Source organism: Lotus japonicus, chromosome 5 (genome assembly GCF_012489685.1).
Source record: "Lotus japonicus ecotype B-129 chromosome 5, LjGifu_v1.2".
Taxonomy (NCBI): Eukaryota; Viridiplantae; Streptophyta; class Magnoliopsida; order Fabales; family Fabaceae; genus Lotus; species Lotus japonicus.
The window spans coordinates 11,328,476-11,471,702 of NC_080045.1; the positions used below are offsets into that span (position 1 = coordinate 11,328,476).

General features: G+C 36.4%; 11 protein-coding genes, 1 long non-coding RNA gene and 1 other non-coding gene across 21 annotated transcripts; 5 read left to right on the forward strand and 8 right to left on the reverse strand.

Moving 5' to 3' along the window:
* Positions 1 to 735: 735 nt before the first annotated feature.
* Positions 736 to 1,486, reverse strand: LOC130718538 (uncharacterized). Its single transcript, XM_057569139.1, has one exon. It carries the CDS (start codon positions 1,394 to 1,396, stop codon positions 1,031 to 1,033), a length of 366 nt encoding a protein of 121 aa, XP_057425122.1. The 5' UTR covers positions 1,397 to 1,486; the 3' UTR covers positions 736 to 1,030.
* A 6,840-nt stretch (positions 1,487 to 8,326) lies between these two features.
* On the forward strand, positions 8,327 to 12,546 carry LOC130717410 (UPF0051 protein ABCI8, chloroplastic). Its single transcript, XM_057567629.1, has 2 exons — positions 8,327 to 9,836; positions 12,103 to 12,546. Exons 1-2 carry the CDS (start codon positions 8,436 to 8,438, stop codon positions 12,319 to 12,321), a joined length of 1,620 nt encoding a protein of 539 aa, XP_057423612.1. The 5' UTR covers positions 8,327 to 8,435; the 3' UTR covers positions 12,322 to 12,546.
* A 3,682-nt stretch (positions 12,547 to 16,228) lies between these two features.
* On the forward strand, positions 16,229 to 19,467 carry LOC130718142 (pentatricopeptide repeat-containing protein At3g53700, chloroplastic). The gene has a single exon (XM_057568631.1). The coding sequence runs from the start codon at positions 16,544 to 16,546 to the stop codon at positions 18,830 to 18,832; it is 2,289 nt and encodes a 762-aa protein (XP_057424614.1). The 5' UTR covers positions 16,229 to 16,543; the 3' UTR covers positions 18,833 to 19,467.
* Positions 19,468 to 20,632: 1,165 nt separating this feature from the next.
* Positions 20,633 to 22,478, reverse strand: LOC130720475 (actin-depolymerizing factor 2). The gene is made up of 3 exons (XM_057571122.1): positions 22,235 to 22,478; positions 21,199 to 21,464; positions 20,633 to 21,102 (listed from the first exon to the last, which is right to left on the reverse strand). The coding sequence occupies exons 1-3, from the start codon at positions 22,235 to 22,237 to the stop codon at positions 20,952 to 20,954; spliced, it is 420 nt and encodes a 139-aa protein (XP_057427105.1). The 5' UTR covers positions 22,238 to 22,478; the 3' UTR covers positions 20,633 to 20,951.
* A 4,663-nt stretch (positions 22,479 to 27,141) lies between these two features.
* LOC130718694 (tyrosine--tRNA ligase 1, cytoplasmic-like) lies at positions 27,142 to 33,155 on the reverse strand. 2 transcript variants are annotated; one of them, XM_057569321.1, is made up of 13 exons: positions 32,999 to 33,126; positions 31,639 to 31,805; positions 31,408 to 31,493; positions 30,922 to 31,009; positions 30,692 to 30,839; positions 30,278 to 30,567; positions 30,086 to 30,182; positions 28,660 to 28,765; positions 28,498 to 28,580; positions 28,188 to 28,333; positions 27,931 to 28,036; positions 27,555 to 27,614; positions 27,142 to 27,458 (listed from the first exon to the last, which is right to left on the reverse strand). In XM_057569321.1, exons 4-13 carry the CDS (start codon positions 31,005 to 31,007, stop codon positions 27,438 to 27,440), a joined length of 1,143 nt encoding a protein of 380 aa, XP_057425304.1. In that variant the 5' UTR covers positions 31,008 to 31,009; positions 31,408 to 31,493; positions 31,639 to 31,805; positions 32,999 to 33,126; the 3' UTR covers positions 27,142 to 27,437. The 2 variants fall into 2 exon arrangements, with proteins under 2 accessions (XP_057425304.1, XP_057425302.1); XM_057569319.1 differs by lacking the exons at positions 31,408 to 31,493; positions 31,639 to 31,805 and having other exon boundaries at positions 32,999 to 33,155.
* A 4,675-nt stretch (positions 33,156 to 37,830) lies between these two features.
* LOC130717146 (uncharacterized) lies at positions 37,831 to 48,316 on the forward strand. 3 transcript variants are annotated; one of them, XM_057567271.1, is made up of 20 exons: positions 37,831 to 38,147; positions 38,276 to 39,219; positions 39,293 to 39,361; positions 39,447 to 39,645; positions 41,318 to 41,408; positions 42,594 to 42,704; positions 42,856 to 42,915; positions 43,026 to 43,107; positions 43,200 to 43,259; positions 43,357 to 43,409; positions 43,482 to 43,648; positions 44,024 to 44,180; positions 44,762 to 44,819; positions 44,900 to 44,956; positions 45,037 to 45,285; positions 46,084 to 46,145; positions 47,124 to 47,180; positions 47,265 to 47,358; positions 47,454 to 47,594; positions 47,794 to 48,316. In XM_057567271.1, the coding sequence occupies exons 2-20, from the start codon at positions 38,476 to 38,478 to the stop codon at positions 47,878 to 47,880; spliced, it is 2,598 nt and encodes an 865-aa protein (XP_057423254.1). In that variant the 5' UTR covers positions 37,831 to 38,147; positions 38,276 to 38,475; the 3' UTR covers positions 47,881 to 48,316. The 3 variants fall into 3 exon arrangements, with proteins under 3 accessions (XP_057423254.1, XP_057423253.1, XP_057423255.1); XM_057567270.1 differs by having other exon boundaries at positions 38,352 to 39,219; XM_057567272.1 differs by having other exon boundaries at positions 38,355 to 39,219.
* Positions 48,317 to 60,321: 12,005 nt separating this feature from the next.
* LOC130721041 (uncharacterized) lies at positions 60,322 to 68,039 on the forward strand. Its single transcript, XR_009013330.1, has 5 exons — positions 60,322 to 60,679; positions 60,859 to 60,928; positions 61,875 to 66,517; positions 66,697 to 66,766; positions 67,713 to 68,039. It is a non-coding gene; the product is annotated as an uncharacterized LOC130721041 (long non-coding RNA).
* A 351-nt stretch (positions 68,040 to 68,390) lies between these two features.
* Positions 68,391 to 73,046, reverse strand: LOC130721040 (putative disease resistance protein At3g14460). Its single transcript, XM_057571767.1, has 2 exons — positions 69,179 to 73,046; positions 68,391 to 68,614 (listed from the first exon to the last, which is right to left on the reverse strand). The coding sequence occupies exon 1, from the start codon at positions 72,920 to 72,922 to the stop codon at positions 69,200 to 69,202; it is 3,723 nt and encodes a 1,240-aa protein (XP_057427750.1). The 5' UTR covers positions 72,923 to 73,046; the 3' UTR covers positions 68,391 to 68,614; positions 69,179 to 69,199.
* Positions 73,047 to 75,037: 1,991 nt separating this feature from the next.
* On the reverse strand, positions 75,038 to 75,118 carry LOC130721672 (small nucleolar RNA R16). Its single transcript, XR_009013592.1, has one exon. It is a non-coding gene; the product is annotated as a small nucleolar RNA R16 (small nucleolar RNA).
* A 32,829-nt stretch (positions 75,119 to 107,947) lies between these two features.
* Positions 107,948 to 120,076, forward strand: LOC130717205 (arginine biosynthesis bifunctional protein ArgJ, chloroplastic). Of its 3 annotated transcripts, none has more exons than XM_057567343.1 (17): positions 107,956 to 108,289; positions 108,374 to 108,469; positions 108,664 to 108,787; positions 108,868 to 108,953; positions 109,173 to 109,217; positions 114,725 to 114,775; positions 114,873 to 114,941; positions 115,132 to 115,190; positions 115,421 to 115,490; positions 116,039 to 116,119; positions 116,197 to 116,283; positions 116,598 to 116,720; positions 117,330 to 117,392; positions 118,452 to 118,529; positions 118,607 to 118,752; positions 119,668 to 119,738; positions 119,834 to 120,076. In XM_057567343.1, exons 1-17 carry the CDS (start codon positions 108,227 to 108,229, stop codon positions 119,914 to 119,916), a joined length of 1,395 nt encoding a protein of 464 aa, XP_057423326.1. In that variant the 5' UTR covers positions 107,956 to 108,226; the 3' UTR covers positions 119,917 to 120,076. The 3 variants fall into 3 exon arrangements, with proteins under 3 accessions (XP_057423328.1, XP_057423326.1, XP_057423327.1); XM_057567344.1 differs by having other exon boundaries at positions 107,958 to 108,289; positions 108,868 to 108,941; XM_057567345.1 differs by lacking the exons at positions 119,668 to 119,738; positions 119,834 to 120,076 and adding an exon at positions 119,321 to 119,387 and having other exon boundaries at positions 107,948 to 108,289.
* Positions 120,077 to 120,952: 876 nt separating this feature from the next.
* On the reverse strand, positions 120,953 to 124,645 carry LOC130717906 (uncharacterized). The gene is made up of 3 exons (XM_057568307.1): positions 124,024 to 124,645; positions 122,882 to 123,175; positions 120,953 to 121,608 (listed from the first exon to the last, which is right to left on the reverse strand). Exons 2-3 carry the CDS (start codon positions 123,158 to 123,160, stop codon positions 121,165 to 121,167), a joined length of 723 nt encoding a protein of 240 aa, XP_057424290.1. The 5' UTR covers positions 123,161 to 123,175; positions 124,024 to 124,645; the 3' UTR covers positions 120,953 to 121,164.
* A 2,811-nt stretch (positions 124,646 to 127,456) lies between these two features.
* LOC130721048 (histone H2B.4) lies at positions 127,457 to 128,087 on the reverse strand. Its single transcript, XM_057571778.1, has one exon. The coding sequence runs from the start codon at positions 128,036 to 128,038 to the stop codon at positions 127,616 to 127,618; it is 423 nt and encodes a 140-aa protein (XP_057427761.1). The 5' UTR covers positions 128,039 to 128,087; the 3' UTR covers positions 127,457 to 127,615.
* An 8,352-nt stretch (positions 128,088 to 136,439) lies between these two features.
* LOC130721575 (uncharacterized) lies at positions 136,440 to 139,990 on the reverse strand. Of its 4 annotated transcripts, XR_009013516.1 has the most exons (4): positions 139,721 to 139,990; positions 137,870 to 138,127; positions 137,330 to 137,752; positions 136,440 to 137,245 (listed from the first exon to the last, which is right to left on the reverse strand). XR_009013516.1 is itself a non-coding variant. In XM_057572374.1 (3 exons), exons 1-3 carry the CDS (start codon positions 138,023 to 138,025, stop codon positions 137,229 to 137,231), a joined length of 378 nt encoding a protein of 125 aa, XP_057428357.1. In that variant the 5' UTR covers positions 138,026 to 139,990; the 3' UTR covers positions 136,440 to 137,228. The 4 variants fall into 4 exon arrangements, 2 of the variants coding, with proteins under 2 accessions (XP_057428357.1, XP_057428356.1); XR_009013515.1 differs by having other exon boundaries at positions 137,870 to 139,990; XM_057572374.1 differs by having other exon boundaries at positions 137,548 to 137,752; positions 137,870 to 139,990.
* Between the last annotated feature and the right edge of the window lie 3,237 nt (positions 139,991 to 143,227).

Consider the following 143,227-nt stretch of genomic DNA (forward strand, 5'->3'; position numbering starts at 1 on the left):
TTGCATTGAATTGCAGGTAGTGTCCTACTGTCCTGCCTTGAATTGCAGGTCTGTGCACTTTTGGTCTTACATTACAAGTGTCTTTCATGTGAAAATTGTCTCCCAACTACGAAATTAGCATAAACCGTCATTTTGGGGGACGATTTTTGCAAAAACCGTCATTTTTTAGGACGATTTTTGCAGGAAGACAACGGTGGGGTGTAAACTTTCAGGACGGTTTTTGCTAATTTCATAGTTGGGGGACAATTTTCACAAGAAGGGCAAAGTTGGGTAACAAAAGTTCAATTAAGCCTAAATTTTATTCAAATATGAATACCAAGTCATGTTGAAATTATGGCTATGTTTGGCATGTTTAGCTGATAAGCTAGCTGAAAGCTGAAAAGCTAGCTGAAAGCTTATAAGCTAGCTGATTGCTGAAAGCTGATAAGTTAGCTGAAAGCTGAAAAGCTACGTGATTGAAACAAAAGTGTTTGGTAGAACTAGCTGTTAAACAAGCTGAAATTGTAAAATGACATAAAAGGACATACTTGTACAATTATTTTTATATTTAACATTACTTTATTTTCACATTAATACCAATATGATATTAATATTAAAATTATTATCACTTTAAATATTTTTATTAGCTACAGTTATATATCATCTTAAAAATATAATATTTATTTTTATTAATATAATATTTATAATACTTGTGGTGCGCAGCGGTGTGGCGGGAATGGTGGCGGAAACTGCATATGTAAGTGTGAGGGGAAAATAAGTTTAGTGTTTTTATAAATATATAAGGGTAATGGTAGAATTTTAATAAAATAATAAGGATAAAAATGAGAATAAATTTAATAAGCTATAAGCTTTAAGCTATAAGCTACCTGAGATAGCTTATAGCTTAAAGCTTTAAGCTACTAAAATAAGCTCATTCACCAAACACTTTTGAAGAGCTTTTAAGCTAGTCAAATAAGCTTTAAGCTAGTCAAATAAACTATAAGCTAGCTGAAATGGCATGCCAAACATAGCTTATATCTCATAAAGTGGTCTAATCATGTTCCAACAAGCCCACAGCTCGAACCACACAAGCAGAAGCAGCTACCATCAGCGCCGAAAACACGGGTGGAACGATGATATCAATGCTGGACATGGCGAAAAGTTGAGCAGGGAGACACAGCGTCTCACTTGGATTGTCCAAAGGAACTCTAATAAATGACCCATCACTCTCACTTTTGCTGCACTTCTGAGAGAATGAAGAGGAGGGTGATATGGCGGAGACAAAAGCCACCTCCGGGGAGAATGAAGCCACCGCCACCGTTAAGGTGAGTAAGGTAACCCATGTGGCGGCATAGATTACTAGAGGCCATGTGATCGTGAGGTGTGAATGGTAGAACTTAGAGAGCCAGAGAAACATTGTGGTGGGGAAAAGCACACTGTTTCCTGCTATGATCAGATGGTGAGGGTTGGATGAGAAATTATTGGTGTTTGGGGTTGGGAGTTGGGACCCTTGTCTATATATAGACCCACCAGGAATGCAGTCAAAATGATGATGTATTTTGAGAGATATCGACCATTTTTTTAATCCTAGAAGTTGCTGAATTTTCTAACAGGTTGAACAAACTAAGAGTTATGTTCATAGAATGCAAATTAACACTCTAAACACCTCTTAAAAATCAAAATTTTCTCTTTATCTCACACGTAGAAAAGAGTCATAAAAATGATTAAGTCATGAAGAAGCTTCAAGGAAAAGTCTAAGTCGATCCAAATCAAGTGTGAAAGGTTTGGAATGTCAAGACAAGCTTGATACAGGAAGTCTCAATACGTGGACGAATTATCCTAAGTCCAAGGAGGGGGTTAGGAAAATCGGTTAGTGAATGGATTGGGGTCGAAGCAACATGAACTTGAGGACAAGTTCAAGAAGTTCCACGATCCATACCACACACAATCCCATGATGCGTAACTTTCATGCACGAATACCACACATCCATGTGGTGGCAATTAGGGCTGAGCAACGAGCCAAATTCGACCCGGCCCGGAAAAAACCGAGTCAAAAAAATAGAATACGGGCGGACCGGGTCGGGTGACAAGACTCGCAGGTGGGAGAAGATGAGTCCACGCGGGTTTACACGGTCGGGTCCTGGTGGGAAAATAAAATCCCTCGGAACCCGGCCCAACCCGAAGTGTTTTTTTTATTTGATCAGAACTGTACTATGTGTTCATTTTTTGTTTGATTGAGGCCCAACAATCATGACCCAGGCATAAATCACCCGAGCCCAGTAAAGAATAAATATCTGATCTTAGCTAAAATGCAAAAAAAAAAGCTATAAAGAATTATTATTATTTATTAACCCTAATTCTGAAAACCCTAGATTCATCTTTTACCTTCTTCCTCAGCATGTGGTTGCGGCCGCCACCTACTCTCAAGTTTCATCCACCATTTTCCTCAACCCCCAACAAATCGAAGCTCCCTTTCCCTTTCTCTCCTCACAATCTTCCATCACTGTTCCAGATTTACATTTAACAAGCCACCTCCGCCCCAATCCCCACCACGCCACCGCGCCATGCTTTCTCGGCTGTTCATCTCCATCATCATTCAATCGTCCATCACCGTTCCAATTTGCTTCAATTTCAGATTCAAGAGGCCAGCAAATCTCCATCGCCGACTCCCTTGCTTTTTTTTTTTTTCTGGTTAACCACCCGCCCCAACCCACCCGAACCGCCCGATAACCCTTGCCACCCGAACCCGACGAAATCGATGATGACAACGGTCGGAATCGATTCAGAAAAATGGAGATTTCCACCCGTTTAAACTGGCACTGTTCACCCGAACCCGAACCGACCCACCTGATGCTCACCCCTAGTGGCAATTACTGGTCGTGGGAATGAAGGAATTAGCTCGATGTAGGGATCAAAAGACTCAAGGAAACAAGTTTGAGAAGGCATGTTGAAGAAACGGTTTAAATTAGACAATGTCTTTCATATTAAGTCTTGTGCGCAGGATTAGTTTTCAAGTTTGGATGTATGTAAGTACTATAAATAGGCCAACAATTTAGAACAAAAGTTAAATATTTGATACTCACACTCTTAAATGCCCAACCTCGCTCATATACACACACAACTACACATAGAGTATGTAAAGGAGTTCCTTCCAACTTTCTTTTTAGATTTAGAATGCCTTCTTAAGTATATGCTTCTTTTATTACATTGTTACTTGCTTTTCCTAATTTATCGCACTTATCTTTCATTTTTTTTATATCAAAACTCTTTTCCCGAGTTATCACCGGATAACTTGGTTCTTTAAATTATTTGACAAAGAGTCAAAGACACCCTATTTTAAACTACACTTCACACGTTCAAAAAAAAAAAACTACACTTCACACATCTTCCATTTATAACAAAAAAAAACTACACTTCACATACTCAACGTATTTGTCATTGGTTGTAAACCACCAAATAAAAAAAACCTACACCTCAAAACCTGATCCAACTCCTCTATTACTCTTGAGATCTATTTATTGGAAAGTAAAATTGAATGCGCAAATAATAACAAAGCCGTCTTTTCTGGTTTGCGTTTGCAGATCTAAGAACAATTGAGATGTCCCAATTAATGTTTGGGCTTGTTACTTGTTAGTTACTGTATTTAGAAAGATGTCTAAAAGGTGGTGATCCCTAATGTGGATCACTTTTAAGGTGGTCTAATTTTAGATCACTTTTTTTAACCTACTATAATATGTTAAGACATCTTTTTTTAAAGAAATTTAATACATAGCAAATTTTTAATGATATTTTTTCTTTAAAAAAATAATGTGTTGACCTGTTATACCCAGTCAAAGTAGGTGGTGTAAAATTACACCACCTAAAATTGGTGCATATTAGGTTCACCCCTAAAAGGTATTTTGAAAAGAAATTATTTCAAAGTAGGTATATAAAAATATTTTCAGCATATAGGTATATATAAAATTGAGTTAAAAAAAATATAGGTATATATAAAATTAATAAATAGTCTAATTAAGTTCCTAAGTTTATCAAATAAATCATACTATTCTTTAAGGTGAAGTCTTGCTTGATTTGATGCAGAATTAACTAATCATCAAATTAAAACTACTTTTAAAGTGAGTTTGTTGGGTGTTAGCTGTGATTGGTATGCGAATTGGATGGGTAGATTATGTAGGGCAACAATATTTGTTGTGACAAGTTGTTAGGTAATTAGTAGAAAAGTAGGGGCGGTTTAAGGCAGGATGACAACCACGTTGTTTTTGCACAAAGTTGATCGACATAGAATGCTTTCAGTTTTTCATGTCAAACTTGTGCTCAAACAAAATAAATAGTCGCGTGTATTTATGTATAAGAAAGTCAATACTCATCTAGGATGATGCCTTTCACATGAAACTTAGTTCTATCTTAAACACACCTCTAGGTGCATGTGTGACTGTGTAAATGGCCGCAAATGTCAATATTTTGGATAATCAAGTAATATCTTTAAAAAATCTCATTAATCATCGTATTTATAAAACTGACCGACCCCAATAATTATAAAGTTCAATAACATTTCCATCAGCCTAAATCTTTTACAACCAAATGAGCATTAAGTAAGTTAATTAGCTGAGATGACTAAACTAAAACACATCTCACCCTAGCATAGGTTAAACGGATCGTAACCAAGTGGGTTGGTGTAGTGGTTCAACACTTCATTTTTTAAGCAAGTGGCTGGTGGTTCGAATCCCAACTCTTGCGAATAGAAAAAACTCCTTGGTCAGCTCCCTACCGCTTAGTGCGCTGACCGTGGGGCGAGGGATTAGTCCCACGGCTATCGGCTGTGGGGATACCTTGGTCAAGACAAAAAAAAGGTTAAACGGATCGTTCCGACACATTTAATAAAACACTCCAAGGTCTCAAAAGACCTTCACCAAGGCTTTCTATAGATCTCAAGTCATAGAAACTATGACCATTGTGTCTATTAATATCGGTTTGGTTGTTCTTTTACTCAAGTACTACTCGTTATTTAAATTCTTGGTTCTTTTTAGACTGTCGAATTCTCTATATTACCAATAAGCTGACTTGAATGTCAGAGTACCTTTTGCAAGCACCCACCACCATTCCTCTATGTACTACGTTGTAGACATCTCCATTGCATCCAGGACATTCAACACAACCACCACACGGAGATCAGAGGAGGGCATAGTAAAATTTATGAAAGAGCGTCATTTGTGAGGAAGATTATGAAACTTGTAGCACAATAGTTCAACACATGTAGATGATAATGGTCTGATGAGGAATCACCACAAATGAAGCAAACACACAAATGATACTAGGTCATTTTGCTCTTTAATGAGTGAATGAGCTAGCACGCTCTTTCACCCTAGAAGCCACAAAAAACAAAATCATACCATAAATTCAAATTTAGTCTCTAGTTTTTTTTGAAAGGTAATTTAGTCTTCTTTCATCTTCTTTTCCTTTCTGATTGTTTGATAGGGAAAAATTGGGGATTTTTGAGGATGGCTTCATAGCATGGTGGTATGGGTCATGATGTTTCAGAAATCATGGCAGGGGCTTTGAGTATGAGTTTTGAAGGTAGCTCTATTGTTTGAGGGTTTAAGGTGTTGGCTGGCTTGGAGTGGCGTTTGTGGTCTTGGTGGTGTCTTGGATTGGCTTGTTGAGATTGGATTGATTGAGGGTTGTTCTCAAGGGTGATGTTTCTATTCTCCTTTCTTTACTATTTTCTGAACTTATTCATGAATTCTAAACAGTTTCATGCCTCATTTGATTCATGGTGATTTTAAATTTTTGTTACTGGGACATGATGAAGTTTAACCAAGCTTTGTAAGAGAAAAGAGCAGCAGCAGGAAACATCACAAAGGGATAAAAGGGAAAAACTTCTTCAACCCTAAGTGGGAAGAAGATATGAGTATAGGTTTAGAGGAGGGTAAATGATATAAATAAAATTGTGTTGCTAAATATAACAATTCTCTATGTAGCTCAATTGGTTAAGTGTTGGTTTTGCCACTTACAGAGCCTGGGTTCGAATCCCCCTCGGCACATTCTTTGCTCAGTTCTATATTTTTGATGGCGATCACATTATCTTACATGTATGGGGCCGAGGAATTTGGATTAGGGGGCTCATTTTTGGTGTTGAACTCGGTTGGAATCGTGAAGTGCGTGGTGTTCATCACTTTTGTAGTAATCTATGGAATACACTATAATCGACCCATGGGTGCGATGTCCACGAGTGTGGCTCTCATTGAATGCTGGCTCATCTACGCCCGGAACCTTACCCAAAACCTTTCACAGCTCAGGCGGTTCTCAATGAGCGTCGTTGCTATAGCTTGTGCCGCAATGATTATGATTGCTATCCAGATCGCCAACAATTATTTTCTTGGCCTAAATGTAGAAGGGGGCGTGCCAGAGGCATATGCAGAGGCACAGGCGGTGCAGAGAATCAACATTGTTAAAGTACTTTGGTATGCATGTTTTTCTTGCACTGAGACGATTTGGTGTACGCTTTGCAATTGTGCCCTGTTTTACGCTTTGCAATTGTGCCCTGTTTTAGTTTTATTTTTTTTGTTTTCTTGCACTGAGACGATTTTAGTGTACGCTCTGTTTTAGTTTTGAAGCAGGGTATTAGAGTGAATAGCCAAATTTGCCAATGAACGAGTAAATGTTTGGATTTAGTTTCCAAAAGTAGGAAATGTGATATGCGGTTTTTTAGTATGTACATCATCGATTAAGTTAATCACTATGGTTAAATATAATGTTCAATGGTCTCTAGTCTTTGAGGTATATTTCCTTTTTTCTTTGAAGCAATTTGCCCATTGTTTCTGAAACAAATATTATCAGATTTCAAAGGCAAACTAAACACAAAGACAATGGAGGTCGTGGCACTAGATTAAAAACAAATCGAGTGGATTGAGTTGCTCCTTATTTGAGTGGATCTCTCATCCAGTAATTTGTCTGCAAGAACTATACTGGTGCTGGGACTTCATCTGTTAGCAGCAGGTTCGATTTGTGGAATTTAGGGGGGGGGGGAGTCACGTTTTTGTTATGGTAACATGAGTCATGGTTTTTTAATTGTGGCTTCATGCTTGTTCTCATTGTTGGATACTATCATGAGAACTGTCTAGTTTGCTTTCAATGTCAAGTTTGTTGGCATTGTCATGAGTGTGCCGTTTTTTTTTATGGTTTTGGGGTGGGCTACTTGGTTTTGTATTGGGCTTGTTTGGGCTGTTGTGGGTTGTTTTTTAGGTGGTTTTCTGGTATTGACAAAAAAAGTGGTTTTCTAGTTTCTTTTGGCCTTGTTCTGGCTTTTTTGTTTGCTTGTTAGACCGGGCGGGCTATTAGAAGCCCATAACCCCGCTCGACATCAAGGTGGCCCGCCAGGAAAAAGGACAACCGACATGGCGACCATAAAGACGGTAACCGGATACACGATGAAGATGTGGTACCAAGCCTATTTTGTCTTATTTGTACTTGTCTTATATGTATTTGTCCTATTTGTATTGGGATTTGGGTCTTGGTTGTGAGGCCCAAATCCAAGAATATTCTAGATAAGGACCATACCCACTATAAAAGGGGGGTCCTCACCTTATACTAGGTACCTTTTTGACAATTAACAAGATTATTCTCTTATTCTTACATCATTTTATATACTTCATGCTCTGTTAGGGTTTGATAAGGACACTTCATATCTCTTTATAGACCTTAGATCAGAACATTGGCGCCGTCTGTGGCTCTAACTCAGCGGTTTCTTCCACTGACGTGATAGAGGCAGACTTAAGAACTGGTGGAGATGCGTTCTTGTTGTGGACGTGCGCCACGTCAACGTGGTGGTGGACTTAAGATCAGAGGAGTGCATGATAAAATTTATGAAAGAACATTTAGCATCACTTGTGAGGAAGATTATGAAACTTGTAGCACAATAGTTCAAACATGTAGATGATAAAGGTCCAATGAGAAATCACCACAAATGGAGCAAACACACGAATGATAGTATGTCATTTTGCTCTTTAATGAGTGAACGAGCTAACACGCTCTTTCACCCTAGAAGCCACTAAAAATAAAATAGTACCATCAATTTAAATTTAGTCTCTAATTTTAAATTAAAACATTTTAAGCACTGTAGATTGTAAATTTATTCTCAATTGATTAAAACTCATAATATTTTCTATATACATTTTAATTATATAATTTGTTTATAATCTAAATCTAAATTATACACAAATATCACTCCATGAACTGTGGTTACTGGTGACTCTGGCTCAGTAAACTGCGGTCATGGTTTCATGGTCCCCAGCGGGTTCGTGTGGTACACACTCCACGTTGAGTTAGTTGCATCTTTCAGCCGCCACAAAATTCCCGATTTTTTTTTTTGTTTTCCAAAAGAGAACAAATTGGAAATTCCCTCATCTTCATCTTCATCTTCATCTTCATCTTCTTCTGGTTTCTCTCAACCCTCATCCATGGCTTCCCTTCTGAGCCACGGCGTCTCCCCCTTACCTCCTCAACCCACTCGCGACCTCAACCTCCGCAAACCCCACCTCCACCCAAACCTCCCAATCTCCTCCCCCCGCCACCACCACAAACCCCTCCTCCGAGTCCGCGCCGACGCCTCTACCACCGCCTCACCCACCTCCTCCGACGACAAAATCCGCGAGATCCTCCGCAACCGCGACTACGACAAGAAATTCGGCTTCACCATCGACATCGACTCCTTCTCCATCCCCAAGGGTCTCTCCATGGAAACAATCCGATTGATCTCCACTCTCAAACAAGAACCCGATTGGATGCTCGAGTTCCGATTGAAGGCACTGGAGAAATTTCTCGCCATGAAAGAGCCTCAATGGTCTGACAACACCTACCCCACCATCGATTTGCAGAACATCTGCTACTACTCCGCACCCAAGAAGAAACCCTCGTTGAATTCGCTCGATGAGGCTGACCCTGAGCTTCTCCGGTACTTCGATAAGCTCGGGGTTCCGCTCAACGAGCAGAATCGGTTGGCCAACGTCGCCGTGGACGCTGTCCTTGACAGCGTCTCCATCGCCACCACCCATAGAAAAACGCTGGAGAAAGCAGGGGTGATTTTCTGTTCAATCTCTGATGCTATCAAGGAGTACCCTGATTTGGTTAGGAAGTCGTTAGGGAAAGTGGTGCCGGCGGAGGATAACTACTATGCGGCGTTGAACGCGGCGGTTTTCAGTGATGGGTCGTTTTGTTACATTCCGAAGGACACTGTTTGCCCTATGCAGATTTCAACTTACTTCAGGATCAACGCGTTGGAGACAGGGCAGTTTGAGAGGACTTTGATTGTGGCGGATGATCGGAGTTCTGTGGAGTATTTGGAAGGTTGCACTGCGCCTTCTTATGATAGGAACCAGCTTCATGCGGCGGTTGTGGAGCTGTATTGTGGGGAAGGTGCTGAGATTAAGTACTCCACTGTGCAGAATTGGTATGCTGGGGATGAGGAAGGGAAGGGTGGGGTGTACAATTTTGTGACCAAGAGAGGGTTGTGTGCTGGGGCGGGGTCGAGGATATCGTGGACGCAGGTGGAGACGGGTTCCGCGATTACTTGGAAGTACCCGAGTGTTGTTTTGGAAGGGGATGGGAGTGTGGGGGAGTTTTACTCTGTTGCCTTGACGAATAATTATCAGCAGGCGGATACCGGGACCAAGATGATACACAAGGGGAAGAATACCAGGAGCAGGATTATATCCAAGGGTATATCGGTTGGGAATTCCAGGAACTGTTATAGAGGGCTTGTTCAGGTTCAGCCTAAGGCGGAGAATGCTCAGAACAAATCTCAGTGTGATTCAATGCTCATTGGTGATAAAGCAGCTGCCAATACCTATCCTTACATTCAGGTAGCATCTTTTCTTTTTTGCTGTTTTGTTTGTTCTCCCTCTCCCTGTTTAGTTTCAGATTTCTGTTGTTCGTGCCTTTCTTAGTTGCTCGTAAGTCGTAACATACACCCTTAAGGGCTAAGAATACAAAAGTAAAAATAATGAAAAAAATTTGGAGAAGGGAGTGGAGGGAGGCAGGGAGCCAAAATTCCTCCTGACTCAATTTTGCCTCCCCTCCAATAGTGGAGTGACTTGAAGGAGATTTGAAGGAAAATTCATTCGTTAGACTAAAATGCCGTTTCTCATGTTTTTAAGCTCAAAATTATATTTTAAAAGTAAGGGCAATAAAAGTAAAGTTGTTATGCCCTCCCTTCCTGAACCAAATAAGAAAGGGTTAATTTGAAGGAGTCATATACAAACCTAAATCACACATCTGTTTATAAAGCATAATTTTGAATGGTGAGAAAGGCATTTATTTTGACAGTAGCGGATGCCTAATATGTGGCTAAGATTTAAGAACTATTAACTTCATGGATATTCTATTACAGAATATCAGTACTTGTTCAGCTAAAACATGTGGTCTAGTTAAAAGTGATATTGGAAGAACTCTAGAAATTGTTAGTGTAAGTTTGGTTGCACGTCTTCAACCCATGTTCAGATCCCAAAATCATGTTTATTCATAAGTTACAGTATATAACTTCTCAACTAACTGTTTTGGAGTGTGTCCGACGTACATCCAAACATGCTGATAGTGTTTAACTTCTGTTTTTCATCTTCCCATTTTCTTGACACCTATGGCTAAACAGAAACATTTTAATACATAACGTTTAGGAGTTTGCTCTTAATTTTGTTTGAAGGAGGTCAAAACTCTTCTTGTGTTTAGATGAAGAGTTTTTGAGTTTAAGAAAACTTAAATGCTAGGAAATCTAATGACTGTGTCTTGAGCAATAACTCCTACAAGTACAATATTTGAACCAGTACTTAGATGACCTGAGTAAAATAAATGCAGTAAGAAACTATTTTTTGTTAATAAAAAACTACAGAAAAGGGATTCTGGTTTTATATCCGCATCTCTCATTCTCTATGTTTCTCAAATAGATATCAGAGACAAGGGCTTCTAGGGAGGCAACTTAGTTGCAACAGCAGAGAGGTGCAGCCATAATGGGAGGGGGGGGGAGGGGGGTAGACATTGTCATGCAGCACTGTAATTAGAACCTTTAGTTCATTCATGCACAGAAGATTCTTTAGTATTAGCTGTCTATAGTTTAGCTTCCTATCTTTATCAAAACCATAAAATTCAGCCAAAAGTACACCACGAACAACAACCTGCTAAAGCTTTCACCTTACACAAATATTTAATTTGCATCGCCTAGAGATAACTAACAAAAACTGGAGTGCAGTTATTATCTGTAATGTTCAGAAATAAGAACTATGTTACTATGGAACTTTTAAATAACTTTTACTCTACTCAGCATAACATATCAATGAACAGGTTGTACTCATCAACTCATATGTATTAAACAATCACAGTTTCAATTGGAATGCTTACATTTATTCAGAAATTCGAGAAGAGAAAAATCAAATCCACAAACATCACTATAGAACCAACGAGAAATAGAAAAATAGAATCATGAAGCCATGAGAGGGAGAGATTGAAGAATAGTGAGGAAAAGAAAATTTACCTTGATGGGGAAAGGAGAGTAGAAGAGAACTATGGAGAGGGAGCTCCAGAGAGAAGAGCTCACGTAAGATCCAATTGTGAGAAAGAGGAGCCCGAGTGACAGAAGTGCTTAAATGGAGAGACGTCTGTGTGCGATAAATAGATTTTTTCAAATTCTCTCAGCTGTTATTTCAAATTCCTTGGTTTAATTAAAAAATCGACCCCCCTTCCCCCCAAATTGCCGTCATTATTTAAACTCTATGAATCTAATATTCATACAAGATATTTTATCATAATTCATGTTAATTCCCCTCTATAAATACATCCCTTCCTAAAAATGATTTAGACAAACACAATGTCAGGATTTTAAGATAGGATTTGGTCTTTATTTCCTTAGGTGTAGCTTTAATGGTTGTGGTATTATGTTGCTTGAAACATCAGAGTTCATCAACGATATGTAGTTAGCTCTTTGTCTTTTAAAAAGCATTATGTGCAGTTTTTCTGTCTGACTTAACTCCCAGGACTTCCCTTTTTTCCTTTTCTTGATTTTCCTCCTTTCTTCCTTGTCTGTAATGTCCAGACACTTACCATGATACAAAAGCTCATGACATTGTACTTGTTTTGTAGGTGAAAAATCCAACCGCAAGAATTGAACATGAAGCTAGTACGTCCAAAATTGGTGAAGATCAATTATTTTACTTTCAACAAAGGGGAATAGACTATGAAAAAGCAATGGCTGCTATGATTTCTGGATTTTGCCGTGATGTCTTTAATGAACTTCCTGATGAATTTGGTTCTGAGGTGAACCAACTCATGAGCTTGAAGCTTGAGGGATCAGTAGGCTAAACAGCTTGGTTGGCATCTCTTTTTGGAATTTGCTCGGGCTATTAGGAAGGATATGGAAGTCCTACATGATGTATATTAGGAAAGATATGTACACAATGTATATAGATTTTGCCTTGAGCTGTATCGCAAAGTTCCATGAAACATGTTTTATGAGTTTTTAAACCTTAATATATCTGTAACACCATAATTTTGTATGTTGTCGTTTCACTCTGGATTTTCTCTTCATTTATCCTCTTAGTTTTTCTGAGTCAGGTTCCTTCTTTCTTTATTAATCTGCTATATATGGCAATCTATTTTGTGGTGGTCCTGCGCAAAGGCCAACATTTAGCTTGTTCACCTAGATTCTGCCAGCAACTTGTTTACTTCCCTAGGTTATCAGGCATAATCCTTGTTCTAACTCCTCCAGTGCTTCAGTGCAGTCATCACTGCGGAAACAACCAAATAAAGTTGTATTGGCAACATAAATGTCATCTAGCTTTATGTAAATCCCTGAAATTTGATGGTGTGACATACCCCTAGAACTGATGAAGTTGGCCATCAACATTTGATAAGTCTTCCCCTTCATATAAACCTCCAATTGTCAAGGTTTATGAGAGGAAGAGGAATAAGAAAGCTGACTAGCACAACTTCTGCTAGCTGTCAGTTACTAGTTAAACTGGCATAACTAACTTCAGTTAGTTATGACAGTTGTAGTTAGTTACTTAATAGTATAAATACACTTGTAATTGTTAGTTGGTTCAGTTTTTGGGAAGTTAGGAATAACTTTGGGTTCTGGTTAGTGGTAACCAGTTTTGGTCAGTGGTGACCAAGTTCCATTTCTTCTCTAGCTTCTTGCATACGTTTGGGTTTTTCCCCAATTATCTGTAATCCTCTGTTTCTTCAATAAATCTATGAAATAGAATCACAATTTGATTCTAGGGTTTCAGTTGATTGTGCAATTTCCATATTCGAATTTGGTACCAGTTCTACCACTGGTCTCAGAGCCTTCCACCATGTCCCTGAGCTGCAAACGAGCGGCGCGGGTGGTGACGCCGGCATTGCAGTGTTCGCCCGGGACTAGTTGTGGGGCTAGTGCACAGCCAGCCCGCGTGGGCGCCGGGGCTGCGGAGCGTGGTGGGATGTTAGGACCCCATTGCAAGTAGGCATGGCATCGGGTAGGGTCGGGTGCGGGTTTCACCCTGCCCAAACCCGAACCCGAAATGACAAACCCAAACCCGAACCCGAACCCAAACAAGTTTCGGGTACACGCCCACACCCACACCCGCACCCGATGGGTTTCGGGTTTCCACACCCGAACCCGAAACCCGTTGAGAACATGTACAATTTATTTTTTTAACCAATATGTACAGCTCAATAAACTCCATTTTGGAAAAGAAAAAAAGCTAATAAGTAATTGTTCTCATTTCCCACCCTTGATTCATAAAAACCTGTTCTCATTTCCTAACTAATATATATATATAAAGCTATTTATGTAAATTGAGGCATATAATCGGGTTTCGGGTAGGGTTCGGGTGCGGGTTTAACCAAACCCAAACCCGAACCCGAACATAGGTTTTATAATCGGGTAAAACCCGAACCCAGTCAACTCGGGTTTCACCCGTCAAACCGGGTCGGGTCGGGTCGGGTACCCGTGGGTTCGGGCCCCACTGCCATGCCTAATTGCAAGGTATGAGACTTGAGTCCCACATTGGAAGTATGAGATTATAATGTGGGATTTATAAGACCTTGGACTCTCCAATTACAACAGCTAGCTTTTGTGGTGTGGTTCTCCCAAGGTTCGTTATGACAGCTGTAGTTAGTTTCTTAGTAGTATAAATACACTTGTAATTGCTAGTTGGTTCAGTTTTTGGGAAGTTAGGAATAACTTTGGGTTCTGGTTAGTGGTAACCAGTTTTGGTCAGTGGTGACCAAGTTCCATTTCTTCTCTAGCTTCTTGCATACGTTTGGGTTTTTCCCCAATTCTCTGTAATCCTCTGTTTCTTCAATAAATCTATGAACTAGAATCACAATTTGATTCTAGGGTTTCAGTTGATTGTGCAATTTCCAGATTCGAATTTGGTACCGGTTCTACCTATGGAGATCATTCCTTGTACCTTTCTTATACCTTTAAGCAAGGGCGGAGGCAAATTGTCAACAATGAGGGCCAAGACTATAAAGAAGCACGTTTAGTGGTTGTTGTTGACACTCGAAGAGTCATAACAAGTTGTAAAAATTTATCAAGTAAAGTAAAGGATCAACAATTGATTTGTCGGTCTCAACTTACTTTTAACATAATTTACTAATAGTGGACATATTCTAAAAGTTTACATTTTTAGACGCATCAAAGTCATAATGATGCAATTCATATTTTAATTGAATATTTTTTTTGTTAGAAAAATCTGAAAGGTAAAATTTCTCAACAATGATACAATTCATATTCTAATTGAATCTTTTCTCGGTTAGAAAAATTTGAAAAGTTAAATTTCTAACAATACTGCAAATATGCCTAACATTAAATAACTTATATTTTTCTTTAGAATTTAAATATGTGCTCAATGTAAGAAGCTTAGTTGCTTTCTCATTGAACCTAATATTCAATTCTTTCAACTAATAATCTATGATAGTATTAATTACACAATACGATAATGGTGCTCCACTATCACATAATCCTTTTGACGAAATGATCGGATTATATCGGAAAAAGGAAGAGCTCATGTTAGGAATTTCAATGGCTTGAGTTCACAAAAAGATCTACCTTTTTTAGAAGAGCATCCCAACCAAAATCTCTTAACTTTTGAATTAAGTTTTTTTTTATGTGATAGAAACATAACACACAATATTCAAAATGTCTTGAGATTTTTGCTGCAAAGCATGACAAATTTTGTCAGTGATTCCCATAAGTTTTTTCATCAAATGTAAAATGAAAACAACATGTCCAGTGGTTGCATTATTCAAATGATATCAATGCTTTCATAGCATAAGTTATGTCGTTGAGAATAAATAGACCCTTTAATGACTAAATCTGTAAGAACTGAAGTAGTTGCATTATACATGCGTAAAAGACTGCATATTAAATTGAAATGGAAACTCATTCTACTATCTCTATATCTATTTCTGTAGCGTGCCAATTCGATTAGCTCCCTTTCCTATTTCAATCTCATCATTTGCAATTGAATATGAAAATTCAGTTGCATAAACATCTCGCAACTCGTCATGGCATTTACAAGAATAACACATAACGTTGATAATAATACTTAAGTTTTGAAAAAAGCAATGAACTTCAACTATTTCTTTAGCTGAAACAATAAGAGTCAGTCGTAGCTGATGAGCTAAAAAAATGTACATAATATGCATAAGCTAGGACATTCTTAAAGGATCAAAGCTTTTACATTATTCCACTATATTATTAGCTCCATCATCCTTGATACCGAACATTTTCAATGTTGAGATTATGGTGAGATAATATTGAACGAATTACTTAAGAGTCTATGAAGTAGTATCTCTCACATATATCATATCCATGAAACTCTCTTTTAACATATTTATTCCTATCAACAAATCTTATGTCAAGAGTTATATTAGGGATATTAAGAGGCAATTTTACAAACACATGGGGTGCTATTAGGGATATGCCCAACTTGGTGTGTAAGTGAGGAAGTGAATTGAAATGAATGTAAAATCCTATCTTTGCTATATATAGAATGTATCTTATGAAAATGAGATACAAAGTGTGCTTGAGTCGGGCTTCAGACATGTGTATCACTAATATCAAACCCTAAATCAGTTTTAAAATTGAGTTAAACCCCAACCCATACCCAGTCAAAAGAGATTTATCCTCGTCAACTCGTGCCGGGTTTAAGCAGATTCCAATGAGTTTAGATTAAATTTCCATGTCTATACTAAACCCAATTTCTATTTAGTTTTTGTTTTGACTTATGACTCTTTTTGCCATTTCAAATAACAACTACATATCTTATCTCAACCGTCACTCCTTTTTAAGATAATGTTTGCATACATGAAGAGGGCTGCACTGGTACAACTTGAGTGACACCACTTCGTAACCTGCAACTTTTTGTGCTCCTTCTTCATCCACCACCAGCACCTTGGTCACCGATTCCCCTCCTTCCAACTCCACCGCAAACCACCGTCACCAGCCCCTTCTTTTCCATCTCTTCGCACCACTCTTCTGATTTCTGCGTGTGTCTTTGTTTTCTGCACCCCATGTGTTTGTAAAATTGCCTCAATGGCTCTCTCCCATCTTCCCTGCCACCATCGTCCTCTTCCTCGCACCCTAACCACATTCCACTCAACACCACTCTCTTTCTCTTCATTCTCACCCTTCAAAATCTCAGTGGTTTCAGCTTCAGCTTCAGCTTCTACTTCCAGCACCCCCTCCACAAGTCCACACCACCCTCTACCTCCTGATTTCTCACTTTCCCAACTCCTGGACCTCCTCCGCCGCCAAAATGATGAGTTTTCCACCCTCCAAATCTTCCAATGGGCCTCCAACCACCCCAATTTCTCCCCCAACTCCTCCATTTACCACCAAACCCTCCGCCAGCTCGCTGAACTCGGCTCCCTCGACTCCATCCTCACCGTCCTCACACACATGAACTCCTCCGCCTGCCCCCTCAGCACTGACACCTTCCTCATCCTCATCGAGAGCTTTGCCAATTCTCGGTCACACGAGGATATTGACAGGGTGCTTCATCTCATGGAGCATGAGTTTGGGCTCAAACCCGACATCCGCTTCTACAATGTTGCCCTCAACGCCTTCGTTGATGGTAACAAGCTCAAGCTCGTGGAAACCCTGCATTCGAGGATGGTGGGTGGTGGCGTAGCTCCTGATGTTTCCACCTTTAACGTTTTGATCAAGGCTCTCTGTAAAGCGCATCAATTGAGGCCCGCAATTTTGATGCTTGAGGACATGGCGAGTTATGGGTTGAAGCCCGATGAGAAGACATTCACCACGCTGATGCAGGGTTTCATTGAGGAGGGTAATGTTGATGGCGCGTTGAGGGTTAAAGAGCAGATGGTCGGGTCTGGGTGCTTGCTAACCCACGTTTCTGTGAACATTTTGGTGAATGGTTTTTGCAGAGAGGGTCGAGTTGAGGAAGCTCTGAGCTTCATTCAGGAGGTTTCTGAAGAGGGGTTTTGCCCTAATCAGGTTACATTCAATGCTCTGGTGAATGGGTTGTGCAGAACTGGGCATATCAAGCAGGCTTTGGAAATGATGGATGTTATGCTTGAGAAGGGGTTTGATCCTGATATATACACTTACAATTCCTTGATCTCTGGGTTGTGTAGATTGGGTGAGGTTGATGAGGCTGTTGATATTCTGCAGCAGATGATTTTGAGAGATTGTTCCCCGAACACCGTGACTTACAACACTTTGATCAGCACCTTGTGCAAGGAGAATCAAATTGAAGCTGCTACTGAACTTGCCAATGTTCTCTCGAGTAAAGGGATATTCCCTGATGCTTGTACTTTCAATACTTTGATACAAGGTCTCTGCTCGACCAAGAACCGAGAGGCTGCGATGGAGCTGTTCGAGGAGATGAGGAAGAAAGGGTGTCAACCTGATGAGTTTACGTACAGTATATTGATTGGCAGCCTCTGTTCTGAGAGGAGACTTGAGGAAGCATTGAAGCTGTTGAAAGATATGGAGTTGAGTGGCTGTGCTAGGAATGTGGTGGTGTACAATACTTTGATTGATGGTTTGTGCAAAAACAAAAGGATTGTAGAAGCAGAGGAGATCTTTGATCAGATGGAATTTCTGGGGGTGTCAAAAAGTTCAGTAACCTACAACACTCTTATTGATGGCCTTTGTAAGAACAAGAGAGTGGGGGAAGCTGCTCAACTTATGGATCAGATGATAATGGAAGGATTAAAACCTGATAAGTTCACTTATAATTCCATGCTTACATACTACTGCCAAAGTGGAGATATAGAGAAGGCAGCTGACATTGTGCAAACTATGACTTCAAATGGTTGTGAACCCGACATTGTTACCTATGGAACCCTTATTGGGGGACTATGTAAGGCTGGTAGACTAGATGTTGCAAGTAAGCTTCTCAGATCTATTCAGATGAAAGGTATGGTTTTGACTCCTCATGCTTATAACCCTGTGCTTAAAGTACTCTTTAGAAGAAAGAGAATAAAAGAAGCTATGAGGCTGTTCAGAGAAATGATGGAAAAGGCTGAATCTCCTGATGCTGTAACTTACAAGATTGTTTTCCGTGGCCTCTGTAATGGTGGAGGGCCGATACAAGAGGCTGTTGATTTTACAGTTGAGATGCTGGAGAAAGGAATATTGCCAGATTTCCCATCATTTGGTTTCTTGGCCGAGGGTCTTTGTTCTTTAGCCATGGGGGACACCCTTATTGAACTCGTCAACATGGTGATGGAGAAAGCAAAATTCTCAGAAATGGAAACTTCTATGATCAGAGGCTTCCTTAAGATCAATAAATTTAAAGATGCATTGGCCAATCTTAGTGTTATCTTGGATAGGCAAAAATCTAGAAGATATTGAGTAGTGAAAGGTTTTTAGTAACTTCACTCTGGTGATGCTTTAAAGAGTGTAATGAGAAAGCACCTCATTGTGTAAAGGTGCTGAAGACTGTGGGGGAGTTCAAAACCAGGACTCAAAGCTTATTACAGGCTTGGGAGTCAATACATTTCAGCACTGATGGCTTTCTTCTGGCTGACCTCATTGATGAGTAACTTTTCTTCAGCCTTGTCATTTCCAGTTTCAAGGGGGAAAAAGTGAACATATAACTTATTGCTGGCACTCATGAATGTTTCGTATTGCTGGCATTCTAAAACCCTATGTTAACATTGTTAAATCTGGATAAACCACAGATCAAAGGTATTGATGTTAGTTTTGATGAATATTTTGTATGATGTTTTTGTAATTTACATTCTCTTCGATAAGTATGTACTATGTAGGTTGAATATTCTAATAGAAAGGCAATGTTATTATGTATAAAAAAGAAGCTGTGTTCGCATAAGAAACATTATACCAAACACAGCTGCAATAAGTCACATGGTTTGTTGCATTCTTGAGAGTCCAGACACAGCTGTAATCATAGTAAGCTGTGTTTCCAGAAAAAGAAAAGACTGTGTTTGGTCTCTCAAGTATGCAACAGCTTTTAGAATTTATATTCAGGTGACGGTGTGCACAATCAATTAGGTCCCACCGGTGCAATAGCTTTTAGAGGGGCGTTGGATCTAAGTAAGACAGTGGTATGTGTAACTGAAAACAGGTGTATCCAAAAGCTCAATTCGATTTGTTGTGAACCCTCAATCTCTCTGAAAATCAAGTTCATAATATCATGGAACAACTAGATCTCGTGATTTAGATTTGTGTCTGGAGAAGAGCCAGATCTCATAATTTAGAACAAGATTTCGTGAACTTTCATTTCATATTCGACGCCACCTCTTTCAACCCCCAAAAGTTGAGTTCAATTCGCTTTAAACCCTCAATATCTCGTAAAATCATATTCAAAACATATTGGTCAGCTTAGGATGTAGGATTGAGTTTAGGGTTTGTATTCCGACCCAATAGGGTGTTGGGACTTTGAACATGTATTGAGGTCCATTAGAGGGTTTTTTTACGTAGTTAGATCAACTTGGACATAGCCCATTAATACATTGCCGAAATTGTAAGAGGTTCCTTCTATATAAGGAACATCTCCATTGTATTTTAACACCATTGAATCATTTGAAATTTCTCATTTGTGCAAGTATAATTTCTTTTTAGTTTTCTCTTTATGAACGTTATAGAAAATTGTCAAACACTTGTGGTTTCTCAATCCTAGATTTTATCAAGCATCCTTACTTGGGCAATCCCTCATATGGCTTATATCATCTGAATCCATAATATCAACCTGAATCCATAACGATGCAATGTCTTCCATTACTTTCCTCCTCCATATTTTGAGTTTCTTCATCCTTTGTTAATGACTTTTAGTGCAAGCAAGACCCAATGAAGATTCAAGATTCATCCTTATATTATCAGTAGTACTTAACTCGTAAACACGAGAAGGTTACACTTACTCCTGAAGACCACAAAGTGAGAAAGAACCATATATCGTTTAATATAGTCACACTTATATTTTATCTAAATCCTATGAAATGAGCTATATTTGTAAAAGTAACTTTTACTCTCCAATAAACAGGAAAAAAAACACAGATGGAATGTTTTTCTTACACATAAACGCCGGTTCAACTATATGTTTGCATTCAGAAAACAATGGTTAACTTAGTTCGATCTAATGTCTTAACACATCATTCTTCAAAGAAGTATTTCAGGCAACTGAAGTATGTAAAGTATCAGTAAAATAGCAAGTGTCAATATCACATGAATAGCTGACCCCAAATTTTTATCCGGCCACAGAAGAACCAGTTACAAAATTAATTAGTTAGCATAGACACCCAAACACAGATTGCACAAGTCACAAACCACAATATCAACTCCAATAAGAGTTGCTTGTTTTAGGTACTACAATATATTTCATGTCAACACTTGGACAATCGAGTCTGCAATTAGCCAAATTGACAATCCCACGAACTATAGACACCTCCATAGGAGTAAGTAAGGCTGGAGGGAACTCCCCATCACAATACCTACTATTCATAATCACAATCGTTTAATTGACTCGGCTGTTGAACACATCAAGACCCATCTCAGTAGGATCAGTTGCTTGCAACTCAACTTGAATTCCATCAAGCTCCCTCTTGAATCTGTCTTTGGAGCTGGCATAAATCATCTTGCTCCTAACCCTAGAAGTATCAGGGGACCTTCAAATAAAAGCATCAAAATCAATTATCAGAAAATGTGGAATTTTTCCAAACGCAACCGTTGCTTTGTTTGAATAAAAGCTAAAAAGTTATTACCATGCAATGAAGAAAATCCTGCTTTTCTGGCAATTCTCTTCAGTGACAAAATCAAAATCATAAACAGCATATCGACACTCATCAGCAGGAAGACTCGCAGTGAAATCATCATAACCATTTGCTGGCTCACCAAGCTTCTCCACAACAACTTGCTTCTGCTTCTCCTCAATCTTAAAAACGATGAACCGATATGTCCTTTTCGCTTTGAGCTCCAAAAACTTCAACTTGCAGTCGTCATCCACAGCCATACCTGATACTGCATTCGCCTGTAAATTTCACACAAATGCATATGAATCAAAAAGAAGTGGGCAGTTAACACAAGGATTATAAGATTAAGCATAACCTTAAGGTGTTGAGTCAAGACAGATAAATGGTTCTATATTATATGTCTAACAAAAGAATGCCCAACTAACTCTTGGGTGGACATGGACAACACAGGCTTGTGTATATTGTGCTTAAATTAAACTTTTGTTTAGATAATGAGCAACAAGATTAAACTCCATACCATCACTTGGCCTATGATGAATGAAGAACAAGGAATATAATGAATAATTTTGAGAGATAAACACATGGAAAGAGCAAATAAGGCCCTGTTCGGAAGAGCTTATTTGAATCAATCTTATAGCATAAGCGCTTATGAAAGTAACTTATGAATGAGATGAAGCAAACCAACCACACGCTATCACAATCAAGTAATCCAAACCCAAACAGTTCACTTAAACAACAATGCGATACAATATTTAACACTGAAATGAAATCCATATAAAAAAATCATATCTATCTATCAGCTAGAGAGAAACACATAAACAGTTAATGAGAAAAACTCATGAATAATCAATCATTCGATTCTTCACTGTTCAGCCAGATCGACCGCAAACTCAACAGAAACAGAATCAGTAACTGCTGAAAACAAAAATAACCAGACAATGAATTTCGAGGTGATTTTTGTTCAGTTCAGTTTCCTGTGATTTTTTGTGATTCCGAGTTACACAGAACAACAGAGGAAGAACAATCAAACGAAAAAACGAAAACTAACCATTTTTTTTGCGTTCGGAATTTTCGTCGGAAATATAGGAATGGTTCTTGTTCTGTTTATCGTGCGTGCGTGCAAGGAATGAGAATACGAATACGAATTGTTGTTGATAGATAATGGAGGAGTGGAGTCCCTGAAAATTGAAATTGAATTTATATGGTATTGTAAAATTGTGAAGGAGAATCAGCGAATCCACTTGTCGTGTTGAGTTAAAAACGTGTGCTAGTAAGACTGCTTTTTGGAATTTTCACATTGCTTCTCCTTCTCGACTTGGCTACTTCTTCCGATTAGAATTAATGGTCAAATTATTCTCAATTTGATTTTAAATTTTCTAAGGTTGTGTTTGGACGGGGGAATATTTGAGGGGAATGTAATTTTAGAGGGTATTTCAAATCTCTTCAATTAAAATACCTTATTTGGATATCTAATGTGGAGAATTCTCAAATTACTAGTAATTAAATGATGTATTTTACTCAATAGGATTTAGGGTAATTGAAATCACCTCAAAATAGGAGAAATTTCAAATTCTTCATCTCTCCCTTAACCCTATCTAAATTCAGTAAAAAAAATTAATCTCGGCTAAAAACCCTAAAATCGGCCATAAACTCGAAAGTCAACCAAAAACTCAAAAATCGGCCCAAAACCCTAAAAATTGGCCCGACACTCAAAAATCGGCCGCAAACAGAAAGATGGTCCAAAACACTAAAAATCGATCCGACTCTCAAAAATCGGCTGAAAACTCGAAAATCGACCCAAAACCCTAAACTCGGCTGAAAACTCAAAAAATCGGCCGAAAACTCAAAATTCGGCCGAAAACTCTAAAATCGGCCCAAAACCCTAAAAATAAGCAAAAAACTCAAAAATCAGCACAAAACCCTAAAAATCGGCCTGACACACAAAAATTGATCGAAAACCCAAAATCGGCCCATAACCCTAAAAATTGGCCGATAATCCTAAGAATCAGCCGAAAACGTGAAAGTTTGGCCGAAACTCAAAAATCAAGCCAAAACCCTAAAATCGGCCGAAAACTCAAAAATCGGAACAAAACCCTAAATATCGGCCGAAAACCTGAAAGTTGGCCCAAAACCCTAAAAATGGGCTCGATTCTAAAAAATCGGCCGAAAACTCGAAATTCGGCACAAAACCCTAAAAATCGGCCGAAAACCCGAAAGGTCGGGTTTTAGGTTTTTCGGTCAATTTTTTAGTGTCGGGCTGATTTTTAGGGTTTTGTGCCGACTTTTGAGTTTTCGGACGATTTTTTAGAGTCGGGCAATTTTTAGGGTTTTCGGCCGATTTTTGAGTTTCCAGCCGATTTTTGGGTTTTGGGGATTTTTGAGTTTCGGGCCGAATTTCACGTTTTCGGCCGATTCTTAGGGTTATCGGCCAATTTTTAGGATTATGGGCCGATTTTGGGTTTTCGGTCAATTTTTTAGGGTCGGGGCGATTTTTAGGGTTTTGTGCCGACTTTTGAGTTTTCGGCCGATTTTTTCGAGTCGGGCCGATTTTTAGGGTTTTCAGACGGCTTTTGAGTTTTCGGCCGATATTTGAGAGTTAGGTCGATTTTTAGGGTTATGGGCCGATTTTTGAGTTTCGAGTCGACTTTCACGTTTTCGGCATATTTTTAGGGATTTCTTGTCATTTTAGGGTTTTGGACCGCTTTTTAGGGTTTTGTGTCGACTTTTGAGTTTTCGGCTGATTTTTAGGGTTTTCGACTGATTTTTAGGTTTTCGGCCGACTTTCGGTTTTTCAGCCACTTTTTAGGCTTTTATGTCGACTTTTAAGGTTTCGGTTTATTTTTGAGAGTCGGGCTGATTTTTAGGGTTTTCGGCCGATTATATTAAGATAAAAACAATTAAATGAAGGAAATTCATTTATATTACCCAAACAAAGAATTTTACAATTGAGCGAATTTCAACATTTTATCCAAACAATAAAATTTGAAATTCAAGGGAATTCAATTGAATCATTTGAATTCCCTAGCATTTAAAATCCCTTGAATTTCTACAATCCCTCATCCAAACACAACCTTAGAAAAAATGACGTCATTCTCAATTTCCTCTTCTTGATGAAAAGGGCCTTCCAAGAACCTCTTGTTGTTTTGGAATTGAATATCCATGAGAAAGTTGTTTGTGGCATGCTCCAACCATGCTAATGAGAATTGATTAATCGGATTCTCACCGAATGCGCCCCAATTGTTCTTCTAGAAAAATGAGCAAGAAACAACTCTAATCAAATGTGGTGGTGCACGATGGTGAATATGGTTGAGAACACTGTGCAGTAGTGAAAATCCACGGATGTACATGTAGAATGCACTTCGATGCTCAAATCAACTGAAAATCAGATAAAGGAACTCACAATCTAGAAGAGTAATGAGATAGAAAAATGAGTAATTCTTAAACTATAATGTGATCAAACTTGTATGTACAGTGGTTAGATTGATCCATGATAGAGGCAATTAATTGTTTGCCAATATGTAATGCAAGTGGTATTGAGGTGTTAGCCTTGCTTAGGTGAACTTGACCATCACTTCTAACAATTTAGCCCTATGTTAAGCCATTTGATTAGAAAAGTGAGAGTTTAAGTTTGGTCACTTGATATATATTGAAGTTATTGGAGCCAATCAAGACGATGATGGGATGAGTGGTTGTTTGAGCTAACCGAAGCTATATTCAAATACATGTCAACAATGATGCAAACAAGCATTAACCTTCGCTTTAAAATAAAATAAAAAAACAAATATTTCCTTATAAATTCAAATAAAACACTTCAAAAATGGACTCAAGTACTCAACTAGTATTAGTATTGAAACAAAAACTTATTAGCACCTGGAAAGCCATGTACCCGTAAAAATGTGCAATTGGGTTGGATGAATGGCTCATGATTCGGCTTAAGGGGTGAAGCCAACTATAAAAGTAGATATTTGTTGCGGGTTGAATAAAGAAGTTATAGACATTTATCATTTATGTGTGGGAAATTATGGACTTCGTGTAAAGTATGAACAGGAAAATTTGGATTACAAATTTTATATACACTTATATTTATTTCCATTGGTCGTATTTTTAATTATTTTTTTTCTATCACATTACTTATTTCTCTATCTTACTTTGTTTGGTAGAGGGAGGTTTGGATAGAGAGAGATGGAGAAGAGAGAGTTATGCGGAGGAATGGTGAAGTATGTGTGTTTGGTAGGTGAGATGAGGGAGATAGAGGGGAGAAAAAGTGATGGGTCCCACCACTTTTTTTGTCTCTCCAAATTGAAGAGAGATTGAAGAGAGATGAGTGAAGGTTTGATTTATCATACCAAACAACCTATAAATCTACTCTATTTCTCACTTATTTCTCTCTACTTAACTTCTCTCTTATCTACTCTCTCTTCTCTATCTCTCTCTTCTCTACCAAACAGAGTGTACATTATTTCTTACTTATTTCTCTCTACTCAACTTCTCTCTTCTCTAGTCTCTCTTCTCTATCTCTCTCTATCCTACCAAACAAAGTAACTTTGTTTGGTTGTTGAGAGTTAGAGTAGAGAGAGATGAGAGGAAGAGAGATAGAGGGAGGGTGGGAGAACTAACCTTGTTTGGTGGGAGAGATGAGGGAGGAGAGAAGGGGCTTTTGAGGTGGGACCCACCCCAAAATGGGGTCTCTCCAATTTGGAGAGAAAATGAACAGTACGGGAGGGACTCTCTCTTTTTATTTTATTGTTTTTGTTACTGACATTTAGTGGCGGTTTTAAACTGCCATTATTTGCATCTGACACACTTTTTTTAATTTAAAATTGTTATTTTAATCAAAAGTCAACTTTTTCTCTTTCTTCCACATCATTATTTTTCATCTCTCTCTTCTTTATCTCTACCATACTAAACAACCCAACAAATCCACTCTATCTCTCACCTATTTCTCTCTACTCAACTTCTCTTTTCTCTATCTCTCTCTTCACAACCAAACATAGAGTGAAGAGAGAGAATAATTTATTTTATTTGACAACAATGATAGTAATGTATCTACCAAAAAAAACATCATTTACCAAAAAAGAAAAATAGCAATGGCAGTGGCAGTGGGTCACTCTAGATTCTTTGGCTGCATCAATCGAACACGACCCCATATTTATATTCCTTCATTATTAGCCATGTATTGATGTGCTGAGTGCTCACCACCACTGGCTCCAATTGTTGAAGAATATTTACTTGCATGAATTAAATAAGTATATATTTACAATGTAAGATTTTAGATAGATGTTTAAGTAATGTTTGGGCCAAAACTCCTTCCTCCTCTCTTTTTTGGTCAAAGGTGTGTTTGAATTAAATACTGAAAGAGTTACTCAGCGGCACTTCATCATGTGAGAATAAATCTCAAAGGAGGCAATGCAAATACATAAGGAAATAAAGGGTTGACCCAGAGCAATAATACTTTATATAGCATTCTTGTCCAGATTTATAACATATTATCTAGCCTATAAATAGTTCTTTTAGCAATATCACTTTTATTTTTATCTTCCTCTGTTTGCAGGGGTAAAGGTCGAACCATCTAGTTCCTTGAATGTATGTCTACTGATACTGCATTATGTGTTTGTCATTTGTTAGTTTCTTGCTAAAAGAGAACCAAGCATGCAGTTAAGAGCATCTACATTATGGAAAATGTTACTTACACACCTCAAAAAGAGGTGGAAGAGGTAGAATGAGGAGAGAGATAGGAAGAAAAGAAAAAGTAAGAGAGAGAAAATATGAGATGTGATAGATGATAAGAGGAGAGAGATAGAAACAAAAATAAGTGGAAATGAAGTGTTTAAAAAATGAGGTATGTATATATCATTGTTGCTACATTATCCATAAGAATTTCACTCAAGAGCATTATTGCTACCCAGTGAAAACAGAAATTCAGGGAAAACCAAAAGAGAAAGATCCAACTCGAGGTCTACAACAGCAACCATTTATTGTTTTTTTGTTTTTGAATGGAGCAACCATTTATTGTTGTGCCAGAATAATGTTTATACCTTCCAGAAAATAATTTAATCCCAACATCCGGAAAAAGTGAAATGAGTCTATAGAAAGAACTAGGAAACGCCCTAAAAATGCATACCATAATAACTGAAACTCATACTGGAGAGAACCTCCATATATTACAACTCAAAAAGTGTGTTTTGTAACACGAAAATTGCATGGCCTTTTGGCAAATAATAAAATTAGACCAACGTCTTTCAATCAGCAAATTATTTTGTTACTCTGTAAGCCTGCAAAACAAAGAAAGCTTCAGCATACAGCATCTTCACAAACACAATGCAAAAAATATTGTTTGATAAATTTTACTAATTATAAACGAGGATCACCTTGACTCTTTTTAGTAGCTCTTTAGCATTGCTGTCCGTTCTAAAGTGTACCCTTACAGGCTGCAGATTCCAAGAAACAATCATTTAACTTGTGCCATATACCAGAAATTAACAAATGAAATCAAGCTTTACTCCTCCACAAATAAAAAAAAATCAGATAACACCCCATATACCAGATGATGCTATCAGTTCCACTGGGGTATATTATCCAGAGAACATGGAATGAGATATAATTGTAGTATATATGCACCAAAGCCATTCTTAAACGTTGTTTGTTCCAATGTAAAAGACTAACAACCTAGTACACAGCTAAAATTATGCTCTTAAAAATTAGAAGTAGGAAGAATACAAGATGCATAGATAATCAAAAAATCACCTCCAGAATTTTATTCAATGACTTCGACAAAGCTGGTTTAAGATCAGCAGGATGTAACTCTCCACTTTCAAAGTCGGCAGCCAGCTCTTCAAAGCTTTGGAATGTCCTATATTGAATCAAAGCATGAACACATGTCAACCAAACAATTGTATAGCAGAAAAGAACAGTTAGAAAAGACGTAGAGAAACCGGAATGATTTGATAAATCACTAATCTAGATATCATATGAAGTTCAAATGGGGGAACAGAAAAACTTACTTATTTCCACCATTATCTTCATTACGCTCCACCGTGAACTCATTAAACCAGGGAAGGATGAGATATTTAATGTACTCCAAGCATGGGTTTCCGTCCACAATCTTTGGTGGGCAATAAGCCTTTTTTATTTTCACATTCACTTCAGCCTATGATATCCAAACACAAAGTTGGACAGTCATGAAATAAGCTTTTTTTCAAAGGAAAATTACAAAAAAAACGTGCTCAGGAAAAAATATTTATTATGATAGGAACAAATAGCAGCAATATTAATAGATATCTACAATTCAATAGGGCCCTATTAGCAACTTACCTCCTCATCTTCCATGAAAACGGCTGATGATTGGTCACTTTTAGACATCTTCTCTTGTCCTTGCTGTAGACCAGGTAACATGTCTGCAAAGCACAATGGAATCAGTTAGTAAACAATACACAACTTCAATATACATTAGTTGAAAAGAAATTTGGAGGTTACGGTGTGATAAGATAATTGGTTTGTTCTTCCTCTTAATATCATCACAATACTCTCTGGCAAGTACATTTACTTTCCGCTGATCCATTCCCAATTGGCAGATGTCAGCCTATTTTGAGACACAAACATTTATGCATTATTTACAATGTTTCAAGCAAATTGATAAATATATAGTTTCAGAGATAGCACAATATCGGAATAGTCAAACATTAAAAGCAATCCCTATCAACTAGTTTAAATATAGAGAAACATTGGAAACTTTGAGGGAAAAACCAAAGAGGCGAATAGTCAATTATTGCTATGTTTCAAGTAAATTGATAAATATATAGTCAATTACTGCGTTCTAATTTGATGTTAAGAGTAAATTTTGGTTTTTTACTTATTAAGCTATGGCGGCGCTTCGACCGTTGCTATACATTAACACAAAACTTTTAGCAGCGGATGCTAAACTGCCGCTATATACGATATTTAAAAAAAAACTCAAAATCTGGTGTGGCTAAAGCCACACATAGCCTACACATGGGTCCGCCCATGGGTAGCACAATATCTGAATCGTCAAAACAATCAATATGAACTAGTTTAAATATAGAAACCATAGGAAACTGAGGGAAAAACCAAAGAGGCGAAGTGCACAACAATTGAATTAGCAGTGTTATCAATCACGGATCGTGGAAAATTGTGGAAAGCCCAAAATCCGCTATTTCATATAGCAAATCGCTAAAAATTTATATAAAAAAAAGCTTGTCACAAGCTGTTTGTGTTAATGAAAATCAGCTGCATAAAATGACCATTCACATTGAAGAGTGTGAAAACAGTTAAAACAGAAAAACAGTGTGAAAACGTGAAGGAAGAAGAAAGGAAAAACAGAGCAATCACTGATTTGAAGAGTGTCAAAACAGAGTTAAAAAAAAGTGTCAAAACAGCAAAACAGAGTTTGAAAACGTGAAGGAAGAAGAAAGGAAAAAAGAAAAGAAAAAGAAGAAACATGTCATTAATACATCCAGAGCTGCCTACACCTATCACAATTTGCAAATGCCATTACTATTGTTGTCATAATAGCAATCATGCATCCATATTTTCAAACAGTTCACTTTTGGGAGATGGTTTTGGAGGGAAGGGGAAGGCTTATCTTTTACTTTTACATAATATTTATGATCATAAATGAATTATTAATATGTTGTATTTTTGCTAACTTATCATCATAGTTTTTATTTTCAAGAATGATAAATTAGATACTATTTATTTGAAATAAAAAAATGAGCCCTCCCCTACCCTTCCCTCCAAAAACCATCTTCCAAACTACCCCCTAAAGTAACTAACAAAATTCCATGTAAGCTTGCAAGGGTACCATTCTAAAATTTTAGAAAGATTTCATGCAAATGTGAACCTAAAAGTATATGCATCAATTAAAATTGTTAGTGAAATGCACCTTCAGGAAAAATATGTCAGCACACTGCATGCATGGATAGAATATTTGAGCAGCAGTCAATTCGTCTTGTTCGCTCCGTCCCATTATTTGGCTACATCTAATATTTTGAAATAACAAACCATGAAATATCATTTGAAGTCCAAATCCACCATTTAGTAGAGATCATATGACAACATTTAAAGAAAAAGGAACCTGATAATTCTTTTAAGATTATTCTTCTGAGCTATATCCAACACAAGAGGCCAGTATTCATCAGCTCTGGCGTTAATCTCTTTAGATGACCATAAAAACTCGACTTTACCCCCTTCTAGATCCATCCCAACAGCTTTCCAAATTTCAATCAAGTAGCGGCCAACAATCTCAATTTTCTTCAAATCTCCACCCATTTTATTGTTTAGCTTGGCAAACCAATCAGCAATCCATATTTTGACACGACAGCCAGAAGACGTTAGCTTGTTCACATTAATTGCTTTCATGACACCCTATATATGTGAGTAAAAGAATATAACCATGTAAGCCACACCGCCTTCAAAAAATTCCCTTGCTCTTAGAGATCAAGTAATCAACAATTCACCCACTATCTACACAAAAAAAGAGGTGCCTGACCTGAGCAATGTGCATTCGTCCAGAGGGCTCAAAGCCATCATAGCAAACAGGCTCAGGCTTGTTAGCCAGGAGTTTAAGGAGCTCATCTTCTTGAATGCACTCTTCTCCAATGCTTCTCACAATCTGAAACTTCTGCTCCAGGGTCAACCTGGCACCAAAATAAACAACAATGAAATTGAAACTCTAGCTAGGAGTTGGGGATGGAGAATTTCAATACAGAAGAAACTTACTGGTCATTTGGATTTGATGATTGGGCAACATCAGTGTCAGAGATGGACAAGGATTCGAGAGCTTCTGCAGCTGCTGCTGGTTCCATCCCTAAATAAAGGAGGCAATCTCAGTGCACTCAACAATTTTATAATGATATAGATGCAATCAGACACATGATGGCAAAAGTCAACTTTGCAATGAAAGTAACTTAGCTAGCAACATGAAAGACCATTCTCCATTAAACCCTAATGGTGATATGCTGCACTAATTAGCACCACAAATTGAAAATAATAGCTAGATTTGCGTTTGTAATGCTTGCTTGAGTGAAATTCGACAGAATTGAAAACCAAACAACAAGCGATTATGTGGATACTTAACTAGCTAGGTCGAATGGAAAAGCACAAGTAAAATGAAAAGCAGCCACTGAAACCCATAAATAAATCCTGAACTAAAACGCATGACAAGATGAAAAACAAACATCAGAGCAAGAGAACAACTAAGCGAACCAGAAGTTTCTGAAGAAAACGCGGCGGCGGCGCGACAGATAGATCTGAAGAGGAGCGTGGTGGTGGCGATTTGTAAGGAGTAAACCCTATAAGAAAATATGCATGTTGGTCTAATTCCAACATAGTTTCAATATATTTGGTTAACTTTTAAAAAAAAAAATCCAACATTTAAAGAAAAAATTTAAGACTAGATGAGGGTCATCGCAGTGGTAAAAGGTGATTGTTTTAAACCCCTTGGGAGCACTAAGAGTCGCACTCTTAGACAGTGGCGGAGCCAGGATTTTTGTGAAGCCTGGGCAAACTTTAGAACCGCAAATCCACACGTGAACTACGCAAGAAAGTAGCGTTGAAAGTAAGGAGTTAAATGGAAATGATCCGACAAGAGCCACATAAACTACCTGTTCATAAAATAAATGCAAGTTTCAATAGAGAAAGTAACTTTGATGACATTAACCTAGTAACTAAATTTGAACCTACACCAAAAAACTAATCTCAATTGTCCGACTTTTTTTACAATATTAAAAGTGGGAACTCAGCAAACTAGTAACTGGTAGAATATCCACTATCCAGCAGTAAAGCAAGAAGACAAATTAATGGATATACTTCCACAAGACACACACTAACTATACTACTTTAGCTAGCACATGCAAACCAATCTTGAAGGAAATCTATTTGACTACCTAAACTCATACCGAGCAAGCCTGACCTTGAGATCATTTGCTTCCTAAAAATCATGTTTTGGACATCAGGTCTGCTTGATTCATGGGGTTTCCCTTGAAATATAATTTGTTTAGCGGATTCATGGGCAATAACAACTCATGAATCTACTTCACTGAATCTAATCTCTAAACACAGAAGAGATCAAAGCTTAATAATGCCAAATCAAAATATACTAAATCAAATAGCCACTAAGTTCACATCATTCCATTCAAATGCTGATACAACAAAGAGGAACAACTAATTCAAATTGACTATTCAGATCAGAATAGAAAAAGGATGCTGCTAATACTAGAAATAAAAAGGTTGCCTCACATAAATTTCATCAAATTCAGAATAGATCCAATAATCAATAGAAACATATATGGAACAATTAACAACGGAGCAAGCCAAGGGCAAGTGGCAATCTCATCTTTAATGCTACAAGTCCTCAAGCCTCACTCACTTTTTTCACTCACACAACACTGCATCATCACAATTCACACACGGCCTCACTCAAGCCTCTCTCTGCCTCTCACTTTCTGACCTCCCCCCCCCCCTCACTCACCCACGCGGCCACGAGAAAAGAGTGTGAACCCTCCATGGTGCCTTGCCTTCCTTGCACCTTCACTAGTACCAATAATGCCCACAATCACAAACACCAGCAAAATCCCAATTTTCGCCATTGAAGCTCGACTACAAGCTGAGATGTGAAATGGGTATTGCTCAAAAGATCTGAATTTCATTCCCTGTGTTTGATCCCCATCGAGTCACGGCCTGATCCCCAGTTCCAGACCCTCACGGCCTCACCCACCCACGCCAGCACAATCGATTCACAGAGTCCCAGAGATACATTTCCAGGACAATCAGATTCACAGAGATTAAGAAGTTTTACCTGCTTCTGCTTGGTGGTTTGGTGGAGGGAGCAATTCAACAATGGGTGAACAGAGGTGCCCCCGTGCGTCTGTGCGTGAAGGAAGTGGTGAAGCCCCCGTGCGTCTGTGCGTGAAGGAAGTGGTGAAGACTAGGGTTTCAGAATTTTATTTTTATGAAGTAGTCCCTGAATTTTCCCTTACCTTTACATTTGCCCTTTTCTTTTTTTTTGGGGACCAAAATATGATTTGGGCCAAAGAAAAAAAAATTATTTTTTGCCAGAGCCTGGGCACAGGCCCAGGGTGGCTAGGCGGTACATCCGCCTCTGCTCTTAGAGATACTTTTGGTCTTCACCACACCGAGTTGGAGTTACAAGAGTAATTTAGCGCACATACAAAAAAATTGAGCTAACATATACACAAAATGTAGTTTTCAAATTTTATTTTACTGGTGTTTTTTTATCTGCGCGTTATACGGGAAATATGTCTATTCTATTTGATTCGTCAATTAATACCTTAATTATATATTAAAGAATAGATGAAATAGAAGAGTCTGAAATGCTAAGCAAAGTAGATCATCTCTTCTAGGCCTGATTGAGATCAACAGGAACTCGTTTGACATTATTTATGAACATGAAGACAATAGCACAAATAATAGATATAAGGAATTACCAACATATTAAACAACAGATGAAATAGAAGAGTATGAAATGCTAAGCAAAGTGGTCAAATAGTTTTAAATTGAAACCCTTGTTGCATAGTTTGAAATTCTTGCAATTGAATAACTAATAAAAAGATTGGTTAACAAAATCTCAAATACTGCCAAGCATATAAGGGGATGGTTTAATGATGGCGCGCAAGTTTGAATAGTTTTGGATATAAATTTGGATACAGTTTGAGGTAAGGAAGTTCTGCTCATATGTGTTTGTCTATGTCATCTCCTGTTTTGATTTTATGTTGTGGTTTCAGCCACAAAAGGATATGTGCGTGTGGCAAACCCCTCTTCCGGAACCCAATGGTGCACGTTCGAGAAAAAAATATAAAATATCAAACCACAACTTATGTACATAGTTCGAAGGTTATTAATAAAATTGTTAATTGGAAATTTGAGGTCCAAAAATCGTGAATATGCCACGCCTGCATCAGAAACATTGAATATTTTCCCTTTTCCTAAATCAGACATGAGTCCATCAAGCTTCATTTTGAAAATACAAACACAAATGTCTGGACGCTCTTTCGCCCTTAGATTCCTAGGTTTCACAACCCTTTGAGTTTCACACGAAGCTGAATTGCAAGTAAATGTTATGAAGAGGTCTGGGTACCCAAATTTCTTGAAGATGGTCATTGCATTCTGGGAATTATTGAACACATAGAGACGTCCACCAGTAAAAGATGGGGGCAAAATTACTCGCTTCCAACAGAAGAGGGATATATCTCTCCCTTGTCGATGGCTTATGCAATACCATTTAAATAATCAGCTCTAATCAACTCTTAAGTACGCTGAATGTAAGAGAGCCTGCTAGCTTCAATCATGGTAAAAGTATCATCCGCAAACTGTTGAACAACCTTTTAACAGTAACAACATTTCCAAACTTCCTTCCTCTTTCATCAGATATAAACATATTTTTTGTTGCTTTCAACTAATGCATATTAAATCATCATGTCATATTATGGCTAAAAAAATATCAGCTACAAAGGTAACTATCCAACACTTTAAAACTGAGAATTTGTTTCAATTCAAAACAATCTTAAAGAATTCATTCTTTGACATTTTTAGACAATTCAATGTCATTATAGGAAGCTCTCCATCTTTACTAAAATCTAAATCTAAAGGTCATTGTGACTCATGCTCTTATATCTTCATAAACGGGAGGCATGCTCCAGCAAAATAACCTTATGTTTCGAATCAGCAAAGTCATTTTGTATTCATGTTGGCTCATGTTCATTGCCTCTGGAAAAGCATCACACATTTGAACCAAGCTTTGAAGATGGTGGAGTATGAAATGCGAGATTGATGGGGGTGAACTTGAAGTTAGAGTACTCTTTGCAGATTTTTTTACTGTGTTTATTTGCAACTCTTAAAACTTAAAAGTAATGGAAGAATCAAAATATAGATTGAGGTGGTCCTTCTCATGAATTAGTAAATGCTTGACTAACTTGACCAAGTTTAACAAGTTTCAGAATCTGGGTGCTTTTAAATTGCTTATTGATCTAGCTTATACTAATTATGAAGTGGCAATACTATTGATAGAGAAGTTTTGCCAAACCTATCCTTAACATCTGTATTTACATATTGACGTTGAAAACAACTTCCATCAATTCCATATATGATAGAAATTTCAGAGTATTAATTAAACTTTAAGTGAAGAAAAAGTTTATTTTTAGTGTATTAATTAAATTTTATGTTATTTTTATTGAATTTTTAGACTTTTATTAATTAATTTTTATGGTATTTTTATTGATTGTTACTTTTTTGTTTAATCTAGGTAAATCTTAGATAATTAGGGAAAAATATTTTATGAAAAAGTTTCTCAGATTTAAAATCAATCAATCAATATATATTAGAAAAAAATAATTTCTATCAGACTCATTTAGTGACGTGACAGCATCAGATTAATTCTCATAAAAATAATTTCAAGTGTCAATTTGTTAGATAACAAATTCCACATGTCAATTTGTTAGATAGCGCTTTCAATTTGTTAGATAAAAATACTCTTCTTATGTTGTGTTATTTTATTTTAAAACCGAATTTTAAAATATTTTCCATAATTATCTAAGATTTGACAAAAATATAACTACGGGTCTACCATATATGGGTAATTTTTTGGTATTGTCCTAGTTTCAAAACAGTCCCAAATCAACAAATAAAGGCATGACACGTGTTATTTCTATTTATTTATTTTTAATAGTCACAAGATATTCAATCTTTGAACCCCAACATTTTACTAAATTAAATTTTAGTCCCAACTAATTTACACTATTATACTTTTTTCTCAAGATGTAATAAATTATAATTTCGACCGTGAAAAAAACGTATTTTCATCGTGAACATCATCTTCTTCCTCAGTCCGCCGCTGTACGCCCCGTAGAGTGCCGCTCGCCGCAGACGGCTGACGCTCGTCATTCGCTGAAGATCACCACTCACCGCATCCAAGACCTAATAATGACGGCGGCAACAAGTCGAGCGGCGCGTATGGCGAGAGGATTTGTAGGCTAAAGGCTAGCGTCACCGGCGGCATCTGCGGCAAGCGGCGATGGCGAGAGGTGGCGGCAAAAGATTTTAAGGATGAAGTTTTTTTTTTTTTTTTAACGTGGTTGAATTGATTTTTACGGTTATTAAGTTTTTTTTGAACTAACGGTTACAAAGTCAAGATTTGTGATAATTTTTGAAATACAACATAAAATATTGATTGCTGAAGATTTAAAATATAATTTGATAAATGTTATGGGTTAAATCATAATTTATGATATCTTGAGAAGAAAGTATAATAATGTAGATTAGTTGGGACTAAAATTTAGTTTAGTAAAATATTGGTGTTAAAAGATTGAATATCTAGTTACTACTAAAAATAAAAAATAAAAAATATAATTAACACATGTCATGCCTTGATTGGTTGCATTTGAGACTGTTTTGAAAGTGTCTCAAATGAGACAATAGCCAAGAGGTCACCACCATATATAACGACAAAAAAATAAAGGGTTAAAATCTATAATCGTCCCTGTACTTTGACCGAGTTTTGAAAACCGTCCCTCGCCGGAAAATTATCTGAAAACCATCCTCAGACTATTGAAAATAATTTCAACCCATCCCTCCGGCCGCCTCAAGTCCGACCAGCTCCTTACGTGGTTGTCCACGTCAATTGGGTTAAAACATATAATCGTCCCTGCACTTTGAGCGAGTTTTGAAAACCGTCCCTCGCCGAAAAATTATATGAAAACCATCCTCAGGATATTGGAAATAATTTCAACTCATCCTACAAAATGCATAGCAACACAGGTCATGAACAAACAACACATGGTGATGAACAAGCATGCATAATTTCAAGCAAATTTTAAGTTTCAAGCATCACTAAACCCAAATCGCACACTGTCAATTCGAACAAACGAAACCCTAAAATAGAAACAAGGTAGAAACAATCCGATTCAATTCTAAAATAGAAACCAACAACAACAATACACAACTCGCAAAACCAACAACAACACATGCTACTCGCAATTCGTATTCAACACCCTCTCAACAACAAAAACCCTAACTTTCAACGGTTAAACGAGAATGATTGAGAAAAAACCTCACAAGCTTCCTTCCCAGTTCTTCATCGCAACCTCGGTGTTCTTCGTTCGAGGATGGTTTTCAGATAATTTTCCGGCGAGGGACGGTTTTCAAAACTCGCTCAAAGTACAGGGACGATTATATAAAAAAAAATCAACGTCGGGTCCCATTAATTGACGTGGACGACCAAGTCAGCGATTGCCAGACCTGAGGCTGTCAGAGGGACGGGTCAAAATTGTTTTTAAAAGTCTAAGGATGATTTTCAGATAATTTTCCAGCGAGAGACGGTTTTCAAAACTCGCTCAAAGTTCAGGGACGGTTATAGTTTTTAACCCAAAAATAAATAAACCAATATATATATATATATATATTTATATTTTATATATCTTGGTGTGCAAGCTATATAACCCACTTACCCTCACACGTGTTATCTTGCACGACACTCGATCATCAGAAAAAACGGCTCACAACTCCTGCCACGTCCCATCGCGTTATCCATTTGTCTGTCATCTAGTCCCTTCCAAATGAAATCGTGAGTCGTGACGATATCATCACTTTTCCTTTTAAATTTTATTTATTTTTTATTTAATTTTCCAGACAGTTTCTTTTCTCGAAACTCATCGCCTCGCTCTCTCAACTTTCCTTCCATAAAGTCACTAAATCTCAACCGCGAACCAAGCTTTTCGCTTCAGTTCGTTGCCGCACTCTCAGCTCTCTTCACCCTCACCCTCTCCGTCGTTCTTCATCACCAAACCCTAGCTCTCTTTCGAATCTCACTCCTCTTCACCAATCTCAGATCTGTTACTTTATCACTCGATTCAACCAATTTCCTCTTGTTTTTACGGATTCAAGGTTTTTGGATTTGTGCTTGTTTCCACAATTTTCATTGTGTGTCGTTTCAGGTTGGTTTGATACTGTTGTGGTTTATCGTTTTTCTCTTTTTTCGCAAATTGAATTAATTAAACGGTTACGCGGTTAGTTTTTGAATTTTGATTCAAACTTTCATCTCTTTTGGTTGTTTTGTTGACAGTTTCGTTTCTGTTTTCGTGTTTTCCGCGCTCAAATTGATGCAAAACTCTGTTTCTAATTGTGGATTTTGTGCTCAGAAGCGTTGATTTGGTAGCGGAAATTCAAGTTTGGCATCAGAGTTTTTGTTAATGCTGTGCTCTGGTTTTGGTTTTGTGGTGGTGGTTACGACGTTTGGATTCCCAGGGGTTCTGTTGTTTGATTATGATGGGAGAGGAAGCGGTTTGCCTCGTGCAGGCATTGGCAGCGGATGGAGTGAAGGGAAACAATGAGGAATCGAGGGCGGAACTGAAGCGGGATTTCCACCAATGTGTTGCTGATACTGAGCCTGAACAACTGTCTCCGAACAAGAAACAAGCGAAAGAAGTTTCGAATGATGAAGTGCGCTCGGAGGTTTCCAACCCGAACATTTCAGCGACGGAGAACGCGCTGGCTTTTCAAGATATCAGTAGCCAACCGACTGAATCGGAGAATGCTCACCACGCTGAGTGTGGGGAACTAACTTCCACTTGCCTGGAGAATTCGAGTTCTTATGGGTCGTTGAGTGATGAAGCGGGTGTTCAGGACAATAATCATAGTAGTAATGATATTGATAATGATAACAATAACAATAACGATACTTCTCAGAATGGTAAGGACACGAGTACTTCCCGTGTTGTGTTGGAAATCCCCAAGCATGCTAGTTCGACTGGGATCAGAAAGATTACTTTTAAGTTCAGTAAAAAGAAGGAGGACTATTGCTATCAACCACCTGCAAAGGATGATAATGAGAGCTCGTGTGGAATGGGTTATGTTCGAGATGGAGACTTGGATTTGTACACTCGCAATATGGAATTGAAAATGTCAAAGAAAGTAGTCCCTGATTGCTACCCTACAAATGTCAAAAAGCTGTTATCAACTGGTATCCTTGACGGAGCTGTAGTGAAATATATTTACAACCCATTAAAGGTAAAGCATGCAAGAGTTGTCTTTTTCATATACTTATTTAGGGTTTCTTCTTATGTTTTGAAGTTAATGTCAGGTTGAGCTCCAGGGGATTATTAGTGGTGGTGGATATTTGTGTGGCTGTTCAATGTGCAACTACTCCAGAGTAAGAATGCGATATAGTCCTCGTTAGGGTGGGATTTTTGGTTCAAAATGGTTACAATATATAGCTAATTTCATCATTTTGTCAGGTGCTTAGTGCATATGAATTCGAGCAGCATGCCGGTGCGAAAACTAGACATCCAAATAATCATATATTCCTTGAAAATGGAAGACCAGTATATAGTATTATACAGGAAATAAAAACTTCCCCACTCAGTGTCCTAGATGAGGTTATAAAGAACGTGGCTGGTGCATCTGTCAACGAGGAGTGCTTCCAGCTTTGGAAAGGTGATGATTTTATCTGATTTTTAAATGCATTGAAAGCCCAGAGGTTTAACGCTCATGTTAATAGAATTGTCTTGAAAGATATACATATTAGTGTGCTGCGCCAATGTGCTATTTTGTTTGGTTTATATTGTTTGCCTGGCACAAAATGCTATGCTAACATGGGGAAGAAGTCTTCATTTGAAACTTAGGTTTATCTATCTGAAATTCTGAATACTAAATTAGTACCGGTTATTGTTCTCTGCAGGCATTTTGTATCTATCTAGTGTTGTCATTTTCTCCCTACAACTACAAATGTGTATCAAGGGTCAATTTTGAGTCCACATCATTTTTTGATGGTGTATGCTATCTGTGAATGACATAGTTTTAGCAGGAGTGTTGAGAGAGGAAAACAGAAATGAGGTGAACCATAGTTTTAGCAGGAGAGTTGTGAATGACATAGTTTTGCTTATGCTGAAGTTAAACATACTATATTTAATGCAAGTTTAGCAAGAAAACACAAATCCTATCTTAGAGGTGAAAATTAGAGAATAGACAATGCTGCAAGTTTCACGCTTTAAGTCTTAACCTTGATTCCATGTGATAGAGGAGATTTTGACCGAAGGATTCAAGCAAAGTAGATGAAATGGGAGCAATGCTTTTGGTGTGATCCGTGATAAAAAATATCACTGAAGTAAAGATAAATTTTACCGCACAACTATAAGACCCGCAATGTTTTATGGGATTGGATCTTATGTCGTAAAGAGCCAAGCGGACTAAACATTAAATTTAGTGTCGCATAAATGAGAATATGATGATGCATGAGTCGTTACAACAAATGAAATTAGGAATACAATTTAGTCTTGTCGTATGCATACGGTCTATCTTTAAATTTAACACATGACAGAACATTATGACATTGTCTGATCCATGTAGCTGTCTCGACCTAGGGGGTGATGGTTGATGCACAACATAAATAGTTTTAAGGGAGAAAAGGGGATGCAAGAATGCAGGAAGATGGTTGAGGGAAAGAAGGGGACTTGAGGAAGAGAATTATCCAGAAGAGGGAAAAAAGTTGGGTTATTTTCTTACTTTTGGATGATATTGTGAGACAAAAAGTTGTCTCATGATTTACAAAGTGACATATTTTTAGAGTTTTGTCTTGTTTTCTATCTTCTGTTTTGCCCTGTCACATGACCATTTTGAAAAAAATATGGAACAAGTAATTTGTGCTGCCCAGTCTTTTATTTTTTTTAGCGAATCCGACGTGCCCTGAACTACAAATATTTTGAAATAGTGACACAAAAGATATGAACTTAAATAATTCTATTCCTCCTCTCTTTTGATAGATCTAATCATTATGTAGTCTAGTCTTATGGCCTTATCATCTAAGAGAATACTATTATCAATTTCCAACTTCTTCAAAAGCTTAAGCTGCCAGGTCAAAGCTTATGATTGCTTTTATATCTATTATCATTCCAAAGCTTCCAGGATTTGACAGGAATATAATTGTGTATATATGTGCATGATTTCTGCAACTGGCAAGGGAAGACATATTTGGTTATCTTTTGTACTGATGTGAACAGTTTGTTTTCGATGGAGATTTTCTCGTAGTAAATAGTTAGAGCTGTTTCTATCGTCTTGCTTTGGTCATTGCTTTTTCTGTTTACATATATTCTTTCCATGGATTTTGCAGAAAGTCTTCTACAAAGCAACGAGAGGGATCAGTCTTGTAAAAATTTTAGTGCTAAGTCAGTTAGCAATAGCACGCCTCGTACAAGCATCAGGTAAACCACAAATGAACCTTTAACTAAAAAAGAATAAAGCAGTTGTGCATTTTCTATGCCTTGCTGTTTGCTTGTTTGATTCATTTGGATCTTGGTAACCTTTTCAATCAAGGCAGTATATAGTTAACAGAACATATATGTATTTTCCTTCATTAGAAGTAGTTTTTGTTGTCAATGTATATATTCTTATTCTTATATATATATATATTATTTGTAAAAGAAAGAACTGAAAGAGGAAGGCAAAGGGGAGAGAAAAAGGTTTCTCAAGGAAAAGAAAGTGTTCATGGATCCAAGCATGAATCCAGGTTAGTCATCTCTTTCTTGTCTTGTACTGAGAATCATATTAATTTAAAGATCCAAGTTTAGGTTGTCTACATGATGAAACACGTAGTTTATAGAGTTGTAAGCCAATTTCTTTAAACTAGGTTTTTCATCATGCAGAAAACCTAAACTAGGATCTTTAAATCTCACTACAAGAAAAGAAAGAGATGACTAACCTGGATTCACGCTTGGATCCATTAACAATTTCTTTTCCTTGAAAAACCTTTTTTCTCTCCCCTTTGCCTTCCTCTTTCAGTTCTTCTCTGATGGATGAGAAGAGGGCCAGAATACCTTACTCTCTGAAACTGCTTACTAACTTGCTGTTAAATGTCTTGACATTGATGGCTGACCACAACAAGTGACTGTTTTGTTTAATGGACCCCCTTAGTCAAGATTAACATAGGCTTTGTTATGTAATTCCTTTTGGTTACTTCACAGTTCACATCATTAAATTATAAATATGTGAATGTTTGTAGCTTTGTGTTTTGAGAATAAAGCTGACTTCCAACATCAAATATTTTAACTCAAATAGTCCTGATGTTTCAAGTCAGGCAGTGCTTTCAGAATTTGAGACTTGGGGTTTGTTAGTTGAACTTAAGCTGGTATTTCCTAATTGTGCATTTACGGGTTTTGTTAAAGAAAAACAATTCTATCATCACCGTGTTTTTTTGCTGTGGTGTTATCCATGAGTGCCAACAACTTAACTTTTGTTTAGAAAACTCTGGAATCAATGTTATTATGCGACTATCAATAATCAAATGTTAATATTATCAAACTTATTTTCATTATATTAACATAAATTGGTTTACTTTGGAAAGAAAAAACACTGATAAAACTTTTACCGAAATAATTTTGCTGTTCCAGTCAATCTGTAGAAAGTTCGGGCCACTGGTCATCTTTGCATGCGCCAAGTCATTTTGAGCAGCAAATGTATGTGAGTCAGACAACTGATGAGTGGAAACGTCTGGTGAAAAAGTTTGTTCTCTCTCTATCTCTCTCGATTTAATTCCCAACATCTGGTACTTGCTTGTTGTATGTGCTTCAGCAGTCTGCATATGTATAATTTTATCTGGACGATTAAATTGTAGACTTTCCTTGTATATTCACAATAAACTGTTTTCTGTAGGCCAAGCTCCAACTCAGGTTTATTGCTGAAGAAAAGTGCTGATGGTTGCACCAAGAGAAGGTACCTTTTTGTTATACTTGTGCTGTGTTTCTCTGTCCTCTCTAACTTCACATGTGAATTGACATATCATAGCTACTGTAATTTGAATTTGAATTTTTTGCTTTTATCAGGGACAACGATTTGCACCGGTTACTTTTTATGCCTAATGGACTACCGGATGGTGCTGAGTTGGCTTACTACGTCAAAGGACAGGTGTCTTAATATTTTCTTTTTAATATTTATTTTTTGGGTTGATATGTACATGATTTTCTTTAAATATTTGATTTGTCTGATGTACATTTCAGAAATTACTTGGAGGTTACAAACAGGGAAATGGTATAGTCTGTAGTTGTTGTGACATAGAGGTATGATCATATAACTATAGGCTCATAACTATTTTTATTTTTATATAAATGTAAATGGTGAGTTAAGCTTTACTATTGTACTTTCATGCATAAACAGATAAGCCCTTCACAGTTTGAAGCCCATGCTGGAATGGCTGCTCGACGTCAACCGTGAGTAGACTGTTAAAGATCTAAATAAGCTGGTTTATATTTCCTTATCTTGAAAAATTTGTTATTTTGCAGTTACCGACACATATATACTTCCAATGGATTAACACTTCATGATATAGCTCTCTCTTTGGCAAATGGTCAAAACCTTACCACGGGAGATAGTGATGATATGTGTGCAATATGTGGAGATGGAGGAGATTTAATTCTTTGCAACGGGTGCCCTAGGGCCTTTCATGCAGGTGGACAAATTACCTTTGAACATTTAAGATATTCATAATTTGTGAATATTGTCATTATTTTTTTGTTTTTCTTATCCATATTATTAGTTTATTATGTTTTCTTTACACCACTTTCAAAAATATATTCACTGTCGCCCCATGCATCATTTAGATGATATGGATGTTGCTGTAACTTGCAAGCATGTTTTTTGCATTTATATGTTGCATACCAGGTGTAGCTTGCATAACCTATAGTCTGTTCTACTACCTTATTTTGTTTGATTGGGCCTAGGTTACTATAGTAGCAGATACTTATTTTTGAGGTTTAAAAAAACACTAATTATCTCGGAAGGTGAAGGGATATAAATATTGAGGTATGTTTTGCTTCACTTGCAGCCTGCTTGGGTTTACAGTGTGTTCCAGATGGTAGTTGGCATTGTCTAAATTGTAGAGATAATGGAAGAGAGTCTTCTATTGCGAGGCCAATCATGATACGGTTGACGCGGGTTGATAAAGCACCGGAATATGAAATGGGTGGATGTGTTGTTTGCAGGTTGGTTGTATGGCTGTTTATCTTAAGGCATTTATCAAATCAATCACAATTTCACAACTTAATGGGGAAGGCCCTTCCTTTCCTCGAGAAGAAATGCAATTTTACTTTCAAATAAGATTATGGTAAATGGATTATGTGGCTCTTGAGATCAAGTGGTTCAGTAGCATATAGTGCTAGGTGGTTAAAGAAATTCATCCCTGTGAAATTTAGTGTGATATGTGGTGTTGGAGTACTAGTGAAGATTTGTGTTATAAGCCATTGACTTTGCGGAATATTATATATGTATGTGGAATTTAATCAATTTGTATTGGGTTGTCCTTCCAGAGAAAGTTCAATTAGCTTTCTTATTTGGCATTCCTTTTGTATACTTAGTGTATTAATTGTTTCATATTTATCCCATCTATTTTTTTGTTTTTTTTTGGCGGGGGTGGAGGGGGCTGTAGTGTTGTGGAACTGTGAGGAAACTATAGTCTTTCTCTAAATGTAATTTTTTAAAAGCAAAGGAGGTAAAAAAGATACTGCCAGCATTAATCTTTTTTCAGAGTTGTTGTAATGTGTTTATTCTTTTTATTGGTCAACAGGGAACATGATTTCAGTGTTGAAAAATTTGATGACCGAACAGTAATAATTTGTGACCAGGTATGTTTTGTACATGATGAGAATTGTATTGCAATTTCTTTCTGTTTTAAACTGTAAGCATATTGTTGGTTTTTATCCAGTGTGAGAAGGAGTATCACGTTGGTTGCTTGCGGGACATTGGGCTCTGCGAGTTGAAAGTAAGCACCGCTTTATTGTAAATCAATTGATTTTTTATGATGCTTGTATTTGTTTTTTTATTTATCACATCTTACCACAGGAGCTGCCCAAGGATAAGTGGTTTTGTTGTGATGACTGCAATCGAATATATGTGGCTCTACAGAATTCAGTTTCTGCTGGTGCAGAAATTATACCATCTAGCTTGTCGGAACTAATAATCAGGAAGCATCAGGATAAGGGATTATATACTTCTGGAGGCGTTAATGATGTTCAGTGGAGAATTTTAAGTGGAAAAAGTCGTTATCCAGAGCATTTACCGTTACTCTCACGGGCTGCTGCAATTTTTCGAGTGAGTATTTAAGGCTTCTTTGTTAAGTATGCTACTTGTTTTTTGCACTGCGTGTGGTTTTGAAAAGATATTTGTTAATGATTCATTGGTTCTATCCACTGCTCTTTAGTTTGGCTTGATGGTTCAATTCAAATTTGTGAAAGTGATAGGTTGGATATAAAGAATAGGTCTAATTATAAATTCTATAATATTAGTGGCAATTGTAAGTTCGGCTTTCGCCATTAGTGAATTTTCCTTTTAAAGAATAGGTCTTATTATAAACACTATAATATTAATAGGTTGCTGGTATGATGGTTTTGTCCATGGCCAAAAAAAGAATTCTCGTCTGTCAAAATCAGATCTTTTTAGTTGTGTTGTACTGAACATTGATACTCACTTGGGAGAGCTTTGATCCCAAGATGTTGATTTTTCATAAAAAAATAAATGAAATCCTTTGTTTGGAAATCTATAACACATTTTACAAATAGAGAGACTCTAAATAGGAACAGAGACACGTGCATGAATCAGGCCTGTAAAGAGAACAAGTGCACATTCTTCTTTCAGATTCAACTACCGAGTATTCAGTTTTTAGGGGGTGCTGAGAGAAGTGTTTCTCTTGTTCTGTTAGGTTGTGGACTAGTTTCAAGTTGAGGTTTTTGCCTGTCATGGAATACACCTTTCTAATTCTATTTTTATTGCCTTTCTTAACCTGCCATTTGATAATTTTGTTTTAGGTTTTAAGTGGTACTGAAAATCTGTTGTTGTATTTTATACTTTTTTAACCACTTCTATCATGCCTTGGCTATATGTTTTTGGCAGGAGTGTTTTGATCCCATCGTTGCAATATCTGGCCGTGATCTGATTCCTGTTATGGTCTATGGGTAAGCAACTATGATCTATTTTACTGTAAATTGGCTATGGTCCATCTTCAGCCCTACAGCCTTCTATTATTGTCCATCCATCTAAGTGATGGTACTGTGATACAATGAATTATTAAGTCTTATATTTGAACACCACTAGCATAAGTTGAACTTGAATTATGATAAATGTGCATATTTCCTTTAGGGTGTCTTTCTTTGTTTTTAGGGGAGGGGAAGGGGGGGCATGTTCAAAAATTGTTGTTTCCAATTTTATTTGATAATTAAAGTGTCATCCTATTGATATAGTTCTGTATATTATGGACGTTATAAGTTGTATGAGGAGCATAAGGACGTAAGTTCAAATTGAAATCATGTGCTTTTTTGTATTATTAAGTCTTATATTTGAACACCACTACCATAAGTTGAACTTGAATTATGATAAATATGCATATTTCCTTTAGGGAGTCTTTCTTTGTTTCTAGGGGAGGTCAAGGGGGGCATGTTCAATACCCCCAATTTGGGGGAGCTAAAACATATAACTACAAGAGGGTTTTGGAGGGATGTTGGAAATACCCCAAACCCTTCCCCCTTCCTAAAATTTCACAAACAAGGGGAGGGCTTCTCACAAGCCTCCCCCCTCCCTTCCACAATTCAACTTGCAAACACACTCTAAATCACTAACCCCTCCCCTCTCTACCTACTTAATCATCGGTAGAAAAGCTATAATGTAGGCTTTCTCAGCATCTTTGTAGGAATATGATTTACGTTGAACTAAATTTACTTTTTTTTATCTGTCGAGTAGTTATTTTTTTGAAGTTTTCATCTTTTAACATTCGATTTAATGTTGTACTACAAGTGTTGGTATGAACTTTTAGTAGACACATGTCTCAAGATGCATTTGTCAACAAGTGGTTGAAAATTATTTTGTGAATCAGTGCTTGGTTTTAGGTATTCATGGTCTTTCTGGTCATCATTTTTTTCTGGTTTGAATTTATGCAGGAGAAATATTTCTGGCCAAGAATTTGGGGGGATGTACTGCATTGTTTTAATTGTGAAGTAAGTGGCTTTCTATGCTTTCCTCATTTTCGTGCCAGTTTATCAATTGGTCATATTGATAATATACGTTTCATACTTGCACAGTTCTGTTGTTGTATCTGCTGGACTTCTGAGGATTTTTGGCAGTTATGTTGCCGAGCTTCCACTAGTAGCTACAAGCAGAGAACATCAAGGAAAAGTAAGCAATTTATTGTAATTCATGCATGACCCAAAGTTGATTTATACATGCATTCAGTGACACTTCTTTTTATTAACATGTGACTTTCCATTTAGGGTTATTTTCAAGTGTTATTCTCCTGCATAGAGAGGTTGCTATCTTCTCTAAATGTAGAAAAGCTGGTGCTTCCTGCAGCAGGGGATGCCGAGTCAATTTGGACTAAGAAATTAGGCTTCCGAAAGATGAGTGAAGATCAGGTACAGTTCTTTTTCTAGGGTAGTTAGCCACAAGTTTGATTCCATGTTGAAAGATTTCTGTGGTCATTATTGCTTCATTATTTTATTTACTTACACAATAAGAGAATGGTTGGTGGTTACTTGAATTCAGACGTCGTGGAAACTGTTGCCGACATTAACAAGCAAGCATTAACGATTATGATTTTATTGTTTTGACCAGGTAACTAAATGTGTAAGAGAGGTGCAGCTCACCCTCTTCAACAAAACTTCAATGCTGGAGAAGACAGTGCAGTTAGCAACAGAATGATGATGCTTTGTCTGGTGTTGTAACTAATTTTTGGTTATTTATTCATTTTTTAGTATTTTCCACACTGTAACATTGCTGCTACGTTCTTGCTTTTAGCTTTATTGTTTTTCCTTAGGTTGTGGCTGGGTTTCTGGAGATGCCGGGCAGCCAGCCATGCCCCCCCCCCCCCTCTTTGTACAATGTAGGATAAAAGATTAAGCGTGGAAGATGGAAACACGTGGCCTGGAAGGATAGAATTAGAGAGGAGTTCTAAGAGCATGCTGACCATTTTTTTTCATAAGCATGCATTTCCGTCATAAAATTTTACTGTACTGAATTTTGGGTTACACCTAAAAAACTAGTGCATCTTCATGGTGGATTCACGGTTATAATTTGGGATCTCTTTGGAAACTACACACCGTGATGAATAATAGCAAAAAATTGCTGGTTTGATGCACTCAAAGGTGTACTATTTACTCCATTTAATGACCAAAAAGGTAAACTTGCTGTTATGTGCGAACCCGGAAGCCCTCTTTCCTTGATCAAAGTGATTGTGATTTTGACCCAAAAAAAAAAAAAAGTGATTGTGACTGTCACATGCAGTTCTGAACCTCATCATTCTGAAAAAAATATTGTTTTTTTTTTCTTTCTATTTTTGGATAAAGATCCTCTGTGGTTTAAAAATGATCTCAACCATTACCTTTTTATTTTCTATAAAGAAGTTATTTGAAGGCACGAGTTAATGCAATTTTCACCCTAGACAAAACTGCACACGGTGCAGTTATATGTTGAAACTCTTAGACAGCTAGGATTGCCTGCACTTGAAAAATGATTGCTAAGAACTCTCATCAAGATTTGTTGGTATAATGTGTTTGATTCATACTGTCTAATTTAGTGATTTTACATTGCATGTCCATGTACTTTCCTTTTATAATTTTAGTACATCTAGTATAGTGATTTTACAATTTTGTTTCAACTTTTGTGATTTTGATTTTTCAACTATGCAAATTTACGGTTAAATCATCTAATGGTCAACATAATTTTGTTCAAGTGAATTCCTTTTTTATAAGTTTTTCTTTTTTATATGAATCAAAATAACATTAATAAATAGCATCCGGCACAAATATCAATACATCATTATTTTTAGAGTAAAGTACACTCACCCCCCTCAAGTTTTGTTAGAATAACACTCCACCCCATTCTTATCTAAAATCTACACCCACCCCATTTTATATAGAGGCAAATTTAGTGACGAAAAATATTCTTCATTAATAATTAGTTATTATTTAAATTGTTAATCAATAATTTCAAAAAATATTTTCAATATAATCCAATAAATATAAAAATGAAAATATCACAGTCCTCCTCATTCTCTCAATCACGTTCTTCCTCCGTAAATTCACAATACAAATTATGCAATAGTACACATGACCGGTTGACAAACCATATCTCGAACATAGTGAAACATGCTTGTGTTTTCATATTTGGTAATAATTCAATTTTAATCAAAATAATCTATTTATACCTCCAATTTTTAAAATTGGATTAATTTTATCCGGATAACGCTTGCATCCTCTGTCTTACCGCGGCTGCTGGCACAGAGTTAGCCGATGCTTATTCCCCGGATACCGTCATTGCTTCTTCTCCTGGAAAAGAAGTTCACGACCCGTAGGCCCTCTACCTCCACACGACATTGTTCCGTCAGGCTTTCGCCCATTGCGGAAAATTCCCCACTACTGCCTCCCGTTCCAAAAAGCAACACAAATGGGTGGTGAAGAAAATAGAGAAACAAAATTAAGAAATATGAAGTGGATCAGAGGTTATTAGAACCCAACGATGCGGTGGAGCACCGTTTTTAACAAAATCCAACAACATCTTAAACCAACAAAGTGTTCGCTCACAACTTAAAGGGGTGAAGTTCACAACAAGTAGTTGAACAAGTGGCTTTGAGGATGTGCGATTCACGTTCTGGGGTTCAGGTCGCAACAAAACTTTGAGGCATGGTGGTGCCATGGGGTTTCCCATTCTGGGATGGTTGTCGTCGTGTTAAAGGGAGCAAAGGTTTGGTGGTGATCGTTTGTGGTGAGAAATATGATTTGGAGATAGATGAGACGTGGACTTAACAGGCAGAGTGGATGGTTTTTTTAAATTTAATTCAGTAAAATTATTTTCATAAATTGATGTATGATAATGTATATGTATTTAATTTATTTAAATTTTAACTAATTAGTAATTATTTTTTATTAGTGACAAATTTGTTTTCGTCACTAAATTTTGCCTTTATAAAAAATGGGGTGGAGTGTAGATTTTAAAAAACAATGGGGTGGAGTGTCATTCTTGCAAACCTTGAGGGGGTCAGTGTATTTTACTCTTATTTTTAACATAATTGTGTTAAAGTGGTTTTTTTTTGTTAAGATGATGGTTAACCATGTCTGTGTATGGTAATGAACATGGCATTTGCATTAACAAATTTATGGTGAGACCACAATTGTTCAAGACGAGGATCATGTAAGAGGATGTGTAGAAAAATTGTGGTTTCCAATTTTATTGATAATTAAGTTGTATGAGGAGCATAAGGACGTAAGTTCAAATTGAAATAATGTGCTTTTTTTTGTGATTTTTTGTTTTATGAATATTCATATATTAAGTATAATATTATTATTAATATTTTTTCAATGGGACAAAATTGAATGCTTCCAATACTAATTAATAAAGGAATTGTTTGAAAGAGTTTATTTGAGCTTATCTGATAGCATAAGCGCTTGTGTAAGTATTTGGGAGAGCTTATGCAACCATAAGTTGTTTTGAACTTATTTTCATAAGCAATAAGCTACTTAGGATAGCTTATGAAAAAGAACTTATGCTTATATATCACTTATTCAATAAATTTTTTAAAATAATTTATGAATAAGCGCTTATGTCTTATGCCATAAGCGCTTATGGTCGCTTATGACTATAAGCGCTTAATTAAGCTGTTTTCCCAAACGGGGCCAAAGTACATGACTTTGTCACAATGCTCTGCTTTTATGTTATCCATTCTCTCATAATTATGCTCTGCTTTTATGTTATCCATTCTCTCATAATTCAGTGTCCTCCATGATTTAACCTGTAGATGTTAGTCAAATAGAGTAGAACGTAGTTTTATTTTCGACACAAGTTCGAGCATTATTGTCCTATTGAACACTATTCTCTCATTCTAAATTTTTCTTTAAAAATGTCGTTGATGAGTTCCGTCAAAGCATTTAACTAGTAAAAAAAAGTTGTCAATTGTTTTTTTTTATTGGGCCGGCCAAAGGCTCAAAAAGACTACACTATAGCAGATCTAGGAAAAACACTAATACAATCATAGGACAATGAATTCGTACAACTAGGAGGAGAGCCTCCAAATGATGAATGCCAAGCTCAAAGTCATGTGTTAAATTAGTCAAACAGTCAGCCACTTGATTGGCTTCGCTCAGGATGTGGACACATCAGATCGCCTAATCTCTTGTCAACCAATGGCGGATTTGGTTCACCATAGAAGCATAAGGATGTAAAGAATCACAACCTTCATTGATCAACTTGATAACCACTTGAGAATCAATTTATGCAACTCTAATCAAGCCTTTATCCAAAGCTAAGCAAATAACAGATAAATGGCCCAGAGCTTCGCTCACAGGACATTGGACGTGCCCAGGTCCACGCGGAAGCCAAAAGTCCATCTTTCTAAGAGTACCTATAGACACCAACAATTTTTTCTCAATAATCTCAAACTAATCGATTGATTTATTGGAAACTCTTTTTTCCTTTACGCAGGGACATGGAGATTGGATCTAACCATAAGAAGAATAGAATGTTTTGCAGATAAATAACTCGCTTCTTGGTCTCCTGAGTCCCTACAAACACCCTCGATCAGTGTAGTGGAATGTGTCTATTTATGTATAACTTGACTCGAAATGGGAGCATATTTGAAAAAATAAATCTCAGAGTGTCTTGGAAAAACTTATGCAATGCATGAGTGTTATATCTAGTTAAAGTTTTCTCATACTAATTAATTGAACATTTTCAATATTTTATTGTAGTCCCTAATGAAAAAATCCTAACTTAACCCAATATAATATATCAATTATCAATTCCTAAAAAATATCTCAAATGCTTATCAAGTGCAAACGTAATTTAGGAAATAAAAGAGTATGTCGATCATATTTATTTATTGTTCACATTGAAAAAAAAGTATTGACGAATTAAAATTTGAAGTATTCAATAAACATAAATGTAAACAAAAAAATAAAAATTGTCATGGAGAAAATTTACGCACAAAAGACCTCTTACGGAAGCAACAACACCGGTTGTTTTTTCTCAAAACTCATGTGGCCAATAACAAGATTTGAAATGAAGAGAACCTACTATACTTTAATTAATGCTGAAAAAATGGAAGTTTGCCCAAAACTTTGAGGGCAAAGACAAGGATGCATAGTTCGAGCAGAGAGATAATAATCAAAAACGAGTAATTTTGGCTTTTTGCACTATTTGACTATAGATATGGATGTAACCTTTGATAGAATTGGAAATGCTCTTTTGGAGTGAAATTATTTTGCAACAAATGTAAGATTTATGTGGGCCTCTTAAGGAATTTGGCTCAACCCACAAACCTTCTCAAACGTACACGAATGTCAGATTGATTTTGGTTCTGAGTTAGATTGGCATGAAAGAAGATGAAGTATGATATTCTGTTATAAAAAATTTCATTTCACTTGATTTAGATTAACTTTTAAACAGTCAAATTATACTTTATTTTTCTTGTATAATTTTTTCTTATCTTTGCAAGAAGCTTGGCAACTTTGATTTGGGTGATGCCCTTCTTTGGTAATATATAATATCCTGCAAGAACTTCACTAATACATTTGAACTCATTTAAGAAAAACCAGGGGAAGGAGCTCTTTTCTTTGGTGATGTATCATATTTTGGCTGTACTTGGTATATAGATTACTTCGGGATTGTTTACCAATGAACTTTGTTTTGCGCAGATACATAGAGCTATGCAATGGTGGCCATGAAGCCAAAGACTTTTCAGGGTGAATGGTCACTTTCGTCCCTAAAGTTACAGGCGTTAGGCATTCTAGTCTCTATTCTATGAAAATGTCGTATGTGGTCCCTGAAGTTGTAAAACGTCAATCACGTTAGTCCCTGCCTTGACTCCCGTCAGTAAACGTTAACGGGAAGGATAATTTGGCACGTTAAGTGCCCTAATGGACTTGCCACGTAGATTTAAATATTGGGAATATTTTTTGGAAAACTTAAAAACTTTCAATTTAGTCCCCGACCAAAATCTCTAAATCAGAAAAGCTTAATTTCTTCATCATCTTCTTCCTTCTCATCATTTTACCCAGAAAAAAAACAATTCCAAAAACATCTCCACCCAAATATTCTCACTTAAAAAACAACCCAATTAATCTTTTCATCTTTCCTCTGATGCATCTTCTTATGTCAGAGACTAAAATGCAGATCATCATTTCCCCTGAACCTGAAACCCCTCACTCTTTCTCTCTCCACATTCTACATCTAATTACAGAACAAAATAGAAGGATAATTCAGTGGTATATACTATTATGAGGGAGAGACGCATCACCTGAAGGAAGATAATCAAATTTTATGAAACCCTCTCGTTTCTTCCCTCTCCCTTTATGATATTGCCAACACACCTGGTGTTGCAGCCGATGCCAGCCACATCAACATTAGATCTGAGGTACCCATTTGCGATTTTCCTCAAATGTTCCCAAATATTAAAGGGTTCTTTGTAAAGTTGCAAGCTTTGCGTCATTTTGATACTATAGTGGTCTGTTTATGTGGTAGGCTAATAAAACATTTTTGTTGAGTTTTCCTTTTTTAAAAGGAAAATGGAATCTTGAGGAAAGATGAATTTTGGGTTGTTTTTTAGGTGAGAAAATGAAGATTTTTATTTAGTTTTTGAGGTGGAGATTTTTGGGTTGTCAATAGCATGCTGTAACTATAATGTTTCTTGTGTTGTTAAAGAAGAAGAGAGAGGGTATTGAATGTGGTTGTTACTTTTCCTCTCTTCACCACCCACTTTCTCTCCCTTCTAATTATTTCCTTCGTCTCTTTATTTTGTTCTTTTTATTGCAAATCTGGTTGTTCTTTTTATTTCCTGAACATGCCCAAAATATTTATTGGATTGGGGTTGCTTCAAAGTTTGGATATTTCAAGATTTGGTCGAAGAAGATGGAAGAAGGGGGATGGATTTTATGGGTTTGGTTGAAGAAGATGGAAGGAGGTGGTTGAAGATGTATTAGAGGAAAGATAAAAAGATTTGGGTTGTTTTTTAAGTGAGAAGATGAAGATTTTTATTTAATCTTTGAGGTGGAGATGTTTCTAGAATTGATTTTTTCGGGTAAGATGATGAGGAGGAAGAAGATGATTGAGAGATTGAAGCTTTTCTGATTTGGAGATTTTTCCTAGGGACTAAATTGAAAGTTTTTAAGTTTTCCAAAAAAAATTCTCAATATTTAAATCCACGTGGCAAGTCCATTAGGGCACTTAACGTGCCAAATTATCCTTCCCGTTAACGTTTACTGACGGGAGCCAAGCCAGGGACTAACGTGATTGACGTTTTGCAACTTCAAGGACCACTGACGACATTTTCATAGAATAGGAACTAGAATGCCCGACGCCTGTAACTTTAGGAACGAAAGTGCCCATTTACCCGACTTTTCATTTGTGTTTCGTCATTATTACTCAGGAATACACGAGACAACTGACCACTAAATTAAAATGTTGGTGCCATAATGGTTACAATCATTGTAAATTGTAGACATTGTAATAATTTGTCATATAATGATGGTTCTGAGCTTCCATTATATAACATCTTCATTTTGGTAAAATCTCTAGAATCTTGAGGATATTACAGGAGATAAAAGGCTGTCTTTCACAAGATTATGTACTTGTTGATCTTCCTGTAAATGTTTGACAATATTCAGCAAATTTTGTGCTTGTTTGCATCTTAAGCTTTCTGATTTAGAAATCTGGTAGCCTCGTTCTCTGCTGGCTTGAGCTATTTTGAGAACCAAAATTATGATGCCTCAAGTATTAAAGATCATCAAAAGCATTGTTGTAAGACCCAAGTTTTTAGCTTGGAATAAATTGGTGAAAGGACAAGATTCGAACCGACGGAACTTATGACGCAAGCAGTATTCGCTTAAACCTAGGACAAGAACCTTAGGAAATCAAACTATGTTCCACCCTTGGAACACTATAGGAATAAAATTTCCAAAAAGTTCCACCCTTGGAACACTATGGGAAAAGTTCCAAAAAAATTTCAGAGAAATGTTAGAACTTCTCTTTTTCCATATATCACAACCGTTTCGAGGCGAAACTCTAGGATCTACGAACGTCCGATTCCAATCATCGGAAGTTTGCCGAAACCGAAACCCTGGTATTTCAAAACCCTAGAATCAACCGACGATGAAGACTTTTTCTATTCAGAGCTTCAAATGAAGATTCCACACACGTACGCCCACTCTAATCGACGTTCCAAATCTTTCTTCAGAAGGAAGTTTCTGCATCCGAGGTCAAAATCATAAAGTGCATAAAGTGCATTTTAAGCCGGTAAACATTAAAAACAAGCCTCGAAAACCAAAAATCATACTGATATTTCTTCGAAGAATTAGAAGATTCAGCGGGAAGAATATCGTGTCTAAAATACGTTGGAATCAGTAGGAAGAAATCGGGATCGCTCTTATATTTTTATCTTAACTCTATGAGTTAAATCCTCCGATATCTAAACTAATCTGTACCGGTTTACAAAATATCTATTCAACCTTATCCAATCTTTGATAAATATCTATTCATACTTATCCAATCTTTGATAAATATCTATTCATACTTATCCAATCTTGATAAATATCTATTCATACTTATCCGATCTTTGATAAATATCTTCCATTTCATTCCCTATAAATATGTGAAGCTTGAAACAAAAACCTCACAAAACACACACACACAACCCGCGGCCACAAGAGGAGAAGGAGGAGAAGAGTTTTTCGCCGATTCTTGCCTGATCGTTCCATAGTTCGTTGCTACGCGTAGGTCTCAAGGTACTGATGCTAATCCTCACTTCTGATCGTAAATTCTGCCGCTTTTCTCTATGCTTTTCTGTGCTCTAAGTTTTGAGGTTTTTACAAAACTATCTAGATAACTTCATCTTTCTATCTAAACTTATTCCCTGCGCGCCCCTGAGCATGTTTAGCGGATTTCATTTCGCCGATTCTCGCCGAATTGCCGCCGAATTTCAATTCTGCTCATAATACCCATGTTTGGCTAAAGTTCCAACCTTTGGGCTTAAAACCCTCGACTGAGTTTAGCGTTAGTAAGATTAGTCGTCATAATCGTCGTTGGTATCAACCCCATCTAATTTATTTTTCGAAATTCTGATTTTGAGTTTCCGAGCTAAAAATATTGACCAAAATACCCCTGCGACAGTTTTCGATTCGATAATTTTTCTGAGAGTTTCCCTGGCCTAGATATCGCCTAAGAATACCTAGGAATCGATTTAGATCGAAGAAAAAGTTCGGGAACCCTATTTTTTAGAGTGGCCGAAACCTATTGCTTAGGATACCGTGTCCAAAAATAATTTTTGGGTCTCTATGACCTGAACCATTGCGTAGCTCTTTCGATTGTCGAAATTTTGGCGCCGGTTTCGTGTCATTCCGAGTTCTGTAGCTCGAGTTATGCTCGTTTTAGCGAACGAAGTTCTGTTGTCAATTCATGCCTTAAGAGGAACTCTGAAGCTTTAAAAGCTTTCTTTCCGGTTTCGATTAGCGTTATTAGATAGTGTTACTTCTAGTAGGGCTTGTGTTGATGATTGTGTTTCCTTGTTCTAGGTTCACAACTTCCATGCCCAACTTCTACTCACGAAGGTAAGGGTAACTCGGTTTTAGCGTGTCGTTGAGTCTTGCCTGCTTTTATCGTAAGGGTAACTCAGTTTTAGAGTGTCTTTGAGTCTTGCCTGCTTTTATCGCACTGCCTGTGTTTGAGATGAAGATGTTTATATTGATTGGCAGATGATTATGATTATTATGCTTGCTTATGTTGACTGTTTCTGAGGCTTGTGCCAAATGTTTTCTGAAGGCTTCGGCCGAGTAAACTTATTGAGACGTGTGTCTCCGTTTTCTGAGAGGCTTCGGCCGTTTACTGGTTTCTGTCATTACTGCTTTCTAGTGGATATGGCATGGTTATTGTTGATACTTGACTTGGTTATTGGATTTGGGAGTTGTTGATTGACTTGGCATTTAGGGCTTGAACTTGAAGTGGCAATGTGGTGGTGATTGTCCCACGTGATTGTCCCGTCTTTTAAGGCGTTATAAAGTGACGGTGTGGTGGTGATTGTCCCACGTGATCGTCCCATCTTTCGAGATGTCCTAAAGTGGCAGTGTGGTGGTGATTGTCCCACGTGATTGTCCCGTCTTTTAAGGCGTTATAAAGTGGCGGTGTGGTGGTGATTGTCCCACGTGATCGTCCCATCTTTCGAGATGTCCTAAAGTGGCAGTGTGGTGGTGATTGTCCCACGTGATTGTCCCGTCCGTAGTGGCGTTAAGTGGCGGTGTGGTGGTGATTGTCCCACGTGATCGTCCCGTCTTGAGAGACGTTGCTGATCGATCCATTTTGGTAGAAGCATATAGTTGCATTATAGGGAACTAACACCTAACCCTATGTTGTTGGATTTTAGTTATTGTTTTATTGATATCTGAATTGATGTTATACGTTAGGTTGTCGATATTTGAATTGATGTTATATGTTAGGTTGTCGATATCTGAATTGATGTTATATGTTAGGTTGTTGATATATGAGTTTAGTTATGTTGTTGGTTTATTTACCATGATAGGTAGTTAAATTTGAATAGCATGATTTTCTCTTTCATACATGGTAATTGTATGGAGTTAACCCTTTCTATTTGCTACTTGTTGTTTGGGCGCCTAACGCTATTAGGCGATGGAGAGCCTTCCGCTGAAGCTTAGCTGTTCAAGTTGGAGACCGTGATCGTGGGCGGTCGAGTAGAGGTGGATGAAGCAGTTGCTTCTTCCTTTTGCTGGACTATGTCTGAGTTTCTTTCCCCATCTGAAAACTCTGTTGTTTAAACTTTATCTTCGCCACTGTTCCAGTGAGCGTACTTATTTTGGAAACCTGCTTACGATATTGTATGACACTATTATTATATGTCGGGAACGGGTTGTTGAATAAAGTCTATGTTATGTATTCAATTATGTTCAGTGTTTCGAAAAGGAAAAAAAAATATATTGTGTTTTCTTAGGATTACGAAATAGTCCTTAGATTTTGTTAGGTAACTAATGTGACTCCTCAGTTGAGAAATTGGGGCGTTACAATTGTGATGTGTACAAGGCTGTCAAATATGTCATGGTTTAACTCCATTAATTAACTGAATTTACAAATAAAATTCATCTTTAATATACACCTCATAGAAGACTAAAAACCAGCAGAATTTGATTGCTGAATTAACAACGGCAACAAACCTTCCATCGGATTTTCGGATTAGTAGTTGTCTCAATCTTTCAAGCAAATCTGGGGCAGGCAGTGAAATCTGGAACGAAAAGCACAATAACTAGAGCCTTTATAGTACAAGTTTGGACATTTGATGCCAATTCGTACTCCTGAAATCTTTCAACTCTACAAAAACAATGACAGCAAAGTGTACAATATAAGATGCATATAATAAGTTTAGTGAAAGCAATATCCCCTCCATGAAGAAATATGCCAGCTAACTCGCTATTAACATTAGAAGGAAGTTTAAGAACTCACCTGCTTGTCGAAAATAAAGCAATTAGGATTGATATCACCACAGCATAATCAACAAGGGAGCCACTTCAATATCTGTTGGAACAAATTTATTTTTAAGTCCAAAAATCTTCCTTATTATAATTTCTATTGAGCTCAGGCCATTCCTAATGCAATGAGATCTTTGCTTGAATAATCTTCCCTCAAAATGTTTAAAAAAATATATTCTGTGGCTGCTCAGTTTAATGGTAAGACCATACAACGATGTTATTGCAAATTTACAATGATTTACACAGTAAGTTTTGGTTGTAATAACCACTTTAGAAACTGTAAGACCATAAGTCATTTTCTCAGTAAGTTTTGCTTGACTTCAATATGCACAAATGATTACTGTAAAGAAAGTAGTTACAAAAATATATAACACAAATTATCTGCTATTGACATTCTGTTACTTGAGGTACAGCAGAATAATTACCTGTCAAAGAAATCTATCTGTCATTAACCATACAGAATACCTTGGATTTGGGAAACTTTAGGCCAAATGTAAACGTGCTTCACGGGGCACCATTCGTCCAGTTGAATACAACTTTCTTCTCCAAAACCTTTCAACGCCACAAAAAATTGACATCAAAATTTACAGTGTAAAATGCAAATATTCAGTAAAGTGAAAGAACCATTCCCTCCAGGAAATGTTGTGCCAGTAAAACTATCTATAACATTAGAGGGGAAGTTTAAGAACTCACATGATTGTGCAAGCCAAAGTCAACATGATTGATATTCCAAGCATAATCAACAAGGACGTTAGCCGATTCAAGTTCAAGCTCATGAAAGGAGCACCTCATTATATCAGCTCTAAGACCTATAGTAAGCTAAAGAATATATAATCACATCACTAACCACTAAAAATTAGAGAAACTAAAACAGTTTTTTTGTTCAAAAAGAGTTGAAACGAATTACCAAACCTATTCTACAAAAACTTCCTTCAGGCATCCGCAGCATACTTTTCTTTAATTGGTTCTAAAAATTGAAGATTTCAACCATTGGAAAAGGAACTAACAGCACAATAATTGCAGCCTTCTGAGTTAAAAATGTGTACTTTTGATGCCACTTCCTTCTCTATAAATCTTTCAACTCTACAACTAAAAAGTTAAGTTGCAAATAATCGATTCAGCGAAAGCACCATCATGATTAACATCCAAAAATCTTTCAATTGCATTAGAAGGAATCTTTACCATGGAAAAATCATGATTAACATGCAAATAATAGATACAACTAATCGATTAAGATGCAAAAATCTTTCAATTGCATTAGAATGAAAGTTTAAGAACTAACATGATTGTACAATTAAAGCCACCATGATTGACATTCCCATCCTAATCAAGAAGGGAACTATTTGTTTCAATGTTCGTAAAACAGAAACACCAACTTTTCAAAACATGAAGACATCTTTATCATATTTATCACTCTAACATCTGATCAAAAGGATTAGGAGATCCCATACCTCAAAATGTTAAATAAAAGATTTGTTGAAAGTTTTGTGACTGGGAAGTTCAACAGTGCGCGTCCCAGTACAATAAACTGCAAATCATAGGAAAAGACTGTAAGTTATTGAAACGACCCACTTTATTAAATATTAATTCCTATTATTATAATTATTACTTTAAAAGAAAAGAGAATAAGATTAGGGAAAAAAAAAGAAGAGAAAAACTAAACCAATTTTACCCAAAACCCACTAACAGTACCCCACTCCCCAATTACAAATGTTTCAAACCATATTCCATCTCTTCGTCTCTCTCTCTCGTGACATTTCTTTTCTCTCCTATGTGCGGCAACTCCTTCTTCTCTCTTCTTCTTCATCATTTTCTTCTTCCCTCACCGACAACATACAATACTCCAGCAATAAAAATTACATGCTTTGAAGGTAGAATATATCATTCAAGTTGAAGACCCGTGGATTAACTTTTGGGGTTAAGGCTATGCTCTGGGGAAGGGGAAAATTACCCACCCTTCGGATTGCACATTTGATTTCGTTGAGGTATATCTCCAACCTACAAAATTCAATAATAGTACTATAGCATATGGTAGTATTAAGTAGAATTAATTTTAGGGTTTTAGGTACATGATTGGGGGATTTCGTAGTTGCTCACGGGCAGTATAACTAGTATGATATAAGTAATTGTTGCTAAAGGATTGAAATCTATTTTTGGTGTTCAGACTTACCGGCTAGTGATTCGTTCGTGTGTCCTGAAGTTGTTGGGAGCAATCATGTTGATTCTTCGTAACTGTGAGTGGTTTTCAATCATTGTGGCATAATTTTATTACTCTATAATTGCTATTTTTAATTATTTTGATATATTACTTATTCATTTGAAAATTGGGGAAACATGTTTTACGGTTCGTGAATTATCTGAAAGCTGCTTTTATGAAGTTGATCTGAGTCTGATTCTGAACTGACATGAGAAAATAATTTATATTGCTTTGATTTTGGAAATTATGTGAAACCGAGATTATGAACTTGGAAAGTTGATTTTGAGACTTTTGATGAGACTGAAAACGGTTTTGGGGATCCTTGATAGAACCCCGTAGCCGTTAACGGAGGTAACGGCCTAGGTGCACCTAGCTAGTTTGATTCCGGGAGGAGAGGGCTATCCGTTAGATGGAGCCGCCAGTGCACGGAAATGGCTATCAACGAGATGAAGCTTCCCCCGATGTGATTGATGAGATATGACATGATTCCGGGTGGAGAGGGCTATCCGTTAGATGTAGTCGCCTCTTGGGTAAGATAATCCTTAAGAGGAAAGGGCTATCAACGAGATGTAGCTTCCCCCGATGACACGATGTGACTTGAGAAAGGAAAGGGCTATCCGCTAGATGGAGCCACCCCTATCAGAGAGGCCATCCCTTAGGAGGAGAGGGCTATCAGCGAGATGGAGCCGCCTCATGGTTCTACATGTGTGACCCTATTAATTATATTTCTGGTTTTATGTTTTTCATATCTAGACATGATTTTAACTGTATTTATTTGAAGTGGTTATTAATGAACTTTATGATTTTTTTGTCAAGTTCATTGTTGAAATTATTTAAACTGGTATTATTGATGATATAAACTGTTTATACTGAGTTGAGAGAGAAAAACTCGTGCCTATTCTGTTTCCCCTTCCTGTTCATGGTGGTTGTTGACTGCTCACTAAGTCTTTGTGACTTACCCCATTCCTTATTTCCCTCCACAGATTTTCAGGCAACTGAGTAGCAGACCATTGTCAGATTCAGATCATTCGACTTATTTCCTTTGACAGGTTGTCATATTGATGACTTTTATTTAATCCTGGTTATCTGCAGCTATAGGGAGTCCTAGGTGGATTTAGATTTGAGATTTAGATTTATTATTTTATTTTAAGAGTCGACACTGGAGTACTCGAGTTAATTTGATATTTTACTTGAAATACGGGTTATGGAAGAGCTTATTGGCATATGTTGTTATTTTTGTAACTATTGAAAATCAAAAGAGATTTTGCTGAAATTTTATAAATTATGTCTACATGGTTATTTTGAATAAATTGCTTGGAAAATGATTCTATGAGTATGAGGCTTGCCAGGCTAAGGTGGTAGTCTGTGCGCCGGTCACGATTTAGGATTTTGGGTCGTGACAAAGTTGGTATCAGAGCTTTGGCTGTAGGTCCTATTAGCTGCAGACATGAGGTAGAGATAGAATCTTTCTAGTAAATTGTGAACCGCGGCACAACTTACTTCAAAGATGCTATTAACGCCCCATGAGATTCCTAGAGTCGTTTCCAAAGTGTGATTTGAGTTTGTTCCTCATTCACAAAAATCAGAGTCATGTCTTATATTTGATGAATATTCTTTTGTTCAGTGAGCATGCCACCTAAATTTGATTTTCTATTAGCGGATGAGTTAGCTTATTTAGAACCTCTTAAGGTGGTAGTGGTCGACGTTGTAGTGTAGGCCAAGGACCATCGTCGATTGGGGCTTGTTGTTCATTGATGTAGCTAACGTAAGGTGTTTATACTGAGGTAATGAAATTCATGGACGACAGAACTTACGGTTGGTATAAGGAATTATAGCATGAATTGCAATAACGCGTCTGAGTGATTTTTTTGGGCAGCAACAACCCACATTAGACAATTTATGAGCGTAAACTAGGTGTTGGAAAGAAGGGAGCAACACCAAGTAGGCACCACTAGAGAGATTGAGGTCACGTTGAATTGGGTTTGTAAAGCTTAAATTCTCCTACCTTTCTAGTACTTGTGCAATTGAGGAACAAAATCGGGTAGTGCTTTAGGGGGACTATGGAGAATACTTGGATGCGCACACATTAGAGCGGTGGAGTTAACGTCATTTCAGTTAGATGGTGTAGTACTAGTATATGATTGGTTTGTTGACTTTACGCATATGAGAACAATGGGATCGCCTCCGTTAGCATGGGCTGAGTTTTAGCAGAAATTTATATATCATTTCCTTCTATAGCGTGTAGGAATGGCATAACTTGGGAGTTTGAGCGACTGAAGAAGGCTGAAGGCATGACTGTAACCGAGTATAGTGTCTGTTTTAGCTGTATATGTTGATATATATATATATATATATATATATATATATATATATTTCCCTTATTCTCTTATTGAAGAAATGTGTGCTAGGAGATTTGTTAGAGAACTGGGCAAATATCTATTTGGATACATGGTTTGGTGGAATTCCACTTTTACCAAGGTTTTAAGTCTGGTGTGTCAAGTAGAGCAGCGGAAGAATGAAACCCAGCATTAAATCACCATATTTTTTATAAGAAACAATGACTTGATAGATCACATAATAATCATTGAATCATGGCAGTGGGTTAAACCCCGTCACTAGAAACAACAACGTGGTAGAGGAATCTTATGGGAGAGATCAGAGATAGGTGAGTAGAGGTCAAACTTTAGTTTTTGTGTTTACTTTTCGGGACACTTATGCTACCAATGCATGGTTACAAGTATACTTTCTATATATTCTTGAGATGCTCGTTTTCGTTTGATCTAAAAGCTATATACTTCCCATTTTCTTTTATATGCTTCTCATGTTGGTAAACTCTCTTTCTTGAAATGATATGTTGGTTATGGGCTTGTGGCTACACCTCCTGAAGAATTTTCTATAGTTAATTTTGTGGACCATCCTGTGGTGGTACTCGTTGGAGATTGAGAGGTTTTGGTAGACTTAATTGCATTAGGCACGATTGATTTTGATGTGATCTTTAGGTATGGATTGATTGACCCTTTATCATGATACTTTGAATTGTCACAACAGAGTAGTGAAGTTTAAATTACCTAGAGAGTCATCTTTCTCATTTTCAGGAGATTGAAGTTGGACACCATATAATCTAATTTCAGCATTGGGAACTAACATGTTACTAAGGAAGGGTTTTCAAGGATACTTAGTTTTGATATGATATACTGAAAAAGCTTAAATGGACACAAGAAGAGATTCTTATAGTGTGTAAATTTTTGAATGTAATTCTTGGTGTACCGCCTAACATGGAGATAAAGTTTCCCACACACTTGGTTCCTAACACTAGTTTTATTTGTGAAGAATAAAGATTGAACTACGCAATTATTGTTTGCTTACAGAAAGGTTGGATAATGTGACAACAAAGAATAAATATCATTTGCCTCAAGCACATGAGTTGTTTGATCGGCTACAAGGAGCCCAATAGTTTTGAAAAAAAAAAATGACTTGCAATCTGAGTATCATCAATTGAATATTGAGAAGGAAGAAATTTTGAGATAACTTTTGAAACATGCTATGGCCATAATAATTTATTAGTCATGCCTTGGGAAGTAGTGATGTCACTATCATTTTCATGGACTTAATGAGTCGCATCTTTAAATCATTCCTGGATCATTTCGTGATTGTTCTTATTGATTATTCTTGTATATTCCTAAGGACTAGGAATGACACTAGAAGCTTGTTGATAGTAGAGTTTGGATTGGGTTGCATGTTTCAACTCGTCGTTGGCACACGTGAAAATCCGTTCTAATTTTGTTGATGAGTTTAGATTGACTCAAGGTCAAGGTCCTTAATTGGTGAAGATGGTAGAGGATGTTCAAAGTGGTAAAGTTTGACTTTCATAATGTTTTACAACTTGATTCTTTGATGTGTGTGGCTAAGGTGGTTAGTTTGAGAAGATAAATATGTGGAGATACTCATCATTATTTTTAAAGCCATGCCATACATCCATTTTATAGTAAGATGTATCGAGATGTGAAAGAATTTTATTGGTGGGAAGAGATGAAGAAAGACATAGAAAATCTGCTTTTGAATGTTTGTCATGTCAGCAAGTGAAGGTTGAGTATAAAATCAAGTAATGATGTTTCAATTTGTTGAGATATCATAGGGGAAGTGAGAAGGTGTTGTTATGAACTTGGTGATGGTTGCTTAGAAGTATTATGATTTAGTATCGGTGATTATGAATCGATTGATTGAGTATGCACACTTCTTGCCTATGAAGAGTACTTATGTTGTTTCTATGTATATTAAGATTTACCTTGGATGAGATTGTGGTTTGTATGGTGTAAGTGTGTCTATGATTTCAGATCAATGAGCTCCATTGAATGCACAATTTTAGAAGACTTAGCAAACTGTTGTGGGGTCTGGATCAAATTTGGGTATAACTTTTTATGATAAATGGATCGCTAATTTGAGAGGAATATTTAGATCTTGGGGAATATATTTCATGCTTGTGTATTATAATTTATACGGAGTTTGGATTTGTACTAGTTTTAACGAAATTTTCTTATAGTAACAACTATTAGTCATGCATACAGATGACACCATATGAGGTCTTGTTTGGTGAGGCAAATCACTAATATGGTGGTTTGAAGTTGGGGAAGCTATGCTTGTAGGTACAAAGTTTGTCAAAAAGGTAGTAGAGGAAGTAAAGCTAGTTCGAGATTGTTTGGTTACCTCATAGTGAGAAAAAAGTCTTATGTTGATAGAAGATGACACTCCTTAGAGTTCGCAGATGGTGACTTTTTTTTACGAGTTTTATCAATGAAAGGAGTGATCAGTTGGTTAAGAAGGGAAAGCTGACACCAAAAATTTAATAGAATGTTGGAGGTCTTAGAGAGGGTTGGTGTTGTAGCTTATCGATTGGAACTTCCGCAGAAGTCTTTCTACAGTTTTTCAATTTTCTTCGCTTCGAAAATACTAATATGATTCTTCTCACACTTTTCATCATCATGAAAATGTAAATTTAGATGAGTGATTATCTTATATTGAGCATCTAGTACCCATGGTTGATATAAGGTGAACTGCTTGGATACTTGTTCAGTGAAAGTTCTTTCGCAAGAAACTACTTGAAGAAGTGAGATAACTATACGTGAGAAGTATCTCTCATTGTTGGAGACCCAAGGTTAGTTCAAACTTCAAAATTCGAGGACGAATTTTTCTTCAAGGAGGGAAGACTGAAACGACCCACTTTATTAAATATTAATTCCTATTATTATAATTATTACTTTAAAAGAAAAGAGAATAAGATTAGGAAAAAAAAAAGAAGAGAAAAACTAAACCAATTTTACCCAAAACCCACTAACAGTACCCCACTCCCCAATTACAAATGTTTCAAACCATATTCCATCTCTTCGTCTCTCTCTCGTGACATTTCTTTTCTCTCCTATGTGCGGCAACTCCTTCTCTCTTCTTCTTCATCATTTTCTTCTTCCCTCACCGACAACATACAATACTCCAACAATAAAAATTACATGCTTTGAAGGTAGAATATATCATTCAAGTTGAAGACCCGTGGATTAACTTTTGGGGTTAAGGCTATGCTCTGGGGAAGGGGAAAATTACCCACCCTTCGGATTGCACATTTGATTTCGTTGAGGTATATCTCCAACCTACAAAATTCAATAATAGTACTATAGCATATGGTAGTATTAAGTAGAATTAATTTTAGGGTTTTAGGTACATGATTGGGGGATTTCGTAGTTGCTCACGGGCAGTATAGCTAGTATGATATAAGTAATTGTTGCTAAAGGATTGAAATCTATTTTTGGTGTTCAGACTTACCGGCTAGTGATTCGTTCGTGTGTCATGAAGTTGTTGGGAGCAATCATGTTGATTCTTCGTAACTGTGAGTGGTTTTCAATCATTGTGGCATAATTTTATTACTCTATAATTGCTATTTTTAATTATTTTGATATATTACTTATTCATTTGAAAATTGGGGAAACATGTTTTACGGTTCGTGAATTATCTGAAAGCTGCTTTTATGAAGTTGATCTGAGTCTGATTCTGAACTGACATGAGAAAATAATTTATATTGCTTTGATTTTGGAAATTATGTGAAACCGAGATTATGAACTTGGAAAGTTGATTTTGAGACTTTTGATGAGACTGAAAACTGTTTTGGGGATCCTTGATAGAACCCCGTAGCCGTTAACGGAGGTAACGGCCTAGGTGCACCTAGCTAGTTTGATTCCGGGAGGAGAGGGCTATCCGTTAGATGGAGCCGCCAGTGCACGGAAAGGGCTATCAACGAGATGAAGCTTCCCCCGATGTGATTGATGAGATATGACATGATTCCGGGTGGAGAGGGCTATCCGTTAGATGTAGTCGCCTCTTGGGTAAGATAATCCTTAAGAGGAAAGGGCTATCAACGAGATGTAGCTTCCCCCGATGACACGATGTGACTTGAGAAAGGAAAGGGCTATCCGCTAAATGGAGCCACCCCTATCAGAGAGGTCATCCCTTAGGAGGAGAGGGCTATCAGCGAGATGGAGCCGCCTCATGGTTCTACATGTGTGACCCTATTAATTATATTTCTGGTTTTATGTTTTTCATATCTAGACATGATTTTAACTGTATTTATTTGAAGTGGTTATTAATGAACTTTATGATTTTTTTGTCAAGTTCATTGTTGAAATTATTTAAACTGGTATTATTGATGATATAAACTGTTTATACTGAGTTGAGAGAGAAAAACTCGTGCCTATTCTGTTTCCCCTTCCTGTTCATGGTGGTTGTTGACTGCTCACTAAGTCTTTGTGACTTACCCCATTCCTTATTTCCCTCCACAGATTTTCAGGCAACTGAGTAGCAGACCATTGTCAGATTCAGATCATTCGACTTATTTCCTTTGACAGGTTGTCATATTGATGACTTTTATTTAATCCTGGTTATCTGCAGCTATAGGGAGTCCTAGGTGGATTTAGATTTGAGATTTAGATTTATTATTTTATTTTAAGAGTCGACACTGGAGTACTCGAGTTAATTTGATATTTTACTTGAAATACGGGTTATGGAAGAGCTTATTGGCATATGTTGTTATTTTTGTAACTATTGAAAATCAAAAGAGATTTTGCTGAAATTTTATAAATTATGTCTACATGGTTATTTTGAATAAATTGCTTGGAAAATGATTCTATGAGTATGAGACTTGCCAGGCTAAGGTGGTAGTCTGTGCGCCGGTCACGATTTAGGATTTTGGGTCGTGACAGTTATTTTCTTAGGAAGTTTTTTATTTAAAAATACACAAATGTTCACTGCAAAGAATTTTTCAAGAGAATTCTATTTTATTTAGATTTTTAATCATTACCAATGCCCCAAATCTTAGACTGAGATCACTGGCATATCAAAGTTAAATGAACAAAGTAAAAAAGAAAGGAAACATGTACACGACTAAAAAATCATGAATCAGTTTTCGTTTGAAATAGGATGAATAGAAATGATAATATAAAATTTTGGTGCAAAAAAAGTGTGAAATTGGGCAAGTGGCATTTACTCGATGAAGAGCAGACTAATTGCCTACTGATAATCCCAGTTCAAGTTCAAGAAATTCATCTGTCATTAACCATAATGCTTTAGATGTGGGAAAACTTGGGCCAAATTTGCATGTGTTTCATTTTACATCATTCTCCCAGGAGACATTTCAAGTTTTCTTAGAGCAGCAGGCAGCATATTCCGCACCATATCCTCCGGCCTGGAACAGTTATTAGTTTCTAATGTTAGTGGGGTGAGATGGAGAATCCCATTGCACTCAAAATGTTCCCAAACTTTTTAACTCAAAATTTTTCAACTCTAGCACAAAAGTTTGATGACAATGTATGCGAGAGATGCAAATAATCAGTTTAGCAAAACAAACATCCCTTCCATGAAGATATGTGCCAGTAAAACTATTATGTTAGAAAGCAAGTTTACGAACTCATATGATTGTACTGATATCTGTAATACATGGGAAAAACACTAACTTAACTTCCTTATCATCCTTTTAAGTTGTATATATATCTTCTATATTGAGATTTTTTTTTTCTGTACTATTTTTTTACTGGCATAAAAATACAAGAATGCTTAGTAGAAAAAAGAATTGCTAACTATTCACAATTTGAAAAAAACATCAATTCACCTGTAAATCTTGGACTGTGATCTATGTGATTATGAAAGAAGTTAAATAAATGCGTTGGTAGAAGATAATTCTTTTCCAATTGAAACAGTAATGGAAAAAGTTGGTGAAGAAAATGAATGAAATTAGGCAAGTGGCGTTTACTTGAGATTGAGTAATTAGTAATTAGCTCAAGGAATACATCTTCGGTCTTCCATTAACCTTAATGCCTCGGATGTGGGAAACTTTGGGCCAAATTTCCGGGTGCTTCATTTGGCAATGTTCTTTCAACAGAGGACACTCAGTGATTTGAAGTTTTATTAGAGAGGCAGGCAGCCTTTCTCCCATCACATTCTCCAGCTTCGGACAGCGGTCAATTGTTAATTGTTGCAGGGAGGTGAGGTGGACAAGCCCCTTGCACTCCAACGTCTCCATACTTGTTAATTTAACTAACTCCAGGGAAGTAAGGGATGGAGGCAGCAACACCAAACCCTCCTCCGGGAAGGACTTGACACCGTCACATGGACCTTTAATGGTAAGACGGGTGAGCATGTCCACCGAAGCTAGGGAAGGACTCCTCATTAATTTCTCACAATTACCAATCTCAAGTGATCTCAAGCTAGGCGGCATACTAGGAAATGACTCAATTTCTTGGCAATTGTCTATCTTGAGAGATTCTAACTTTGGGAGAAGAGTGCTCATGTGACAAGGTAATGACTTTAACTTGTCGCAATTCGAGACGGAGAATTCAATCATACCGGGAGCAGACAATCCTTCTCTTGGGAATGATACAAATTTGGGGCAGCCATCTATGACGAAATCTGTGAGAGCAACTTCTTGCACTGAAAGACTTTCCAGATTTTCAAGGTTTCTGATCGTGAGAGAATGGAGATTTGGAAAGCTCTCCAATGGAAGGGATGTGAGAGAATCACAGCAACTATTTATAAACAAAGACTCAAGTAACTCGTGCTGCTGCTTTGGAAATTCTAGCTTCCTGAAATTAAAAATAATCAACTTCTTCAATGATGGAGGTAAACAATCTCCCGGGAATGATCTTGCAGATGAACAGCTCCATATCTCTAAACATTGAAGAGAAGTTGGTTGGGGGATGGTAATGGCCTCAAACATAGACTCCACCACCTCGCTTCCTTCGATTCGTAGATCTTCCACCGAAAGAGGTATCTCTCGCAATGATGCTTTATTGCTTTCCTCTATGATTAAACAACGCAAGACAGGAGCCCTTGGAAGAGAAGAAACAAGCTGCTCACAACTGCTAATATCAAGTGATTCCAAAGCTGGAAGGTTATATGGCAAATCTCCCCTTAATCTGGGACAATAGCTTATTGAGAGCTTCTTTAGTTGAGGAAAAGCATTTGATTCGAATGGACGCCACACCTCCCAACTCGGCATGTCTTCAAATGTCAGAGATTGTAGGGAGGGAAAAGATGTCCCTGAAAAGGATTCATCGCTCTTCAAAAATTCAACACCAACAGTCTCCAACCCGTTCAATTGGCAAATATATAGTGTCTTGAGAGAGGGCAGTTGTCCAAGTGAAGGAAGCATGCAGCAGTTCTTACAATCAGATAGACATATTGAAGTCATGTTGTGGTAGGAAGAACGTCCAACCCATTTTGTAAATTTTGTGCCCATGTAACCAGATATTGATATATGCTTCAGGTCTTGGTGTGGTTCTAACTTGTCAAGAATGTCCATTTCAGCTAGGGAGTCTGTAAAATGGCTCTTAAGAGACCAATACAAGCGTAACCTATCAAGGTTTTTCTTATCTGTTAACTTTGCCTCCAACGCTTCATTACCATTGGCAACATTCTGCAAATTGCAAATGTTAAGTGATCCATGTAAATTTGAAAGCTTTCCCAGTTCTTTGATCTTCTGCCCTTCGTGCTTGCCCACAATAAACTTACTTAAATGCTGCAAATTTTTTAATCCACTCATTCCTTTGGGCATCTCTTTTATTTGAGTTCCCCAAATATCAAGATGACGCAAATTTACAAGATTGTACATGCCATCAGGTAACATAGTCAGCAATGAACACCCGCCCAATTTCAAAGTTTGTAGATTGTATAAGTTACACAATGACTCCGGTAATGTCTTTATTAATGTGTAAGAGAGGTCCAAATATCTCAAATGAATCAATTCACCTATTGAATTTGGTAATGGTTCCACAAATCTTCCAAATGACAGGACTCTTAAGTACTTCAAACGGGACATAATGATGCATGCTGCCTTTTCACTGTTGAATGGAGATTCTTTAATATGAATTGGTAAGAGTGTCCTTAAAAATTTAACTCTACCAAAAAAATCAGAATTTTCATAGACTTCATCACTTAACCCACTTAATGACAAATGACGAGTCTTCACACAAATCTTAATTTCTTTCCCAAGTTCTTCGGATCTAAAGTAGAATTCTCCACCGAGTAGGATCGCTAAATCATGGACAAGATCATGCATCACAAAATAACGCTTTGAAGTGCCAAGACGTTGAAAAAATGATCTTGAAACCAAATCATCAAAATACTCACAACCGACTTCTTCTAAAGTCTTTCCACTTTTTGAAGGCTGTAAAAGATCTTCTGCCATCCACAACAAGATTAATTCATCTTTTTCAAACATATAATCCTTAGGATACAACGCACAATAAACAAAGCAACGTTTCAAACACGGAGGTAGATAATGATAACTAATTCTCAGTGCCGGAATAATCTTGCTCTCATTTTCAGAAAGTTCCCAAATGTTACAACTTAATATATTATTCCAGTCTTTGATATCATGCTTGCCTCGCAATAAGCCTCCGAGTGATTGTGCTGCTAAAGGTGATCCATCACACTTTCTAACAATTTTTCTGCCAATTTTTTCAAGAGTTGTGTTCCCATTAGATGCTGATGAAAAACATGCATGGTTCGCAAAGACTAACCAACAATCTTCATCCAACAATTGTTTTAGATGATAACTTTGGAAAGTTTGGATTAGAGAAGCAACTTTTTCAATGCGGGTCGTCACGAGAATTTTGCTTCCCTTAGTTCCGAATTGAAGAGGTTTTATAAGAGAATTCCATTCAACATAATCCTCCATCCAAACATCATCCAAAACTATTAAGAATTTCCTCCCCACCAACTTTTCCTTCAATTCAAGATGGAGTAAATTTAGATCGTTCAAACCACAATTACTTTTGGTAATTGCCTCTATGATAGTCTTAGTAACCTTGAGAATATCACACTTATCAGAAACACAAACCCATGCTCGTAAATCAAATTCCTGCTTTAATTTTTCATCATTATAGACGAGTTGGGCTAAAGTTGTTTTTCCCACCCCACCCATACCAACAATAGGTATTACACCTACTTTACCATCACTCATATTACCATCTAACAATAATTTGAGGATGACCTTTTTGTCTTGATCCCTGCCATAGATATTAAACCCATCATCAAGAGAGGTAGATGGGAGTCTCCATGAATAGTTCTCCCTAGCAACCTCTTTAAGACCAAGAGTATCTTTGAGTTTGAAAATAGATTCCAGTCTTCCAACTATGTCTTCCAACTTATTAACCATGTCCCTGTCTTGAAAATTGAAGTAGCGAGAGAAGAAGTTGCTTACCTCCTCCTTTCGAGTTGCAGCTTTAGTAGAAACATGATCCAGAAAGTCATCAGCAACATAGACAGCATCTTTGAGGTCATCGAGCCACTTCTTCACTGCAGGGTCCTTGATCTGTTTCTGCTCAGCATCGTTCATCACTGCTTCAACAGCATAAAAAGTGTTCTTCAGCCGTTGGAGCAAATTATCGTCAAACTTCTTCCCTCGGATGAAGTTGGCAAACTCAGGAGAAGCCAGCCTGTCCATAACAACTCCAATAAAAGCAGAGAGAAAAGCTTCACCCCCAACTGCCGCCATGATCTCAACACAGGAAGAGTAGGAATAAGATATATGAGAAGAGAGAAACTTAGTAAGAAAGGTAAGGAATTGCAAGTTGTGTGTATACTGTATATATGTATATCTTGAGGCTCGACTCGTTTGTCGATCGTTTCTAAGCACAATTGGAGGATGCTTTCTTTTTGTGCCATTTTTATATGTGAGTGATTCCTCGGAATGCTCACTTTATTTGGAGGATGCTGAAGATTTGCACAATTTTTATTAGAGATAATTGTGCTATAGCATGTGTTCAGACGGCACATGTCTCGTTTTTTTTTGTATGCCGGCACATGTCTCGTAGATAAAGCAGCAGATTTTTTAATCAATTGTTAAAAATAAGCCAAATTAATTGTACGTATTCTCCATGCTTAAGACTTAAACTTAACAGTTGAATCAGTTGAGCTGGCTGGATGTAAATACCAACTAACATCACAAGCACAAAAGATGTAAGTGCCTCTTCTTGCATAACCAATTCATGTCATGACAAGTCTCTTGCTATTTAATCAATTGTTAACCTGTTTTGCTTATTGATCCTAATAACCAAAAAGAAAAAGGGAAATTATGGGATACCCTGGATTTTTTTTGGGTGCGGTACCCGTATTAAGTAATCCAATAGATTATTATCATGTTATTCAAGCTAAATACTATATCCTTAGATTTTACTTTACTTGTCAATTAAGTTTATCTTATGAAATTTATTTTTTAATGAAAAATAGGCTAGTGGTGGAAATGAATAATGGTGATAGAGATGCGCGTAAAATGACCATGGTTGATGGATGAACAAAGCTCAGAAAACACAACTCGCAAAATTCACGTCCCTAAGAATTGAACATTGCATTACTACGATAGAAAAAAAGTAAAATTTTAGCCAGTACATGAGTTTTCATTATTGAACCAACTCATTTTGGGTACCGTACCTTAACCTGACTTAGGGTATCACATCAAGCACCTAATTAAAATTATTATAATATAATAGCATTAATGTGTTTGTGAAGCATTAAGATTGTTTTTAAATCTTTAATGATGTGTCTACCATTTGAGGGCAAAACTAATCAATTTGAGTCTTTGAGAAACTGTGGTTGTTTCTTCCAACATATGATTTTTTCAATATTTGAACTTATGTCATCATTCTAAGGGAGTCTATCTTGTTTACTACTAGACCAGCACATTATTGGTTGTGAACCACTAACATGCAACACTATCTTAAAATAAAAATGATGTCAAAACAATAAAACTAAGTGCAGATGTAAACAACCTACATATAACAAGAGGGAAAAGGCTTCTAGAGTTCTCCTCTTGCAAGTTGCAACTCAACGTAAAAAAACAAATTATATGCCAACTAACAGATCAGCTTATGTCGAATATGAATGCCATGTAAGATCAGTGCTCTTTCATTGTGCAATTTTTTATTAAAATTTTCAGTCAAGTAATTGTTGGCACGAGAGTTTTACATGAGATTCTGCTGTATTTGGTTTGCCAAAACAAGCTCATAAATATTAGGCTTAATTGCATATTTTCTCCCTCATCTTTCATTATTGTGCAATTTGCCTCTCTCATGTTTAAAACGAGTGATTTTAGTCCCTCAAATTTTAATTTATGAAAATTGAATCCCTCTATCAATTTGCCGTCCAATTTCAGACGGAATTCGCTGATGTGTCATTTACTAATGACGTGGTTCTGACAGATTGACAACTTGGATGTCATTTAGATGCCACTTGGATACCCCTTCACTAAATAAATAAAACAAAAAATTAATAACATCAGTAAATAAATAAAACAAAAATAAAATTCTTTAATTCAAAATATAACCCCAAACACTCATGATCTTCATCTTCATCATAATCATCTCCATAAACAAATGATAAGCAAATCAGGCACGATTGAAAACAGAACAAAAAGTTGTGGATCTAAACGAGCGATGTGCATTGTGCAATTCATCATAGCAGAATGCATTCATCTTAGATAAAAAACAACAAAAGAATACAATCATTTGCTTTAAACCGAAGAAATCACAATAAACTAAATGCAATTCCTGTAGAAACGAAATAAAAAATAAAATTGAATAATCCAATCTAAGATTGCAATTAAGAGAACGAAAATGGCATCAGATAATAAGCGGAGTTGTTGTGTACACATGAAATTCGGTGTAGCATAAAAGTTACTTTTTTATTTGCCAAATTAGAGTGAAGATGGAAAAGGTGAAATCCAAAAGGAACAATGCCAGTTTGCCAGGAGAAACCCAAACGAAACCCACACTCCCTCATCCCCTTTCTCTTCCTTTCAATAGATCTTCCATGCAATTCTCACAGCCAAAAGACCACCGCTCAACAACTCCATCACCCTCCCCATGAACTTCTCTGCAACGAGAGTGTTAGCAATTGGGGCACTCGAACCCAGGTACCCTAAAGCCTCAAGAACAACCTCGAGACTGTGAATTAGTGGGCCTGATTCATGGCGGAGGAGCAGAAGTCAATGGGTATCGATTTCGGTTGGTGAAGATCCAGCAGTGGTAAAGTTTGGGGTTTAGTTTGAAGATGGAACCTTCTACTTTTTCTCTCTGACCCATAAATCCCAATTATCTCCCTCTTTTCCTTTCTAATTATAGGTTCTTTACTATGGATGCTAGTGGCGAATATGATGGTCTGGGTGAGGATTGGGCTAGGTGGTGGTTGAAAGTTGGGATTTTGAGATCCGGGTTGAATGAATCTCTTGGTTGTAAGAAGAAGAAAGTGTAACAGAGGAGGAAGAGCTGAAGATGAACGATGGGGAGAGGAGATAAGATGGAGATGAACGACGAATGATGAGGAGAGGAGTTGACATGAACCTAGATTCAATTAGAGATTAGTCATTTAGTTTCTTAAATTATTTGTTTTATTTATTTAATATTTTATTTTATTTATTTAGTGAAGTGACATCTAAATGACATCCATGTAGTCAATTTGTCAACGACACGTAAGCGAATTTCGTATGAAATTGGACCGCAAATTGACGGAGGGAGTCAATTTTCACAAATTAAAACTTGAGGGACTAAAATCGCTCGTTTTAAACATGAGGGAGACAAATTGCACAATGGTGAAAAATGAGGGAGTAAATGTGCAATTAAGCCTTTAAAGTATGTTCATGGAGCACAAAAATTGCAAATTTCTTCGCTTAAGTTGAATAAACTAACCACAACCCCTAATTCACATCGATAAAACTAAGAGTTAAACCCTTAAAACCCATTCATACTGATATGAGAACTGGATTTCAGGTTCTGTTTTGTCTAAAACAATGTCATATGTAATTAGTCAACCAAATAGGTTTAACAAATGAGAAACATGGAGATTCTTAATAAAAATTATCAGAATATAAAATTAGATTTATCTACCAAACAAATTAATAAAAGAAATAACACGTGTCAGCATAGATTCAAGTACTAAGTCTATTGTGTCCTTTTCAAATTAATGTATAGAGTTTCAATGGATCCTTAGTTTCCTTAGTTTCTTTTTAAAATAAACTCCATTATGTAAACTTTCTATACACATTCAGCTTAGACATGACATCCAAAAATAAAGACAATTAAAAATCACAAACAGCTTTGAGATTTGAGGAGACTGCAATTTTTGAACCAAATCATCAAAATAAATGTTTACAGCCCGTTACTAAGCAATAATTCTCTCCATTTAGCATGAATAGTTCTCACTGCTTGACCCACTTCAATATCATTGTCCATTAAAATTGTCACTACATGCTAATGCAGGTAACTAAGAGCATCTCCAATGGAGTCCTTTGAAAATATAGGATTAGAGATTTTATGAATCAATCGTGTCAACTTTACAATCTCCCCCGGTTCTATCCAAAAACATAGAGATGAGGTATGGTACCTATAGTGAAAGGATCGTGATGTGAGAATCTAGAGAGAGTAAGAGCGTAACCGCTTAGAGAGAGAAAGTAACTGAATTTCAATCTTGTTATTTCTCAAATGAGCTAAGAGTCCCTTACAATTGGTAATCGTCCCATATTTATAGATTTGGGGGTTGGGCTTGGCGCCCCTAACTTCTCTTAATGGGCCAGGTTGGCCTCCCGGGAGAAGGCTCAATTTCCTGGCTTGCACGTCGCCCTGGGCTGGCGTGTCTGGGCGAGGGACCCTAGGGTCTCGCCCAGTCCACCCCTTATTGATAATGAAAACTTCTAATATGAATGGGCTAACAAATGTAAGACCAAGATTTGGTCATGTAGTACAACTCTATGTTTTGGTGATTATATGTTAACTATTGTGTATGAACAATTCTGGTCCTCTAACATTGTTTTCTGAGTGTTTTAATGGCAGACACTGACTCTGGTCAATACTCACAATTATCAGAAGCATTTAGCCCAAAGAGTAACCAACGCAACGCTTTTGCACTCACTATGTTCTGATTGAATAGTAGTATATGCTTCAAAAGTTCTGAAGATGATAAGCTCTGATGTGGATTCAGATCACTTAAAGTTCTGAAGACCAGAAGCTCTGAAGTTCCAGAGGCTCTAAAGGTCCAGAAGTTCTGAAGGTCCAGAAGCTAAGAAGTGAAGACTCTGAAGTCCAAGAGTAAGCTGGCTCTGAAGACCAAGTATTTCAAACTCTGATGTCCAGAAGCAGAAGTATCTAGTCAACTTTACAATCTCCCCCAATTGATAAAAAAAACTTCTAATATGAATGGGCTAACAAATTTCTTAAAGAGAGAAAACAAAACTTAATGAGAGTTCCCCCTAAGTTAGACAATCTATAATCTATCTAGCTATAATCTATCTATCTATCTATCTATCTATCTATCTATCTATCTATCTATCTATCTATCTATCTATCTATCTATCTATCTATTTATCTATCTATAATCTATATAAAAGCAAAGTTTCTGCAGTTTTGAGGGCAAATAAGTCGTTCAACAATTAATTCCAAAAACTATGAAAGATGGGCATGGTTATTTTAGTAAAAATGCAATTTATTTGACTTGGATTGAATCTCAGCCGTTAGATTAAAATAAAACAAGCATTTGGGTTTTTAATTATATCAGTTTCACTCTTCCATTCCATTCCCATCTGAAACGCTCCTTTCTGACGTTCTTCTTATCTTCCTTTTCTCCTTCTCTGCGTCGTTTCTCTCTAGGGTTTCGAAATTGACAGAGAGGACGAGACAATGATGGTGTGAGACCAATTTGAGAGAGAGGCACATGCGTTTCTATGTTGGAGCCACTCTAACGTTTGTTCTTCCTTGCCGTCTCCAACGTCGTTTCTCAGTTCTGCTTCTGAGCTATCGAATTTGAGGAACTTTGTGGTAAGCTACAAAACCTTTGCCATCCCTCTTCCCCAATTGATGCTGATCTGATCCTTCTTCACGTGGTTATAGTAAGATTACACCACACTGCTTTGTTTTGGCCAGTGAAGGAAGTGTCTTTTCGGAAAAGAGAGAAAGACATGTATGTGATGAGGGACTGCTCACGGTTAACATGTGTATTGAGGTATGTAGTGTGTAAAATAAGAGCCTAAAAAACCATGATGTTATGATTAATAGGAACCCAGTTGGATATTATTATGTCTAGAGTTTGTGTTGTTCCTTTTTCTCCCTCTTTTCATTGTTGGTCGGGATTTAACGTGACTTCATATTAACATTGATTTAGATGGTTCATCATCAGTTTTCTTTTGTTGCAGTAGCCTATTCAATTTGTGTTGGGAGGGGCAGCTATACATATACGTGGTCCTCATCTTTGAGACAACAACTCCAGGAATCAATTTGAGATGGTAATCTTGCACTTAAATTTGATATTATGGCATAAACTCCATGGGTTCTGTGTTTTAATTTTTTTGTGCTATTGTTCTTAAACTTCCTTCTTTTGTGTTGTTTGTCTCTAATTGTCAATCTCTAATATGGAGAAGAATTTATACACTCTATTGAAATATGGCTTATCTTCTAATAACAATTCCCTTTGCATATGAACACTTTCACCGATCAACTTCTCAAAAGGCATTTCTTCTACAGGTTCGTTTTCAGGCAGAATCTTCACAGTCCCTTTCTTTGACACCGGCAGTTAGAACTAAGAACCAAACGATTTTCGCCATTTTTTGCCTGTTCAGTTCGCCAATATCATTTCATCACCACTTATTTTTCATTTTACAATTCAGGTTATGTTTTTCCCAATCTCCTCTACCATTTCTTCGTTTCTTTCTCAGAATTAATTAAGCATTTTGCCATTTATGAAATCTCTGTCTTTACACTTGGTTAGAGTTTGAATGAATGATGAGCTCCGTTTTTCCACCAGTTTCCAGACCTGGTGAGTAAATCCTGCCTTCTGTTTTGCGGTTTTACAAATTTTTACATTTGTAAGTTTTCTTTCTCTGTTCTATATATTGGTATATTTTTTGGGTTGATTGTCATTTTGATTTTGGATTTTTTAGATGACATTTTATTAAAAGATGACTTTGATACTAATATAGACATGGTTTTTGTACCACAAAAAAAAACTAGACATGGTTTTTTTGGTCTAGAATGCACTCTTTGCGCTTTTGATTGTCCTTTTGTAATAAATGAGAGGTTTAATGCTATAGAAACTGTTTTAGGGAAAATGGTAATATATTGAAACTGACAATTAATATTGACATGCCTATTTAAATTTATTTTGGTATAGTAACTCAAAAATTAATGGGATTGTTTTAAAACTCTTTAGTGGTTAATTATTACGAAATTATGACGTCTACTCTTCACGTGTCAATTTGTGTCAATTTAAGAATAGTAATGTAATATGTAATATGCCGAGGTGATTTAGCTTTTCTTCCTTCTCTATGTGGCACTTTATGCATGGAGCACATTGCTCAAAGTGACTAATTTTAAGGCTACATACTTATTTTTATGTAATAGTTTTGTTGTTAGATTATGACTAGAAGCATAGATGTGTCAAACAAGAATGATATATGCACCTGTTATGTGCAAGCCTTTGAAGGAGCCCTTGAAGGTCTGATATAAACCTGATGCTTTTTATATTATGTAGTTTGCTTTCCATTTGCCTCTTTAATTATGTTGGTTGACAAGCACATGTCTTGCAGGACGCTAGCGGAGCTTTCTAAATTGGCCTATACCTTGATGAGGTGATTTGCCTTTTTTTCCTTCTCTATTTGGCACTTTACTGCTCACATTTACTCGAAGTGACTAATTTTAAGGCTACATATTGATTTTGCTCGCCTTTTCCCTCTTTGATCCCTTGCTTTTTCACTACTCCGTTCTTACACAATGTGTTGTTTTGTCGACTGTGTTCTTCTAGGAATTCATATCTCCTACATGTTAATTAGTTCTATTATTTCAACACACTTAAAAAGCCTTATTTAGTGTATTTAGCTATACTATATAATTAAATGTAGTCTTAAAAAGATTCCTATAGGTTTCCTGGAGCAAATTACGAACAAAAGACCTCTTATGGTAGCAACAACGATGTCACTACCCAATTATTGTCCTGAAAGCTCATGTGGCCAGTGTAAATTCGAGGCTCATAAATACATATATCTTAAAGAATTACGAAAATCAGCTTTGTTTCTCTTCTTCCGTTAAAAATAGTCCTGATATTTAATCATTTTTCGGCTGCTGTTTTGGGTACTATTAAATCACTTAAACGGGAGTTACTGTTAGTAATAAAGTCACTTTTAATTAGAAAATAAAGGTTTGGCAGTTACAGAATCGAATGGTCATGAGTTACTATGCATTAAGGAGCATTAAGTGTGTTTAAGGGTCATCATTATTTGTTAGCTAACCACTGAGCATTAGCTTTATGTCTATTTAGTAATTGAGGTGTTATGTATTAGTTATGAATTACTCTTTAATAAATTGAGTATCATGTCATGTAGCATGTCCAAATCTACCTTCTCATTTGTTAGCTAACCATTGAGCAATGCTTTATAACTATTTAGTAATTGAGGTGTTATGTATTGGTCATGAATTACTCTTTAATAGAGTATCATGTTATGTAGCATGTCCAAATCTACCTTCTCATGTAGCATGTGCAAATTGAGGAAGTGATAAAGTTTCTTTTTGGATTAAATGATGATTCATAAGGGAACATGAAGAACTTCACTTTTGTCTATGTGGTTGTCGGGCTAATGTTCCACTTTATTTAGCACCAGTTAGTTTGGATAGGCTGCTAAAAATGTTGATAGAAGAACGAGACTTGAAACACTTCTCACCCCAGGTTGGAAGTAGAAGAAAGTGTTTATTGTTTTGATAACTAAAATCTGTTATGTGAGCTATTCACCAAAAGAAACAAAAGAACTATGCCATGTAATCTGCATCCTCTTACAATATGGCCATTAGACCCCTTTATATAGACTAAACAAATATGTTACTGAGGATAAGTCTTATTACAACTTTTTAAATAAAAACTTGACCCAATTTTTTTATAATTTGATTGTGAAAGTGCCTCATTTGATGAACAGTTTTGGTTTTCAAGCTGAAGAAGTCCAACAGGTTCTAATATTATAATATGATAAGATGGTAGTTGGCGGTTTTGTGTTGATTATCGGGCTTTAAACAAGATCACCGTGCCAGACAAATTTCCAATTCCAGTCATTGATGAATTGTTGGATGAAATAGGAGGGGCACGGATCTTTTCAAAGCTGGATTTGCGTTCCAGTTATCACCAAATCAGAATGAAGGAAGGTGACATTGAAAAACTGCATTCAGAACTCATGAAGGTCATTACGAATTTCTGGTACTTCCTTTTGGTCTCACTAATGCACCCTCTTCTTTTCAATCTTTAATGAATGAAGTTTTGAGGCCCCTTCTCCGCAAGTTTGTATTAGTTTTCTTCGATGATATTTTGATCTATAGCCTCTCCATGGAAGATCATATCCAACATTTGCACACTGTTTTATCTCTATTACAACAACATGATTTGAAAGTCAATGGGAAGAAATGCACTTTTGGCCAAGAGACTTTGGAGTATTTGGGTCACATCATTTCTGCAGGTGGAGTTTCTGCTGATCCAAAGAAATTAGAGGCTATGTGGTTGTGGCCTACTCCCAAGGACATCAAAAGTTTAAGGGGTTTTCTTGGACTAACAGGTTATTACCGCCGTTTTGTACAGAATTATGGGAAGATTGCGAAACCTTTGACTAATTTATTGAAGAAAGATGCTTTTCAATGGAGTTCTGATGCTCATGCTGCTTTTGAACAATTAAAGAATGCCATGACTACTCTTCCTATGCTGGCTGTTCCTGATTTTACCAAGCCTTTTGTTTTAGAGACTGACGCTTCAGGTACAGGTTTGGGTGCTGTTTTATTGCAGGAAGGTCGCCCTTTGGCTTTTTGGAGTACAACTTTATCTGATCGGAATCAAAGGAAATCAGTCTATGATCGCGAACTGATGGCGGTTGTCAAAGCTGTCCAGAAATGGCGCCATTACTTGTTGGGTCATCATTTTATAATCCGAACTGATCAGAAAAGTTTGAAGTTTTTGGCAGATCAACGCATGTTAGGTGAAGAACAATTCAAGTGGGTTTCTAAGTTGGCTGGGTTTGACTTTGATATTCAGTACAAACCGGGTAAAGACAATTCTGCTGCTGATGCCTTATCCCGGCGGAGTTCTTATTGCGCCATTTCTATCTTACAAATTCATGATTTTGAAGAATGGGTGGAAGAAGTCAATAAAGATGACAAGTTGCAGAAAATTATTCAAGACTTGATTCTGGACCCTACTTCTCATTCCGGTTATGTCTTGCGTGATCAGAAACTATTCTTTAAAGGTAGATTGGTTTTATCCAAGACTTCCTCCCGTATACCAGTCATCTTGAAAGAGTTTCATTCTTCATTGATGGGAGGGCATTCCGGAATCTTCAGAACATACAAAAGGGTAGCTAACTTGGTTTATTGGGACGGCATGAAATCTGACATCAAGAACTATGTGGCTGCTTGCGATGTTTGCCAAAGGAACAAAAGTAATTTAACTCCGGCAGGCTTATTGCAACCTTTACCCGTTCCTACTCAAGTTTGGACAGATATTTCCATGGATTTTGTCACTGGTTTACCTAAATCCATGGGGAAAGACACCATTCTGGTAGTAGTTGATCGTCTTACAAAATATGCACATTTCTTGGCCTTGGGTCATCCCTATACAGCTACTGAGGTTGCTGCTGTATTCCTTCAAGAAATTGTCAGGCTACATGGTTTTCCTTCCTCCATTGTATCTGATCGAGATCCCCTTTTCTTGAGCAATTTTTGGAAGGCACTTTTCCGAGCAGCAGGTACTCAATTGAAATTTAGTTCTGCTTATCATCCCCAAACTGATGGCCAAACCGAAGTTGTCAACCGGTGCTTGGAGGTGTACTTGCGCTGTCTTACCGGTTCCAAACCCAAAAAATGGGTTTCTTGTCTTCCATGGGCTGAATTCTGGTTTAATACTAATTATAATGCTTCCAGCAAAATGTCACCTTTTCAAGCCTTGTATGGGCAGGATCCTCCTCTTCTTTTCAAAGGTTCGACCATTCCTTCCAAGTTAGATGAGGTTAATAAACTTTCTAAGGACCGGGACGAATTGTTGGCAGATTTGCGGGACAACTTGCTTAAGTCTCAGGATATCATGCGTACATATGCCAACAAACATAGAAGACAAGTGGAATTTGAAGCTGGCGATTGGGTCTTCTTGAAGTTGCAGCCTTATAGAAGGCGATCTTTGGCTCAACGAGTTAATCAGAAACTCAGTCCACGATTCTATGGGCCATTCCAAGTGTTAACCAAAGTTGGAGCTGTAGCTTATAAATTAGACCTTCCTTCCCATAGCAGAATTCATCCGGTGTTCCATGTCTCTCTTCTTAAGAAAGCCATTGGTGATTCGTTTCAATCTCAGCCCTTGCCTCCAATGCTATCTGAAGATCACGAGTTGCAAGTTTATCCCGAATCGGTTCTCAATGTTCGTGAAGATTCTCCTGGTAATGTTGAGGTTCTGATTTCCTGGCAGAATCTTCCTTCTTGTGAGAATAGTTGGGAATCGGTGGCCCGCATTCATGAAGCCTTTCCAGACTTTCACCTTGAGGACAAGGTGAATCTTCAAGGGGGGGGGGTATTGATAAGATTAAACCTCCTTTGATCCAAGTTTATCGCCGGAAAAAGAAGAATTTCAGGTCTGGAACCACCATGGGGGGTGGCGCAGCCTCTACTGTGGCCATGGAGACTGCTGAGCAGCCAAAACAGCAAGGAGAGAGGGGAAATACGAATTTGACAGATGGATAGGGGCAGTTACCAGTCTGTAGTTATTAGGAGTTAGCAGTTATTATGTGTGTATGTCAGTTTGAATTCAAAATAGAAACTGCACTATGCAGTTGTATAAATAATAGATGTAGCCTATTAGATGGTTGTCCAGTAAATTATAAGTGTGTGGTAGTATGGAGAGAACATGCTCTCGAACTCTTGCTGTATTGTATTATTTCCAGTAGAGATTCTTCATCTCTGCAGTATCAATAATAATTATCCATTATTCTATTCCCCTATCTTATCATAATATTAGAAGTAAGGTTGTTGATTCTATTAAAATGTAACTCTTTTCAAGCTGTGACTACTGTTTTTCCTTGGTAACCTAAAGTTACTAATTGGCCTTTAGATGGCGTAGCTATGGATGATGTACTTTGTGAAAGCTCGAGACATGCTAATGGCCATGCTAATAGTGATCCTGGAATGACTTATCAGTCTATTGGATTATCTGGAAATATAAATAGCAATTCAAATCTGGCTCCTATTGATGATAACTTGGAATTGCATCAACGGTTATCATTTTGGTGTTATTTTTGCTGCTTATTCAATTTTTGTTGTCATCTTTCTATTAAGAGTTATACTGAATCATGTGCAAATTTGGATTGCCTTTGGAATGAGCATCTACAAGCTTCCCAAATGAATCTATAGGATACTCCTCCATTTTTCAAGGAACTACGAACTCGAGTACTGCTATGTGTTCACCTGTTCTTCCAGCTCCAAGGTCATATTCTGAATTATTTAATATTAACAAATTTATTTTTTTGGTCTCCCTTGAATTTTAATCGTTATTTAGACGCAGTCTGAGGTAGCAGATCAGAGAGACTTGCGGGTCATGCGATTTTAATACAAAACATGCTTTGTACTAAAAGTTGTTTGATACTTGGATATTATATATTAGTAATTTTGACTTTTTTTAAAAAAATTTGGCCATTTTCAAGTCTCATGTTGATAATTACATATTCTTTTAACTCTATTATATGTGGAGGGTGAGTTATTAAATGACTAAGGCATCCAGGAATGAAAAAAATTACTTTGGCAATGACATGATATTCATCATTATATTAATCATGATTCTTGATCCTATTTTTTTCATGATGTTGTGGTTGAGTGTAAGGTGGAAAAAGAGAGGATTAGTGTGAGGGGGATTAAAGCTTGCGTCATTTGTGATTAACTTAAAATTTCCATCAATTGACCCTGAAACCTTTGCCATGAAAAGAAAATGTTTCACATTTTTCTAAGGTAACGGTAGAAAATGAGCATAGCGCCAAGTGATGTTGAGTGATTATGATAATTAGGTATATTTGGTTTCTCTAAAAATAAGTTCTAAATCATTAATAAGAAAAGTTGGAGTTAGTAATTTACGTATGTGTGAATTAATTGAAGTTTATATTTAGTTCTATAATTATTAATTATCTTTAGACCTCATGGTTATCAGTTGTTGGATACAACAAATAATCTCTCTATCTTTGGTGTCATTGAGATAAAAAAGATGTTACCTTCGGGAAATGTTTGTGAGGTTAAAGTAATTATTTAATAAATAAATATGGTAAGTATTTTAATAAAACGGTGATATAGAAAATATCTTAAGAAGAAAAATTAAATTTAAAAGGAATGTATTATATTAAAAATGCTTATTTGTGACAAACAAATGAGGAAAAACATAATTCCCAATTTTAATCTCGACTGGCAATGGGAAAAAATATATATGATAATATACTCAATGACTTTTATAAGCTTATATATGTTACTTTAAGTCTTCAACTTCTAAATAAACTATTAATTTTTTATATTAAAAAAATTAAATAATGCAAACATTTAGACAAACAAATAAACTAAAATAAGAAGAGCTAGGGGACATATGAGTTGGGGTGGAGAGGTCCAAAGATCAATCCCTGGCGGGTGCAAATTATATTTTCGATGTACAAAAAAAACTCAAATAAATATAATTATTGTACTTCTAAAAAATCAAACACATTCATCAGCAAAAAAAAAAATTCAAGTTTATGTTTTTTTATATCTAAAATTAATTTTATTCTTTTTATTTTAAACTTTCTTTTAATAAGTATAAAAAATAACATTTTAAAAAATTAGAGGCTATCAACAAAAAATAATCCTGTTGCAAGGGTCAATAATGATGAAAACCACAAATAAATTAATAATTTTGCTTCTACAAGACAAAAACAAACACATTCATCGCCAAAAGACTTTAGAACAATGTTCCATTTATAACATTTCAAAAAAAAATGTACCATTTATAAAAACAAACACATTTATCACAAAATAAAACTTAAAAATTTATGATATAATAAACATTTATTTTTTTAATACCAATAATATTTTTTAAAAAATAACACACAAATCTTAAAAATACACATAATAAACAAAAATGAATATCCCCCGTGCATCGCACGGGTAAAAAATACTAGTTTATGCATAAAGTAAAAAAAAATTGAGTTCAATACTTTTCTTTCTATAACTTTTGCTTTTTCCTCTTCTCCTTTTTCTAAAATCTATTCATTTTATCCCCCTTTGTCATTGTCAAAAAGAACTGTACAATTGTGGTAATAGAGCCATAGGAAAAGAAGCATTTTAAGCATGAGTTGAAACAATTATTGACAAGATAAACACGTAATAAAGATAGAAAAGTGTCAGGAACATAGAAAAGTTTAAAGGATTGTAGTTCTCTCCGCTCTAACAGGATCATAAGCACGCTTTCAATCGTTGAAAAGCGTTGATCCACGTTGATGCAACATTGTTGATGCCAGAAATGGAGGATCCTTCTTCTAGCAAAGCCTGCTTATCCTTAATTATGTGAGACTTCTTCTAATAGTGCATATAAATTAAATTCTTAAATTAGTTAAAAATATTAATATGAATTTTATTTAATTTAATATAGAAACTTAAATATGTGACACATCATATAAGAAAGAGATTCAACTTTTTGAAGTTTACGTGGCATCATATCTTCGATAGTTTAAGAAGTTACATTTTCAATAACTTTATTTTTATATTTACTAGTTGAATTGCCCGTGCAATGCACGGGTGATTTTTATTATATCTAAAATTTGTTTAACACTATATTTTTTAACTTTTTACAATTTTTAATTGCATAAATGTATAAATATTTGTTAGATTTTTTTGTGTGTTAAAATGCTCTCACAATTTTGACTCAATTGTAGTAGAGATCAAAAGTTTATTTAAAAGTGTGACTCTTAATGATTGAACTATTGACCTATACGTTCAAACAACCACCTTATTAGAAAAATATATTTAAAATTATTTTTTATGTAATATTTCCTATAAAAACTAAGATGCTAATGTTAATTAAAAAAATCTTTTGGATGAAAATTGTACATAAGATATTAACATTTAAAATCATGATAATAAGGGTTAATTTATAACAATAACTAATAGAATAACAAAACTTACAAAGTTAAGGATACAATATGAAACACTATATAAAGTTATAAAGCCTTCTAAATAATGTTATCATATATTCCTCATTTTATAAAGTCTGCTTTGACATATTCTAAGAAATCAATAAAGATCTACTTGCTACTGGATTCATTAAGAATAACATAGTAGCATGCTGCATTTTATAGTAAAGCCTAAATATGAAGGATGAAAATGATAAGATCCTCTGCTTAGCCCAGCCGATTGATTTTGATGATTTCACTGAAACATATAGGAAGTTGGTTAAAGTCTAAACTGTGGAACATCAAATTTCCCCCTATCGTACGTCTAATTCCATGCCTTCACTATCTGAGAAATTTTTGAACCCGGTAATTAGGAAAATTTATTTCTTAGTTCCCTGAAAAATAAAAAGCAATAGATAAAAGTAGACATACAGATGTTAACTTTAACCTTATAATTACTCACATTTCATAAAGTGCAACATAAATAAGAGAAAAATAGGCAAATTATATATATTGGTAGAGAAACAAACAGTAGGTCTTCAATTGTTAGACAATCTTGAATTAGAGGAAGAAATCACTACCATATGATATGACATCAAAGCATCAAAGATAGAAAAACATTTTTTCTCACTGTGAAAAGAATATACATTTCTATGAAAATCTCTTTCAAAGAGCTTCAACAATAACAACATAGCAGAATGTGCACACTTTTAAACAGACAAATCAAAAACCTAAGAAATCACCCCTACATGATGTGATTAACGCAAGTTGAGCTGGGTTCTTCCCCTCTTTATACCTAGATCAATTTCATCTTCATTTAGCCTAACAGGTTCCAACATCAATACTTTTAATCGCTACCAAATCTCAATCCTTAAACATGAAAAAGGGTTCTGTTGCAGTGACTTAATTCGAGACACATATTTGTACCATGCCCTTAACTTAATCCTTGTGATTTGTGAAAAGGTCTCTTTATTTCCCTTCTACAAACAACCTTCAGCCAAAAACATTATTTTAACAACTCTACTCCATAATTTATTCAAGGAATCAGAGCGCCTCTGACTAATTAGGATCAACTTCATATTGAACTACCACGACATATTCCTTAAGCTGAATCTGAGCAAATTCATTATTAACCAAGTAAACTACATTTCAACTATCTAGCTCAATTGCTTCTGTATATAGACAATCTGCTTAGGCATTTTTTGGACCTGAAAAATGGGGGGGAAAGTGCAATAGTGTACTTGATCATTTTGCTTTGTATTGTTTATAGAGCGATATAGATTATACCCATATAAGACTAAATAGACTTTATAAATTGCATCAACAAAAAAAATAAATGAATTTGACCATTCTTTCAAACTTAACCAAAACAAAAAAAGAGTACGAACTTTTGTCATTATCAATTAGCTCCTAAAAAAGCTACATATGGTACATATCTTGAATTATTTTAAATTTAACATGACAAAGATGGCACCTGAATAATGTGCATTGACTTTTTAAATCAAACATAATCAAAATTGCAACATAATGTGTTAAAGAAGTAGCAAAGTAAGCATAAAACGTTTCTGATATTTCCTCAACAATGGTGTGCAAAAGTGCTACTAATCATATTGAGTGAGTCAGCTTTGTTGAAAAATAGCTAGGAAGAGAAAAAAAAAGAATATAAGAGTTTAGGAAATTCACTTACTTAATTCTCCCGAAATTGATGGCCACAGTGGGTGCATGTGTAGAAAGTAGTTTTCCCTTCATCTATTGATCTCATCTGAAATTAGAAAGATTCAACTACATATGTTAAAGTACTCATGGAGCTACAAATAAAATTGGCAAATCTATAACATAAAGTCCTCATTGTACCTCTAGTCACTTTTAATATGAAGCCTCTGAATCGATACATGTTTATTCACCCATAAGGATGCCTAAACAATAAAAACAATTCAGGCCAACCAAACAACAAACAAAGAAACACACATATATATTAATCCAAATTAAAAGAAAACACCAATTTATATGTCACTCGTGAACGAAATAACATAACAATGAAGAAAGAAAATACCAGCATTGTAGTGGCAACCTCCAGAAACACATGGTATTCCTGCCCCACAAAGTAAGTCCCAACCTGAACCAACTCATAAAATACAATTACAAAGAAATCAGATAGATTTGAGTATTTTACAAAAGCAAGAGAGAATGAAAAGGTTCAGAACAGGGGAAACACCAATTTCAATGAAATTAATGTCAAAAGGTGAGGACTTGGATCTCTAATGGCAACAGTTAGATAAGAAGGGAACCTAAAGGCAAGGGCACTTAGTTAAACTTGGCGGTGAAGGGTTCTTTATGATGCGGCTAATGTTGTCCATAGGGAGGTACCTCGGATGTTGGAGCGAGAGTTGTGGTTGGTGCTCTCATGGCTACCGCCGCCTGGAACTAACTGAGAAAGGAAGAAATGAAAAACAATGGTGAAATTGAAGAAACAACAAAACCCTACTCCTTAAAGAACTTACCTTGAATGAGGGAAACTCTGTCGCAGTCATCTCGATGTCTAAGTTATGATTGAAGCTCTCCCATGATGGTGGGGGAAGCCTTGAGGTCGTGGTGGTCGCTTCTATTGATTCACCTGAGTTGGTCGGGATATCACCCATAACGTGAAATTTAGGCCAAAGGGAAGGTTATAAAAGCCAACACGCACAGTGATCAAAAGGAAAAGGAGAAGGTGAAGATGGGAAGTCGAAAAGTGAGAGAACAAAAGTTAAATGTAAGGAAAGCGAGAAGGTCAAGTTGGGGGAAGCCGAAAGGTGAGAGAATTCCAGTAACTAATCAAACGCACGGTCAAGATTCAAATAAACGTACGGTGAAGATTATATCTCTAACTAATTTTACTCATATTTACTGAATTATCCATGAAAAAAAATTGATTCATGTACAATTGGTTTTAAAATGATCGATTTGCCCTCAAAGCTGCAAAAACTCTTCCTTTATATAGATTATAGATTATAGATAGATAAATAGATAGATAGATAGATAGATAGATATAGATTATAGATAGATAGATAGATTATAGATTATAGATATAGATTATAGATTATAGATAGATAGATAGATAGATAGATAGATAGATTATAGATTATAGATTATAGATAGATAGATAGATAACAAAACTGAAAATTAAAATTTTAATTACATTAGATCATATTCCCTCTGTTCCTAATTGCGTTTAATAAGAAGGCACCAAATGTGTCTAATTAGTGCATTGGTTTTTAAAAAATGCATCTTATCAGTGTTTCATGATTATTTTCATGCCTCACATCAGCCTCTCATATCATTACTAATTTCGTCTTGTGGTTCTTGCAAGTTGCATCTATTGGAGCATAGCATATGAAATTTACCAAACCTTTCACAAAAGAATTAAAGAAAGGAATTTTTTTTAAAGGTGTATATTAGAAAATTAAAGTTTTTACTATTCACTAAAATATTTAGCAAATTAAAAAGAGGTTACCTCAAAGGTAAAGTAAACATACAAATTCAAAACATACCAAACAAACAATCAGATAAGAAAAAACATATAAATCAAAGTAAAATCTAAGAAGTATGAAATATGAAAAAGTACCCAAGACATCAAAAAATGAATTACTATAATTCAATTATAGCTATTCTGCCAAAATATTAAAAAATATGTTGCACTTTCCTTGGGCTTATGAACATATGAAACACAAAGCCAACAAAATGTCAAAAAATTTCAAAGAGAAAGCAAAAGTACTCATAATAGTGAAACGGGAAGATGAAAATTTATATGTGAAATGTAAAGCTAAAATATAAAAAGAGCACATAATCAATTTCCTGCAAACAAACGCACCTCTCCATCCATCTCACAAATACATTCTTTTCCAACCCCGCCTCTCAATGTATATAACCTTTTCATTGAGCAACAATGACCAAATATCCTTCAAACTCTCCTGCAATCAATTTGTAAAAGGGATTTAGAAATCATTAGTCTAATAAAAAAAGAGGTAAAGAAGAGATTAGAACAATTGATCAACTTACTCTTACAATATATCTCACCATGAGAAGATAGAGATGAAATTGAGTGAGCCTTTGAAACCGACAACATAGAAGAGGTTCAAGAAACAAAACTTGATAAATAAACATATTTTTAAAGATAAAAAGAGAGTAAATATAAATATACATGATTGAAAAAATATATTTATTTGATATGAAAATATTCATTTTTTCATTATACGCACTTGAAAACCAATATAATATTAATCACACAATAAAGAAAAAGAAATCAAATGTATTTTAGAAAGAAAAAAAATAATGTTGTAAAAAAAATCTAATATTTCATCTTTAATCTGAATAATTATGAATATTTTTATTAAAAATTTCGAAAATTAAAAAATTAAAAAAATAGTGATCATGAAAATTGAAAAAATATATTTATTTGATATACAAATATTCATTTGCTCATTATACGCACTTGAAAACCAATATAATATTAATCACACAATAAAGAAAAAGAAATCAGATTTAATAGTTGATAGTTGACTCAATATATGTTTTTTTATATATGCTTTTCTTTTTTCACGGATTTGTTTTTCTTAAAACAAATATGTATTTCAAAGTCAAGAAAAACAAAATTATGTATTTAAAAACAAAATTTGTATATTTTTTTGGGTTCGTATATAATTTTGTAGATTTAATATTTTTTTCTTTAATATTTGTTTTAATATGTACAAATATTTTCAGATTTAATATTTGTTATGTATTCAAAGTTAAGAAAAAATATTTGTTTTTTCAATGCAGATTTAATATATTGAATGGATTTGTAAAAAAAATCTTTATTTATTTTTTTAATGCAGATTTAATATTGAAAAATCTTTATTTTGTTTATGCAGGTTTAATATTGAAAAACATGCAGATTATTTGTTTTTAACAAAATCTTTATTTTGTTTATGCAGATTTAATATTGAAAAATAAAATTTGTATATTTTTTATTGGGATGATATGAGGGTGACACTTGGCAAAACCTTCTAGAAAAAAACCTTCCTTTAGTATATTATATAGATTATTAGTCTTGTTAAAACATCTATTAACAATTATTTTATGAATATATATAAATAAGAAAAAATTATTGAAATCTATAATTTTATTTATAAAATACTCATAAATTTTCTTATATAATTTGATATTATTCAAATCTCTCCAAATAATTTATTGCATAAGGTAGAATAATTTTGTGTAAGTTGATCTACATGATTGATGATTATATAATGCAATATTATAGGACTTCGTGGTAAAACTTGCATATCCTTGATTTTCTTGATTGGTTGTTACGGTAAATCCTTCAGTGGATGGTCAATAATTTGGTTGTAATTTTAACTAATCTATCTAAAAACTAATTCTTCTCTATCAAGTTAATTAATATATTAATATATAAATCAAACTTTAAACTGTGGTGCTTGTATCAATAGCAAGAAATGACACCCACATTAATCTCAACGTAGTGTCATGGGTCACAAACAAAGCCCACCATATTTTGAAAAAAAAAAGCCCATTCTTCCCATATAAATTTCTCATATGCATTTTCTTATCCCTCACAAACACATGAATAGGGTTTCCTGTTGAGCTCTCCCGGAGCGCCGCCAGTCAACAAATTCCTTCCACTCTCCATCCAATCCCTCATAAAGCCGGGATGCTAGGGATTACTTTGTTTAAGTACGTATCTTATCTTGTATCTTGATCAACTAATTTTACTTGTTCATCATATATATTTGTTCGACTTATCTTGTTATTTTATCATTTGTTTAATTTATCTGTTTTTGGTTAGGATCTTTTGATCTCTTACTCAAGCTTATTGTGCTATCTCATTTCCGTAGATCTATAAGTCTGGGAATGATGGCTTAAGTTTCTTCGGTGACCATGTGTTGGGGTTTGCTTTATTTTAGAAGAAGTATTTCAACCATTGTGATTTCTTTGATTAAGGTAAGTCGTCCATTCTCCCCAATTTTCTTTAAATATCTACATATCGTTTTGTCGAAGTTGGTTGTGTTTGCTGATTTTGTGTTATTTTATGAGTTTTAATTGAATTTTCTACAAACTTACTTTTTATTCACTCAAAATGTATGATTTATTTCGCCATTAATTTCATTGCCAACACATGTGCACACACTCACATGTTTAAATAACTTGTTTGACTACTAACGTTGTGCAGTGATTTGAGAATCCTTATTTGACTACCGTGAATATTTAGTCTTGATCGGAGAAAATCATAACACCCAAATTTATCTCGGTTGATCTTGGTTTGGTTTTTTTCCTAAGTTGAAATTTTTTGCTTTTACTTTACAACTATAGGGGAAAATAGTGGAGAAGAAAATAAAAATTTCTTTAATTTATGGGTTTATTAATGATGTAATAAAGGGTTTTTTTTATGTATTAAACTAAGAATTTAATTTTAATTTTAGTTTATTTATTATACTCGTCAAATAGAGATTGAGTTTGACTAATTTCACTTCAATTCAACATTTCCACCTTTTGCAACTGCAAGTGACGATGCCCACAGATTCTAAAAATTCATGGAAATGGAGAATTTTAATGTTATGTTAAATTTTCAATAAACTATACTTAATTATAGATGCCCTTGTGTAAGAATTGTTCAGTTGAATATGATGTCAATGATGTTAGCGTCACTGTCTTTTATTTATTTTTTGATTAATGATGGTTTGCGCATATGATAACAGCTTGATTATATAAAGGAGAATGATGATGAAAGGTTTCTCTTAAGCCCAAAGTCAGCAGAAGAAATGAGAAAAGAAGTTGAGACTGTGAACGTCCTTACACCTGGAGTCATGTCAGGGCAATCAAGAAGCTTATCTGCATGTTCAAGGTCTTTTAATAATGATATAGTAGTAGAGGCTAATGGAGAATCACAATCTGGAACAGTTCTTCTCCTACAATTTGGCCCATGAGCTTATATACCTTCTAAAGATGAATTAATGACGACATTTTCCGAGTTTGGTTCACTAAAGGCATCTGAATTTTTGGTTTTTGGAGGCACTGGTATTGCTCAAATTATTTTGGCACGGCTCTTGTTGATGACAAGCTTTATCATCTTCCTGCAGCCTGTCCATCAGTGGAGCGACTTGTAACCCCTACACAGCCAGCTAGGCTCGTGTCCAAGCCCTTGCTCCCTATTTCCGTGTCCATGCCCATACCTGTGCTTCTGAGCAACTCATCACATATTCATCATTTGGGCAAAAAACTTTCACTCCTTTAATTGCCCTTGTGTTTTTGTTGCCCACGTAAACTTGTGTTGCATCTGCACGGTCCGGATCATTAAAATTAAATTCTGAGCCACAAAAACACAGGGACATATGATCTGAACCGTGCATATGCAACACAGGTTTACGTGGGCCACAAATACACAAGGGCAATTAAAGGAGTGAACGTTTTTTTCCCAAATGATGAATATGTGATGAGTGGCTCAGAAACAGGCATGGGCATGGACACTGAAACATGGAGCAATGGCTTGGACACGGGCCTAGCTGGCTGTGTAGGGGTTACAAGTCGCTCCACTGATGGATAGGCTGCAGGAAGATGATAAAGCTTGTAATCAACAAGAGTCGTGCCAAAATAATTTGAGCAATACCAGTGCCTCCAAACAACAGAGATTCAGATGCCTTTAGTGGACCGAACTAGGAAAATGTCGTCATTAATTCATCTTTAGATGAAATATAAGCTCCTGGGCCAAATTGTAGGAGAAGAACTGTTCCAGATTGTGATTCTCCATTAGCCTCTACTACTATATCATTATTAAAAGACCTTGAACATGCAGATAAGCTTCTTGATTGCCCTGACCTGACTCCAGGTGCCAGGACGTTCACAGTCTCAACTTCTTTTCTCATTTCTTCTGCTGACTTTGGGCTTAAGAGAAACCTTTCATCATCATTCTCCTTTATATAATCAAGTTGTTATCATATGCACGCACCATCATTAATCAAAAAATAAATAAAAGACAGTGACGCTAACATCATTGACATCATATTCAACTGAACAATTCTTACATAAGGGCATCTATAATTAAGTATAGTTTATTGAAAACTTAACATAACATTAAAATTCTCTATTTCCATGAATTTTCAGAATCTGCGTGCGTCGTCTAGTTGCAAAGGTGAAATGTTGAATTGAAGTGAATTGAGTCAAACTTAAAAGATGCTAACTTTGTTGCTATTGTAGTTTTTCCGTTTTCAAAACGACATGGGTACAATTAACTTGAGCACAATGAAGAAGCAGGATAATTTTGGGCATGTCATGTGACTTGTGAAAGTGGTTGGTTAAGCCATATATCACTGTGTATTTTATTTATGAGTCGAATCCCCTTTTCTCAAATGTTAAATTTAATGTTTCAATTTACCATTTAGAAGTTACAAAAATATTAGTGAGTTCACATTATTACCAACACTACACTTGCATCTGTCACTGCTTACATATGATGTTTTTGTTTACTACTTGTTAAACTTGAGCTATACTCTCGTGTTAAGTTATATATGGCGTGCCAATTCTATTGCAAAATTGCTTGTTGCAAATGGTTGCTTACTACCGTGGCTCTAGGCTTGTTGCAATCCTTCTGTTTGTGCCCTACAATCCCACACTTGTAACAAAGTGCTTTTAGCTTCTCATAACGCAACAAAACCCAAGACTTAGGAAGATTCTTGCGTGGAGCCCATAACCCAGTGAGGAGGGGGCGAGAAATGTCAACAACTTTGGTTTTGAAGAAGGATCTCAACAACCTACCGTCCACCTTCGAATTTTCCCCTTCCAAAACTCCTCTCAGCAAAGCCGCTACTTTAGCAACATTGGAAGTAGTCATGAGCTCCAAGGGTAACCCATGTAATTGGAACCAAAATGTGACTTTGTTGAAATCAATTTCGTAGACCGAGATTTGGGGAGCCCAAACCTGGGTACTCATGAGATGACTCATAACGCTCCAAGGCACCGAATTTTGGATTCGTTCCGCCTCCTTTTCCTCCTGGAAGGTAAACATGTAAGTGTTTGTGCCCGTGTCTGTGATATGCAATGTAACACCCCGATTTCGGTGGCGTCACTTTAGTAACCAAAAGTAAACTTAATGCGGAAAAACGTGAAATATTTTTTTTTTGATAATAACTAAGACAAGACTGAACTAAATAAAACCCAACAATAACAATAATCAGAACTAATATACAATATATAAACAGCCCCCGCTGTAGTATTAACCTCGTCACGAGTAAACCTCCAGTGACGGAAAGAAAAGTGTAACGCCCGAAGGCAAAAGGTACAATCCACAAGAAAGGTCAAGTGTCCGCAACACCATCCCTCAAAACTGAGAATAAGCTGGCCCATCGGCCTGAAGCAAGACCTCCTAAGTCCAACCAACTCTCTGTGATTCCCGTAAAGAAACCACACAAAAAGCTATAGGTGGGAAACTACCCTGTCCCGAATGAAACAAATAATGTTCAGAGCTAAGACTCTACTCCTACACTAATCCCATCTCGAGGAGCTCACACTAACACTCAATCCTACATGCTAGCATGATCGTCGTCCGAATTCGAAATCCAGAACGACCTAGTCTACATACACCATCCGTCCTTTGCTCGCTATCGCGATGCGCTCCTGTTCCAGCATCCCAACTCTAGTTTCCCCCGAAGGGTGAACCATCATGAATCAGCCCGCCAAAGACATCTGACAAAGGGCGTTTGTTCGCCAAAGCACACACAGAAGACGCGAGGGTCAACTCCAAAGAATTATGTAAATAATAGCACCAATAAATATAAATAAGATAATAGCCACTTAGGCTTATAACTAGGGATAACATCCTAGGGTTGCATATTCCATATCGAACGTAAATGACAACAATAACAAATAGCATGTTCCAAATAGGATTGACAAATAACAATCACACTCGACAACTAAATTAGTATGTATGTTGCATGATATGCAATGCAGGTTAACCCAGTCAACCAATATGCATTCCGGAACGGATGGACATCATCAGATCAGCCCTTCACCAGCCACGGTGGTGCCATTTCGGCCCGTGATGCCTCTTACTCCAACATCATCATGTAGTCAGATCAGCATAAAACCCGAAGGCCTGCCATTTCGGTCTGCTACTAAGAGTCACCTAGCAGCGCTCTTACGCGGAAATCCTGGTCTTATAACCAATTTTGGAATCCGCCGTGGTCCGGTATCTCGCATTGTTTAAACCACTTAATGAGTGCATGCAATGCAGTGATTAGCCAAACAACGTCTCCGACCTCACTCGACACGTCGCCACGTGTTCTAGCTAAATTAATGTCTCTAAAAGCTTACCCTAAGGTAAAGTCGATTCTGCGACAAAATACAATAATCATTAAACGAGTGCAACCACTCACGATGACTCTTCGGGTCATCAATACTCTCACGAAGTCTCACGCTTCAGTGAAGTTTCATGCTCTCACAAGGTCTCACGCCTCAGTGGAGTTCCATGCTTTCCACAAGGTCTCACGCCTCAGTGGAGTATCACGCATTCACAAGGTCTCACGCCTCAGTGAAGCTTCTCGGCTCATCCCTTGGATGGCTAACAAACTGCTCAACGAGCGAAGGAGTACCAACATACTCAGAACTTACCAAACTCCTCAATACTTGGATCCGACGACACTCCTCGTTTTCCCAAAACTATGATTTGACTTCCAATGCCTTCCTTCGAGGTTGTTATCATTACTTAAAGATTTTGAGGTTATTTAAGGTCTTATGAATTTTCTTTGTAAAATAGATTCCATTTTGTCTTATCGCAAGTCTTATACATTTGTAGGATCTCCCAATCCCAAGTCGCTTCCAGAGGATGTCTCGATCCACTAAACAAAATTAAGGCCCGAACCTCGTTCGTCCTATCAAACTTTCTCAAAACTCTCAAAATAAAATCGGCATGACCTGCCCGCTATTCTCACCATTCAGAATCTCAGATTCCAGTACAGAGCATATTTAAATCATCACAATCAACAACATGTCATATATCAATAAATCGCATCATAAACACTTAGCACTTAGCATATAAAGCATGCACCACACATCCTAGATTACCCACATAGCACATAGCATGTAAGACAATCTCAAAAACATTCAGTAGATGAATCATCTACATTGTCAGCCGAAGCCTCAGAAAACATTTTCCAATCACACACAATTCCAGTGCATAAACCGTAAACAATGTCGAAACATCGACTCTAAGCATTAACTAGAGATTCAGTGAGAAGCCCTCACCTGAAGGTTCTCCAGTATGATCGTCAAGCGCTTCCTCGCACTCAAAGTGTTGTTCCTCAGAGAAATCCTCAAAAGCACCTTTACAACAAAATCACAGAATACTATAAGAATCTATCGAAAACTAAGCTATCGATACTTACTAAGGTTACTCGAAGTAATCTATACTCTAAGGTACGATAATCTAGCGCGAAAGGACAAGTTTTCGGAAAAGGAAATTTTCCTCCTCCCCCCTATAGGGCTCGGCCACTTTGGTTAATTGTGGGGTTCGATTTTTCTTCGATCAAACTTGGTTCCTATGTTTTCATTAGCCGTAACTAAGGGTATTCTGAACTCGGAAAAATTATCGGATCAAAAACTGTCGCAGGGGTATTTTGGTCATGATTTTTAACTTAGGATTTTCAAAACTGAAATCCCAAAAATAAAATTTTGCAGGGACGTCACCAACGACGTTTATGACAACTAATCCTACTAGCACTAAGCTAAGGCGATAGTTTTCAGCCAAAAGGTTGAAGCTTTACACCAAAAACTCCAAAAATGGGTATTTTAGGTTCAAATTGATTCCGGCGGAATTCCGGCGACATAACGGAAAATCTAACCCGGCAGAAGTGATCTTGGGCACATATAGAAGAGGTTTAGAATCAGAAATGAAAGATTCAGGATAGTTTTGCAAAAATCCATAAACTATCCGCTCAGAAAACTCTACAGAAAAGCTATGGAAAAAGCGATCGGAGGTAAGGATTAGCGACTATACCTCGAAGCCTTGAAGTAGCAACTGATTGATCGACGATCAAGCAAGGATTGAACAAAATCTCTTCTCCTCCTCTCCTTAGCAAACTCGCGGCCTCCTTGGGAAGAAATGGGTAAGATATTTGTTTTTTCTCATTTTTTTGCTATATATAGAAGGTGGAAATTCGCGGGAAAATGAAAGTTTCGCGAATCTGATTTTTCCGGCGTCATTCTCCGTGAATTAATAGATATGTTTTGGCAAAGAATTCCAAAACTATAAAGAGGTCTCTTTGTATTTTTGGCAACTAAAGCATAGTCGGTATAAAACTATTTTACCCGATAAGTTGCTTTTTGCATCGAATGTCAGAATGGAAAACTTCCTTCGGAAGAAAGATTGAAATCATCAAGAGAAATGGGTGTACGCGTGTAGAATATTCATTTGAAGCTCTGAATAGAAAAAGTCTTCATTGTCGAGAAATTCTAGGGTTTTGAAATACCAGGGATTCGGTTTCGGCAAACTTCCGATGATTGGAATCGGACGTTCGTAGATCCTAGAGTTTCGCCTCGAAATGATGGTGATATATGGAAAAAGAGAAGTTCTAACATTTCTCTGAAGATTTTTGGAATTAACTGCCAGCGTGCCTAAAAGTGAAAATTAGCTATATACTAGGGTTTCTGACCTAGGTTTAAGCGTGTAACGATCGTGCTATAACTTTTATCGATCATAATGCAATCCTTGAACTTTTCCTGAACTTTCTCCTTCATAAATATATTTCATTTAATAAACTTTCGTTCAGGTTTCCCTTCACATTACATCAACCCTAATCGTGAATAAGAAGTTTATTCACTTAGCATAAACTTAAAAACTCGGGCCTTACATGCAAGTTCGGAGGATTACCCAGAGATTCATCAAGACACTCTTGATCGCACCCTTGTTTAGCGCCTTGTTTGCCAATACCTTGCCCATAATCGTTCTCCGAGCTAGATCCAGGCTCTTAGAGTCCTCAACTTGTAGATCTAGTAGAGTACCTTCAAGATCCTCAAGATGCACTTCTTGTTCCGCGTTCCCAAACATGTTTTCCTCATCTCCAGCCTTCACCTCCGGTGGAGACCTCTCTCTCGCACTATGGCTATGTCGGTCCATATGGAGCGCACCTAGCCTGTGCTCCGAGCTAACAAAGACGCTAGAAGTAGTGTTACGCTCAATCAATACCCGGTATGGAATGAAAGCACTCCATCTAATTCTGGAGAAAAACACTCTTTCTAGAGATCATGCCTGGAAACCCTAGCAGAGCTCTAAAAGAGAAATTTGTCCAACAAAAATTGTCTCATACATTTCATAGACTTGAAAATGATGTCTTTTGGAGTGAAATTCTTTTGCAACTAATGTAAGATTTATGTGGGCCTCTTAAGGTATTTGGGTCAACCCACAAACCTTCTCAAACATACACAAATGTCTGAATAAAAAATATTAGGCTAAAATACACTAATCTCCCTTGACATTGGCAAGAAAATTTCAATTTTATTCAAAAACATGAAGAAAAAAAAATATAAACTTCATATAATCCAACGTCTCCAAATGAACAAAACATTTCATATTCCATGTAATCCAACATAAACAAGGTAAAACTAAATTTGTAAATGTAAATTATGCAATTTGCACTTTGGACTTAATGGTAATAAAAGAAAATGTTACCTAATAATATTGATTTAGTTTGAATTCATAGAATATTCAATCGCTAAATTTGATATCCAAACCGGTGATGATCGAATTTAGTAAAAAAAATTCAAACATAACCAATTATCCACTACAATCCACCCTAATATATTTGATTTGGTTCAGTTGGATCCAATTCGTGGATCGGTACCCACTGTCACCCATATTGTATAGTCAAATGTTTAACAAGAGCTAGATTTGGAATTTCCTAATTTATTCCATTCGCACTGATAATGTTTCCTTAATTGTAATGGAAATTTTATTTTTAGTAAACGAATACTTAAATATTTTCAATTTCGTTAAGAATGTTTGATTTCATATGATCATAGTTTGACTCTTGTTAGAAGAAAAGGGTTCTCTGCTGAAACAAACACAACAAGCGCCGCGCAGGGGGAAGTCCTCCGATTTGTTTTGCATTTGGCCAAGAAAACCCAATCTCATGTGCGTGACACCAACTCCTTACTAAGTCTTTGAAACTATAATGTGAAGTCTAATATATAAACTATTAGAAGACTTGTCAAATTGGTAATGAAGGAATTTCTCGCAATTTCTCGAAAACACGATGCATCTTTTTTTCCGTATCCCAGCACATAAAAACTCCAAGGTTAAGTATGCTCACATTGCAATAATATTGGGGTGGGCGACCTCTTGAGAAATTTTCCCGGGAAGCACGCCAGTGAGAACAAAGCGTGTTGAAAAGACCCGTGTTGTTATCGTGAGGCCAGTTGTCAAGTCGGGATGTTACATTGAGTTTCATGGACGATAGGATGTATGGGTGATGATTCCTCTTTTTTCTTTTTACCGATTCTTCGAACGAAAAGAAGTATAGACGTTGGTTTTCACTAAAAAGGCAAAACAGAGGATCTCATAGAGAAATTTGTGCACTTTAAGATAAGACAGTTAAGAACGTTTTTGTTATTCAAAACTCCTGAAAATATAGGATTAGAGATTTTATGAATCAATCGTGTCAACTTTACAATCTCCCCCTATTGATAATGAAAACTTCTAATATGAATGAGCTAACAAATTTCTTAAAGAGAGAAAACAAAACTTAGTGAGAGCTCCCCCTAAGTTAGACAATTTATGCATAAAGTAAAAAAAAAATTGAGTTCAATACTTTTCTTTCTATAACTTTTGCTTTTTCCTCTTCTCCTTTTACTAAAATCTATTCCTTTTATCCCCCTTTGTCATTGTCAAAAAGAACTGTACAATGGTGGTGATAGAGCCATAGGAAAAGAAACATTTTAAGCATGAGTTGAAACAATTATTCACAAGATAAACACGTAATAAAGATAGAAAAGTGTCAGGAACATAGAAAAGTTTAAAGGATTATAGTTCTCTCCGCTCTAACAGGATCATAAGCACGCTTTCAATCGTTGAAAAGCGTTGATCCACGTTGATGCAACATTGTTGATGCCAGAAATGGAGGATCCTTCTTCTAGCAAAGCCTACTTATCCTTGATTATGTGAGACTTCTTCTAATAGTGCATATAAATTAAATTCTTAAATTAGTTAAAAATATTAATATGAATTTTATTTAATTTAATGTAGAAACTTAAATATGTGACACATCATATAAGAAAGAGATTCAACTTTTTGAAGTTTACGTTGCATCATATCTTTGATAGTTTAAGAAGTTACATTTTCAATAACTTTATTTTTATATTTATTATTAGTCTTCTTAAAACATCTATTAACAATTATTTTATGAATATATATAAATAAGAAAAAATTATTGAAATCTATAATTTTATTTATAAAATACTCATAAATTTTCTTATATAATTTGATATTATTCAAATCTCTCCAAATAATTTATTGCATAAGGTAGAATAATTTTGTGTAAGTTGATCTTCTTGGTTGATGATTATATAATGCAATATTATAGGACTTCGTGGTAAAACTTGCATATCCTTGATTTTCTTGATTGGTTGTTACGGTAAATCCTTAAGTGGATGGTCAATAATTTGGTTCTAATTTTAACTAATCTATCTAAAAGCTAATTCTTCCCTATCAAGTTAATTAATATATTAATATATAAATCAAACTTTAAACTGTGGTGCTTGTATCAAGAGCAAGAAATGACACCCACATTAATCTCAACGTAGTGGCATGGGTCACAAACAAAGCCCACCATATTTTGAAAAAAAAAAGCCCATTCTTCCCATATAAATTTCTCATATGCATTTTCGTATCTCTCACAAACACATGAATAGGGTTTCCTGTTGAGCTCTTCCGGAGCGCCGCCAGTCAAGAAATTCATTCCACTCTCCATCCAATCCCTCATAAAGTCGGGATGCTAGGGATTACTTTGTTTAAGTACGTATCTTATCTTGTATCTTGATCAACTATTTTTACTTGTTCATCATATATATTTGTTCGACTTATCTTGTTATTTTATCATTTGTTTAATTTATCTGTTTTGGGTTAGGCTCTTTTGATCTCTTACTCAAGCTTGTTGTGCTATCTCATTTCCGTAGATCTATAAGTCTGGGAATGATGGCTTAAGTTTCTTCGGTGACCATGTGTTGGGGTTTGCTATATTTTAGAAGAAGTATTTCAACCATTGTGATTTCTTTGATTAAGGTAAGTCGTCCATTCTCCCCAATTTTCTTTAAATATCTACATATCGTTTTGTCGAAGTTGGTTGTGTTTGCTGATTTTGTGTTATTTTATGAGTTTTAATTGAATTTTCTACAAACTAACTTTTTATTCACTCAAAATGTATGATTTATTTCGCCATTAATTTCATTGCCAACATATGTGCACACACTCACATGTTTAAATAACTTGTTTGACTACTAACGTTGTGCAGTGATTTGAGAATCCTTATTTGACTACCGTGAATATTTAGTCTTGATCGGAGAAAATCAAAACACCCAAATTTATCTCGGTTGATCTTGGTTTGGTTTTTTTTCCTAAGTTGAAATTTTTTGCTTTTACTTTACAACTATAGGGGAAAATAGTGGAGAAGAAAATAAAAATTTCTTTAATTTATGGGTTTATTAATGATGTAATAAGGGATTTTATTTTTTATGTATTAAACTAAGAATTTAATTTTAATTTTAGTTTATTTATTATACTCATCAAATAGAGATTGAGTTTGACTAATTTCACTTCAATTCAACATTTCCACCTTTTGCAATTGCAAGTGACGACGCACACAAACTCTAAAAATTCATGGAAATGGAGAATTTTAATGTTATGTTAAATTTTCAATAAACTATACTTAATTATAGTTGCCCTTGTGTAAGAATTGTTCAGTTGAATATGATGTCAATGATGTTAGCGTCACTGTCTTTTATTTATTTTTTGATTAATGATGGTGTGCGCATATGATAACAGCTTGATTATATAAAGGAGAATGATGATGAAAGGTTTCTCTTAAGCCCAAAGTCAGCAGAAGAAATGAGAAAAGAAGTTGAGACTGTGAACGTCCTTACACCTGGAGTCATGTTAGCGCAATCAAGAAGCTTATCTGCTTGTTCAAGGTCTTTTAATAATGATATAGTAGTAGAGGCTAATGGAGAATCACAATTTGGAACAGTTCTTCTCCTACAATTTGGCCCATGAGCTTGTATCTCTTCTAAAGATGAATTAATGACGACATTTTCCGAGTTCGGTTCACTAAAGGCATCTGAATCTCTGTTTTTTGGAGGCACTGTATTGCTCAAATTATTTTGGCACGGTTCTTGTTGATTACAAGCCTTATCATCTTCCTGCAGCCTGTCCATTAGTGGAGCGACTTGTAACCCCTACACAGCCAGCTAGGCTCGTGTCCAAGCCCTTGCTCCCTATATCCGTGTCCATGCCCATGCCTGTGCTTCTGAGCAACTCATCACATATTCATCATTTGGGCAAAAAACGTTCACTCCTTTAATTGCCCCTGTGTTTTTGTGGCCCACGTAAACCTGTGTTGCATCTGCACGGTCCGGATCATTAAAATTAAATTCTGAGCCACAAAAACCCAAGGACATATGATCCGAACCGTGCATATGCAACACAGGTTTACGTGGGCCACAAAAACACTGGGGCAATTAAAGGAGTGAACGTTTTTTTCCCAAATGATGAATATGTGATGAGTGGCTCAGAAACAGGCATGGGCATGGACACAGAAACATGGAGCAATGGCTTGGACACGGGCCTAGCTGGCTGTGTAGGGGTTACAAGTCGCTCCACTGATGGATAGGCTGCAGGAAGATGATAAAGCTTGTAATCAACAAGAGTCGTGCCAAAATAATTTGAGCAATACCAGTGCCTCCAAACAACGGAGATTCAGATGCCTTTAGTGGACCGAACTAGGAAAATGTCGTCATTAATTCATCTTTAGATGGGATATAAGCTCCTGGGCCAAATTGTAGGAGAAGAACTGTTCCAGATTGTGATTCTCCATTAGCCTCTACTACTATATCATTATTAAAAGACCTTGAACATGCAGATAAGCTTCTTGATTGCCCTAACCTGGCTCCAGGTGTCAGGACGTTCACATTCTCAACTTCTTTTCTCATTTCTTCTGCTGACTTTGGGCTTAAGAGAAACCTTTCATCATCATTCTCCTTTATATAATCAAGTTGTTATCATATGCACACACCATCATTAATCAAAAAATAAATAAAAGACAGTGACGCTAACATCATTGACATCATATTCAACTGAACAATTCTTACACAAGGGCATCTATAATTAAGTATAGTTTATTGAAAATTTAACATAACATTAAAATTCTCTATTTCCATGAATTTTCAGAATCTGCGTCCGTCGTCTAGTTGCAAAGGTGAAATGTTGAATTGAAGTGAATTGAGTCAAACTCAAAAGATGCTAACTTTGTTGCTATTGTAGTTTTTCCGTTTTCAAAACGACATGGGTACAATTAACTTGAGCACAATGGATAAGCAGGATAATTTTGGGCATGTCATGTGACTTGTGAAAGTGGTTGGTTAAGCCAAATATCACTGTGTATTTTATTTATGAGTCGAATCCCCTTTTCTCAAATGTTAAATTTAATGTTTCAATTTACCATTTAGAAGTTACAAAAATATTAGTGAGTTCACATTATTACCAACACTACACTTGCATCTGTCACTGCTTACATATGATGTTTTTGTTTACTACTTGTTAAACTTGAGCTACACTCTCGTGTTAAGTTATATATGGCGTGCAAATTCTATTGCAAAATTGCTTGTTGCAAATGGTTGCTTACTACCGTGGCTCTAGGCTTGTTGCAATCCTTCTGTTTGTGCCCTACAATCCCACACTTGTAACAAAGTCCTTTTAGCTTCTCATAACGCAACAAAACCCAAGACTTAGGAAGATTCTTGCGTGGAGCCCATAACCCAGTGAGGAGGGAGCGAGAAATGTCAACAACTTTGGTTTTGAAGAAGGATCTCAACAACTTACCGTCCACCTTCGGATTTTCCCCTTCCAAAACTCCTCTCAGCAAAGCCGCTACTTTAGCAACATTGGAAGTAGTCATGAGCTCCAAGTTTAACCCATGTAATTGGAACCAAAATGTGACTTTGTTGAAATCAATTCCGTAGACCGAGATTTGGGGAGCCCAAACCTGGGTACTCATGAGATGACTCATAACGCTCCAAGGCACCGAATTTAGGATTCGTTCCGCCTCCTTTTCCTCCTGGAAGGTAAACATGTATGTGTTTGTGCCCGTGTCTGTGATATGCAAGTTCGGAGGATTACCCAGAGTTTCATCAAGACACTCTTGATCGCACCCTTGTTTAGCGCCTTGTTCGCCAATACCTTTCCCATAATCGTTCTCCGAGCTAGATCCAGGCTCTTAGAGTCCTCAACTTGTAGATCTAGTAGAGAACCTTCAAGATCCTCAAGATGCACTTCTTGTTCCGCGTTCCCAAACATGTTTTCCTCATCTCCAGCCTTCACCTCCGGTGGAGACCTCTCTCTCGCACTATGGCTATGTCGGTCCATATGGAGCGCACCTAGCCTGTGCTCCGAGCTAACAAAGACGCTAGAAGTAGTGTTACCCTCAATCAATACCCGGTATGGAATGAAAGCACTCCAGCTAATTCTGGAGAAAAACACTCTTTCTAGAGATCATGCCTGGAAACCCTAGCAGAGCTCTAAAAGAGAAATTTGTCCAACAAAAATTGTCTCATACATTTCATAGACTTGAAAATGATGTCTTTTGGAGTGAAATTCTTTTGCAACTAATGTAAGATTTATGTGGGCCTCTTAAGGTATTTGGGTCAACCCACAAACCTTCTCAAACATACACAAATGTCTGAATAAAAAATATTAGGCTAAAATTCACTAATCTCCCTTGACATTGGTAAGTAAATTTCAATTTTATTCAAAAACATGAAGAAAAAAAAAATATAAACTTCATATAATCCAACGTCTCCAAAAGAACAAAACATTTCATAATCCATGTAATCCAACATAAACAAGGTAAAACTAAATTTGTAAATGTAAATTATGCAATTTGCACTTTGGACTTAATGGTAATAAAAGAAAATGTTACCTAATACTATTGATTTAGTTTGAATTCATAGAATATTCAATCGCTAAATTTGATATCCAAACCGGTGATGATCGAATTTAGTAAAAGAAATTCGAACATAACCAATTATCCACTTCAATCCACCCTAATATATTTGATTTGGTTCAGTTGGATCCAATTCGTGGATCGATACCCACAGTCACCTATATTGTATAGTCGAATGTTTAAGAAGAGCTTGATTTGGAATTTCCTAATTTATACCATTCGCATTGATAATGTTTCCCTATTTGGAATGGAAATTTTAGTAAAAGAATCCTTAAATATTTTAGATTCCGTTAAGAATGTTTGATTTCATATGATCATAGTTTGACTCTTGTTAGAAGAAAAGGGTTCTCTGCTGAAACAAACGCGCCGCGCCACCACTGACAGTGAACAAGGAACAAGAGAAATGTATTCATGTGTTGTTGTTCCTCACCCCATTTTTCTCCACAAAACTTCGCTAAACCCAAAGGTAACTCTTCTCTCTCTCACTGTTTCTTCAACACCATTCTCTTTCTCTATGTATCTTTCATTCAATCTTCTTAATGTTCTGCAGATTTTTACTTCTATGCGGATCCGTGCTATGTCGAATCAACCTTCTACTTACATTCCCGCTGCTCCAATTTTTCTCCCTGAAGGTCCATGGAACCAGGTCAGGTCCCTCACTTTCCTTTCTTCTTCACATATTGTTTGAGTTCCTGTCACATTTTTTATCTATAGCACAATTTACATTATAGTAATTTCAGTTATGTGATTGATTTCTTTCTACTTTAATTATTACTTGAACTGGAATTAACTTATTTGGCTTACTTTTAGTATCTGAATGTTTTGATTTTGAGGTTTCAGATTCCAGGAGGAGTTACGGCTGCAGAAGGATTCAAAGCTGCTGGAATGTATGGAGGGTTGCGTGCCGTAGGAGAAAAACCTGATCTTGCACTTGTTACTTGTGATGTCGATGCTGTATCCGCGGGTTAGCTTAGCTTTCCTCTTGTTTGATTTTTACCGGCGGTGTTTATTTTGCACTTATGTGACCAAATTTCTGTCTTTCAGGGTCGTTTACGACTAATGTGGTTGCTGCTGCGCCAGTGTTATACTGCAAAAAGACATTAGACATTTCAAACACTGTAAGGAAAAATGTTGGTGATACTTTCTTTTTCACTTGAGCTGGTACTGAATGCTTTGCATCACATGTGCTATCATTAACCTTGATGATATCCAGTGGGGATGCCATAGTTTCTGCCAGTGTTCTCATTGTCTATAGTCATTTCTCTGATTCTCTCCTTTAATTGAGCTGGTAGTACTGAGTAATGCATTACATGACTGCCATCTAAAAAATCATTTTTGCAACTTGTCAGGCACGTGCTGTGTTAACTAATGCAGGTCAAGCAAATGCAGCTACGGTAGGCCACTAAAACTCTCTGTTTCATGTAACTGTGGGTAATATTCAATGTATCTAAAGTGTAGTTTCAATGCTGTTGAAAATCTTCAACTGAATTTCATTGATTGAAAAGATGATGAATACAAGAGAGATTACAGTATTTATACTATGAGATTTGTTAGCTTGCAGAAGAAGCTAACTCTAACTAACCTTGACAGCTAAGCTTTGACAGCTAAGCATGTAACTAACTCTCTAACAAACCTGCCAGCTAGGCATAACTAACTGAACAGAACACAGTCAGCATTTACCTAATAACACTAAACAGTAACACTAACATAGCAGTAACTATATTACTCTAATAGGCCCCCTCAAACTCAAGGTGGGGGAGAAAGTGATTTCTCAATCACATTGAGTTTGTCACGAAGAGTTTCAAAACGAAGTGGTGATAGAGCCTTGGTAAACAAATCTGCCAGCTGATCAACAGAAGGAATGTGATGCACAAAAAGAGACTTGTTGAGAACTTTTTCCCTCACAAAGAAGATGTCAAGCTCCATATGTTTAGTGCGAGTGTGAAGAACTGGGTTATGAGTCAAAGCCACTGCACCCATGTTATCACAAAACACCCTAGGAGGAGAAAAAGGAATCTGCAACTCCTGCAAAAGAGACTGAACCCACAACAGTTCAGCAGAGGTATTAGCTAGGCTCCTGTATTCGGCTTCAGTACTCGATCTAGCCACCAGGGTTTGCTTCTTGGAGCTCCAAGAGACAAGGTTTGGACCAAAAAAGACACAAGAGCCTGAGGTGGATCTCCTGTCATCAGGATCTGATCCCCAATCTGCATCACAAAAGGCCACAAGAGGGACTGGAGTGTGCAAACTACAAGGCTTGAGGTGCAGGCCATGAAAGAGAGTACCCTTAAGGTATCTTAGGATTCTTTTAACAGCCTTCCAATGCTCTTCTAGAGGCTGACTTAGAAACTGACAGACCTTGTTAACTGCAAAGCTGATCTCAGGTCTTGTTAAAGTTGCATATTGGAGAGCACCAACTATTGATCTATAGAGAGTTGGGTCAGCAAAGTAATCTGCTCCATATTTGCTGAGTTTTGCTCCACTAACCATGGGAGTAGAGATCCCCTTGGCCTCTCCCATTTCTGCCCTTTCAAGAAGGTCAGTTATATATTTAGTTTGTGTCAAAAGCAAGGACCTGTCCTGAAGATGATGCACCTGAACACCAAGAAAGTAGTCAAGTTGGCCTAATTGCTTCAAGGAAAATTCAGAGTTGAGGTTCTGCACTACTTTCTGAACCAGAGGCAAGGAATTGCCTGTAATGATAATATCATCTACATAGACTAGTATGTAGATGCAGCAAGTTGGAGTGTAGAAAGTGAAGAGAGATGGATCACATCTACTTGGTTTAAAACCATACTTCACAAGGGCTGACTTCAATCTGTCAAACCAAGCTCTTGGGGCCTGTTTAAGGCCATAAAGAGCTTTGTTAAGTCTGCAAACAAGAGATTTGTCTTCATGCTGAAATCCACTTGGTTGCTGCATGTATACCTCCTCTTGAAGAGCTCCATTTAAAAAGGCATTATTCACATCAAGTTGATGAATATGCCACCTCTTAGTAATGGCCAGGGAAAGAATGAGCCTAATAGTTATAGGCTTCACCACAGGGGAAAAGGTTTCTGAATAATCAAACCCCTTGACTTGATGGTAACCTTTGGCCACAAGTCTGGCCTTATACCTATTGATGGTGCCATCTGCATTTTCCTTCACCCTAAAAACCCATTTACAACCAATTGGCTTCCTATCCCTGGGAAGTGGAACCAATGTCCATGTATTGTTAGCAAGCAATGCATCATATTCAGCCTTCATTGCAGCTAACCACTTAGGATCTTTGAGTGCTTGCTTGGTGGTAGCTGGTTCAGCTTGAGTAAGCAGTAAAGTTGGAAATAATCTGGGCATGACTATGCCAGATTTTGCTCTTGTCTGCATAGGGTGAGTATTTCCCACTGGCTGAGGAAGAGGAGCAGAAGAGGAAGAACCAGTTGAAGCTACTTCAGTGGCAGTAGCTGCTGGTGTAGGTGGAGATTGTTGCTGAACAGAAGCTTCAGCCTGAGAAGAATTCCCAGAAGAAGAGGCTGCAACCGAGTCTTGACCTTGAAAGGGCTGCTGGTGCTGAACAGGAACTTGAGAAGCTAAAACAGGAATTTCTGAAGTGATTCCATGTGCAGATGAATCAGACCCAGCAGAGGAAAACAGGGTAGGATAGGGGAATTTAACTTCATCAAAAATAACATCCCTTGACACAAAAATCCTACCATCACCATCCATGCATTTGTACCCTTGATGAGATGATGAGTAACCAACAAACACACATTCCTTGGACCTGAGTGACAGCTTAGAGTGTGTATAAGGCCTTAAGTGAGGGTAACAAGCACAACCAAACACCCTAAGTATCTTGTAATCAGGAAGAGTCTTGAACAACTTGAAATAAGGACTCTCATTGGCCAAAACAGTAGTAGGAAGACGATTAATAAGAAAAACTGCAGCCAGGAATGCATGATCCCAATATTGAGAAGGCATTTTAGCAAAGGCAAGTAATGAAAGGCCAGTTTCTATGATATGGCGATGCTTCCTTTCAACACTACCATTTTGATGGTGTGTGTAGGGGCAAGTCAATCTATGTACTATGCCAAGCTTAGCAAAATGAGATTGTAAAGGTTTAAATTCAGTGCCATTATCTGTTTGGACAGCCTTAATTTTCAGATTAAATCTTAACTCTACCATAGCTTGGAACTGAAGAAAAACAGAGGAAGTTTCAGATTTGTGCCTAAGTGGATAAATCCATGTGAAACGAGAGTAAGCATCAACACAAGTTAAAAAGTAAGAGTAACCACAAGAAGACTCAATGGAGGAAGGGCCCCATAAGTCAGCAAAAACAAGCTCTAAAGGTGTAGCATAAACAGTAGTAGAAGAGGAAGAGGGTAACTTGTGAGACTTTGCTACACAACAAGCTGAACATTTAGAAAATTTTGCTTTATTAGACAAGGATATATTACATTTGGACAAAGCAGAATGTAAAGCCTCATGATGAGGATGACCTAGCCTACAATGCCACAAATCATAGGCAGTAGGATCTACATTATTAACAGAAGACACAAGAGAAAATGAACTAGCACTAGGTACACTTGAAGATGAACTAGCACTAGATACATTTGACAAAGGAACTGAAACAGAGAAGACAGATGGAGCAGCTACTGGTGAAACAGATGTAGATGAAACAGATGAAGCTGGAGGAAGGGTTGGAACATGCATCCCTTCAAAATTGTATAAACCATCAGGACCAACAGTTCCTTTGAGCAAAACCCTAGAAGTTTCCTGACATTTGACAACACAATAGGATGAGTGAAACTCAAAAAAGACATGATTATCTCGAGCAAACTTGCTTACACTAACTAAGTTCTTTGTGATGTTAGGAACTAGAAGCAAATTATTCATAGTGAGTGTGGTGTGTTTATGATAAGGAGATGGAAAAGAGGCATGTCCAACAGAAATAATAGGCAAACCTTGTCCATTTCCCATGTAGATATGATCATTACCATTTAGGGAAACACTGTCAGAAACAACTGAGGCATCATTGGTAACATGATGTGTAGCTCCAGAATCTGGAAACCATGAGCTAAGATTCGCTGCAGCAGGAGTGTGAGAACCAGTAGTAGATGAAGTAGGTCCAGTAAGCATAGCCTGTGGAGCTCTAACTGGAGGATTTCCAGGTCTTGATCCACCAGAAAACTGAGAAGAGTTCCACTGTGAACCTCCAGATGGTTGGAAACCAAACTGCTGAGCAAAATTTCCCATGCCTAAACCTTGAGGAAATTGACCAAACATGTTTGGAAAGCCTCCATACTGTGATGTACCAAACTGAGAAGGTACACCAAACTGTGGAACACCACAAAAGGGAGAGAATCCAAACTGAGGCATCATCTGAGAATGCATAGGTAGTGGCATACCAAAACCAGTTGGCTGCATGCCAAACATGCCAGTAGAACCAGTAGAACCAGATGATGAACCGCGATGATAGCAAACACTAGCATCATGCCCATACTTCTTGCAAATCTGGCATTGAACACTTCGATTTCCTCCTCTTCCACCGCGAGAGTTGTTACTGCCATTGCGACCACCATAACCACCACGAGAACCACCATAACTGCCGCGATTATCATAGGAACGATCATCGTAGGTGTTTTCAGAGGAACCTGAAGCATAGTTAGCCTCAGAGGTCGCCGGCGACGACGTTGATGAAGAAGACGACGACGCCGGTGCAGGTTGCGTCGCCGGTGGCGCAGCTTGAGAAAGGAGCGCTGACGGAGGATTCGCACTCAACTGACGCGTGCGAGAACGCTCAAGACGCGCTTCATGCGCGATAACCATAGCTTCAGCTTGCGAGATCGTGCAAGGGAACTCGCGACTGTAGATGATAGTCATGAGATGACTATATTCATCGGGAAGACCATCAAAAATCGCTTCAAGGTGCTCGCGAAACGATACAGGATCTCCGATCGAGATCAGAGCATTGACGATGGCCTTGATTCGCTTGAGGAACTCAAACGCAGTCTTTGATCCCTTGGTTATGGATCTCAATTCCGATCGCAACTGCGTCGATTGTGCAAGCGATTGTGCTTGAAAGAAATCAAGCACAGCTTCCCAGATCTGCCAGGACTGAGTGCAGTTGACAACAGTTGGAAGCACTGATGAAGACAGAGACGAGAGAAGCCAGGTGAACAAAGCAGAATCCTGTTGATCCCATACCTGATATGCAGGATTCTCTACTGCATTCACGCGATCCTCCTCACTGAGAAATCGAGGAGGAATATCAGGATGAACAAGAAAATTCTGCAATCGATGAGTTCTAACGATGCCTTCAACGTGCTGCTTCCATGAGAGAAAATTGGAATCATCAAGCTTCAGAACAAGCTTGTGAACCAGAGAAGAAGAGGCCAATTGTGGTTGAAGAACCGCAACTGGAACAGGAACTGCAGTTTCTTGTGCATGACCTTCATCAGCCATGGTGATTGAAGAAGAAAGAAGAAAAACGAAAATCTAGAGAGAGAGATCTTCAAGGATCGTACTCAGCTCTTGATACCATGTTGAAAATCTTCAACTGAATTTCATTGATTGAAAAGATGATGAATACAAGAGAGATTACAGTATTTATACTATGAGATTTGTTAGCTTGCAGAAGAAGCTAACTCTAACTAACCTTGACAGCTAAGCTTTGACAGCTAAGCATGTAACTAACTCTCTAACAAACCTGCCAGCTAGGCATAACTAACTGAACAGAACACAGTCAGCATTTACCTAATAACACTAAACAGTAACACTAACATAGCAGTAACTATATTACTCTAATAAATGCAGTTACTTTAGGGAATTCATGAATGTTTTACAGTGAACTTAGATAATTTAACATTTTTTTAAAATTAAATGTTATAAATATTTTAGTGATTGAGTCTTTTCATATCTTCAGGGAGAAGCAGGTTACCAAGATGTCATAGAATGTGTGGATAGCCTTGCTAAGGTATGCATTGTTTAATTTTGTGTTAAATTTATCTTGCTTATAGTGCAATATGTTGAAAAGGTTTGTTCTTACTTCTTAGTAATGTTCATGATTTCAGCTACTGAAAATGAAGCCAGAAGAAGTTTTAGTTGAATCCACTGGTGTAATTGGTCAGAGAATCAAAAAGGTACGTAGCAGAGACTCTGTGCATGGTATTTTATATCCTATCTGCTTGTATCCTTTGTGATATTGCTTCATGCGGTATAGACTATGCAATTATTGAAGTTCTCGACAAGCCACCTTAAAAGTATCCGAACAAGCTTAATTGCTTAAATTCTGTTGTTTACATTGCTATATATTTCTCATTTTGTTTGCAGGGGGCACTTTTAAACTCACTTCCCATGCTAGTGAATTCACTATCATCTTCAGTTGAGGGGTAATTCCTCTATTTTGTGATTTGATTTACTGTCAATTTATATAAGTGACAAGCAATCATATTAAGAAACTCATGTTTATTATTTTCTGGTTATCAAGTGACCATTATATTCATGTAGGTTTTTCCCCCTTCTTTTCACAATTTGAAAATTATATAGCTTTGACCAACACTTATGGCGTCTACTTCTCAATCCTTCATTTAGCCTTCAAATCTTATTAGCTTGTATACAGGGCAGATTCTGCAGCAGTAGCAATCACCACAACAGATCTTGTCAGCAAGAGTGTGGCAATTGAGTCTCTGGTATTATTTGTTCCTACTTTCCTCGCTGGTTTCATGCTCATACAACCAGTGCATATTTAACTAGTCTATTAAGCAGCATACATAAATAGTAGCACGAACACTGTACAGATGGATGGATTTACTTGTGTGGAAAATTAATAAAATGGCCATGTTTTGAGTTCAGTTGGGCAAGTTGTTGATATAAACAGTGTCATTTTTCCAAAGTTTGTGACTAATGGAAAAACAAATAAAGCAACAACTTGAATGTTTTCGAAATGCTATGCTATTATCCCCTCCCTTCAAGTCATAATTGGATTTTCCAACTTCAGTATGATCCGTATGTCTTATTGGTAAGCGAGGGAGGACAGTAGATTCGATTTGTGCAGAAATAGTCTTGATCATGTGACTTCCAATAATTTTGTGAACCTGTAATGTAACGACTGAAACCTTAACTCATTAAGTTTTGGGAATTAACTACGTAATCTCTCATTCATCCCCACGTTCTACATTTGGTTGCTGATTTTAAAGAGTGAGATATCTTTTTCTTATCATTGTTTGATATTGGTTAGGTTGGAGGAACTAAGGTCAGAGTTGGGGGAATGGCAAAAGGTTCTGGAATGATCCACCCAAATATGGCTACCATGCTTGGGGTATGTTTTTCTTGATGCTTCTTTGTTTAGTATATAAGGATTTTCTAGTGCATTCCTTTTAACTATATTGATCCTAGGTAATAACTACTGATGCTCGGGTAACCAGTGATGTTTGGAGAAAGATGGTGAAGATTGCTGTCAATCGAAGTTTCAACCAGATTACTGTACGTGATTTTCACCCTTTTTTTGGAGAATATAAACTCAGTTAGTTATATAGTGGTGCTACACGGCTACACCATAATTTATATAAAATTTCTTTTCAGTATTCTCTCCAAATGAAAATTCAAAAACAACTTGTGATAATTTCACAATTGAAATTTTAGGATTATATATCAAAAGAGTATCAGCCAAATTTACTTTAGTTCCCTTGAGCAAGGAGATGCCATGTTCTCATCAAAAAGGTTTTTCTCTTTTGATATTAGTTCATTATTTGGATAATGATTGATTCTTACCTTGTTTTTATATCATTTTGCTACAGGTAGATGGAGATACTAGTACTAATGATACTGTAATTGCATTAGCTAGTGGGTTGTCTGGACTTGGCTGCATATCTTCAATAGACAGTGATGAGGCTATTCAACTTCAGGCATGCCTAGATGCGGTAATGTTCACCTTGTCCAATTTCATAGCTATTTTGTCATCTCATATTTTCAGTCTTTCCTGTTGAACAAAATACTAAAAAGATGTACTTAAACTCTTGATGAAATCTCTATAGTTCTAGTAATAACCGAAAAAAGAAGTACTGAGACTATGACTGTGGCATTGGAGGTAATCTCATATTCCATTTGGAATCAGATATACTGTAGTATGAATGGTGAAGTACCTCCCTTGCTCCCCACAGATGTTTGTTTATTAAGGTTGTGGCTGTGTTGTCAAATAGCGGATATCGTGGCGCTATAATGCTGTAGCGTAGCGCTCAGAGGGCTTACCGCTGTCCGCTATTTTCCGCTGAGGGCTTGACAACATGTTGGCTTTCCGCTATTTTCCCCCATCCGCATTAACATCACTGGGTTGTGGTTAGAGAGTTGACAGCATGCTCAACTCTCCTGTCACCCCTCCCCTTGCAAAAATTGCAATAAAAGATGCTTGAGATTTCCTTTTTATCATCATTGTTTTCCTTTAGATCTTGTCTTACGGTACCCTTGACGCTTGTAATTATTTGTCAATGTTATCTTTCAGTAAATATGAAGTTTTTAATTGTCCTTTCCAGGTAATGCAAGGTCTTGCCAAATCTATAGCTTGGGATGGAGAGGGAGCAACATGCCTCATTGAGGTCTGCTTTTTGCATGAAGGATATTTGTGCTTCATGACTGTTGGTTTATGCTATATTGTTCTTTTATACATCCAATATTAATCTACATGATTTGTGATTGAACATATCTTAAGAGAACGAGAGATAGTTTTCATCCTGCATTTGTTTATCTATTTAAATACTTGTCAACTTACATGCTGGGTTTAAGAGTATAAATAAAATCAAACTAAATAATTTTGTTTGATTTATCCCTCACCCTCAGTCACACCCTTTTTTTCCTCCATCCTTATCAAGTTATCAGTACTGCATTTACCTTTGTTGTCTCACTTTCTCTGTCTTCTGTTTTTTTCCATAAAAAGAATCAATTACGAATAAGCCCAATGATGGTAACAATTAATACATTATTTTCCTTGAACTAGCCATTAATATGTAGCTGCACTCCTTCCCAAAAGGCAATGATTAAGCATCTTTACAGCGGAGATCAATACAGAAAGTTTTGCATGTTGAAGAGTGTATTACAGATCCTTCCAAGTTAGATCTTAAGTTCTCTTCTACCTACAAGATAGAACCAATTATAAGGGGAATGGCAAAAGACACCTTAAAAAGGGAAAACTAAGACCTCCACCCCAAGAGACAACACAAACATCTATTCTGTCATTTTGAAAGAAGCGGATCTAAATAACCAAGCTCAATGTCTGATACATTTAAGCAATATATTAAAAATAAAAAATAAAAAATAAAAAATAAAAAGAAAAAGAAACGGTGAGGCTGCCACCAGAGAAGGATGACAGCCCCACTCCTGCACTCTCGCAGTAGAGAGGCTTTGAACAAGAGAATGAGAAAGAGAGGCCTCTCTCTTTTTACGCTCTCATGTCCATATGCTTTTCTTAGTAAGATAAATCAAGCCATTCTTGACGTTTAATTTGGACACTTAATTAGTTCATTTGATCCATATTGTCTGTTTCTCTATCATTTGGCTGCTGCATAACTGGATTTTGAAGTTCTGTTGATGTTGATTAGTGAAAATTTTCACTTCTTTTGAATTTTTATTTATTATCAAATCCCATCCTCACTTTACAGGTCACTGTGACTGGTGCAAATAGTGAGGCTGAAGCTGCAAAAGTCGCACGCTCAGTTGCATCATCTTCACTTGTAAAGGCATGATGGTTGAACTAAAGAATTCTTTTAATATTTCAATCTGGTCATGTCTGACTTTCAAACATAATGTTCATCAGGCTGCTGTATATGGTAGAGACCCCAATTGGGGACGCATTGCTGCTGCAGCAGGTTACTCAGGGGTTTCTTTCAACCAAAATCTACTCAGGGTGGAACTGGGGGATATTTTACTAATGGATGGTGGGGAACCTCAATCATTTGACCGGTACAACTTCTATTATTTAATATTTTATGTGCATCTCTCCCTTTCTCTCTTGCTTTATCTACAGTTAATTTTTTAAGGTAATCCTTAATCAGCATCAACACTAAGAAAATGTCTTTAAATACCATTTCTGATGTACAATTTCAGATGCTATGTTTAGGCATCATTTTACCACTTCTGTTACACGAAGGGAACTGTTTACTTTAAATATCAATCTTTGAGTTAGACATTATTAATGTGTCCAGATGATGAGAAGCTCAAGAATGAAAATAGTTCTCTTGATTTATGGCCTAGACTAGTTTATCTGGCTGACCCCACCAAGTGGGGAAAAGCTTGGATGCTGTTGTTTAGGCTCCTATGTTTTTCCATGCAGAGCTAGCATTTAGGACTATGTAGCAAGAGATTGCTATTATGCAGTGATTTTTTACCTTTCTAATAATGTCATCTATCTTTTTCCATCTTGCCAAAAGAACATTATTTGATTCCTTTTTAACTAGTCAAAATAAAATTTGCAATATGCCTGACAATCCTCTGATCATGCAATATATTTCAAAGTTTTCAAACGTGACAGGGATGCGGCGATGCTTTTATCTTTTAATTGCTATGATGATGCTTTTACCTGACAATCCTCTGATCATGCAATATGCCCATGTACCATTTTATGAGTACTCTTTCCTACATGAAGTCTTCATTATCCATGCAATTTGGATTGTATCCATGCTTGTATCTGCATTGTGCTCCGACTATGCATGCACTGCTACCTGATATATTGGTGTTTGGCTAATTACCCATCACCATATGTACTGTTTAAGCCAAGACAAGAGAGAATGAGGGGCAAAAAAAAAGCATTTCACATACTTTTCAATTCATCCTTTATGTTTATTTATCTATATGTTTTAAAGTTTTCAAACGTGACAGGGATGCGGCGAGTAGTTATCTTAAAAGGGCTGGGGAGTCCCACGGTACAGTTAGAATTCAAATATCAGTTGGTAAGTCTGTAACCTAAACAACCCTGGGCGTGAATTTCTTTTAATCTTCATAATATTATCCTGTTTGCTTATTGATATTCATTTCCTACTTACAGGAAATGGACCAGGAAGTGGACAAGCATGGGGCTGTGATTTAAGCTACGATTATGTCAAAATAAACGCAGAGTACACATCATAACCAAATGGAAATGATACGAGCTGGCATAATCTATGATATGTGTACTAGTTTTCTTTTACCATTATTCACCATTGAAGTGAACCAGAATAATTTGATTGCTACAGAAATATCAGTACACCAATGGTTAGATCAATAAAATCAATAAAATTTTCTTGAGGCACCTTTTTGTTGGTTTGGTCATAACTGTTAGTCTTTCGCATTTTCCATTGTTTTTATTTCGAAGCTGCGCTATCAGTTTGTCTGTGCTAGGGCATTAATTTTGGTGCATCACCTTGCATCTTCATGCCATCCCATTTCCAAAACCCGTGTTGATTTTTACACTGTGCAACCTAAAGTGCGTGTAGAACTATTTATTTATAAAGTAACTCTGCAAATACTTACTTTTCACAAATACTTTTTTTCCCGGAAACTAAAATGCAGAATGCAAAAATAAATTATTTTTTTACATAGGGCAAATTTGTTTGCATGTTGAGAGGCAAATTAAACAAATCACAAATTTGAATGCGGAACAGTTTTATACTTTGACTACAAACCCCATTTTACATTTCTTTCATGTACTACACTTCAATTTGTCCTTTCGTTCCAATCTTCTACCACTTTCTCATGTACCCAATATATTGGGTTTGGGTTTGAGAGGCAAAACCCAGATACATAAACATTTGCTCAACCTCAAACTGAATCAAACGTCACTTTTCTTCACCGTTGTGGTTATTCCATGTCATGCCATGCCAAAGTGCTTCTCAAACACACTGTGAACACCTCTCCTCCTCACTCTGCATCTGGGTGTCGCCTCTTCTTTCTTTTAATTTCAAGACTTCACTGAAAGTTAATTTGCGGTAATTTAAAATGTGAAACACAAATACATTTCGCAATTTTAAATCCGAAAGCAAATTCCGCAAAATGGGTTCGCAAAATGTACCGTGAATTAAAATAGGGGATTGAAATAAGGGAGTTATTAGGAATTATTTTTAGTATTTTAGAGGGATGGCATGGAGATGCAAGGTTGGCCTTAAAACCGATGCCCAATAGTTATGACTTCATCCAGAAATTTTGGTTCAACATTATTTAACAAAAATAGTGAAAATACAAAGTACATCAGGTTGATTATTTAAAAAAAAAAAAAAAAAACAAAGTACATGCTATGCACAGGACATTTTTATGTTCCAAAAAGCCTTCAGAATTTCAAGATACAGCCAAACAGTTTTTGACCATGAAACTCAATCTCTTCGCCAGTCTACGAGGAAATTATCATGCAGATTTGATATAGGATACAAATTCAAGGATGTTACTCAGCGCTCCTCTAGCATGGCAGGGGCTTTCAGTAACTGGTTTCAAGTAGCTAATTCCATGGAAGGAATCATAGCTATGATCAGCATCAAGATCAAACCCAGTCGATGTTTCAATCCCTTTATCAGGAGACTCCAGCCACCAATTGTCATATTGCTTCTTAACAGGTGTGATATCTTTGGTGTTGCCCCCTTTAGAATAATGGTGCTTGTGACCTTTCTTACTACTTTTCTTTTCACCCTTCTTGATCCTGGATTTATGGCGGTTCTTGCTTTTGACAGTATGTGATACTAATGTTGGTACCGGATCATACACATCAGGAGCCCATTTAACAGTCAATTTCTTCTGTGAACCCCCCTCTTTCTCACGGGTACCTTTCATGGCAGATATAAGCTTTGGAGGTGCCTGTGGGGTAAAACACATAAAACAAACACCAATAAGCAAAAGATGACAACTGCTAAAAAAAAATAGCTGCATATTATACCTAGGACCAAAACTATATTTTAGTCTCTTCTATCACATTACTCAAATGCATTTTATATATATTCTAATGCAATCAACTCTGCATGGATCTTCCTTCTATCTGTTGAAGCCAAGAACCGAAAAACGCTCCAAGACAATAGCAGTATACCTGTCTATACATGACGAGGTTCTTTTCTACCGAATAGAAACATTTAAAAAAATGCTTGACACCTCAGATTTACCCACACTTGGAAAAGATAGGAATAGAAGAGAAATAAATGATAGATATAATGGGTGATGAAGAGAAAAACCGAAAGAGAAAGTGGGTCAACCCAACATCTGACCTTCCTTGACCCAAAAAAAAAAAACTTAGCCTAAATCACAAGAAAAGAGCAACTACAACACAGTTCAACTCAAAACCTGTGCTTCTGCTTTAAGGAGGAACATGCTATATAAGATAAACAGCAAGCAAAAATACAAAATATACTATTGCTATGAAAGGGACCAAATCTTCGTGGTTCAAATACAACAAATATGCATGGATAGGAATTTAGTTTACAAACACTAGTCGACCCCAACACATTTAAGTGATAATTATTGATTTCATGAGGCTAAGTAATACTCTCATACAAAGCCATGTGTCTTTCTTATGATGTGACATTTTTTATAGGCGAATATTAGTTGTTAGTAATGTTAGTAAATTAGTTCATTCACCAAGGTTTGAACCCTGGCCCCTTCACCCTTCATTATCCCCCATACTTTTTGTCCCCTATACCCTCATATAAATTTCTATATTAAGTCAAATCAAATTAAAACTACTTTTTCATTCATGAATTCTTCAACTATTAGAGATTTTAGTTTTCTTAATTTCTTTAATTAATACTTAAATTTCATCAATCAACATTAAATGTATATTCGTAGACCATCATTAAAATTATGTTTATTAACTAAATCATGTATTAAAAATCCTTTCTTTTTAATATCATTAAATTACTTTTTTGTATATTTTAAATTTTTATACAAGTCTTATTGCAAGGCATGGATGCTTTACTTTTTACTATAACAACTAATATGTTAGGTACAAATGCTCGAGTAGATGCACAACATAATTTCATACACTAAATATCGTATGCCTTCCACAAATAATTTTCTACATTTCCTTACTAGAATAAGAGCACAATTCCTGACAATCTTTTAATTGCATATTTGAACTTACGAGGAGAGGTTCTGAGTAACTTTGATGTGGAGACTGTGCAGAGAGTGATTCTGTCAATGTAGCAGCCTCATCAGAAGAGCTTGTCTTTATTTTGGTTTCTTCATGTTCAAAACCTTCACATAAGCTCCCCTCCCCGTCATTACATTTATCAATATCACCCCCCTTGGAAACATGTTCTGACTTCTCAGCATCTTGTATATGTAATGACTCTCCAAAAATACTTTCAAGTTTACTTATGATGTTGTCATCCACAGCATTAACAGGAGAGTGGATGTCCATCAACGGTACGGGGCACTACAAGTTATAAACAGAAAAACAATCTTAGATGAATGATCTAAACATACTACTACTAAATAAAAAACAAGTTAAACACCACACATCATAGAAGTTTTTGCAAAACATGCAATAAATGCATCAACATAATTGCAGTATAAAGAGGCGACTCAGAGTTATTATAGTACAAAAACCAATTTATGCAAAACAAAAGTTCAAGTATAGAAAGCAAGTAATCAATAAAATGGTGGTATTATCAGCAATAACAATAAACGAAGTAGCAATAACACAAGTAATCAATAGCATCGTCTCGGAGGTGATTTATGCAGGCAAAGTTTCCAGGTGGATGGCATCATGGTTAGTTGCTATATAGCAATCTTCGAAAAATGTATAGATTACGATATACGAGTATGCAGAAATATCATTAAGTCAATAAATAATCATGAATTTGAATTAAAATACAAAATATGTGAATGTATCTAAATCTAATGGAAGATATCTACTACTTCCTAGACCTAAATATGCAAATGTTTCATGTTCTATAAGCAAGGGCCGATATAAAATTCCAAATTATTCGAAGATTGACCTTCCTTATATCACACTTTTAATGGAAGTGCTTCAGCCACGGATCAAAACACACATTTGCAATTTCATAACAAATATTCCATGTATAAGAACAAAGCATCCTAATTAAATTCCCCCATCCCTCAACAAAAATTCGGAAATAACTAATCTAATTAAATAAGAAACTAAATTCAAAAACATAAGAAATAGATATATTACTGTGAATTCAAGAGCAAATAATATAGCTATAATTAGCTGCAAACATGTAATTTCCATGAAATTCAAACCAGAACAGCATATATCACCTTAAACGCCAGCGTTTGCAGCTGCGAATAGCAACACCTGGAAACGAAAAACTGGAAACAGCAAGCTTTCACGGCCTTTGAAAGCAAAAACGAAATCAAGAGGAAGAACAACAACACTTCGATTTCCTCAACGAATTCTCTCGCAGATCGAACGAGAAGAAATAAACCAAATCCAAATCCAAAAACAGAGAAACGAAAAAGGCCAAAGAAATTGAAAGGAACTCAGGAAGACGGAGAAGATCTAATGTTAACTAAGATTACCACGCCGATCACTTTTTTCAAGATGTTTCAAACGATTAGAGGAGGATCCACCATGGAACGGAACCAAAGAAGAGCGTAGAAGGAAGAGTCCAACGGAAACCCAAGGCATCTTGAATCTATGTTCGTCGTTGAGACCCTAATTTACAACGAAATCAAAGGCCAAAAGCCTCTCTGCGATCGAAACCAAAACAGCGTTTGATTGAGGATCACACTGCACATACGAAAGGGGTTATTGGAAGATCAGAATCAAAATCGATGATTGTATATGAAATCTGTGGGTTGAAGATTAATCCATTAAGGTGGCGAAAGCGAAGATGGAAACGGAGAGAAAAACGCGTTGACGAAACGGAAATTGGATGGAAAAGGAGAGAAACTTTGTTTATGTAGGAAATGGATGAAGCAGGAGATCTGAGAGCGTTGACGGTTAAAGTAAATCTGGAACGTACACGTGTCTGTTTTTTCGCTGTAAATATTATTCTTCAGGTGTAATGTTGAGGCCCAATATTCATTAGATGTTGCCTGCGTCTAGGCCCATGTAAACATATTTTGTTTCAACAAGAAAATACTTGACAGATACAAATATATATAATAGCTCAAGTAGTAAGAGCTAGGAGGACATATTAGTTGGGGAGGGGAAGGTCCAGTGGTCGATTTTTGAAGGATGTAATTTATCTTTTCGATGTACTAAAAAAAGTATTCCTGAGGCGGTGCGCGATCAGTGGATCAAAGGTATGCAGATGTATTTGGTGCAATGGAGTGGAGGGAATAATCTTAGTTGGAATTTGGAGGTATGGAATGAAATCATTGACTCTAAAGCTAAGGGGTGGTTTTCGCCTCGGGAGTGCATAACACAATAATGAGAGCACTTGATATTCTTTTCCATCAGATTTAGGTGTAGGTAATGCCTCTAAATTATGTTCCTCTATGAGCTTGAAGGGAAGTACAAGGCAAGGGACGCTTATGTCTAGATGAGCATTGTGAAAGCTAAGAATGTTATTGTTTGAGTTTGGTGTTTGTCTAGGAAGGTCTTAAATTTGTCTGGTATGAGGATGGGCACTAGATTTTGTGATTGAGTTCTTTTTGTCCATATCGCTGGTATTGAGCTTTGTATTGCAGATCTTTTGGATGGTGTGGCAGATGAAATTTTTCCCAACTTGATGTCATGTTTTCACCTCAGAATCAGACAGAGATTGAGAGCGTTTATAATCATGTTGAGTCGCAAGAGGACAGTCTGGTTCTATGAAAGGAGAAACAGGATGACATGTAGACTAAGGCTTCAGCATATGTTTGCTTCTCTGATGATGGTAGACAATCTTCAAGATTCTAGAAACTAATATGGAGGTCCAATGCATTTGAGAAACTTCATTTCTTTATGTAGCTTATTGTTATGGTTGTTACCCATTAATTTAAGGAGACAACGCTACAAACTTGGAGTAGTTGTCATGTGTAATAGGTGCAATGCTAGAGGATCTTGATCTTATTTTTTTCCGCCAATTCCCCTCTACCAAATTCACGACCATGCTCATGGATATTCCTATAATGCCCCTTTTCATGATTGGCTTAGTGCTCAACTTTAACATTTATCTTCTTGCGGTTGCTATTCTTTAGTGGATATGGATATGGATATGGCGTAACAATCATACTTTTTTGTACTCATGTTTAGCCTGTTAATTTTATTGTAAGGCGGAGTTTAGTGCATGCTCGGGATTTCATGTGCTATGCAAAGTCAGTGAGTGTTGTTTCCATAGTGCTAGAAGTTGTGCGTCAGAAGGGATTCATTTGAATATGGTAGTTAGATCAAAATGGACGATGAGTATCTGGCATCTCTTATAGTTTTAGTAATAGATATGTTATCAATGTTGACCTACTCGCTGTAAAGGTTTACAACATGTGGCTCTTTCTGATGAACTCTTAGTGTTAGTACTTATTGTTATTGATATCACAATGTGATTCTCAAGTTATGAGTGTGCTGGAATAGAGTTAGTTTATTTTTTCATCACTATCAAATCGAGAAATATATCATGTATCTCTAGATCCTAACTTATGAATCGTGATCTGTTGCATAATGTAAGATACAAATACAAAAAAATTAAGTCATAAAATGAATAATATATTATATAAATATACTTTAAAATAATTAAATATTCAATCTATATTGAAAAAAAAATATTGCACAAAACTCAAGTGTTCAACCTAGTTCCAAGCCATTACCCAACAAAACTCAATAAAATGACAAAATGAAAATTATTTTGCTAATATTTACATCTTAGTAAATAATCAAAATATAATTTAAACTGATTAAATCATACACAGAATCAAGATACACGATATGTTTGACACCTCTCGAATCGAGATACACAATAAGTTTCAAACATATTTTAAACACACAGTGCGTTGGCACAAGAATTAGTATCGTCAAGATACATATTGTAGCCGTGTACACCCTCCGGTCACATATATATAAGTAAAAAAGACATTTTAGGTTCATTCATTTAACGAATGTATCTAACCATTAATAATGACTAGATACATTCATTAAATGAATGAACCTAAAGTCTTTTTTGCTTATATATGTGACCGGAGGGTGTATAACCTAACTTCTATAGCTTGTAATTTTCGTTTCAATGGTGAGGGAAACCCCCCCTCTCTCTTGATGTTGATCATAATATCTTGATGACACATTTCTTTCAATTTAACAAATACAGTACTTCTCATTTAAAATGAAATTATGTGAATCCTACATCAAAATATAAATGGCATTTATTAAAAATCTATTATTAAAATTTTTTATGATTGATATACTTGATAAGATCGTTATAATTACTTGATAAGGTTTATTCCTGTTAATACTTAATAATTAGTTTTTTCACTTTATGCAGCTTTTTAATTGCCGCAATCTCCACTTTAGCTTTTTATTTCATGACAGTAACTGCAATCTGCGTCACACAAGTCTCTAGTAAAGTGTACTATCACCCACTTAGGTGCGTTTGTGTTTGGATGTCAGTTGAGATCATCTGTTAAAATCAACTTGAAAGCATTTTCAACCCAACGAAACCTAAAAATTACTAAAACCAAACACAAACTTAATAGTTGAATTGCAGAATCAGAGTAAGCAGAGTGATCGATCATACAATAAATAAGAATAACCAGAATCAAAAAATAGACAAGAACAAAATCAAATTCCACCGTCAAATTTTTCATTATAACAAAAATTCAATCAAGCACAAATATACGATGATTATTCCAAACAAGAGCTTCCATAAAAACCAGATCTACATTTCAATTCATCAAAAAGAAGCTCAATGCAAAACCTAGATCTAAACCCTAAAATCTAAGAACTGGTGAATTTCGTCACAGCCTTAGTCCCTTCAGAAACAGCATGCTTAGCCAATTCACCAGGAAGAACCAAACGCACTGCAGTCTGGATCTCACGAGAGGTTATGGTAGGCTTCTTGTTGTACCTGGCGAGCCTGGAAGATTCCTGAGCAAGCTTCTCGAAGATGTCGTTGATGAAGCTGTTCATGATCCCCATGGCCTTGCTGGAGATTCCAATGTCAGGGTGAACCTGCTTCAGAACCTTGAAGATGTAGATCTTGTAGGTTTCCACGCTCTTCTTCGTGCGCTTCTTCTTCTTCTCGCTGCCGGTGGCGTCCTTCGAGATCTTCTTCTCCGCCTTCGGCTTCTTCTCCGCCGGTGCCTTCTCCGCCGCCGCGGGCTTCTTCTCTGCCGGCTTCTTCTCTGCCTTGGGAGCCATTGTTGGGGTCTGAGAGTTTCTGAGTGAAATGATGAGTGAAGATTGAGTGGAGATTAAAGATTTCAGATTGTTATTATATAGAGGTGAGTGATGGGTTCTGATTGGAGGATAGGGGATAACACGGATCGATGACGTGTTTAGTTTCATGTTCGTTGATTTTACTGTAGGTAATTAACGGTTGAGATTACACCGGATCCTGAGTTTTGTTTACTTATCAGGAGCTTAAAACGGGCACGTGTTAAGTCTCAGCCTGGCAACTAACACTCTATATAATTTCCAAAAGAGGGGAATTTTGTATTTATTACTATGAATTAGTAATAAAATAAAAGTATTAATTGTATCTTTATAGAAGTTCACTAAAATAAATTCTTTATAGAAAATATTCTTAAATTCTAAATTTCTAGATATAAAAAACTTTTGACATTATATAAAAAATATTATAGTTTAGTTTTTAACTATAAAATATTATTAATAACTCATTAAAGTCAATTTAAATTAATATTATTATATTATTATTTAAAATATTTAATTAATATAATGAATAATATAAAAGGTTATTGGTCAAAAATAAAAACATTTGTGGTCAGGGACATCACTACCGTATCCCCAGCCAGATTAGTCACGTGGGGCCCCTTTCCCCCGTGGAGACTGGTGGCCAAAGGACAAAAAAAATATAAAAGGTTATTAATAACCAATTAATACTTTTTCAAAAAAAATAACCAACTAATATTGTTGTTAATGTGAATGTCAAGTCAATTTTACTTTTACTTATTTATTTTTAATTTTTTTCCCATGTTGACATTAATAATGAGAAATTGAAAAGTTATACACAACTAATTAACATAATAAATAGTATAAAATGTTATTAATAACTAACTAATATTGTTGAAGGTCAAGTCAATTTTACTTTTACTTATTATAATTATTATTTTTTTTCACAAGTTGTTATTAATAATGAGAAACTCATAAAACAAATTATAATTAGTATTTAATATAATTAATAGTATTAAAAATTTATTAATATCTAACTAATTTTTTTATTTATGTCAAATAAAACTAATATTGTTATTAATGTAAAGGTCAAGTCAATTTTACCTTTACTTATTATTATCATTATTTTTTTCCTAATTTTTTATTAATAATTAAAATTTAAATAATAATAATAATTTTTTAATATGATCAATTATATTTGTTACAATTATTAATTAATATAAAATTTTATTAATAACTAATTAATATTTTTATTAGAAGACAAATCAATTTTACTTATATATATAGGGAGCATATTAGGTGAGAGGAGTGTGTTATGGTTAGAGATGAGAGCATTTAATTACCACCATTAGATCCAAACAGATGGCTAAGATTTGTTTTAATAATTTGAGATGCACGTGACCCCTGTTTTCACTTTTGACATCATCACCTCTATTCCCTCGCACTGTTACTTCGCTCCCACCGTCCATGAGGTTTCAACCACCATAACTTTTTCTCCTTCGACGCCTCTACTTTAGTCCCTTGCCACCATCGCCACTAGCGTCGTCTAGCTTTCCGCCGTGGCCAGAAGCCCCGCTCCGTCGTACCCACCCAATTCGGAGGATGAGATCGAGTGCTTCAGGGGATGAGATCGCCATCAAGGGATGGGATCAAGTGCTTCAGGTCACGATTACGTTCCTTTTCTCGCTCTTGTTTTCTACCTTGGCTGGTTACCATTTGGTTGTTGTTGGGGCGGTGGTGGGGGTTGTGGTGGCAGTGGTGGTAGAAAATGGGTGTTTTGGGTTTTGGGTTGAAAGGGGTTTGGTGGTTCTGATCGGGAGGGTGTTGAATGGCATAAAGGTTTCATGGAGGATTCTTCTGTTGGTGATTTTGGTGGTGGGTGGTAGAAAGGTTTTGGAGGAGAAGAAGAAACAGAACAAGGAAAATAAGAGGGTTAGCATTTTTGGGTTGTGAAATTGAACTGAGCCTGAGTTTCAGATGCAGTAATGGAAGGAGATTTTTTGTGGGATTATGTCACAGAGACATGGACTAAGGGAGGGAGCGAGCGAGCGAGTCGTGGTGGTGGAAAAAGACAGAGGTGGTCATGTCAATCAAGGCGGTGCTTTGCAGATGTGGGTGGGCAGAGAGCGAGAGAGAAGTGAGAACAAGGTAACGGGTCACGTGCACGTTCTCTACTGTTAAAAAAAAAAGAACATATCTGAATCATTCATTTTTATCCAACGGTCACTAATTAATGTTCTCATCTCTCACTATAACAGACTTCTCTCACCTGATATGCTCATGTCTCTGTGACATAATCCCACAAAAAATCTCCTTCCATTACTGCATCTGAAACTTAGGCTCAGTTCAATTTCACAACCCAAAAATGCTAACCCTCTTATTTTCCTTGTTTTGTTTCTTCTTCTCCTCCAAAACCTTTCTACCACCCACCACCAAAATCACCAGCAGAAGAATCCTCCATGATCCCTTTATGCCATTCAACACTCTCCCCCAATCAGAACCACCAAAACCCCTTTCAACACAAAACCCCAAACACCCATTTTTCACCACCACCGCCACCACACCCCCACCACCGCCCCAACAACAACCAAATGGAAACCAGCCAAGGTAGAAAACAAGAGCGAGAAAAGGAACGTAATCGTGACCTGAAGCACTCGATCTCATCCCTTGATGGCGATCTCATCCCCTGAAGCACTCGATCTCATCCTCCGAATTGGGTGGGTACGGCGGAGCGGGGCTTCCGGCCACGGCGGAAAGCTAGATGGCGCCAGATGCGATGGTGGCAAGGGACAAAAGTAGAGGCGTCGAAGGAGAAGAAGTTATGGTGGTCGAAACCTCATGGACGATGGGAGCGAAGTAACGGTGCGAGATAACAGAGGTGATGATGTGAAAAGTGAAAACAGGGGTCACGTGCATCTCAAATTATCAAAACAAATCTTAGTCGTCTGTTTGGATCTAATGGTGGTAATTAAATGCTTTCTTCTCTAACCATAACACACTCCTCTCACTTGATATGCTCCCTATATATATCAAAGCCTTATCACTTAACATATATATATATATATATATATATATATATATATATATATATATATATATATGTTTGTGGTGTATTGATGGCTTGATGTTAACTCAAATTTTTTAGGGTTAAATATGTTTGTGGTGTATGAACTATAACGAATTATTTGTATTTGTATTGCTTTTGTTTAGTTTGTATTTGTAATTATCTTTGGGCTTTAGTCCCTTCTATCTATATATTTGGTTTTTCCAAAAAAAAAATTTTAATTGTGAGGTCTTCATCCTTCTACCCATTTGACTGATGATGTGTCACTATGACATGTAGGTTATTAAATTTTATTGATATAGTTTTTTTAAATAATTTTTAAATGTTTGTGTCGAATATACATATGACCAAAATAAAAATAGTAATTTTTCATCTTAACCTACTCCAATTGTTTTCATCCTCTGTCTTCTTTTTCCATCATCTCCTACCAAAATCTTAAAATTCAAAACTAAACTTTGATTAAACACTATACTCAGCACAATCTTGACCTAATCACATGACCTTTCCATTTCTTCAATTTTCCTTTGGCTAAATACATCAAACTTATCCACCACATGAAACCCCAACTCATATTCTTCCATTCCCAAGCACGACCCAAAAGTATGATTTCACGACCCAAAATCTTCCATTAACAGGGCTAAGATTACGATTTCATGCAGATTTAGATGAATTTGGTTTGTGATTTGATTTTATGGATAGATCAATTTCTTCATCCATTTTTCATTTTCGCAGATAAATAAACATAAAAAACAACCATGTGAGGAAGAGGAAAGGGAGGAGCTTAAATTACATCGTAAGGTCATGCAACATAAAATCTAAGGAATAACTGAGCCTGCGAGTTGTCATTTCGCAAGATCTGGTGGTGTATATCTTATTATTACTATTCTCATTAAGAACGTGATTCGCAACGTTGTCGCCTACACTGAGCACGATAGCTAAATTTTTAATTTGTGAATTTGAAGTTGCGGGTCTAATTAAAATTCCTCACCCTTGTTAATCTGGTTTATTTCTAAGTCGTAATTCCAATTTTATCATATTTGGATTGCTCCTCCAAAATTCAATGGTTATGTTTACGCATCGGGCTTGAATTGAATTTGAATGAAATTAACTTTTGGATCGAAATGTAAAATTTTCAAATTTTTTTCTAATGTCGAGATAAGTTACATACAGAGAATATTGAACTCTTGTGCTATTGGGAAATTTATTTTGTTAGGTGATTTGGTTTGTTGGTGAGTGGTACATTGAGTTGGATGAGATTTTTATGGATTTTTATGGTGGGTGATTGGATTGAGTTTTTTTGGAGGGTGAAGAATTTATGAATTTGTGATTAAACTATGATTTCTGGATCAAGATGATGAAAGATAAAGATGATGAGATGAGTAAAAAAATTTATTTTATGTTAGTCCCTTTCCATATAGGAATATTGTTACTTATCCCAGCATAAAATCCACATCACTTTAAACTTACATGTCATTATGTTACATCATCAGCCAAATGGTTCGAGGTACAAAATCTCACACGCCAACAAGTTAAGCGAGAATAAAATTGAGTGTTTACACACAGGACCAATTTAAGAACAAATTAAGCCAACTAAAAGTGGGAGAATTTAATAACCTATTGAAAATGGAGACTGAGTTTGGATACAATTCAGTCTTTACACAAATCATCGCCACGAATAATGAATGGAAGAAATAATATATGTTCCTGTTGTTACTTTTGGTTGTCTGCATTTTGTCAAAAACAACCTGATGTCGAAGCAGATGTTGTAACATCGTGCTGTGACATTTGTCCCTGCGGATCTCCTGTGTGTTTGGCTGGTTTTTCTAGAAGCTTTGGATTGATTTCGTGATAATCAAGTTAGGGTTATTGAAGAAGCTTCTGTGTGCTATCTGGAATATAATATAGTTGAATCAAATCTGTTGAAGAGGATTTGATTTGGTTTAAATTGTGAAAGTTGTTATCTTTTGTTAAAATCTTACTTGATAAGATTTGTTACTGGTTTAAAAAGATTTGTTCCAGATCTGTTTTGTGGACTCTATTTTCGTGCAAGCCCATTGAAGATCAAGACCTAAAGAATGGCTATTTAAGGAGGCTTAACCCTAGTTGCAAAGTGTGCCTTGGGCACCCAAGGATTGGGTTTTAGGGTTGTATTTTGTGAGTCCTTGTTCTGTTATTTTGTACACCACTCTACTGCCTCCATTGATCATCATATGTCATAGAGTTGGTTTGTTTTAGTTGAGTTGTAATCTCTTCAAACATGTGTTGATTGTTGTTACCAATCACTATGGCAGTGATTGAGAGAAAGAGAGAGGAGCTCTCATACTTAGGTTGATATACTAAGTAGAAAAACACTGGGTAGATTAGGAAAAGAACTATGAACTGAGGTGTTCATGAGTGTCTGTAGTTCCTAAATCTTGATATAGTGGATTTCCCTTCTTTGGGCGAAGCCCTCCAGATGTAGGTGATGTTGCACCGAACTGGGTTAACAATTCTCTGTGTTCTTTATTGTTTTTGTTGATTTAATACTGTGCTGCACATCTGCTGTTATCTGTTGTACGTTGTGCCAAATGTCCTAGACATTTGGTTCGATATCTGTTCTGTGCGCGAACCAAAATTTCAGTTCCAACTTAATATTTAGTTATTGTGGTGAATATTTGTGTTATTGTTTTATTTATACTAATGACACAACTTATGTTTTTGCAGAACTACAGGTTTTCATAGCAATTAAAAAAAAATATTGTTTATATTATGATAAACAATGTGTTACGAATGAGTATTTTACAACTTTTGGTGAAAATTAGGATCATTGTACTAAAGGCTTTTTAATTAGTAATGATGATGTGTAATGAAGAAGACCTTGATTAGGATAAAGATAAAAATTAATCTAAAGAGAAAGCGGATGTTAGTAAGGGCACTGAGAAAAGGAATGCAAGAGAGAATTCTCAAGTGGAATTTGCTAATGATATGACAAATTTTGGAGAAGCTACTTAGAAGAAAATGGAGGTGATGGAAAAGACTCGAGTTGGATCATCTATTAATTCCAGAAAAGTAGTTGGCTTGAGTAGTGAACAAGGATAAGGAAGCAATGATGACTTGTTTCCTTCAAGAATTTGATAACATTGCTGGAACTTCTTTTATGGAGGTTTTGCAGTTATTGAAAGAAGATCATATGTAAAGATTTTTTTATAGAGTTATCATATGATCGGAAGAAATATTTTACTCTTAATCTTATTCAGTATATCTTGTGATTCATTGTGTTTTCTTTATCTAGGATTTTTGACATTTTGAATCTTTATGTTTTTCTTTTGACTATGACATTTTGGATACCTTTTATCAACATAATGGTATGGATTGTTGGAATTGATAATTTTATTTATTTATGATGTCACTTGTTCGTTTACACACTTTATAGTTAATATTCGTTCATGTTTTCTTATGAAAAAAGTTTAACTTGCAAATGGAGATGAATGTGACGATTAGAAACTTACTTAATGATTCTCATGATGAACAATTTCTAAATATTATGGGTTTTACATAACAGAGTGTTTAAGTCAATACCCCAACCACAAAGGGCTTTGTAATGCACAAGCATAAATGGTCATCCAAGAAACATTTATGAAACATTTCGAATGGAATCATTGCATTTCATAGAATTATGTGTTGTGTTGAAGGAAAGAAATAAACGATAGGTACTAGCTTATTAAAATGTTCAAAGTTTGCAACATTTTTACTAATTATTTTCCAAATGGAGCAAACAGGATTTGTAGGTGATCGATTTAGACACTCGGTGAATACTATTTATATGCATTTCAAGAGAGTGTCAAAAGTCCTTTATCTTTCCTAATATTTCATTATTTCTCCTTCCTTTGATGGAGTTTCTCAAGAGATATAGTTCAATTCAAGATATTATCCTTTTTTCAAGGTAATTATGCTAAATTTTGTTTTAATGTATTAACGTTTATGGAAAAAAGCCAACAATAAATGAATCTCCTTCATTTTATCAAGGAAAATTATTAATATTTTTTATTCTATATATAACTATGCATGAGAAATTGATGGTATCCATATTTCATCATGAATTTTGAAGGATGAGCAAATTCTATACCATGGAGAAAAACTTGACACGACTATCAATGTAATATACTGTTGCTCTTTTAATATGAAATTCATATTTGCTATGGTTGATTGGAACATTACAATAAATGACTCGAGAGTTTTTGTATGAACTATTTATAAGGCTCCAAATCATTTCCATATATTCCTCCTACAAGCAAATATTATAATGTGGATCTGGATACACCAATATGTTTGAGTTTCTTTCACCATATATTGGACATTGATGTCACTTATGTGATTATAAATGTAGATAATGGTGGGAAATATTTGGGGGAAATGAAGGAGAGGAAGAAGTGGGGAAAATGAAGAATTACTATGAGAGAATTTTGTAGGACTAAAGATAATGTGAAAATTATATGTGCACACCTATATCTACCTAGGATTGCCACATGGACTGGTGACTAGGTAGAAAAAATTTCAAAAATACCACACATGAGGGTTATTTTCTATCAAACTAATTTCCCACATGGACTGGGACCAAAATCACATTTGACCTTTTTTTTTTATTTGATTTTGGTACCAAATAGAGTATATGATTTCACGCATATAACATGGACCGGTGAGATTCACTCAGATTGACAATTTGCACTAAAAAATAGGTCAACTTTACCAATTTGTATAATTGTATTATATAATTCCAAGTTTTATAAACACACCTGAAATTTGGGAAAATCAATGAAAAAAACAAACCCCAACGCTAAATGCGTCAAGGAATTTGAAGAAGGAGGAAGAAAAACGCACACCTCCCATGCGCTAAAAACAATTCTTTGGAATTTGGGGTTTCAAGAGAGTGGTTGGATCAAACCCATTTCACGCTAGCATTGCATCTGATGCTAAGCTAAAACAGGGCAGTGAATTTTGAAAGAAATTGAAGGCATCTTTTGCTTAGCACAAGTCTTGTTGCTAAGCAGTGGCGGAACAAGGAATCTTGTGAAGCCTGGGCAAAATTAAGTCTAAACCTAACTGCTCGCACCAGACGTTTGACTCAGTGTTTTAAATTGCAGTTGCGGCCACTGTAGTGTTCAACGTGATTTTTTTTATTTGCATAGTGTAGTGTGTTAAAAAGTCAATCATTATCATGATATTATCATGCCTATACTAATACATATTTAAATACAATATTAATTCCAAAATCTCAATATTAAATACATTCTAATTTCATTTAAAAAAGAAACAAACTTTTCTAAGAGATTCACAGTCCCACGAACAGTAAAAGAGAAACAACCTTTGTTTTATTTATTTATAAGCCATTGTAATATTAATAAGTCACCCATATAACAAATGAGAAAATAAAATAAAAAGAGATACAAAGAGGAGGAAAACCGTAAGTAGCATGGGAGAACAAAACAATAACAGGGTCAAAGCAAGAGAAAAACAAAAGAGCTTTTCATCTCACTCTCTGTAATAGAGACAAAAAATCAAACTTATTTTCCTCTCCTCTGTTCACCTCCTACTGCCCCACCGACCCAAAATAGTAAGAAATAAAAACAGATCAGCAAAACAGAGACTCAGGAAAAGGATAAATGAAAATTGGAGATGGAAACCTCTCACTCTCCGCCCACCGCCTTTCAAGCTTTCACCTCTCACTCTCTGTCTCTCTCACCAGCTCACCGTGATCTCCTCACCCACCGCCCAATTTTGCCCATTTTTTCTTTTTATTTTGGAGCCAAAAAAGAAGCTTGTCCAAAGAATTTTTTCTTTCTTTCCCTTAGAGCCTGGGCATAGGCCCAAGCTCGCCAGGCGGTGAATCCGCCCCTGTTGCTAAGCCATAAGAAGAAAACCAATCATGAAAAATGTGCTTTGGCTTAGAATCAGAATTAGAATAAGACAGAACAAAATATTCAATAAAAAAACATAAATAAAGATCATCACAACAAAAACAACATAAATAAAGATCATCACAACACAACTTCAGAAAAGAATACCCTTCAAATCAAAATTAGAATACCCTCCATGCTACCACCATCTCCACAACACACCACAACCATGTTTGCCCCCACACCACCACCATCTTTTCCCTCATCTTACAGTTTCATCTACAATAGAAAACAAAACAGAAAACAAATTAGAAAAAATACCCTTCAAATCAAATTAGAATCAGAATTATAAGAAAAATATACGTTGTGAGCTGTCATCAAATGCTGCAGATAGCGTTCTGCTTGTACATAGTATTCTATACCAAACGTGACCATAGTTTTCCTTTGGTCCTAAGAACACCTATCCAGAAATTCGTAGGAAAACTCTTCAAGCTTATCTTTACTTAATTTCGTTTTCCCCTTTAGTGCTTTCTGAACAAGCTCAACAAAATCAATACGGGTTGTTAGATTATTGAGGGCACCTCCTGTCCAAGCAGAGGCACATGCATATGGCGCAAAAGGATTAGTTGAAGTTCTGCTTGGTGGGCTTATGCTCCTGGTCCTCGTGTCCGGCTCGGGGTTAGGGGCTTCGGGATGAGTGTTGGGAAACTTTGGGAAAGTCATCTTCAAATTCTCAAACAAGTGTGTGGCTTTGTCCATTGGACCCCATGCACGGGAAGAACCATTCTGATCGAATAAAACAAAAAATAAAATTTTTAAGTTACCAAAATTCCAAAAAGAAAACAGTGTGTAGTGTGTAGCGTGTAGTGTGTCATGAAGGAAAGAAGAAGAATAGAAACTTACACTTTTATATCTCCTGAATTTTGATCTCAACTGCTTGAGTCTGTCCATCACTTCCTCTAGTGTTCTGGTAGTACACCCAGTATTGCATAGGGTAATGCATGAATCGTTATAAAACTGGGTAGCTAACTCCCATGTACTCTGTGCATCGGGAGTCATGTTTTCAAAATGACCTACTGAGTTTTTTACTGATATGAATATTTGTAAAAGTAGTGTGTCCTGTCCGTCGGTCCATCCATCTTGTTTTCCTTTGTTCCTTTTCTAACAATTATAAATTTAACAATTCATAACTAATTTAACAATTCTTAAATTGCACAAACATCTTTTGTGCAATTTCAGAAACCAGCAATATCAAACAGAAAAATTCTCAATAGCAGATAATGATTGAAACAGATTGAGCTGAGTAGAACTTGATCCACATCAGTACTAGAACAAATCCATCTAAATGTTGTTAAGTAACAATATAATTTTAGAAAAGAAGAACACAACAGAGAAAGTAAAATTAAACAAAGGAATGTTAGGGTTTCAGAGTTAGCCATCTTGCTTTCAGATTCAGAGAAGATAAAAGTATAAAACCACTAATAACCTAATTGATCTCCTATACACTATAGTATATTGGCAATCTTTTGCAGTTTGCAAGCAAGTAGCCAAAATTTTGAACCATAAAAAAAGAACTGAACAAATAAAAATCATAATGTTCCAAATTTCTTTGGCATGATGTCTTGACACACAGAAGGCCTCACTCTTTATCAAAATAAGGAAACTCAAACTGCATCATATAAATGTCTTTTATGTACCTCCCCATTTTGCTGGATCCAACCCAAAAGCTGAAAGTATGAAGTAGTAATACTAAAAAATGTTACTACTTAATTAAATTCAATATTAACCTTTGTTATGGTTTTGCATCTATTGGTTCTTCTACTGCTTCCACAAAGAATACAACCAAAGACAAGGTTAAAGACAATAGGTTAGTTCACGCTCAACAACTTATGTGATCAATGCTTATTTATTATCTGTTTTTTTGTGTGTAATATCGATGCACATATTTGTGATTCTGCAGAAACTGTACACCTTATATGTATCCATGTTCAGTGTTATGGTGAGGACAAAAAATGCTAGTATTGGAACTTGCAAGAGTCTCAAACAGGTTCTTTCTGAAATCTCCTCTAGTTAGGGTATTGTTGTCTACACAAAATGAAAGCATTACCAAACTTTTAACCTTCACTGCTATCATATGCATTTTCCTTTAGGTAACTGTTTTGTTCATTTATTAGTTTCTTGCTTTATTTGCTAGGAGGTGCAAGAGAAAAGGAAAACAGGGGGTCCCTCCTTTCTCTTCTATTGATAACTAATAAATAAAGTTTAAGAAAATTTGGTCATATGATTAAGTAAAACTATAACTTTTGCCTTAAAATTTAGAAAAATTTGGTCATATTGATTTTAGGAAATTCAAAAACTAAGTACACTAGCAAAGTTGAAATGCTTCGCAACTCAATATGACCATTCATTGTTGGGGAGGCAAACAAGAACAAAGGTTTGGGAATACTCCCCACAGTACGCAATACTCCATTACAGCAACAACAAAAAAAGTGACAATCACTTTTTAAGGCAAGCATGTAGTCATTAAAACTAGGGACTAGCCAATTGTTATCAGCAAATTAGACGAGCATGTACTTATTAAATTGAAGAGTGAATATCAGGGTACAATCAACTTTTATCTGAAAAAATAGCAATGGATTAAAACTAGGGACTAGCCAATTGCAATCAGCAAATTAGACGAGCATGTAGTCACACATTACAACAAGCACCTAAGAAACGACATAATTAGAGATGAGGTGAGATGAGATGAAGAACCGGGGAGGAAGTGGAAGCACAAGAACTCAGATGAGGTGAGATGAGCCTTCCTTTTCCGCTTTTCGTTCATGGTGAGAGAGTTAATGATATAGGTGGGCAGAAAGTTAACGGAGAGAGACTGAGAGTTGATGAGATTAGACCTTTTCCAGTGGCGGGAGAGAGAAAGAGAGAGATTCAGGAGATAAGGCAGTGGTTGTGCGCTTCAAGAAAGCCCATCTTGTTTTCAAAATCTTTTATACTTCCCAAATCTCTCTTTCTCCCTAGTAGTAGCCTTATGCATCTTTTTTTTATACTTCCCAAATCTATCTTTCTTCCTACATAACCCCTATTAGCAAGATAACCCCTACCCCTACTATACTTTTAAAAATACATATCTATATCTATTAAATATCTATGTATTCTTTTTTTTTTTGAGGGGCAATATCTATGTATTATAAAACCTCATATAAATGTACATTCACCCCTGCAAAGTTTTGGTTCTTAGACTTGAGCTCCCCCACAGTTGCCAAATATGGTTAATTCAAAAAATATATTTAAGCTATCATTTCACAATTAGGGGGGTTTGGCTTCCTTGACGGAGGGGTATGATAGGTTGGCGGAAGGAGGTTAGTTGCTTAGTTCCTTATTAGTTAATTAGTAGGGGTTAGTTGCTTAGTAGGGGGTTAGATGGTTAGTACAAAGGATTGAATTGTTATACTTAGATAATAATATACAGGAAAAACATTCTTTCAATCGGGGGAATAAGTCATTAGTTGTTTTCTAGTTTTCACCAAGAGGTATATGAATGTGGTTATCTTGTATACAAAGTTATATAGTAGGGGTTATGATACTAGTAGGGGTTCTAATGATAGTAGGGGTTATAGGTATAGTAGGGGTTATGATACTAGTAGGGTTTAGGGTTGGAATTTGGGGAAACATGAGGGCTGGACTGGTACCAAAATCACATTTGACCCTTTTTTTTATTTGATTTTGGTACCAAATAGAGTATATGATTTCACGCATATAACATTACTATTGAGATTCACTCAGATTGACAATTGCACTAAAAAATATGTCAACTTTACCAATATGTATAATTGTATTATATAATTTCAAGTTTTAACATTTAACCTATTTGAATCATGTGTAATATGAAATGAGATCAAAAATATATTTTTTGCACTTTTTATTTTATTTTTTCACATATAGGAACATTTAAAAATAGTTTTTATTCAAGTTCTCAGTTGCATGCTTCCTTTCTATTTAGGCGAAGTTGGTGCTTTCATTTTCCTTTTCAAACAATCTAATTAAAGAAAATACATCTGAAAAATGTAAAAAAAAAAAAATAAAAAATACATCTAGTTTTGCCATGGCCAGAGTTCAACTAATTTTACAGTTTTTCGTGATAGGAAGTTTGAAGCTATCATTAGTTTTATCTTTTTTTGTGTTGTTGCTTTTGAAGCCATTAGGCCAATGTTATTTGTTTATTTATCACCTTAATTAACAGATTTTGAGCTAGTGACCAAACTACAATCTACTATCTAATATGTTTCTTCAAAAAAAAAGGGCTTAATTGCAACTTTGGTCCCCGACGTTTACCAATGCCACGATTTTGGTCCCCCACCTAATTTAATTACATGGATGGTCCCCGACGTTGTAGGCCGTGTGCAACGTTAGTCCTACTGTTTATTTCTTAATGGAGGAGGCTTACGTGGACGTCCAGTTGGAGAGAGAAATGAGGTATGAGGAGAGAGGGAAGCACGTGAGTATCACGTGACCCTTATATGAACCCATTATACCTAAATCTGACGTGATACTCACGTGATACTCACGTGCTCCCCTCTCTCCTCATATAAGGTTCACGTGATACTCACGTGCTCCCCTCTCTCCTCAGATCTCCTTTTTCTCTCCAACTAGACGTCCACGTAAGCCTCCTCCATTAAGAAATAAACGGTAGGACTAACGTTGCACGCAACCTACAATGTCGGGGACCATCCATGTAATTAAATTAGGTGAGGGACCAAAATCGTGGCATTGGTAAACGTCGGGGACCAAAGTTGTAATTAAGCCAAAAAAGAGTTAGTAGTGGAGTGAGATATATTTTACTTTTCTTTCTACAGAAGCCCAATGTAAAAAGTCAAAGAACCACAATGTGGGCCAAATTCTTACACAGTTACTATATGAAAATGGTTGTGGGGGCACGTGGGGACATGTGGGGCAATGTACTACAATAATATACTTCCATCTCAATGGTATATTAACATCGAGTAGTATATTACTGATAAATTTCATGAAAATGGCGTGGGGGCAAATGCCCCACCCACCACAAACGTTCATTCGTCCTTGATGGGAATAGAGTGACGCGACTCTAGTAACAAGCGAATTTGTACAAATGCTAACTAGGTTTTTTTTATTTTTTGACAGCAAAAAGTTATATATATATATATATATATATAGCAATATAGGCAACCCCCAAAGAAAAAAAAAATCCTAGAAAAGCCGACTAAAGACCACCATAGATACAAAAAAACCAAGCGAAAAGACCCATGAACAAACCAAAAGAGACCAAAAACAATCACTTATACCGAGATCTAATGTTAGCAGTGATGCCTTGAAGGGCAACCTCATCAGAGCAATCATAAGATAATCCCATACGTTTCCCTAAGGCTAAAGACGACCTCGCCCTCGTCATCACACCTAGAGGGCCCTTAGACGTAGGGACCAAAGTGTCTGTCGCTTGACCTGAAGAAGGATCCACCTCTACAACCTGAAGCTTCAACTTCCTAGGCCGCCCACGAGGACGAGATGACAGCGCTGAAGAGCTACCAGCGTTCCCTTCCCTTGACCCAATGACCAAGCCACTAACACTCGCCCCACCGAAAGACTTTTTACGGCGGCCTCGCCGCTTAGGAGACCTAGGAACAACTTTAGACCTGATCTCCATACCTTTAGCAACCACTTCACAAGGCAGACCAGCAAATGCACATCCAACAGAACCCGAAGAAATCTCAGAAAAATCAGCAAGGGAAAAAGGGAAGGAAAATGCCCCAATAAACAATGCCCCAATAAACAATGACCCATCGAGCTTCCACCCTCTGACCCTCAAGAGGAGGCCTCCAAAGACCACGCAGAAACATGATCAGAAGGGAGGCAAGAAATTTTGAGCAAGGGACACTGATCAGAGAGCCTAAAAAACGAGCCCAAAATCTCTTGACCAGCCCAAAGCGAAGAGGAAGCAGATGCAAGAACTCCACGATTCAGGGATGAACAGAGAGTCTCCTCTTCATCCTCAAACAACTCATCACCGGAAAGCTTAGTAGGACCCTCAAAAATGGACCTCCCACACATAAGCTCTGGAAACATGGCAGAATCCTGAAACCTACACACATTAACTTTATGAGTTATAATTGATTGATACACACCTCCATATCTTTTCTACATGTATTTTATATTTATTTTTTTCTATCAATAAAATCATCTATTACATCTTTCCTTTCTTTCTTCTTTCTTTCTATCTCTCTTCCTTCA

Bases quoted from the DNA above. Each gene is read 5' to 3' on its own strand.
- LOC130717410 (XM_057567629.1), top strand. From the start codon at position 8,436: ATGGCTTCCCTTCTGAGCCACGGCGTCTCCCCCTTACCTCCTCAACCC. The intron at 9,837-12,102 runs GTAGCATCTTTT...CTTGTTTTGTAG, and splicing joins ATACCTATCCTTACATTCAG to GTGAAAAATCCAACCGCAAG.
- LOC130718142 (XM_057568631.1), top strand. From the start codon at position 16,544: ATGGCTCTCTCCCATCTTCCCTGCCACCATCGTCCTCTTCCTCGCACC.
- LOC130721048 (XM_057571778.1), bottom strand. From the start codon at position 128,038: ATGGCTCCCAAGGCAGAGAAGAAGCCGGCAGAGAAGAAGCCCGCGGCG.
- LOC130721040 (XM_057571767.1), bottom strand. From the start codon at position 72,922: ATGGCGGCAGTTGGGGGTGAAGCTTTTCTCTCTGCTTTTATTGGAGTT.
- LOC130721575 (XM_057572373.1), bottom strand. From the start codon at position 138,025: ATGACTCCCGATGCACAGAGTACATGGGAGTTAGCTACCCAGTTTTAT. The intron at 137,753-137,869 runs GTAAGTTTCTAT...TTATTCGATCAG, and splicing joins AATTCAGGAGATATAAAAGT to AATGGTTCTTCCCGTGCATG.
- LOC130717146 (XM_057567271.1), top strand. From the start codon at position 38,476: ATGATGGGAGAGGAAGCGGTTTGCCTCGTGCAGGCATTGGCAGCGGAT. The intron at 41,409-42,593 runs GTAAACCACAAA...TTGCTGTTCCAG, and splicing joins ACGCCTCGTACAAGCATCAG to TCAATCTGTAGAAAGTTCGG. The intron at 42,705-42,855 runs GTTTGTTCTCTC...TGTTTTCTGTAG, and splicing joins TGGAAACGTCTGGTGAAAAA to GCCAAGCTCCAACTCAGGTT.
- LOC130717906 (XM_057568307.1), bottom strand. From the start codon at position 123,160: ATGGACATCCACTCTCCTGTTAATGCTGTGGATGACAACATCATAAGT. The intron at 121,609-122,881 runs GTAAGTTCAAAT...TTTACCCCACAG, and splicing joins GTTACTCAGAACCTCTCCTC to GCACCTCCAAAGCTTATATC.
- LOC130717205 (XM_057567343.1), top strand. From the start codon at position 108,227: ATGTATTCATGTGTTGTTGTTCCTCACCCCATTTTTCTCCACAAAACT. The intron at 108,954-109,172 runs GTTGGTGATACT...GCAACTTGTCAG, and splicing joins CAAACACTGTAAGGAAAAAT to GCACGTGCTGTGTTAACTAA. The intron at 118,530-118,606 runs GCATGATGGTTG...AATGTTCATCAG, and splicing joins CATCATCTTCACTTGTAAAG to GCTGCTGTATATGGTAGAGA.
- LOC130720475 (XM_057571122.1), bottom strand. The intron at 21,103-21,198 runs GTAATAACTTTT...TTTTATTTGAAG, and splicing joins AGGATTTTCTTCATTGCATG to GTCCCCTGATACTTCTAGGG.
- LOC130718538 (XM_057569139.1), bottom strand. From the start codon at position 1,396: ATGTTTCTCTGGCTCTCTAAGTTCTACCATTCACACCTCACGATCACA.
- LOC130718694 (XM_057569319.1), bottom strand. From the start codon at position 31,007: ATGGAACCAGCAGCAGCTGCAGAAGCTCTCGAATCCTTGTCCATCTCT. The intron at 30,840-30,921 runs GTAAGTTTCTTC...TTTTGGTGCCAG, and splicing joins TCATCAAATCCAAATGACCA to GTTGACCCTGGAGCAGAAGT. The intron at 27,615-27,930 runs GTGATTTTTTGA...TGGAATCTGCAG, and splicing joins CATTGAATAAAATTCTGGAG to CCTGTAAGGGTACACTTTAG.